The sequence below is a fragment of the Ictalurus punctatus genome, chromosome 15 (genome assembly GCF_001660625.3).
Source record: "Ictalurus punctatus breed USDA103 chromosome 15, Coco_2.0, whole genome shotgun sequence".
NCBI lineage: Eukaryota > Metazoa > Chordata > Actinopteri > Siluriformes > Ictaluridae > Ictalurus > Ictalurus punctatus.
Window position 1 is genome coordinate 7,347,066 of NC_030430.2, and position 144,179 is coordinate 7,491,244.

General features: G+C 41.2%; 7 protein-coding genes across 11 annotated transcripts in view; 3 read left to right on the forward strand and 4 right to left on the reverse strand.

The window, feature by feature from the left end:
- The first annotated feature begins 802 nt into the window (after nt 1–802).
- On the forward strand, nt 803–19,713 carry si:dkey-65j6.2 (pleckstrin homology domain-containing family G member 4B). 2 transcript variants are annotated; one of them, XM_017487813.3, is made up of 22 exons: nt 803–1,099; nt 7,118–7,315; nt 8,291–9,560; nt 9,735–9,905; nt 10,121–10,244; nt 11,021–11,114; nt 11,813–11,899; nt 12,045–12,158; nt 12,263–12,361; nt 12,575–12,726; nt 12,984–13,122; nt 13,417–13,539; nt 13,667–13,858; nt 14,212–15,128; nt 15,473–15,722; nt 15,858–15,941; nt 16,443–16,667; nt 16,760–16,930; nt 17,569–17,746; nt 17,913–18,029; nt 18,571–18,789; nt 19,064–19,713. In XM_017487813.3, the coding sequence occupies exons 1-22, from the start codon at nt 821–823 to the stop codon at nt 19,252–19,254; spliced, it is 5,394 nt and encodes a 1,797-aa protein (XP_017343302.2). In that variant the 5' UTR covers nt 803–820; the 3' UTR covers nt 19,255–19,713. The 2 variants fall into 2 exon arrangements, with proteins under 2 accessions (XP_017343302.2, XP_017343301.2); XM_017487812.3 differs by having other exon boundaries at nt 804–1,099; nt 9,732–9,905.
- Nucleotides 19,714–21,229: 1,516 nt separating this feature from the next.
- On the forward strand, nt 21,230–27,288 carry tgm2a (transglutaminase 2, C polypeptide A). Its single transcript, XM_017487554.3, has 13 exons — nt 21,230–21,323; nt 22,679–22,858; nt 23,134–23,373; nt 23,527–23,645; nt 24,038–24,166; nt 24,293–24,470; nt 24,572–24,701; nt 24,836–24,939; nt 25,274–25,516; nt 25,622–25,897; nt 26,217–26,377; nt 26,484–26,620; nt 26,904–27,288. Exons 1-13 carry the CDS (start codon nt 21,314–21,316, stop codon nt 27,049–27,051), a joined length of 2,055 nt encoding a protein of 684 aa, XP_017343043.1. The 5' UTR covers nt 21,230–21,313; the 3' UTR covers nt 27,052–27,288.
- Nucleotides 27,289–28,926: 1,638 nt separating this feature from the next.
- On the reverse strand, nt 28,927–34,508 carry rprd1b (regulation of nuclear pre-mRNA domain containing 1B). 2 transcript variants are annotated; one of them, XM_017487558.3, is made up of 8 exons: nt 34,223–34,508; nt 33,488–33,782; nt 33,210–33,339; nt 32,934–33,073; nt 32,661–32,782; nt 32,049–32,175; nt 31,125–31,300; nt 28,927–30,633 (listed from the first exon to the last, which is right to left on the reverse strand). In XM_017487558.3, exons 2-8 carry the CDS (start codon nt 33,636–33,638, stop codon nt 30,484–30,486), a joined length of 996 nt encoding a protein of 331 aa, XP_017343047.1. In that variant the 5' UTR covers nt 33,639–33,782; nt 34,223–34,508; the 3' UTR covers nt 28,927–30,483. The 2 variants fall into 2 exon arrangements, with proteins under 2 accessions (XP_017343047.1, XP_017343046.1); XM_017487557.3 differs by having other exon boundaries at nt 32,661–32,785; nt 34,223–34,504.
- Nucleotides 34,509–34,522: 14 nt separating this feature from the next.
- tti1 (TELO2 interacting protein 1) lies at nt 34,523–43,311 on the forward strand. 2 transcript variants are annotated; one of them, XM_017487550.3, is made up of 8 exons: nt 34,523–34,641; nt 35,903–38,237; nt 38,327–38,497; nt 38,819–38,985; nt 39,236–39,376; nt 39,456–39,660; nt 41,359–41,446; nt 42,472–43,311. In XM_017487550.3, the coding sequence occupies exons 2-8, from the start codon at nt 35,927–35,929 to the stop codon at nt 42,692–42,694; spliced, it is 3,306 nt and encodes a 1,101-aa protein (XP_017343039.3). In that variant the 5' UTR covers nt 34,523–34,641; nt 35,903–35,926; the 3' UTR covers nt 42,695–43,311. The 2 variants fall into 2 exon arrangements, with proteins under 2 accessions (XP_017343039.3, XP_053542489.1); XM_053686514.1 differs by having other exon boundaries at nt 34,630–34,764.
- A 2,590-nt stretch (nt 43,312–45,901) lies between these two features.
- On the reverse strand, nt 45,902–87,093 carry LOC108276224 (V-set and transmembrane domain-containing protein 2-like protein). Its single transcript, XM_053686518.1, has 5 exons — nt 84,409–87,093; nt 82,704–84,251; nt 56,157–56,326; nt 53,756–53,800; nt 45,902–48,203 (listed from the first exon to the last, which is right to left on the reverse strand). Exons 2-5 carry the CDS (start codon nt 82,813–82,815, stop codon nt 47,892–47,894), a joined length of 639 nt encoding a protein of 212 aa, XP_053542493.1. The 5' UTR covers nt 82,816–84,251; nt 84,409–87,093; the 3' UTR covers nt 45,902–47,891.
- Nucleotides 87,094–87,239: 146 nt separating this feature from the next.
- ctnnbl1 (catenin, beta like 1) lies at nt 87,240–118,612 on the reverse strand. 2 transcript variants are annotated; one of them, XM_053686517.1, is made up of 16 exons: nt 118,452–118,612; nt 116,810–116,995; nt 116,595–116,701; nt 116,374–116,518; nt 116,189–116,281; nt 114,770–114,863; nt 111,249–111,340; nt 110,846–110,918; nt 108,969–109,027; nt 107,694–107,842; nt 106,219–106,400; nt 99,683–99,780; nt 97,497–97,577; nt 94,743–94,880; nt 94,465–94,537; nt 87,240–87,787 (listed from the first exon to the last, which is right to left on the reverse strand). In XM_053686517.1, exons 1-16 carry the CDS (start codon nt 118,479–118,481, stop codon nt 87,699–87,701), a joined length of 1,689 nt encoding a protein of 562 aa, XP_053542492.1. In that variant the 5' UTR covers nt 118,482–118,612; the 3' UTR covers nt 87,240–87,698. The 2 variants fall into 2 exon arrangements, with proteins under 2 accessions (XP_053542492.1, XP_053542490.1); XM_053686515.1 differs by lacking the exon at nt 118,452–118,612 and adding an exon at nt 118,112–118,239.
- Nucleotides 118,613–141,796: 23,184 nt separating this feature from the next.
- Nucleotides 141,797–144,179, reverse strand: part of e2f1 (E2F transcription factor 1) — a 7,251-nt gene continuing 4,868 nt past the window's right edge. The window contains exons 6-7 of the mRNA XM_017486341.3: nt 144,059–144,179; nt 141,797–143,676 (exon numbers count right to left, since the gene is read on the reverse strand). The exon at nt 144,059–144,179 is cut by the window's right edge and continues 87 nt beyond it. Of these exons, the coding sequence (XP_017341830.1) occupies nt 143,420–143,676; nt 144,059–144,179 (378 nt within the window). The 3' untranslated portion in view covers nt 141,797–143,419. The remainder of the gene's footprint in view (nt 143,677–144,058) is intronic.

Here is a 144,179-nt window from a genome sequence, read left to right on the forward strand (position 1 = left end):
GGACTAATCGCTGCGATCTTTGACTGTAATAAGTCTACAGAGGATGGCGATTTCTCACTCGGAAGAAACAGATGCAGGTCGACTCGGGTTATGGCTCGGGTTCTCGCTCTCTCTCGGCGATTCCCTCTGTAGTCACAGTATGTGCCAATCTTGAAAATGCAGTTTGTTGTGTTTCTATCGAGGACTCTTCTGTTAAACGATATCACGACGCACATAGCCATGGAGAGATGACCTAATTTTCTCACAACCACACAAAAAGACATGAAACTAGCCCAAAAAACGTCTGGCCAGTTGAAAGAGAGAAGCGTTTTTCGTTCACCATAGTGTGCACGCATTTGTATTTGCAGTATGCGTGATTTTTTTTTGGTTTTTTTACATCGGCTGGTACGTCCATAATCCGCTCCGATCGAAATCTCTTTCCCCTCTCGGAATCGTTGCAAAATATATAACATACGACACTTTTACTCGTCATCGCTCGCGTTCACGGAAATCGATACGATGCAAGATGCGGAAATTGGTAAGATGTACATTTGTTTTTTTTGCCTCAATTTCACGAGTGAACGAGCGTTTAGAGCTAAATAAAATAAAATAAAATAAAAACAATTCATGCTTCTATAGGAAGGTTGTCAACTTCGAGGTGGTAACACATGAAGTGTAGTTACGTGATTTGCTTTATGAGGAACATTCAGGGGAAAAAAAGCTACTTCCTGTTATCAGTGTGAAAGTAGCCAGAGAAAGAAGTCAACCTTAAAAAGAATTTAAATGGAGGATACACAGGAAATGGTGAATAAATTCACCTCTCAAGGGAGATTTGGGCTAAATGTCTTTCCTCCGAACTCCTTGCTATCTCCCTCGTTCGGTTTCTCACGTGCTCGTCGGTCGGTTTACGTTATGCTCTCCAGAAGTCAGAGCAGAGAAACATTACTGCTGGAGACAGACGAGGAGAGAGAGACAGACGAGGAGAGACAGAGAGAGAGTCGAGCTCTGTGCTGCTGCTTGCTTTCGTCAGAATGAGGGAAATTATGGTGTTTCCATGTACAGGACCAGTGAAGACAGATCCCACATTTCTGACTCGATAAAACTCACTCAGGACAGAATGGTAACAATCTTCTGTACATTTGGTTCACAATTTCAACACATGCCTTCATATCGTGTGTGCTTTTTTTATACACATATATTATATTAATGGCATTATTATGTTAGAAGTTATTTCATATGTTTTGTCGACGTTTTTTTAAACATTTTTAGAGATAGTTTCGTGGTTTAAACCTTGCAGGACTGAGTGTGTCGAGGTATTTGGTCATCTGGTTAATGTCCTAGAAGATGAGTGCGTTGTGGGACAGTGTTTACTCTGCGTAGCAATAAGCGACATGGTAACGCTGTACATGAACACTCTGTTAACTGACTTTTACTGAATTATGTAACAGGAACAAACCGTGTAACTACCATTTGGATTGTATAATACAGAAGGTTCTCGGTGGTTAATTGCAAAGGCCAAATGGTTTTGTGATATTTATACAGAGCTCAGTTTTAGTAGCATTAAAATAAGTCTTAATGACTTGTTTAGCATGGTGTATACACATTCAACTATCTGATGTATGAACAATGCATTTAGGACAGGCAGTGATTTAATATGATACAGTTTAGAGCAGTGATATAAATTAATTCAGTATTGTAACGCTTGAGAAGCACAGCTAGGCCATGCCTTCTTCACTAATAATAACAGGCACAGCTAAGCCACACTTCCTTCCCTAATAATAACAGGCACAGCTAAGCCACACCTCCTTCACTAATAACAATAGGCACAGATCCAATATATCTACAGATTATTTTGGGCTATTATAGAAATAAAATTGTTAATAAAACAACAGAAGCAAAACTAACCACCTGTGACTAATACAGAGCGGATTGTTAGCAGTTAGCATGTCAGCTAGCTATAATACTGGGTTCGCAGGGAACAAGGTCAAGTTTTGTAAGCTTTGGTGTAAAAGCGTAGGTATTTTTTTTCTGTGTAATGACTTTTTTCCCATCATGAAAGTGCTAACCTAACCGATTTATTTTCCATTAATTTATTATTACTCTCACTTTAAAAACAACAGTCAACAAGCCAAATGAGAAAACCGTTCACTTTGTGTTTTTCTAATCAACATGGATCTGTTGGAATAACTGGTTCGATGTTACCTGCTGGTATGATTAACCTTGGTGTGTGTGTGTGTGTGTGTGTGTGTGTGTGTGTGTGTGTGTGTGTGTGTGTGTGTGTGTGTTTGGGAGAGAACCAGCCGACTGTGTTTAGTATAATTACACGGTTATTACTGTTTACAGGCAAACCTGGAGCCCAATATGCTAATGTGAAGATTAAACAGACATGAATGAATGCTTCACTCTGACTGCACAGAGTAATTAAATAAGTAATTACACATTGGGGGGGAAAAAAACAAGTGAGGAGAATTAGAAAATGGATAATTTATGAGATTTCCGTTTATGTATCTTAGATTCAGGAAATGTACTGTAGATGTTTCTTATTGACTGAAAGCAACATGAAGGATAATGTATGGTACAATGCATAAAAACTGTGCATTAAAAGTCAATATCGGGGGTTAAATCAGGATATTTTTATGCTGTAGCCCAAAAGACCGCCATCATCTTCCTCTAACAAAGTTAAGCTGTGATCAGTTCGTTCACGCTTAGACTTTTGATTTATTCAGTTGTCAAATTATGCATGCTATTTATTTTTATTTCCTGAAATCTGTCATATCTGCTTGTACGGTCTTCATACTGAGAATTTATTCTACAGTTCCATCCATATTACGCAGAAGGTTGGGTCAGCATTATCAGTCTGCCACGATTGAGTTAGCTGGAAGTTTGAGGGACGGTCGCAGTGAAGGACGATGGAACATTTCCGCTGACAAAATCTCAGCAGGTTTATCAGTAAGACGAGAAAGATATACTTGCGTGACATAAACACAGGAAACGGAATCATTTCCCTGTTTGGGACTCGGATACTTAGCAAAATGAGAGCTATCATGTTTTAGCTGGAATTCAAAGGAACTCTCGGAAGGTAGATATCATCGCTTTAATTTTGGCGAGAGAGAGAGAAAGACACTGATGTTTGTTCGGTGTATGGGTGTATACGGTCTAGAGGAACATATCTTTACATTTGATCTCACATGTCGAAGATAATGAGATCTTGTTCTAGTTTGTTTTGCCCATGCCCCCCCCCATGCCACACTAGGTCCTGGTCAATCATTCGTTTGGTTGACGGATGGATGGGTCAGAGGGTCAGAGGTCATTACGGCGAGATGAGTCAGGTGTAGCAGAGACAGTGAGACAGCTGCAGGAAGGAGACAGAGCTAAATCAGGCTACAGTGAAGACAGATACAACAAGCTAAAGATCATTTATCTTCAAAACCGAATCCTGGGTCTTAGAAACAAGGGTTTGATGACTGATGTTCCAATATCAGTGCAATTAACAGGTCACTCGTATCAAAATAAACTTGTCTAAAGTCATCTGTCATGCATTTCAATCATCTTTAACTATTTTCTTCGGAAATTTATTTTTAAATATGCAACTTACACAATCGATTATTAAAAAAAATGTTCTAATTTGCATATTATATACAAACGTCCATTTTAGAAATAAATTGCCACCAGGCGAGAAAAAAAAACACCCTATCAGCGTCCCGTAACTACGAGAAAATCATTTCGGTATTACAAGAAAACGCCATTATTACAAGAAATCATCTCATTATGAAGAGAAAACATCTCGTTACGACACAAATACATTGCAAACAGTGAACATCTTGTTATTCTGAAAAAAATAATTAAAAATCGTATGACTACAGTACAGGAAATCATATTTAAAAATATATATATATTTCGTTATCGCGAGAAAACATCTTTCATTTCACAAAAAAAGCACCTTGAGATTATAAGAGATTGCTTTATGGAATATTATCTTGTTACTATGGAATAAATATGTTCTTAAAAGCAATATAATTGATCTGGTGGGTTTTTTTACCGTATAGCTTACATGGTCGCCAAATGATCCAAGGTTCTACAAATGACAGAATTAGTTCGATTTTATTTCACGCTTGGATCTCAACGAGATGCTTTTCCTGTAATAAACAGATGTTTTCTAGTATTTAATGAGATGTTTTATTGTAGTTCTGATATTTTCTATTAGTAACAGGATGCTAATGTTTATTTTTTCCTTTCATGCCAGCAATTTCACACCCAATAGACAGACTTTCACATACCATTTATCAAATTATAATTTTTTTAAGGGAATTGTGTGACAATGTTGTGTCCATTTTATTTAGAAAATTTCGCCAAAACTTATTAAAAACATCGAAATGGACTTTAGAATTTGATTCACACAATGTCTGATAGTGCAATTATTTTTGTTGTGACAAAAAGGTTCATTAACCAAAATAAGGCAGAAAAAAATATTTTGGCAATATTGTTCAACAGCGAATTTTGCCACAGAATCCAACCCGGAATCTGTGATTCATAATTGCTCTATGATTCAGCGATGATGCAACAGCTTCTCTGTTTTGAGAAATACACTGTGATATATGGGTTAATTATCTAGCATGCTTAGTGTTGGTCATATATGTGTTGAAAGGTTGTTGATCCATCGCTAAGTATCGCTCATTGAAAGTGATGATGATCCACTTGGCCACGTCTTTATCTTTTATCCTTAAAAAAGGATATGTGGATCCACTTCTAGACTTCTAACCATCTAGACTGTAACTGTGACTGTGACATAGCAGATGTGCTAAATTAAGACTACACTAAAATAGGAGTTCTGGGTCACAGGGCCAGGAATCAGCGAGAACTTGAAATTGCAGACTCTTCCAGGACTCTCACTGGCTTCTTACAGCTTTGTGACAGAATTAATCAAATGGACGGATTTGAAGCTTTAGCTATTTCATCTGCTCTATGCTAGACCTTGTAATGCTGGTTTTCTCCATTCATGTGTCATTCATCAACAACCATAGGTCTGTTTTAAAGGCTTAGATTGTTGAATTGCGTGTGTGTGTTGGGGGGGGGGCGGTCTGGCGTGGCTGCTCGATTCCCACTTCCACCCTGTATGTGTGGAGTTTGCATGTTCTCCACATGCTTCGGGGGGTTCCCGTTTCCTCCCCCGATCCAAAGACATGCGTTGTCCGTAGAGTGTGAATGTGTGTGATTGTGCCCTGCGACAGGTTAACACCCCATCCCGGGTGCTCCCCTCCTTGTGCCCCGAGACCCCTGGGACAGGCTCCAGGCTCCCCGCGACCCTATGTAAGATACGCGGTACAGAAAACGGATTGATGGATTGATGATTGTCGAATGATACCCTGCGGTTCCCAAAACAGCTCGTATTTCAGCTTTGAATCGCTTTCTGTCATGCTTCCTCCAACTGGGGTATTAATCCTAATACATAATTCATATTTTCCACTGAAAAGGAAATAATCTTTAGGCCTATAAAACAATGCCAGTTAACTCTGTTCGCTGCCACAAGTGTAAAACAATGCAAATGAGGAACGGCTTCATTTCCTCTGGACTGAAACTTGGACCCTAGGAAAGATAACTGTAATCCGTCTTGCTGCAGTGCTTTTAAAAAGGAGTTCAGACCAAGCATCATGGTGAAGATTGAACCGAGCGTGTTGATGGATAGTTCACAAACGTCTTGTCTTGTGGCCTTTATTCCATCTGTAATCACAGCCTCGCATAATCTGTTTTCCTGAACAAGCCAAACCGAAGACCAGATACACACTCCAGGCGTCTCATTTATCAACCGTGCCTACGCATAGATTCGTGTGTAAACTGTTCTACTCATAGGACGTGATTTATAAACTTATTCTTCTTCATGATGATGTGTGTATATTTTGAGCTACTCCTGACCACGCATATGCAGAAACGTCTAGTCTTAGCAAAGTTCCATCACTGGTAAACCGATTATCAGGTACGGGAGTCCATTATCAAATACACCCTGGATGGGATGCCAGTCCACGGCAGGTCAGCATTAACACCTAGTTAAATTTACAGGCAGAACCCAGAGGAAATTTATGTGGACGTGTGATGTACAGAAATTCCACACGGACAGTAAACCAAGCTCAGGATCAGATCAGGGATGCAGAATCTACTGGCGACCTTTAACCTATTTCGGACTTGTTAATGAGCTGATTTGTTGAAGCAGGTAAATTGGGGATAAAGAGAATGCCAGAATGTTCAGGGCAGAGGTAAGTCAGGATCTGTACACTGTTTTGTTCGGCTAGATAACAGAATGAAAAATGAAGAAAGATTTCGTCACGAACCAAACATTGTACTGTATTGAATCTTTCAAATGTGGCAGTTTGTTGCCTGCGAATTCTGTTGGGGTCTCAAAGGCTTGAATCAGATTAGACTTTGAGCATTGAGTGCCAATCTGCTTCATGTAACATGTCACAGTAGATGTTCCCAAACTAGCTTCCTCTGTATTTCTTCAGCATTTATATTTATACATTTGTTACACATTTATCCAAAGCAGGGGTGTCCAGTATTATCTGGAAAGGGCCGGTGTGAATGCAGGTTTTCATTCCAACCAAGCAGGAGCCACACTTGAATGTATTGAAAGCCAAGCTCAATTGATTAAACAGCTGGAATCAGGAGTGGCTCCTGCTTGATTGGAATGAAAACCTGCACCCACACCAGTCCTTTGTGGATACGATTGGACACCCCTGATCTTAACTCGGTTGAGGAATATAGAAAAGTCTTTCTTGATGGCCTTGGCATTGGGCTGAAGTCTTAACCTTTGAACGCTGAGCCACCACTGGCATTACCTGCTATTTTTTGACTTGTCCTACAAAGGGTTTAAAAAAATGAATATACTAATACTGCTAATACTGACATATTGCTCCCAGTAATTTCACCAGGGTTTTTGTAGATTCCTTCTTTTCTGATTACTGTAGTTGCAAATGTACCAAAAAGGACCTCAAATGGACATTTATTTCTCGACCATCCAACCAAAGTGGAGAAAATAAACACTAGATTACTGTATGGCCTGAGTTGACAATATATCAAAGTATAATATGTAAATGATATATCCCACATAATCACCCAGTAATGAATTACTCCTTGTTTCTATCTCCAGAACCCAGACTCCCTGGACTCATCCATCCAGAGCTCTCTCTCTGCTCTCTACCCTCCATTTGAGGCCACAGCTCCTGCCATCCTCAGCCAACTATTACATGTCATTGATGGTCGTTATGGCGGCAATTCCCTTCAGTGCCTAATTGACTTCCTGATCCCAGCCAGGCGAGTCCTGGAGAGGGTGCGCCAGGCGGCTTGTGTGAGTGTTGAACAGAATGAAAAGACGCAGCCCAATTGAAATAGTGGCGTCTGAACACAATCATGATAATAAGCAAGAATATAATTAAATGAGTAGGAATGTTACTCTTAATACAATTTACTTAGTCAATGCTGTAATAGAAAATGAATCAACACCTTCTGACCAATCATAATTGAGAATTGTTGCAACAAAAAGTGTTGTGGTATAATGTAACGCAAGTATAATGCATGTACATTTCGGGCTCTCTTTCTGAACATGCTTTTCTTAGAGAAGCAGAACATGATCTGTCTTTGCACATTCATCAACTATTTGTGTAGACCTCTGTTAGACCTTGGGAGCAGAGATCAGAAGGATACCTCTGACATCAAGAGCATTCCTTCATACTCTTAGTGTAAAGATCTATTTCTCAAGCTTACATCAGCAATTATTCTTACCGTCTAATACGTCTTGCTACCAGAGTAAAGATTTACTAGAGATAGCCGGTCAGTATATGTCAAAAACTGATGAAAAGCTTGAGGTATGTTCTAAACTGCTTGGTGGTGATGGTGGTGGAGATTTTATAAATCCTTATAAATTAAAAAAAAAAAAAAAAAAAAAAAAAAAATGTTTAAAAGCTTGACCTGTCTTATCCACACCTCCAGGGAGAGGTGTTCTTGCTCACTGAATGACACCCTGGAGGGTTTTTTCCCATCCTTATTCCAACAAATCCTTCTTCTTGTGCTACGATTAGCTAATAGTCCTTACTTACTAAATTTCATATTTCTTAGGTTCATCCAAAGGTCTACCATTTCTACAGTCCCGTAAACAGCTTCTCAAATATCCAGCAAAACTAGTCTTGCCCTGCCTCATTTTTTCGTTTACATAGAGTTAGAAATAAATGAAGTATTCCTATATGTTCCAGGGATGACAAACATGTTTTTATACTGTAACATCTTCAGAAAAGTTATCTTAAAGATGTCTCTTTCTTTTTGCCAGGTGCCATATTCAGACTTGGTGTTCCATTGTTCGGGCTGGCCTCTGTGCCTGTATGACCACATTGTAATCCATCTCGCTCCCATCAACCCACTACTGCTCTCGTTTGAAGACTTTTACCTACAGGTGGTGCCGTTTGAGAAGCAAACGGCCCGTATTGTGGTTCGGAGCCTGTTGGAAGAGGATCAGCATGATTTGGAGGAAACTCCAGTGCCAGAGAACTCATTTAGCCATATTTTCTCCCAGGACTGGCTAAAAGAACTCAACGTAGGCAGGCATGGAAGGCTGCTCAGTCACTGTGTGCTGGCTACTGAGCAGTGCATAGTGAAGGTACCTTGGGATCAAGTGGCCTACCCAGAGTTTGAGGATCAGCCACAATACATGGATTCTTCTGGTACCTATAATCAAAAGGAGTCTTCGAAAGGACCTTCCTGGCAGGGTTATTCGGTTGAGACCAGGATATTTCCTGCGAAGGATGGTATTGCAGTGTCTTTGTGCTTGGTAGACAGCTCCAGACAGAGTGAGATGAATCAAGCCATGCCTGAGATGAAGCCACTTGGCTGGGTGTCTCCTAATACCTGGGACAGTCGCAGTAAAGGATGTTTTGTGGATGAGTATGTAAATGATGTGGATCTTACCAAAGGAAAGGTTGATTTAGGAGACTCTCAGACATGCGCTCAAGCTAAAACTTGTCTGCTAAGGACGCATAGGGTCACGGCTCCTATTGGCCACGATCATACTGCCCATGATCGCCCCACCTGTGGACGTACTGTAAGGTTTGCAGAGCAGCCTTGCACTCCTTGCCTGAGGAGGAAGCATGGACAGGGGACCAAGAACCAAGAATGCCGATACAAGGAGTATTGCAGGGAAGAACAATGTTCTGTTAGAGTTGAAAACAGGCAAAAAGAACCAATTCTCTCTGAGAGAACAGCGAGGATGGAGCATCTCCACAGACCAGTTCAGAAACAGTTTCCACAGATTCAGTCTATAAATAATAACTCCAATGAAAATCATAGAAAAGTTCCTGATAATTTTCAGGGTATCTTTGCAGACTTGACAGAACTGAACGAAGGAACCATCACCTGTATCACCCCGACTGTGGTTGAAACAGAATCAGAGAAGTGTCACATTGTTGTCCAAGGATATCCCAGTGAGGGAAAAACAAACGGCAAAACCGAAATGATCCCAAAATTACATGTAGCTCATGGAAAAAAGACCACTACTTGTGGACTTGTTTCTCCAAAGTTAAACAGACGAAAGCCACCTATGAAAGGTAAGTACAATTCAAGGTTCTTTAAGGGTTTTCTCCTGTTTTTATTTTAGACATATTTTAAATATTTTAATATTTGTCAAACTAGGCATTTATCACATATTAAAGTGCATAACTTTTCATGTTGTCAAGCTAGTGTATGTACAGTATATTCCTTTTACATATTTTCTCTAGAAGAAGCTCAAGACCATAAAAATCTTCCCCTTCTTGCTAAGGGACTTTGCACAAAAAAAACGGTATCCTCATTAAACTGCACTGATCTAAAAAAGCCTGGAATGACATCACCATTCCCAGCTCCATCGAAACCAGAGACCAGCCTTCTGCAAGCAGGACTTTCGTGCCTCACAGGTAAGACTGAAAAATCAAGCAAATTAAATCAAAATTAATTTTCAACAAAAGGTTAGCGAACAAAAAATTGATCAGACTTTCAATCATTTGTACTGGTTGTCATCAAGTCTGTGTTAATGTTTGACAAGTTCTCAGCCTGTCCCTATCTTTACTGTCCCAAGCTGATTACCATAACTTTTCCATACAATGTCTATAAGTCCATGTCTCCTCCTCAGGTGGCAGAGATCGATCAAACAGAGTAGTAGTGGAGGTTTATGGTGATCACCAACACTGGGGGTCTCCTCTGCTGTCCATCTCAGCACTCTCTAATCTTCTGCTTTATTTCCACACCATCATTAGGTATGGAATGTTCCTCACAGGCTTAACTCCATTGCTTGGTTTAGTATGCTGACCCAAATCAAGTTGATACTTTATGGCAACCATGTTAGGACCATCATTATACTATAGTACTTCATGATAACTATGATACTACCATAGATTTGTATGGTACTTCAATGGTTCTATGGTACCTGATAGCAGTCATGGGTGCTAGGATTAGCTAAAGGTTTTAGTAAATGTATCAACTATGACAGTCACGGTTATGCTATGGAACTTCCTGCCAACTATGATACCATAATTACCATAATTTTACTATGGGACTTCATGGTAACAATGATACTACCATGGTTACACTATGTTACTTCATAGTAACCATGATACTACCATGGTTGTATAATGGTACTTCACGCTAACTATGCTACTACCATAGTTTTATTATGGTACTTCATACTAATATGACATTATGAAGGTTTTATTATGGTACTTCAAGGCAACCATGCTAATACAATGCCTTTGCATTGGTACTTTTTATGAAACAATGGCATTACCAAGGTTTTACTATGGAACTTCATGGCAACCATGATAGTACTATAGTTGTAGTTTGGCACTTTATGGTAGTTCTGATAGACCTGTGGTTTGACTAAGGTACTTCATGGTAACTATGATGCGATCATTGTTTTAGTGTCGTAGTTGATGCCATAATGGGTTCAATATGATATTTCACAGTAATCATAATACTGCAAAGTATAATTTAACCTTTAATAAAGCTAATCTACACAATCTGTATTTCCACACAGGAAGGAGGAAAAAGAGTTTGGAATGACGATTGTGTACGACAGCCGCAAGATACCGCCACACTCAGAATTCTTTGAAGCTCTGCAGATGGTGCAAGTGGGTGCTTGACTATTCCAGATATAAGTAAATCACTGGTGTGGTGTTACCACTAAACAGCTCACTTTAGCAAGCTTGCACTATGGGCCATGAGAATGGAAGCAAGCAAGTGAATTTATTTTTACAAATATAGTCAATGTGCCACCAGCCACCATAACAACATTATTTGTATAAATAATAATAATAATAATAATAATAATAATAATAATAATTAAAAAAAAGAACAGCACACAAAAATGGTTTGCCAGATTGTTCAGTTGATTCATAACTCTCATTACTCTTACTGTAATGATCCAGGATTATACAAAAACCAAACATACACTTTGTTTATTAACGTTTTTAATAATTTGCAATGAAGCCTTTACTTAAAGCATCTGGATAGGAGAACCAGGTGTTCAGGCAATAAAACTCTAAATATAACAATCGAGTTTGTTAATTATTAATATTAATTACTGCCTGTTATCGTTTGAGATTCAGTGATCATGTGGTTTTGTTTTTTGATTGTTTTTGTTGTTTCCTAATTTTTGGACTGTGGTTTATATGGGGAATTGTGTCCCAAACACCATGTTTGAGGTCTTTCAGCTAGTCTCATTCTCCTTTCCAGCTCCCAATACAATCTGTATTAAATGACATATTTTAGGTGACTGTTTCAGAGAATAATGTCCATCGCCTTTGGTGTTTTTCTTTGAATTATTTAGGAGCTGGATCCAAAAGCTATCCACTCTGTACTACTGTTGATCAGTAAGGAGAAAAATTACCACCCCGGGACATACCCTGGAGACATGGTTTGGCGCTTTTGCATTGTTGGGTCACAATAATATTAAAATATATGATCGTATCCTCATATATAAAACTATTCTCATTTATTATACGTCGAGATAATAAAGGCACAGCACGCCAAGTTATAAATCCATCTTGTTTTTAATGTAGGAGGTTGTGACATCCCTCAAAGGTCTTCACAGATATATAGAGTACAGCCAGCTGAGCCCGACCTTGGAAGGCACTTTTCTTTACAGTCACAGAAACTGGCTGCACCTCCATCAAGTTTGTTTTATTAAGAGTATTATAAATCGCAAGATATGAATTTCTTATAACTACTTGTTATTACAAAATTGTGCAAGCTATAAATTATGTTGTTTGATTTACAGGAACTGTATCCATTTGTGTTGGCTCTGACGGAAGCAACTAATTTGCTTCTAGAAGCCATAGGGAAGTTAGAAGTTGTCCATAAAAGAGACACTGTTCAGGTATAGTGCAAATCACACATCGGTGTCCTTATGTGGATTTCCGTTACTGTTACCACCGTGAAGTCAATTATTTCCTTATAGCAGTGCATCCCAAAGTGTTCGATTCCTTTTATACCACTCAGTATACCTCTATTGTCTCAGAGGGAACCTTCCCCTGCTGTAGGAAGCGTTATGTTTTTGTGTCCTGACCAATTATTATTTCCATGTTAAAAGGATGTACAGCAATGCATTAATGACCAAAGAGATCTAATGAAGGATGTCCTTGAAGACACCCAATTGGTTACCTTACAAAGGGAAGGCGGAGCCTTGTTGGCCAGGTTGAGATCGGAGAGCGATGTAGGAGCAGCACACTACGAGGCGAGCTGGTAATGCTGAACCGCTAATCGGTTAAACCTTATCTAAGGAACCCACTCTAATGTGTTAACCCAAACAGGGATAACCTAGTAAACAAAGCATGTCAAAATGATTCTCTCATGCTTGAACATAATAGCATGGTCTCATGTACATGTTCTTGTCATTTCAAAATAAAATCACTGAAAGTATTCATATTCTAGTAAATAAATATACAGATACAGAATATTGAAATGATGAATAGTGAAAAATCTATGATATTCTCTTCCAGTAAGGTCATGGACACTGTGGATTCCCTTTACAATGAGGTAGAGGAGCACGTCCATGTGCTGGTGAGAAGGTCCAACATGTCATTCCAACACCTTGGCTTCTTGCTACAGCTCAGGAAGATGGAGTCAAGATTTCTGGAGGTATCTAATCACAAATCTAGCAGGCCAACATTCCAGGAATTTGTCTAATTTTCATTTGTCTTGGTGCTACTGTTACATCAAGTAGTTTTGTGTCTGGACTTTTGCTGATGATATACATCCAAACACCAATACCAATTTTGAACTGGACTCCTACTGTGTAAATTTCAAAATGGGAAAATTCTTGAATGGTTCTTAAATGGCATTTTAAGGAATACAAAGACTAGGAAAGGTGTGTGAGATAAGCTTGACCTGGGATAAAGGAGTAAGTTTAGAACCTGTGTTGGCTTTCTCCAGATAAAGGACTGGTTTGATGTTGAGGGAGAGAGACGAATACTTGAGGCTGAATCTGCAGAGGAACCATGCAGGAGCTTTGAAGAGATTCTCCAATGCTTAAGCATTGTCCTCGCTGAAGCTAATGTAACCATTCATTTCTCTCTCTCAGTCAAGCTCAATTATATAAAATAAAACAAAACAAAGCCATGAAATCATAATATTTTTCTCCCCACTGTGGTTCACGTGAATTTGTGTTCTACGTGTTTTATAGGAACACAAGCTTCAGGCAATGATGTTACTAAATGAAGCAGAAAGCATCCAGGGACCAAACTATCCTGAGTCAGAAGTGTTCCACATAATGATATCTACATTCAAATCCAACTTGTCTGAATTCTTATCTCAAACAGAGCAGTACTGTGATGAGATGGACACTATGCTAAATTTGTGCCACTTCTGTGAGAGGGTAAGTTTCCCTTTTTTTCCCAGAAAACCCATGTCTTTCCTTTGGAGTTCCAGCAAATCAACTTTCCAGTGAGCACAAAGTTTTTTTTGCAAATGTTGGTGGGACACTTAGATGTTTACAGGGTGAAACTATTGTGGTCATATGACGTCATCAGACTTACAATACAGACCAAAAAAAGATGCAAGATTGGGGACAAACAAAGGTGAAACAAGACAGATAGGAAATAGACAAGGATCATAATGTCTCCTTACAGGCCAGTTTAATGGATGTCCATGGACTTCTCTGGTTAGTAGGTGCTCATTGTGGTTGTTGTCATACAATTTAATCAGTGTATGTCCTTCTCACATTGACAGGCAACTGAGGTGGCTGTAGGTTGCTCTCAGCAGTTGGAACAAGAAAGACTGCAGTGCATGAATCATCAAGAGAAATGGGTTGCTCTTCAGGGATGCCATGAAAAGCTGAGCCAGTTTTCCCCAGAACTCTTCCAGGAGGCAAAGACCCAGGCCTGCTTTCTGCATAACCCCTGGGGGCTGAAGGTGTGGAACATGACTTGGCTAAGGTGTCAGGAGGTCAGTCAGCAGCTGGAGGACACCCTGCAGGAGTTGGAGCAAGACCAACGTCCTTCAGTACCTGTATCTTTACAGTATGAATGGCATGGTAATGCAGGACAGGAGAGCACTGATGGAGGGCCAATGCTTCCACAGCCTGACACACAGCAGAAGCCACTTGAATGCCCAGATGTCAAGGCCAGGCAGAACCGTGACAGCATCAATGGCACGGTGACCTGCTTCAACATCAGTTTCAGGCAATCCCGTAAAGGACGTAAAGGGTCCAAAATGACTCCAGTTGCAGATACTGACCAGACCTCACCCAGAAAAACAACTCATGACCACATCCAGACAACAGTTGCAGGCTCAGACACAGTTGGTTGCCAGTGGTTCAATTGGCACCACAACTCAAATAAATACACTAAGGAGGACTCTTCTTCAGCCTCCAGTTCCTCCAAGATTCAGATCTTACCATCTACCTTCACTGAATCTAAAGCTTCACCACCCATCTGCTCCACTTCCCAAATCTCAGGACCTACCTGCTCTGGAACTCAGACCTCGGTGCTGCAAAACCCGGTACCACTTTCTGATAGCTTCTTTTTGGAAACTTTGGGCTGTGAGGCAAGGCACTCTGAAAATACCTCCCACTCTGAAGAGACTGCTAGTTGGAGGAATGACGCAACAAACACCCTGTCAAGTCGTGGCATGGAAAGCAACACTATGTAAGATACCACAATAATATTATGATGTCACTGCATATTAATTGCAAGAGATTATAGTAAATAAATAGATCTACATTGGAAGTAATCTCAAGTTTAAGATGAAGGTCCAATTTCTTCATTTATGGTTAAATAAAACCAATTCAATTACAAAGCAAATAATTTATATTATCTAAAGTTATATCACTAGCCTGCCTTACTTGTAATCCTTTCCTTTTCCTACTTCTTTTGCTCTTTCTTTTCCACAAACACAGATCCACACCCACAAGTTTTACTCTTCCACCTGTGATCACATTTCTGCCTTACCTCCAAGAGCATATCTTCTGAAATAACAGTTTCTCCAACAGGAAGCAGCAATGTATCCTGGAGGAATTGTTACTGACAGAGCTGGAGTATGTAAGATCTCTGGGTTACATCCTGACTCATTACCTCCCCCTGCTGGCACGGCCAGACGTGCCTCCAGACCTGAGAGGCCAACGTGGAAGGATCTTTGGGAACCTAGAGAAACTATATGACTTCCATCGCCATTACTTCCTGCAGGAGCTTGAGGCTTGCCGGGCAGAACCACTTCGGGTGGGCCGCTGCTTCCTCAGACATGTGAGTTCCTCAGACTTGGTGCTAATGTTTTGTCATATTGTATCCTATTCCTTTTCTACGATGATCATAGTGAGAACGAATGATTTGCGTCTTTGTTGTTCTTGTGTCATTATGATGAACCTTTTTTGAGTGCAGAGAGAGAATTTCGGGCTGTATGCTCTCTACAGCAAGAACAAGCCTCAGTCAGACGCTCTGATCCAACAGCATAAGTTCTTCAAGGTGAGGAATATCAATAACAAAGAATCTTCAACGTAGTCATTGTAAAATTGTACTTATAGACCAGAAAACTCTCTCTAACAGCTTAATGTTCATTGATTTTTAACTCCGAGCACTTTTTTTGGTGAATAAAACATCAGCTCAGAGAAGAAAAGAAAAAAAAAAACAGCCAAATCCAACAAATCCAAGATATGATCCAAGATAATATGATGTATGCTAGATTTACTAATGAATATAATTCCTAACAGACTAACTTAGTTCTTCAGATGCACCTGAGAACATGAATAGTTTAGTGATAATGTTACCTGTAAATTCAGACAGCTCTGGCTTCTCCGATAGCATTCAGACATTTTAGACTTGGTAGGTCTTTTGGGGGTGTGGCTTTCAAGGGAACACTGCAGAACAGAGCTGAGTAACTTCTAATAACTAAGGTGAAGTAACTCTGTCTGAACCACAATATGAACGAGAGAGTGGACATTCAAATTGGTTTTTTCATTAACGCAGTGTAAGCAGCTGGAGCTGGGAGACAGCATGGATCTATCCTCCTACCTGCTGAAGCCAGTACAGAGGATCAGTAAGTATAGTCTGCTGCTGCAGGAGATGCTGGAGGAATGTGGAGCAGCAAATAACGCAGAGCACCTGGAGATCCAGGGTGCTGCTGAGGTGGTCCGATTCCAGCTACGCCATGGAAATGACCTGCTCACCATGGACGCCATCCAGGACTGTGACGTGAGTAAGATAAATGGAAGTGATGCTGGTGAGGAAACGACCGTTTCCACAACTCTGGATCTGAAGGCTACTTTTTTTTTGCTTGTCTTCAGGTGAACTTGCAGGAACAAGGCCAGTTAATTCGGCAAGACGAGCTCTATGTGATGTTTCGCAAGAAGCGTGCACTGCGGCGAGTGTTTCTGTTCCAGGACCTTATTCTCTTCACCAAGACAAAGAAAACGCACTGTGGAGATGACGTGTATGTCTACAAACAGTCTTTCAAGGTACGTTTCTTGATTAATATCGAACATAAAAATGTAGTCCATCGTCATAATACAACCCTAAAAAATATATAACATAATACAATTCCAAAACAGTTGCTGTGTAAAAATGTTATAAACAGAATGCAAGGATTTGCGAATCTCATAAACCCATGTTATTCACAACAAAACGTAGAAAACATATCAAATGTTTAAACTGAGGAAATGTATCATTTGAAGAAAAAAATCAGGTCATTTTGAATTTGATGGCCGCAACACGTCTCAAAAAAGTTGGGACGGGGCGACAAAAGGATGGAAAAGTAAGTGTTACTAACAAGAAACAGCTGGAGGAAAATTTTGCAACTAATTCAGTTAATTGGCAACTGATCAGTAAGATGACTGGGCATAAAAAAGTATCTTTTTTATCTTTTTTTTCCATTGCATTGTCTTTATTTACATTTTACACAGCATCCCAACTTTTTTGGAATTGGGGCTGTATATATATTAACGTTGTGTAAGCAGCTGGCGCTGTTATGAATCTACTCATCATTAATTATTATGTAAAATAACTGGTTCATAATTGGTGTAACTTACGAATGTATCTACTGCGTGTTTGTGTATTTCATTTCGTTCTACCCGTCATTCATCGATTTGAAACGCAGACTTGTGACATTGGACTAACCCAGAACTGTGGACAAACTGGCTTGTGCTTTGAGATCTGGTTCAGAAGACGAAGAGCCCAGGACACGTATACGCTTCAGGCAGAGAGACAGGACATGAAAGAGGCGTGGACTGCAGACCTGGAGCGCATTCTGTGGGAACAGGCCCTGAAGAACAGAGGTGAGAGAGAGAGAGAGAGAGAGAGAGAGAGAGAGAGAGAGAGAGAGAGAGAGAGAGAGAGAGAGATTTCCTGTAAAGCAGACACGTCACTTACACAGTGCTTCAATGTTGGTTAGAACTTCATGAACTGTCATTTAATTTTCAATGAATGGATTTTGTTTTGCAGAGTTGCGGAGACAGGAGCAGGTGTTTATGGGAATGGGTAGTAAACCTTTCATGAAGATTCAACCTAGTGAAGCAGCTGTCCATGACCGAACCATCACCTGCTTCCTGCAAGAAGGAGGTATCGCTCCATAAGATGTTTATGATCAAATAAATATAGGTTCGTTTTTTTGTTTTGTTTTTTTAGTGTGGACTTCCAGTAATCTATGAAAATATATATTTTTTAAATTAAGGTTCCCATCTTGACATATGCTCAATTTGGTGCCACTTCTCATAGGTGGAGGCAGAAATGGACCAAAAAGCTGGAAGTTTTATAGATGATGGTATAAAAATATATTACAGGACTCTTCCTGCTAACTGTTTAGAAGAAAGGCACTTTCTTCTAGAAAATATATTTCAAGAAAATGTTTTGAGTGAGATAGACCTCTATTACATCCATACATTCTTGTACTTGGTAATTCTGTAAACATTTTTCTTGCTAAACTATTATAATTATACACTTCAGAACGTCTGGGACAAATTCATACATTTCAAATAAAATTTTACAAATAAAATTGAACTGAATTGAGTTTGGCTACAAGTTATAATCTATTCCTTTGCAATTCCGTTTTCCCAACTAGTTTGGTTTTTATTTATTTTTTTTAATATTATTTTTTATACAGAGCTCGAAGGATTAAAATCGCCAAATCGCACCGCACCCAAACTTCAGAGTGAAGCACAGCTGCCAAGGCCAGAATCGATCGGCTCAACTTCAGGCAGCCAATCGTCTTCTTCCTCTGGACGAGGATCTTTGTCCCCTAGCGGTTTCCGTGAAAACCAGGCGCATGAAAACAGCCACAGAGCTCAAATACCTCAGATCAGCCATCAGAACAATAGACATGGTACGTGCCCCCCCTCCCCACCCCCATTTTCACATATAAAACTTTACTTTTTATTTTCAACTAATACAAGTCAACTATAGCAATTTTGCTACTGGAACACTATACAACAGTTAGGGTAGCTCTGCATTCTAACAGTTTTACATTCCCGAATAATGATGTAATGCCTGACTACAAGAAATGATTCGTAATCTGCGAGGACAACGCAGTGCATCTGAATTTAAAATAAGCCAAAGAGTGATTCATTATTTCTCCCCGCCTGTTTCTTCTTCCGAAGTGAGCACAGAGTCTCCTGGTCGATTCGGATCACGTGAGGGTGGTACCTCGGGTTCCTGCAGTGCTACAGGAGGGAGGTTTACGGTGCCTGCTGGTACCCAGCTGCAGCACACGTTACCTGCTCTATCCAGAAAACAAGGCCTCAGTAGCACCGCACATAAAATACATGCCTCATATTTTACAGAAGGTTAGAGAATGGGATTTGCTCATTGCTTACCGATGCTGGTATGGGGTTTTTTTTTTGTTTTTTTTTTAAACAAACTATATTACATACAACTTCCATACAGGATGCCTGTTCCAGTAATTCACTTCTTCACTAGGAACCAAAAACCACCAAATCTTTCTAAATAAACATTCTGCTTATGCCTATTCGTTTATTTTGGCACCAAAATCTCATGTCAACGTAGCCTTTGAGACACAACCATAGCTGTATAAACTATCAAAATAAGTAAATAAATAAATAATCCTCCAAAGCCTAAATGGATATGATGTTAAAACAGAGCACTACAAAATTATTGGTATCCTTTATTTTAAAAATATTGACATTATTAGACGAAATAAAAATCTCACACAATAATTCAAATCAAACAGGAGAGATGAGTTACCTTTCCTTTTTATTATTATTATTTTTTTGCAAAAATCTTGGCACCCGTAAGAAAAAAAAAAATATATATATATATATATATATATATATATATATAGTCATGCTTGAAAAAGCTATATTTCTATATAAAAATATATATTATTTCTAATTTAGTCTCAGTTCTTCCGAAGTCTGTTGTTGTCTTAAAACATATCCTGTTCCCGTGGGGAATTTATATGATGCTGCGCTCATGTAAAATCTAATCTAACCGTCATACATTGTACATCACCACAGAGACAAGCAAAAATCTAATAAAAGTTGAAAGGGTTATTGAAGTTTACACAAGAAATGAGTGGGAAACACTTGCACACCACAAAAGCATTCAATAAAGGATAGTCCATCTTCTAATATCATATTTAATGCTGGGAAAGGTGTTCACTGAACGAATATTGCATGGATAAATGAAATGTATGGAGGTATTGGGTGGAAGTTTTTCTAAAGACAGCCTTTATACCTGAAAGTAACACTTATTTTAAATGCAGCAACTATTTTTTTTAAACACTTTTTTATTATATGTGTAAAAATAAACTTTTTAAACTTTACATTGCCCTTGTATAGCATTTTTTCTGCATGTATATAATTTCATAGATGTGCTGAAGAATATCACGTTTATTTACTCAATACTTGGAGAAAGCGAAATGTTTCTTTGTATAAAAACAAGTTTAACAAAATAATAAAGTGTTATGGGGTACATGACTGGTTTCCTTTCTTCATACTCATGAGTATTTGTATTCTTTAGCTTATTAAAATGAGGCCATTTAGATGCTACAAACGGCTTAAGACAGGGACAGTTTATTTTAGTTTATCTAAGCAATATGTGGAGAATACCACCTGAAGTGACATTCAATCAATTATATAGTAGCATGGGCACGGCGTGGAAGTGAGCCATCAAGAAACATCCTTAAACAAAGGGGTACATGACCGTAATTATCATTCAGAAAGACATCTGTCTAGACAAACTTCGTTTACATTTAGAGCGAGACTTGGTTTACATTACGAGTTGGGGAAAATATGGTTTGAAAAACAGTATAAAGATGTCTGAGCTGATATTATTCGACGTACTTCACATACTCGTGTCACTGCTACTCTGTAATAGTTATTCTTCGTTGTGATCTTTGACGTCCACATGATTATTTTCTTATATTACTTTGGACAGGTAAAGGCTTCTGAATTTTCTCAGCTAGCAATTTTAGGTGTTCTATTAAAGTTCCTACAACATCGCTGCACAGGAATGTTTAACACTAATTAGTATTTCCATATACTTTGTTTGTCAGTATGTGTGTGTGTGATAGAGTATGTGTGTGTGTGTGTGTGTGTGTGTGTGTGTGTGTGTGTGTGTGTGAGTGAGAGAGAGAGGGAGAAAATTGTAATAATTCATTTAATAAAAAAAAATAATCGCACCAGTTACACTAGAAGAGGTGTAAACTGTGTGTCTGATATATTTCCGTTAGTCTTCTGCTTGGAAAGAGTTGCCATAAATAACGGCATTTAAAGGTGATGTACTATGGTAAAATTAGCTAAGCCATAAATAACCCTCTTGTGACCCAAGCAGTAGCTGACCACACACACACATACACACACACAGGCTGAGCGTTACAAACTGCTAGTATGGATCAAGGTAAGGTGAAAAAGCTTGGGCATTTTTATGGAGCTGGTTTTATAACCATGCTAGTGCTTTGTAAAAACCAGCAGAAAGGACACGCTTGCATGAAAAGGTGGATCTCTGGGTGAATACAGTCAAATACAGTTTCATGTAAATAGAACATCATGGAAATAAGTTTTTGTTCCTATAGTTCCTTTTTTCATGTATCAGAAATATTGGATTTCTGAAGTCCCATTGGATTGATGATTGTAACGTAAATATACAGTAACCAATTTAGTTGCTGACTATTAAACAATATGGATTTTATTAGATTTTTTTAAATATATCAATTTATAAATTTCTTTACTTACTCTAAAGTATGGCAGGACATTGCAGTCTTCAATCTTACCCACAAAGAGCCGGTGTTGCTGCAGGCTTCCATTCCACCTGAGCAGGAGACTTGAGTCCGTGTCTTTAATCAGTTCACCTTGGTCTCCAATCACCTGTCAGGTGTGCATCCTATTAGGCAGTAATGAAAGCCTACCGCCACTTTGAGAACACTGAAGACCCTAGAACGCTTGGACCAGTTAAAATGATTTCTATATAAAGCTAAATATGCAAGAATTCAACTACAACAGATATGCAAATTGTATGCAAATAGTATGCAAATAAGCAAGGATGTTATTATTTAAATACGTGTAGACTTATTCTTCGGCTCTGTAATCTGTACACAAACATTCCATATGCTAGTTCATATGCTAGTATGCTGGTCTGGTAGTCAACTATGTAAGTTAATAAGCTAATATGCATAAAAGTATGCTAGACAAAGGTTTACTCAGTAATACCATTTGTACATTAACATTACGAGCATGCTATTATGCAGACATAAAAAGTATATACTTGCATATAGTGTGTTAGTATGCTGGTGCACAAGTTAGCATGCTTGTATGCAAATATGCAAGTAGTCTAATAGACAAACATTTTGCACCATTTTCCCCACTAATTTATTTAAATGCAATACACATGATGACAAGCAATTCAAGTGTGCTAGTATGCAAGTGTGCAAATATAGTAAGCATTGCTAGCATGAAGGTATGTTAGTATGCTAGTATGTTTGGATGTAGGTATGCTAGATAGTACGCAGAGACATTTTTAATACTATTGTTTCATACGTTTCTGTATGAACATGCTAGTATAGTAACAAGGAGGCATAATAGTATGCTAGTACGCAAATGTGCATTCTTGTATTCAAGCATGCTAGGGACAGTATGCTCACTTTGGCTGTGTAAGCCCATTTCAGTTTGAAAGTATGCAAATTTGGAGGTATGCTAGTATGTGAGTTTGCTGGAATGCAGATGCTAGCTCATCTCAATGTTCTGTGGCCCTCACAGCACTGGAGATCGAGCATGTTGATTTGGAGTGCACAGTGAACAATGCCCAACACCACACAGAGCTGAATGGAGCAGATGGACTGATCGTGAGGAGAGGTCAACCCTTTACCATCACCCTTTACTTACGAGCTGGCTCACACTTTCAACATGGAAGCAACTTCAAACTCATCACCACTACAGGTAATTCACTCACTCACCCTCACCGGCCAGTTAGCGTTAGGAGAAAATGAAATTATGCTAACTCTGTTTCATTAGCTTACATTTTTTAGTATATTTATTTAAAAGATAGTATGCTACACTATAATTTCCTCGTGGTTTAATATACCAAGACATTGGTTTAGTAATATAGCATTTGTACACACAATATGCTAGTATGGAGCTATGGTTGTATGACTTTGTATAATACTTTTAGCATAAACATGATATTTAACCAGCATATTTTTTTTTTCTTTCAGGCTCAGACCCCTCTGAGCTCGCAGACACTGCTGTAAAATTTGGACTCAGTAAATTTATATCCAAAGTCCGCTGGAGCGCGACAGCAATGTTAGCATCTGAGAGGAGTGTTACACTCACTATTGGCTCTCCTCCTGATGCCCCCATCGGCTTATATCAATTCAGCCTCGAGCAGGCCAGCAAGGAAGTAATGGAAGTCAGTTTGGGCCAGTTTGTGCTGCTCTTTAACCCCTGGTGCAAGAGTAAGATTTCAGAGTTGCTTTGTTGGTACTATTTATCATAAAATATCTTGCATTTTATTCGCTTTCTTTTGGTAAAATGGTTTATTAGCCTGCCCAAGACATCAAATCGACCTTAAGGTGGTGAAACAACATTCTCGTTATGGGCTGTAACAGGAGATTCAGTGTATTTGGCAAGTGAGGCTGAGAGACAAGAGTATGTCCTTTCTCAGGATGGACTGATCTACCGTGGAAAGCCCAAACACATCACTACACTTCCATGGACCTTTGGACAGGTACTCAGTCTCCTTATTTTTGACAGCTACTGAGTAGTATACTTAAATGTTCTCTACCTTAACTACCTATTGTTTTACATTTTCCAAGAAACATTGCCGTTACAAGGCAAATGAGGTGAACGTAGAAGGATCCGTGCTTATACTCCAAACATGCAGGCACAGATCATAACCAAAAACTACAAAGTTGCCAGTTTAATAAGATCTCAATTGAATTGATCATCTATGGGCGATTTTAGCGCAAGGTGTTAGTAGTATCTTTTGAAAAGAGGAGTTCGTCCATTCAGTAGAGTTCCAGACCAAGGTGCATTGAAGCATTATTCTGGTGGCTTGTGGTGGCCCAACTCACTTGACTTACTTAAGATGCTTATGTTGGATTTTCCTTTCATTTGCAGTTCGAGCCTGGAATCTTGGATATCTGTCTGAGAGTTTTGGATGAAAACCCGAAGCATTTGGAAGACCCAGCGCAGGACATTTCAGACAGGAGAAGCCCTGTCTACGTCACCCGAGTCATCAGTGCAATGGTGAGCTGCAACCAGCCAAAATATTTTATAATTATAGGGGCAATCTAAACCCTGGAATTGTGAGGCCAGCCCATCCACCAGATACATTTATGGTTACTAATAGATTATTCTCTATTCCTGGATCAGATAAACAGCAATGATGATAACGGTGTTCTGGTGGGGAACTGGTCAGGAGATTATGAGGACGGCGTCAAACCCACTACATGGAAGGACAGTGGTAGCATTTTACACCAATGGATTGAACAGAACTGCACAGGAGTGCGATACGGACAGTGCTGGGTGTTGGCCGCTGTGGCATGCTCAGGTCATTAAAACACCTTCAGTCAATGCACCAGTAGATCAACTTTAGCCCTAACACAGGACAACCAATGATTTGAAGCTAACCATCCCTGTTGTTGTGTGCAGTGTCCCGGGCGCTGGGCATCCCCTGCCGAGTGGTCACCAACTATGAATCAGCTCATGACACAAACAGCAACCTGCTCATCGAACGCTACTACAACGAGATTGATGAGGATATAAGTGATGACTCCATATGGTGAGATTTTGACACTTTTCAAAGATTAAACCCAAGCTTTTGCTTTTCTTCTAATATTTTGGCAGCATGTTAAACTATGGTTTGCCTAAATTCAGTATATTTCCACTCAACATCTCATGCTTGCATCTGTGCAGGAACTTTCATGTATGGGTGGAGAGTTGGATGACCCGTCCTGACCTTAGGCTCGGCTACGAGGGTTGGCAGGCCAGCGATCCCACGCCACAAGAAACAAGCGATGGTAGAGATTCTCAGTTTAAAGTGATCAATGAACAGTCATTCATCTTCAGGAAGAAATACAAAGCCTATTCTGGGAACATTTGGCTTGAGGTAGAAATACACCCTGGATGGGGCAGCAGTCCATCATAGAGCACCGTGCAAACACACGTTCTTACATTCACCCATACCTAGGGGCAACCTAGATACCCACCTAACTGAACCAAGGAACCTGGGGCTGTGAGGCAGCACTGCTATCTGCTATACCACAGTGCCATACTGTCTACAATATTTTAAAAAATATTTCAGACTGATAATAAGTCTGCTCAGTTTGGTTCTTTTCTTCTTTGTTCGATCAGGGGTGTACTGCTGTGGTCCAGTCCCTGTGAGAGCAATAAAGGAAGGCGACCTGAGCGCAAATTACGACGCTCCGTTTGTTTACGCTGAGGTGAATGCAGATGTTGTAGAATACATCGTACTGGGTGATGACAAAGTGGTAAAAGTAGGAGGATCAGCTACTCACGTGGGCCAGTGTATCAGCACCAAGGCAGTGGGCACAGACGAGAGAGAGGACATCACACACCTCTACAAATACCCTGAAGGTAAAACGGATATATGCTTGAGTGCTAGAAGCAATTACAAATTCCAGGAGTTAACGACTACCACAATTGAGCCTCGGGAAAGTGATAAGCGTAGATCTTTTGCAGGTTCAGAAGAGGAGAGGCAGGTGTTTGAGAAGGCCAACCACATAAACCGGCTAATCCAGAACGAGGAAGAGCCCGGCCTGTATGCGAAGATCAAACTGAACCCTGATATGATGGTGGGTTCAGACTTTGACGTGTACGCGCAGGTCAAAAACAACACGGACACGGTGAAGAACTGCCGTCTGATGTTTTATGCCCAGGCTGTGACCTATAACGGCAAACTCGGGGGGACATGCGGCCTGACAGAGCTCAGTGAGGTTAACCTTGCCCCGATGGAAGGTAAGAGTCGACTATTTCCTCTTGTCTAGTAACTGGCTAGAGAAAATACAATAGAGTAGGATAAGATACAATAAGTGCAAACACTAGCCACAGTAAATATAATTACCTTCATAAAGCAATTATCCTGGATGCATCTCCCGTAGTAGCCAGGTCCTTCGAATGTAGCGATCTCATTGTCAATATCCTCAAATTTAGGCCCAAACAGTGCTTAACTACGCTGTCTCTCTAGAAATCTGCCTAATATGTTATGCTAATATTTAATACTGGTGTGTACTCAATCGCATAGTGCAACTGTGTCTATTCCCACATTCCATTTCAGGAAGTGAGGCAACACTTTGCCTAAAATATTCAGAGTATGGAAAAGCCATAACTCAAGACAGGATGATCAAACTGGTTGCACTGCTTATCGACTTGGAGACCAAGGAGCTTCAGAGAGAAACGAAGACTATAGTACTGGAGAGCCCTTCCATTATCATCCTGGTACGGGTGACAACACATTATTTAGAGCTCTTATAGTAACGAAACCAAAGAATGTTTCCTAAATCAGCACATAGATCTGATCAATGCAAATCTGATTCCTCTGTAGGTTCTCGGGGATCCTAAAGTAGGCCAGCCTGTTTTGGTTGATGTGACGCTGCAGAATCCTCTGCCTGAATCGCTGGAAAACTGCTTCTTCTCTTTACATGGAGCCAACCTGACAGCCGGCACGGCCATCACTAAAGCGTAAGCCGATGCATGTCAACGTGAGCACGTAGATGTGAACTGCTCGTTCATGATGTGTGAGAAGTTCTTCATGGTTGATGAGGACCCAGTTAGGGGACTGTATAGCTTTAATAGCATTACTTGAAATGGAAAGGGTTCAGTTATACATTGAAAACTCCAGTATTGAAATCGTTAGATTTGCAAATTGGCAAAACAGCCCATAAAAATACATTGTTCTTTTGTATTGTTGTCGATTCCCTGGATTACTTTATAAAGGCATATCTCCCTGTTTTTCCCCCGTCAGTGTTGGGACAGTTGGTCCTGAGGACCTCGCCACTGCTGAGTTTGAGTTCACACCCATGGCGTCAGGAAGACGAAAACTAGTGATCGACTTCTCGTCTGATAAACTCAGCAACGTCCACGGATACAGTAACATAACTATCGAAGAATAAATGCCTTCGTTCTTCGCTGACCAAAACGGATTCGTATTTCGCTCAGAGTTTACAGATTGCGTTTTCATGAGATTACATGCTTACGTTACAAGAACAGAAACTAAATCACTTCCTTTTCACAACATTATATGCAACTATAAATGGATAAGTAGTACATCAGTCTTTCATTTTCTTTTCAAAAATGTAACCTTTAGCAACCTGCTGTGGTATAAGTGGAATAAAAGCCACACTACCCTCTTCATGAGTCTTTTTCTAGAACGGTATTTTATTTTCCGTTAATCTGTTACTAGGGGTGGTGCAAATGCGCCACCGAGAATTTACACCAATAAATGTTTACAAAAAAAAAAAAACCCCACCTAACTAGCCGACCAAAGACTTTTCCCCCATAGCGTTCTCACCACACCCTTCTTCAGTCTGTTTACTATTTTATTTAACTTTGTACTCTCACAGTGATCAAAGCTTGGTTCTCTCTTGGAAAACATTTAAGATCCTGAAGCTTGCGGCCAGAAAAGTTTACAAAAGCTATCAGACGCTCTGTGAGAGGAGCCTGAAGATGAAACCAAACCATCGGTGAGCAAATATTATTTGGATGGTGGTCAATTCTTTTTACTGTTACTTTTATTAAACACCTTAAAAAACAAAACAATTCGAACCGAATCTTTGCTGTGGTCAGAAACTAATAGCAATAAAGGGTAAAGGATTATTAAGATACTATAAAAATCACTGTGAATTCAATGCTGTTTTTAAAACCTAAAACAGCCTATGACCCATGACCCAAAACATCTAAATGCTAGTGCAAGAGGAGGCGGAGCTTTCTAATCCGACAGTTAACCGACTGATTGGTTGAACGTTAGTGGTCCACATTATTAGTTTACTCCCTCGTTTATACAGTCTGGGACGCCTCATAGATATTTTATTGGCAGTATGGCGATATGATGATATAATATTGATATTGTGATCCATTATGTAATTAGTAGTACACTTTTCCAATGAGATATCAAGGGCATCCTCAGTATATATATTTTATTATAACAAATTACAAACTGAACGGAAGCACCTGATTACAATTTTGTTCTAAATCTTAAACATTTTCAAACATTTTTATTTATTTGTTTTTTTGTACAGAAAATTGATTTCCCCTCATTTAATTTGATTCTCGTAGATGTTAAATTTATGTTATTATAAAATGCAACACTACTGTTGTCCTGGCATTTCATTTCACGGCCGCTGTAAATTGAAGAGGAAAATATTTGTGAGATTTTCTATCAAATTCAAACACGAAAACAGAGCTGCATTTGTGAAAATCAGGCGGTCGTTTATCCAATCGGAACATGGTTATCACCTTTGGGGGGGGCAGAGGGGGGAGAAAAGAAACAGAGACAGTTTGTTTAGTTAAGACCTGCTGTTAATGTTCTCTCCAACATGTCATGAATTATCAGCGCAAATTCTGAAAAAAAATACTGCTTTCTGATTGGCCACTTTGAGGACTTTTTTTTTTCCAGCAACATACTATGAAATGTACCTGCCTTTTGAAAGAGAAGAACCAGCATACAGTAGATACATTTCTTCACATGAATATCAACCACAGTGTGGAGTCAGTAGCGTAACACTTGGGCGATACGAGCAAAAAATATCGTTATCTTTGCCACAAAAAAAAAAATCTGTCTCCCCAAATTTTTTCTAATAAATACATAGCAAAATCAATGTATTATGTAAAATATCATTGTATATTTAGTATAGAAATATATCATCATCATCATCATCCAGATCACTTCTTTTAAGTTCTGTCTTCATACTTTGGAAGGCAGAGCCTGAGCAGAAAAAAATACATCGTGCTAAGCCACTCTTGTAATGTTACAGCATTCAGCTACAAGGTAAAGTTTTGTTCATGTTTATTGATTACTGTTTATCGTTAATGTTTATAAGAAGTCACACTGTGTTGAAGAACTCAAATTTTCAGTAAGGAGTAAAGAGATTTTTTTTTTTGCCAAATTATTACTATAATTACTACAAATTATTACTATTACTGTTACTTTAGAAAATATGACACAGACTTCCATTTCTTGTTAGTACATATGAACCATTTGTCTTAATCAATACATAGCCAGATCAACGTATTAGGTAAAATAGTCTTAGGTAAACTTACAAAACCAAACTTTGGGAGGTGAAAGAAAAAAAAAAGAAAAAAAAAAGAAAAAAAGTTCTAGTTGATCCAAGATGGCTGCTGTCGTAATGTTCCAGGGTTAAGCTACACTGTGAGGTTTATGCTCATGTTTGTAGATTACAGGTAGTTGTATCACTGTGTCATGGTTTGAGGAAGATCTTAACAGGAAATGGAAATACTCCAGTGCAACAGAATGTTCAAAATGTCTTGGCTGATTCATAATGGACTTCTATGTCACCCAAAAAGGAGGGGGTGTCTGTCCAAAATGGCTGCTGTCGTAAGGTTACCACAATGTTCTAGCATTCAGCTACATGGGTGAAATTGATTTTATGGACTATAGGACATCACGCTGTGTTCGAGAACGTGGTTTGAGGAAAATATTTATAGGAAACATTTTGGCCAAATTACTGCTATTTCTTTAACAAAGTGTCATCGGTACTAACAAGTAATGGAAGTCTGTGTCACCCAAAAGCTTTTCTATTCAAAACAAACCCAAATCAGTACATCGTGGGAAAAAAAAATAAAAGGAGTATAATATACGTAATTCAAGACGGCCGCTCTCATAACGTTCATGTGTATAGATTACGGAAAGTCACATGGTTTGAGGACAAATTTTTTAGATTGAGATAGATTTCCATTTCTTATTATAGCTCCAAACGGAGCAAACATCAGAAACCAAACATGTCTATTTGGAAACGTGTTTACATTCGATTTTTTTTAAATGAATTAGTACTATTTCTTTAACACAAAAGTTTCATATGGGCGAGCTTTATTTCTCCAAATAAGATTCAAGATCGTGATAACACCACACTCAGAGTATATTGCCCAGCCCTAATTGGCGCCGCTCCAATGGCAGCTGATGATGAAGGTCTGTCACTGTCACTGTTTATTTCCTTTATATCAGCTACCTAGTCTGTATAACTGAGCAAATGAAAAATGGGGGGTATGGAGGGATGGGGGGTTGGGGGTTCTGAGCAAGACTTTTTTCACAAACACCTCATGGGGTTACTAATAAGGAAACAAAGCCTAATCACACCCTAAATCAGTAAAACTAAAAAAAGCACAAAAAAACAAACAAAAACCTCCTCTAATAACGATAAGACGGCAGAGTCATGTTCACGTTCGCTCTGTCGGTGAAAACTCAGCAGGAATTATTATTTTTTTCCTTCTAAAAACCGAACACAAAGGCCAGAAGCTGAGGATCTGGCCTGATCTCAGCTGATCGGCTGGTGACGGTGGAATCAGAGTCCAGACTGAGGATGGAGGGATCAGTCGGTCGAGAAGAGATCTCCGGCCGAGGGCAGCGGCGCCAGTCCTCCGGTGACGTTGGGTAGGAGCGAGAGGTCAGGCAGGCTCTGGATGTGAGACTTGAGCTCTTTGCGCACCTGAGTTACTCGCGCCAGCTTCTGCTTGTACTCCTGTAACACCACAACCGAAATGTTCATTTGGTTGAATTCTGGATTCTGACCGTCTAACAGCCTTAATCGTTTCCATAGTGACGGCTCACAGTGATGAGTGAGAACAGGAGCTCACGTGTTTTCGTAGATGTTTCCGCAATGTTAAAACGGATGAAAAGCTGAGCTGTTATATCAGCGCGGTATAAACCTAACCTTGATACTTAATAGTCATCGGATCTTCTGTTATGGGTTTATAATTTGACGACGTCTCTCCTTAACCTTCACCATGTCACAGAGAAATTCATTTCTTTGGTTTGTTTTTTTAGCAAAAAAAAAAAATTGTAAAAGGTTACATGTACACATTACAAGACAACAAGGTGCGTCTCTTGTCTCTCGGTGATTCTGACGCTAGCTATATTGTTTGGGCTACTGTACTGTACTAAACCCCTGTTTAGACTCAATGTGTGTGTGTGTGTGTTTTATATAAAGCGCAGCATGACAGGATGCTGTACCTCGAGTTTTTTCTCCCTCTCGCTCAGCGCCTCCTTCTGGCTGTTGATGTATTCGGTGAGCATGCGGGCCAACTGTCTGCGGTCCTCCAGCTCGGCTGCCAGTCTCCCGTTATACTCAGCCAGCAGAAGACACGCCTCATCCACCGTCTTAGAGAGCTTATCTGCTGCCTCCTTATCTGCACATCACATAAAACACGATATACCAACAGATAAACGGCCTGGAACCATGAACACCTCATTTTAGCATTTAGTGTATTTTAATGATGAACAAAGTTTCCAGAGCAGCAAATAAAATACATTTTTAAAAATGTATGTTTTTAATCCCATTCCATGGAATGATATGTAATATTTATAAAGGTTAATAATTTTCTGTGGGGTAAAAAGTCTTGGGGGGGACATAACTCATTCTTACACCAAGTTTAATTTCAAATAAAACAAATATGATTATTAATAATAAATGACTGGTAATAAAAGAAATATTAAAATAAAAAATAAATATCAAGTTATTAATAAACAAGTGACTAGCTGGATAAACAAACAAATAGTGTGTTAATAATAATAATAATAATCACAAAATAATAATAATACATAAATAAGATTATGATATACAATGTTTTCGGTTTATTACAAATGATATATAGCAAAACAAAAATGACCTTCAATATGCTTTTTCTTCCATTATCATATTAGACAATGTCGTACAGATTTACTCTGAAATGACAAAAGGAAAAAAAACAGCTCATTTCTCTTTGTTGTGTTTAAAAAAAAAATTTTTTTTTAAAAATATTTATTTATTTACTTATGCGATGTCCGGTTTGCATCGTGGGTGTGAAGACAGAATTACAAAACTCAGGCCCAATACAGCACGCAATCGATTGTAAAACACTCTGGACTCTTATTTCAGAGCGGGTCCCTGAGCCTGACCTGTGATCTTCTCAAGCAGAGAGACGTCCTGCACCTCCTGAGGCAGCGAGGCGATCTTTTGCCGCACGGTGGCGTCTCCGGACGCAGCATTCTCCAGGTCCTGCAGGGCTTTAACCAGCTCCTCCGTCTGTTCCAAAATGCACAAAACGATTCGGTTGCGGTTCTCAATTATTACTTTAATCAAGTCAGACATGTGAGGAGACTTTTAAAGCGAGAGAAGAAAATATATCTCACCCAAAAAAAAGTTTAAATAAAAATTCAGGGACCAACCCACGTCCGGTTGTTTTCTGACATGGATTAGGACACAACGTGATGTACTGTAATCTATAAAAACTACAGGAATTTCACTGTATATCGAATGGTGTAATATTACGGGGCGGCCATCTTATTATCTTAGCGTAGCCTCCTAAACTCCGCCTCCTGAAGTCACCCTGCCCACTTCAGCACCATATATTGAATGAAATAATAACAATGTGATTAAAAGCAGATGTTATGAAGGTTTGTCCATGTATTAATGCACTGAGTTTTTCGGGTGAGACCTTTTATTTCTAGGTACGTTAGCCTTGTAGTAAAAGCATCTGATTTTTTGGTCCAAATGACCAGTGTTTATACCAGCTGTGGGCCGGTGGCGTCTGTCTCGTGGGGAGAATACTGCGCCCTGTAATCGTCGTCATCATCTTCCTCTTCCTCTTCCTGAACCTTCTGGAACGTTCTTTTCAGCCCCTTCTTCTCGTCTGCTATAAAACACATAAAATAAGGCCCTATTAAAACGATAGCAAACAGACTCAGGGAAAGGAGGCGTGGCCTAGTTGTCAGTTAGTCCACGTGAAAGGAGGCGTGGCCCACATATCTGTAAGTTTACCAGGAGTGTGTTTGTGTACCAACCTGCAACTTTGTGTCTGGGGCTGTTGGAGTCCTCAATGGCCAGTTTGAGCTGCTGGATAAAATCGGCACGGTAGAGACTGCGCTCCTGCCAGATGTTCAACAGCCTCTCCATGTGCTTCCTGCAGCTCTCATCTGTTTCCCTATACACATACACACACACAGATATTATTAAATGGAGGAATATGAGGTCGAATAGGGAAAGACAGAAACAGGTACAGGTGATAAAGAGAAACAACGTGTGAGAAACAGACTTTCCTTTGCCCAGGACACACCGACCTCGCTACATGTGAGCAGGCATCAACAAGGACGCCTTCAAAATCCCGCGTGAACTCGGGTCCTTTCTTCTTACTGTTCTGAATAACGTCGTTGGCGAGGTAAAGGAAGGTCAGCTTCCGGCTGCTTTTGGCTGTGAAAGAAGAAACAGAATTCGCAAAATCACAAGTTTATACGTTATTAAACGCTGAGTGTTATCTTCCACGTGTTATATTTTTCGTAGATTAAGACCAGGACTGTACTAAACTTTACTACAATGTTTATAAAGTATCAACCCATACCTTTTTTCAGCTCTTTATGCCACACACGTACGATGGTGCCTGAATGTTTGCGGTGGTGTATGATCCACAGCGACAGCGTCTGGACGCTCTGCTGCGAGTTACTCAGCTCGGACAGCTTCTTCTCCAAGGCGGACTCGGAAAACGACGACATGACGACGTGGAACGCTAAACCGGAGATCCGAACACAACCAGGGGAAACTCTGGGTCTGATTGTTTAGCGGCGGTGTCAATACATGTCGCGGCCAGACTAACGGACAAACGAATCTGCGGCTTTGCTGGGAGATCTGATGGTGACCTGAACATATGAGACATGAGAAAGGTTTAGTTGGAGTAAAAACAAACAAACAAACAAACAAACAAACAAACAACACATTGTAGTCATGCATCACAAATAATCACACAAGGTGTTCAATGTTTACAGATGAATTGTGAAGTGTCATTCTAACTGGATTATTGAAAATGTGCTTACTGATAATCCTTAAGCACTGGCCCTATCCCATATGCCACTCTACTCCTTGTAGAAGTGCACTACACAGGATAAGGGCTAACAGTTTCTACGCCCTACCTAGAGCATTTACGTGCTCAAAAGCAAGCGATTTGGGATCCAGCCCAAGGTAAAGTGTGATGCACGTTTTGACATTCGTCTTGTTAAGTGACAAAAACACACCACATCGCGCACAGAGAAGCACAAAATATCTGAAACATGTCAAATATATCTTCATGACAGTAGCTAACCTTTTTTTAAGGAATCCAAAATAGTTTTTCCCGCTAGCAAGGAGAGCTAGCCAAGTTAGCAAAGATGGCCGGCGTGGAGTTTGTCCACTTCGCGTCCAAAAAACAGTTTAAAAGTTTGCTCTCTCCAGTTCGTAACCTATAAACGTTGTCGCGGAATAGTGCAAAATTTTGAAAACCCGTTCCAGTGGTGTATGACGTGTCGCTAACGCGATTATTAACTCGCAGGGAAACGCATTTTTACGTCGCAAACGCTCACTAGCTGGGTAAACAAACACACGACGGAGTTCGTCGAGTCTCGATGACGTCGACATCAACGCGACGCTATGCAGACCAACGACTGAAACGTGTGATCGATGTTTCTGGTTCTGTTTTACGGCATAGAGAAGGATTTCAGTTGCTTTGGGATGGTTGGTTTGAAGGTACGACGTGTTGTTGTGTTTTCTCTTTCTTTCCGTGCAGTAAACCCGCAAATTCGTGTTCGCTCTCATACTGAAAGATAATAACATGACCGAAATGTTGTTTACTGACGTCAGTGAAGACTGGTGAGTTTAAAGTGGCCCTAAAATTATTCTCATTTCTGTTTTAGAGGGTTGCGTACATGTCTCTTAGTTGACACAGTGTGTGTATATATATATATATATATATATATATATATATATATATATATATATATATATATATATGCTGTGTAAAAATGCATGACGCTTGCTGTACTCGTCTTGTGTTCATCCAATGAAAGGCTCTCTAGAACTGGGGTGGGGTCTTTCTCTGCAAGACCGATTTGGTGTGCTTTTAGCGGCGCACCTTCCCTTCGTTTTTAGAGGTTGGCGTGACGTGACAGAAATATCGTATCACAATTCTTTAAGGCATTTCTAACGATACACAATATGTATCGTGATGTAGGTTTGCTCACAAAATAATGTCCGTGATACAGTGGTCGAAAATTTTAACGTTAAATCAGCTACTTGAGGTCTACGATATCTTAGAGAAGCATTTTGAGATATAATCTATCATGATATTGATGTTATATCATTGTCTTGCTAAGCCCTATTTCCAACCATCACTTGTTGTAGAAGAATGGTTGGAGTTTGTTTGTTTGTTTATTTATTTATTTAAAAGAGGGTGAGTTGGTGATTATGTGACTTTTTCGGAGTAGTGTTTGACCAATTTTGGGCTGTTAGGTGTCGGAATGTGACTCCATCTTTTTACAGCATCCCTCTTCGCTATCAGTATGAGTAAGCCGTTTTATAATTCAAGGTTTGATCTAAGACAACTTAGATAACTATATACAAATAACAATAATGCTTTAAGCCTACCACTCGGATGCTTCAGATGTCTCCTGGAAAGGACTCTCTGCAGCTGACCACCAGTACACTGTCACCACCGTGTATGGCATAACACCAAAAACAAACATCTACAGTAGGTTATTGTTCTGGTTCAATTGGGCGGACGAAACTGTGTGGGTGAAGGCGTTGGTGAGAAATCCTCAGAGGATGATAAAAGTCTTTTACTCTTCATTAGTTCACTAATCTACTGTCAGGTTTGTTTCAATTCGGTGGGGGGTGTATCATGGGGTATCTTGAACGCTATTGGCTGCCATGTAAATGCAACGTAGCTTATACTTTGACTGTGTTTAGACTGGATTGTATAATTCTGGGCTGTTGATTCATTATCTCATAGATTTAATCCGTTCACTAATGGAGGATGGCTGATCATCAGATCGATGACCCAAAGATTGCCTTCACTTACCTGCGGCCCTCCTGTGTCCTGCTGACCAAAGAGCCTACCCTGTCCAATATAGAGGCTCTGAACGTCCATCTGCATTGTGTTAGCGATGGAGTCCTCCAGCTGCTTCAGGATTATGTCCTCTTCCCTCTCCGCTTTGTCCTCAAGACCCCTGGGGCCAAGCGAGAGGGCGTCGTGCAAGCTGTTATGGACGCCATGACCTATGTTCTGGAAAAGACCTGCATTCAGAACTGGGAATCTCTACGTGAACTCTTTTCTGAGCTTTGCCTTTGCCTCAGCTCTCCAAATGACCCTGGAAAGCCGGCTCCATCAGCAGAGGAGCTGAAGTTAGCGGTGCTACGATGTCTGGATGCTCTCGTGCATTCCGCATACGGAGATGTGGTGTTCAGGATGTATGAGCCTGCGATGCTTCCCGGACTGGGAGCCGCCGTGTCGCTTTTCTTGGCTCTGGCAGAGGAAGAGAAAGCGAGAGGAGTGCAGGCAGCAGCGTTGAAGTGCCTTCTGTCTCTGTTCCTGCAGTGCGATTGTGAACGAACGCACGTAGAACCAGATGAAGAGGAAAGAAATTTGCTTGGAAATACGCTGGCTTCGTTCCTACCAGGAATCACTCGAGCTTTGAGTCATGTGATTAGTGGAGACCTGAGACAAGGGCACATGGTTACGGTGAAAGCCATGAAGGTTTGGTACACCACAGTGGGCCTGGTTATGGACGACAAACAGCTTCAGAACGACAGCGCCACGAGTGCGGAGTCACCTGTGTTGGGTAGGATTGGAGAGTTGGTGGTGAAAAGGACTCCTTCTTGGAGCAAATCCACATCAAAAAGACTTGTGTTGGCGCTGCAGAAAGTGATCTCTTACACCACAGCGCACCAACATTGGAGAGTAAGATTGGAACTGGTCAATCTGTCCGATCGTCTTCTTACTCAGTGCAGCAAATCTTTATCTGAATGCATCGGTCCTCTTCTAGAGGCTTTGGTTGGTGCCGTCAATGATGAGGAACCTCGAGTTAAAGAACGGTGTACGACAGTACTGGCTGAGGTATCTAGAAGAAACCAAGCTACAGGAGGTCAAGCTTTAACCCACATCCTGTCTGAAAACTTGCATAGCTTGGTGTCTTCTCTACCTCGGCTCATGAGAACAACGGACGACAAGCGCAAGCTCTTTATCCTCACTGTCCTCCTGGGGTACCTGAAGATCCTCGGTCCTCAAGTGGATTTGGTCTTGACGTCAGCAGTTCACCTCCAGCGTATCTCCAAAGCGTTAATGCAGGTGCTCGAGTTGGATGTCACAGACGTCAGGATCGTAGAGGAAAGAAGTTTTGCGCCGTTATCCGACTTGGCAACTGATGCTCCCGACGTACAGCACCAGAGGAAATACTTCCTTTATTTTACAGACGACAAGATCTTCTCAGCGTTGAAGCAGGTATGCCAGATGCTGGGTCGTTATGGAAATCTTTATTTACTGGTGGACCATTTCTTGGAGCTCTACAAGGAGTCGTCGGTTTATCGCAAACAAGCCGCTCTGGTGCTCAATGAGGTTATCAGCGGGGCAGCGGGAGTTGGGATGGAAGCAGACATTTTGAGAACAGCTGACCGTTCAGAGACTTCCGGAATAAGCCACGAGGACCTGAAAAGTGCAATCGCTTCCATTATTGAGGAATACATCAGTTTGAATAACTGGCATCTCGCCACTGTAGTGGACGACTCGGATGATGAACAGCAGGAGAAACGTCATTCTGCAGTCCCCTCTATTTTAAGCAGATCTGACGGGAACGGGCACCAACTCGCACCAACCTTCAGTTCCAAAACTCCAACGCTCCACCAGCTGAACAGCAACATTTGGCAGATCTGTATCCAACTGGAAGGGATCGGCTCCCTTGCTTTAGCTCTGGGCTCCGATTTCCACCTGCTTCTGATGACGGCACTCTACCCAGTGCTGGAGAAGGCGGGAGATACTTCGCTGCTTGTCAGCCAATCAGCTCTCAGCACCGTGCATAAGCTTTGCGTGGCTTGCGATTATAGCTCGCCCAAGGAGCTGGTGATCAGCAATGCGGACTACCTGCTGAATGACGTCTCCCTGAACCTGAGCAGACCCAGCGTTCACCCTCATGCCCCACGAGTCCTCGCCGTCATGTTCGCCCATTCGGATGCTGCTCTGCTGCCCCTAGTGGCCGACGTGGTGCAGGACGTGCTCACGGCCCTGGATCTGAGCTATGACCAGAGATCTCGGCAGTTCTGTACAGTCCTGCATTCACTATTGAAGGCTCTGGGTGAGCGGTCTTTTTCTTAGAAAAGTCCTCAAACCTTTAACCTCCCACATATGTCCATAAATCACGTGATGTCTTGTCTTTTACTGCAGTGAGGTGGTTTAACGCCAGCACTACAGGCTGCAGGCAGACTTCCACAGCCAGCACACGCACCCCGACTCCGGAGATGCTGAATCTTCGCCAGTTTCTCTTGGATTACAGAAAGCAGAAGGAGCTGGCGGAGGGGATCGGAGCCGAGGAGGAGGAGGAGTCAAGTGACGCAGGTAAGAGTGATTTATCTACCAATCTATTATGGTTGTCGATCTTATTTATGTGTTTGTTTGTTACTTCGTGTAACAAACAAACAAGGCTGTAACAAACAAACTAATTTAAAAGAGTCATTTTTAAAACATTTGTTTGTTTATGCTGCCTTGTTTGTCTCGTTTGCATATTTATTCATGCTGTCTTATTTAAATGTCTTATTTACAGTCAGGCATTTTGTTTACATCAATAGAAACATCAGAGAGAGCAGATGTAACCCAAGCACGCGGCCCCTGTTTAACATTTCGTGATGTGTGTGCACCACGGTGTTCCTCGGTTTACAGAAGCACCTCGGTCGGAAGCGGCTCCTGAGGTAAAAGAGGAAGAGGAGGGGGAGGAGGAAGGCCCTGACGTGAAACCAGAGCTGCCATTACACGTGTCCATCGCTAAAGACGTGATGGAGCGCTGCGTTCACCTGCTGTCTCACCCCAACATGGGAGTGCGACTGAAGGTGGAGTACAGAACAACTGTTAAAGAACATTCAATTTCTTTCTGTTCAGGTCTAGATTCCGATTGGTCAGAAGGTGTCGATTGATTTTTCTATAAAAGTAGCTCGGACGTGCCGCGACAGTAAATGTAACTGTAAATGGATAAAAAGTATGACGTGTCATTCTTTAATAAATAATAAACTTTATTCACTGGCAAATTGCTGTTATACAAGAGGAATAAGTGTGTGTGTATGTGTGTGTGTGTGTTTGAAGGTGTTGGACATTGTAGAGCTGTGTGTGTCTGTGCTGTGTGAGACGGAGAATGAGCTCTTACCCATGGTGCACCGCTGCTGGCCGGCTCTTCTCCAGCGCCTCACCAATGACGACCCAGTCGCAGTACCCCAAGCTTTCAGGGTACGAAACTGTGTGTGTGTGTGTCTGTGTGGTGATGTTATCGGTACCTGTACACTTATCTCTCTCTCTCTCTCTGCAGGTATTGTGTGTGTTGGGTGAGTCGTGCGGTGACTTCCTGAGGAAGCGAGTGTCTAAAGAGGTCCTGCCCCGACTCACGTTATCACTTTCACGCCAGGCTGAGACGAGCGCTCGCGCCGGTCCCATGTACACTCACACACTTGCGTACAAGCTGCAGCTGGCCGTGCTACAGGGACTCGGACCTCTGTGCGTGCGTCTTGATCTGGGTAAGGCATGGCTTCTGTGAATTTCAGTTCCACTGACGTAGAAGGAGGCGTGGCCTCTGTGAATGTCAGTCACAGTGAGGAGAAGAAGTTTTAGTTTATTTTAGTTTATTAGAAAGCACCTGTAATAGTTTCCCTTGCTGCAGTGATGTCTTCACCCCACTAGATGGCAGACTCGTATCGCAGCTGAAACAAAGCTCAGTACAGCTGCAGTGAACGCTGCCTGTGCATCTCAATGCGAAGCACGACACACACACACACTCGTCCCCCGGGTGTCCCCTCACTCTGGGGCACAGACATCATTGGCTCGCACACTTCAACAAAACACACACAGAGTTAGAGAGTGTAGATAAGATAAGAAGTAGGAGATGAAGATAAGAAGTAGGAGATGAGATGATCAGAAGGCTGTCGAAAGGGAGCGTCTAGCTGAAATGGCCTGGAGCCAACGGAGGAACGAGTTGTTTACCGGAATGGTCCGTAATGAATTTTAATTCTTGACCTCTGGAGACGTCAGCTCTCTTTCAGTGCTTTATTTCGCCAGAGGAAAAGGCAGGAAGGTGCTAAAACACGCCATAATGAGCGGCTGAGATGAGCTGAAGTGGCGCAGACCACCAGGATGCGTGGGAGGCTTTGAAAACTCTGTTTGTGTGTGTGTGTGTGTGTGTGTGTGTGTGTGTGTGTGAGCGTGAATATTCACAGTTTCAGCTCATAATGCTGGGCCTCAACTCAGAGAATACTGAAAGGTTAGAGGCACAAAGAGAGTTGGAGGTTTAAAGAAAGAAAATGAAGGCCGACAGTGAACAATGTTTCCTTTAGCTCAAATTTCGTCCATTAGACACGTTTCGCTTCTTTGCGTTGGCATACGTTGGACACGAAGCTGTGCCGAATCTCGCATGATTCCTCAGAGCAGTCGTATCGTACGGTACGTCTCTTCTGTTCCCATAGAAATTTATCGTGATATAATATAATATGATATGATATGATATATAAAAAGTCAAAAACGTTATAATTCCATGGTCTTAATGTTGTGATGCGTGACGTAGCGTATAGATGAACGTTAACACATGACATGATGTTTTTGTCTTTTTCCTAACCCCTAATTTAGGAAACGCAAACGCTTCAGAGCCCCCCCCCCCCCCCCCCCCCCCCAAGTTTCAGTCTGGAGGAAGACAGTGAGAAATAAGAGAAGTTGGACAGCTGGTTTAGGCCATTAAGCAATTATCATGCTATGAAAATTTAACATGGTCACAGGCCTGGTGAATTGGGATATGACAATCTTTAATTAAATTTGACCGAATGATTAGCACACTCATTATCTAAGTCAGAGATTAATGAGAAGCGTCTCCGCGGGAAAGAGAGTTTTTCAGCACTTTTACGCAGCGAGTTACGCAGCTTGACGCCGCTTTATAACGTGTTTATAAACGTGTAGTAGGTTGTAATAACGTTAACGTAGCATTCCTATCGTTAGTTATTGTTGCATGTAGTCGTTTATTCTGTGTGTCGGTGCGCCACAGAGGACTGGTTTAACGTCAAGCATTAACGTCGATTAGCAGTGTAGGTTCTGTTTATTTCCATGTAAATTCCAATAAAATGGTCAAAATTAGATTTTTTTTAAAGTTTCAATCTCTATACAAGCTAGCACCGTCTAGCAAATAAACAACTGTTTCTTGTTATAATACATATAATTGTGTGTGTTTGCAGTGGACTCGGATCTGGACCGTATCTCTGAGTCCTGTCTCCCCTACCTGAGCTGCAGACAGCCAATCAGATTACAGGAAGCTGGCCTCAGGTAACCTGTTCAAGTCTCCCGACTCAACTTCGTTTCATTTCAGTAGATTTTTTTCTTTTTTCAGACACACACACACACACACACACGCTGCTGTGAGTGAGAGCTGAAGATGAACATATTCCTGTAAGCTGCCTCAGTGCCATTTCGGTATAAGAGGCTGAATATCTGTCGTATTTTTTCGCTAAAACCGGATGACGAGTCGCTGACTCGAGTCAGCGTTCAGTCAGGATGTACACAATGTAATTATATCATTCGGGAATTGTAATATTTATGATGATGTTATTCGAGTTTGCGATTTTGACGTCTCATTTTTTTTTCAGTGTTTTTCAGGGGTGTTAAAAGGTTGATTTCGTGACCAGGGTGCCATTGTGTGCCGTATTTTTACATACATATCATACATATATATAATTTCCCCACAAATATATGTTTTAAGTAAAAGACCTTATAATTCAGGTATAATGCAATAAGGTAAAATATTAATAAAATCACTTTTACTTGAAATATAATCATTAAAGTACTTTTACAAAAAGTAAAACTAAATTAAAACTAAATTTCGACTAGCAGGATGCGAGGATGCGGATGATGTATGTATTTCAGGAAATAGAGTGTACAGTGCAGGAAGTGAGTTATGAACCTGCTACAAGTTTTGTAAAATTTTGTTATATTGGCGTAAATATTTCAGTAGGAAAGGGGGGAAAAGTTTCAAAATGTCACTGTTGGTTGTGAGATGCTAAGCTAAGCGATGCTGTAGATGCCCTGTTAGTAACGCGTTTAGCTAGCTAGCTTCAAATAAAATAAAATTAAATAATTGTAAAGAATTCAATGACTGTTTCAGTATACTATATATTTTACTTTCCTTCACGTGTCACACGTTTTATCTGTGACTACAGTAAAATTGCAAGAAAACAAACATTTAACTAGCGAAAAGGCTGCAAAATCATCTGCAAGAAAAGAAAAAAAAGGTTGTTTTTTTGTCGATCTCCCTGATTGATCTCTGGATCTGTTGTTGTTTCTTCTCCCCTCAGTGTTTTCCGACACCTGATGCAGCTGGACCCGGACTCATGCTGGTTCACCCTGAGCGAGCTGTGCTGTCCCGTAGCGTACGAGCCGCCTCACATGCTCCTGTCTCCTGTTAAGCTGAGCGGGATGGGCCGAGCCCGGAACGAATACACGCACAACGTCTTCACGCTGCTGCAGGAACTCGAGCCGCCCCGGGAAGAGCAAAATCATCTCGACAGTGGCGATTAAAATTGACTGAAGTTGTATTCTGACACTGGAGACTCCTTCCTTAAATGTTCAATAAACACCTCCTTACGTAAAACATCACCATAGCAACAATCACACGTTTAAAAATAAATAAATAAATCAGTCCCTGTGAATGATCTCTTACTATAGAAACGATAGTGTTAATATATAGGACGAGCTCGTTAATATAACGACAGCTTCTGACCAATCAGAATCCAGAATTCAACAGCGCCGTGCCAAAAATAGACTTTAACATCGGGGGAATTCTTGAGACATGCAAAATTTCCGAAAAGTAGTTTGTAACGATACTGCTGTCCTATCACCCTGTGTTAACGTGGCTAGTAACATGTTTAATAATGAATCCACTGAGAAAATTAACGACAACCGGTTATTGTGAGTCGCTGAGCGATGTTAGCAATATTAGCATTTCCAGGTGCCTTCAGTTTCTCAAAACGGCTATACAAGAAGACAAGAGTCTATACAGTGTACTTTGTGTTCACCTGGGAAGCATTTAGCTGTTAGCTAAAGCCTGGGTGACGAAAGAAAGTATGTCGTATGTATAAATACTAATATTTTGTCCAACTGCATGTCCATTTTCTAATAAACATGAGTTCTTTGTGCCTTGTTTATTTATTTCAATCGCACAGCATCACGGTCAGTGTTCAGGGCGACTGGTCGTGTTCGGCGCCCGTGCTCGGCGCCCGTGTGGGCTCTGAGGCGTCTCCTTTTGACATCTTAATGCATATTTTAGCCGCAGGCAAAGAAGCCTGCCTCCTGCACTTTGTGCTAGCGCTTTATCTGCCGCTATTTATCCTGCTGCCAAACCCGACGGCTCGACCATTACTCATAAAGGGCCGCTCGGGCTAGCACGTGCCTCTCGAGCATGACTGATAAGCCTAGCGCTAGCTTCATTACACAGGGGTTCGGCTCAGTGGTATGGTGGCCATGTGACCGATTAACGGCCATTAAGGACAACGAAACGGCTGCCGTGACGTGACAACGGAGGATGTGTCGATTGAGCAGGTGCTGAGGATCGTGAGCATAGGAGTGTCACCCTTCACCTCTGGATTCCTGTGAAGGCTAAACAAACTACACAATGCTTTTGCTTGATGTCTGAAAATAATCCACTCCAGAGTGCTAGCTATACACTAACAGTTATATCAACCACTCATTTCAAATTTAGTCCAAATCGACAGTATGCTCTAATCCGAGACTACACGGTTCCAGTGGATTCCCCGCACCACTTTATTTATTTCCACCGTACATATGCAGGATAAAATAAATGAGGCCCCTGAAGGAATTTTTTTTTTATAACCAGTGTGAAGGCAGATTAAGCACATACTCTGCTACTGGAGATACAGCACTAGCTCTAATCCATCTTAATTGATCCAGCTGATTAAGGTCTACAGGAACATCAGAGCCAGTAGAGTTGGCCATTAATTCTGTACACTCATTTCTAACAGCTAGCAAATGAAGCCTGTGGCCTTATCGGAGCATGGATGCCTAGTTAAATAAAATCTCCGCTGTTCTGAGAAATGTCCAACCATGCTAATCCTTTCTAACAAGACCGAGTCATTAGTTTTGAGTGTTGCCACGATGTACTGACTTACACAATGGCTACGTGTTGATGAGTAGCTAGCTACAAGTAGTGATTTGATGCCCTATTTGAAATATTTATGTAGGGTTTTTTTTTTTTTCATGAATTTTTCCCCCTCTCCAAGTAGCAATGTAGTGTGACAGAAATAGCCAGCTAGACATTCCCACAAACACCCTGAAGAGTTGAATTAGCCCTCTATGCATCTCTCATTTTAAGGCTTCTTACTAAGAGTGGCTCACAAATAAATAAATAAATGTGTGTGTGTGTGTGTGTGTGTGTGTGTGTGTGTGTGTGTATATATATATATATATATATATATATATATATATATATATATATATATATATATATATAAACTGTAAAACTTTATATATGAACAAATTAAATTTATATATATATATATATATATATATATATATATATATATATATATATATATATATATATATATATATATAGCTTTACGAGTAGCTTTACGAGTAGCAGAGTAGCTTTAGTTTAGTTAGCTACTTTTTCTGACTAGCTTTTAGTATAGCCAGCTGCAGGGTTATTTATCTGTAGCTTAGCTATTTTATATTACAACTAGCTTGTAGCTTGAGTTAGTTACAACTGCAAAATAGCTTCCCCAACACTGTTGTCAGTTTACAAATGTAACATGGTTATGTAATAAGATGTAATGTTAATTATGCCTTGGTTTTCTGTCAGGCTTTAGAGAAGTGCTCTTTTTAGCTAGCAGGCTGTTAGATAGCACAATTTAGATACATAATCTGTGATGAATAGCCTAATTATGCTATTATAATGCTTTTACACTGGATGATATGTGTTAGAATGAATTTTATGGTAAAGATTAAATTTTTTTTATCGTTGGAAAAAATAAGAGGATTTTGGGTCGTCCTGAGATTATTCGATTCAGGAGTGAATGTACGCAGAGGTGCTAACATTGCTAATCAGACATTTCTAGCAGACAAACCATAGCATATGTCTGTAGACAGGACAGCGGCATGCTAACAACATAAATGATTAACAGCGCATTTCTATGTTGTGATTTTACCGAGCAAAGAAACGCAGCCCCGCCCTTTTGTTTTCTACTGCCTTACAACACTTGAGGTGAATTCATGGACAACATCCACATTGAAAAGTTGGAATGAAGTGAAAGTAACAGCTACCAGAAAGAAATACGCGTCTTTCACATCCCCACGTCCTGCATCCTTTCCCCTTCACCGAGTTTGTTTTTATTTATTTATTTATTTGACCACACGAGAAAGCAGAAAAGCGTCGTTTTCAAGTGTCTCCCATATTGTCATAGTTAAAAATCTGTAAATATTGGCACCTCCGTAGCATACAGCCATCTTCAGCTAGTTAGTTTTTGACACTAGATTTCTTAGTTTTAATTCCATGTGTAAGAACAGATTACAGACTGTTCTGCTTTGGTTTTTTTTTTACTGGCCTGTACTTCCAATTTTCATGAATTTGAAATTTGAATAAGAAAAACATGCGTAAATTTTCAATTGAAATGTATTGTTTTGTTTAGTTTTTTTCATTTTATTTATTTATTCAACCAACTTTGAACATGCAATAAATGTCTTTTAAAAAAAAAACACAATTTCAGAAACTCTGTGTATAATGTTTTTTTTTATTTGATAAAAGCATACATTTAAGATGAAACCAACACTTTAGAGGATATTCAAACATGTAACGTTTTTACATTTATCTCTTACAAAACCAAAAAGCATTAAAAAAAAAAAAAAATCCAGAAATGAAGGCTTCATATATAGCTATACATTAAAATCATTGACCAAGAACAGAAAAACTGAATATTTTACAATATCCTGAACATCCACATCCAGTCAGCTCCCAGGGTCTGAGCCATAGCTGAAACGCTTTAATAATTGAAAACTCTATTTTATTTACCGTCTGAGTGCATGATTAGGGGTTATAGGGGTCATGTGGATAAAAGTGCAACTAATAAAGTGACAGCAAGGAAAGTTTTGGCACCCTCTGGCCCACATCATATTTACACACTGAATAAAACACGACACAATATAAAGGTTTGTGCGCGTGGTCCAGCGTCAAGTCACATATCAAGTCAAGTTATTTATTTATTTATTTATTTATTTTCCAGCCCAAGCATTCGCAAAAAAGTGCACGCCTACTTCAGTTGTCAAATGACTGGTGTGGAAAAGTGTAAAAATAGTGGACAATAGTGGAATTATAAGCGTTAATAAGATATGAACTCATTTGCCATGTAAATACACTCTCTGCCATTTTATTAGGTATGCTGTCGACGCTGGTGCACGTCACACTACTCCATCACTGTGGACTTATTTTCCATCAAACAATACGTCCCCAAAGTGCTGCGTTGTTGTTATTTGGATCGAACTGACAATGTTTTCTAAACGAATACAAATACGAGATACTAAGGGGGCGGGGGGGAGGGGGGTGTTGACACACGCTATTTTTTTCTGTTGAGAATAGATGACCGTCAGGACTGGGATCACAAAAGAAGTTCCAAAAAAATACGTAAGGCACATTCATTAACATTAACATGAACGTGCAACAGCCTGGTCAAGTTCACGCTGGTTTAAATAGGGTACTAGTTCGCTTGTATTTTAGGAGCCGAGTAAATTTTCTAGAAATGATCATCAAAAACCACAAAAAATAAAATAAAATAAATCCCTCCTTCGTATAGATGAGTTTGGACCTGGAGTGATGTAGCTGAGGTTGAGGAACTGTCAGAGCCAAAATTCACACACCACACTGGCATTTCTATTTCTGAGTTCAATCCACATCCACCTCGAGTTTAAATCCGAATACAGAGAGGAGCACGACACAGATACACATCAGGTAATACAGGATCCTGATCACCCAGTCTTTTTTTTTTTTTTTTTAAACAATCCGCTGACTCTCCATCATCTCTGACATCTTAGCGAGTGAAAATATCTCAAATATCGTCAACTTTATCCAGTATTTCCTGTTATACGATTACAATCAACCAGATCTATAAAAAGTATTGAACCTATTTCTAGAAGCTATGTTTTACTGATTTCAAGCTTGATCTATTGGCTAATTTGACACATTTATTTCTAGAATGAATCGGTGGTCTGCCAACAGAAGAAGATGATGCTCACCAAACATCTACAAAACAAGCTGAATAATCTTATCTTTGATCAGTAATAATCTCATAATAAGAAATAGGTGATAAATTCCCGCCCACGTTCGAGAAACCTTCACCCGCTAAGACGTGTGCGGATCCAAAGTTAGGCTTTTGGAAAGATTCGCAGACATTTGTAGGAGTCTGTCGTTATTTCGACATGGCACGCTTTCTCCCAGCTGTCCTGTGAATGAATGTATTAAAGCAAAACAACAACAACAACGGTGAAGCAGAATAAAATCTGTTCTGTCTGTTTCTGTCTTTCAAGTTTCAAAGCGAAAACAGCGAACGTCGTAAGAAACATTTCGCGACATGCACCAGCTCATCTGAAAGAACATTTACTTTTGCTTTATACAATAATATACACGGTGTATTAAGATCTGGGGAGGAAAGCTATAGGTAAACAGATTAGGGTGTTGGACCGTAGTGTGTGTGTGTGCGTGTGTGAGGCCCTAAAGTGCACAGCTCTCTGTGCAGTCAGTGTTGGTGTCATCGGCGGCCCTCTTCCTGAGCTCCCTGCCCGCTTTGTGGTGCCCGTGCTGGGATGTTGGTTGGTGTTTTTGAGACTCCGCTGCCCCCCGGTGGTGTGGAGATGTGGCGTCAGTTTCGTCCCGTTCCACCTGCAGGTAGGCGCGCACGCGGTGGTGCCGAGGCCGGGTGTCGCTGAAGTCGATGACGCGGCATTCGTACGTGCCCTCATCAGACGGCTTCACGCTGGACAGGCGCAGCTTGTGGGAGATGTTGCTGCCGGCCACTTTCACCACCTGGAGGAGACGGTCAGAAGGGGGGACAGTTGATTATTGTCCAATTTTACTGACATATTTTTAACAAGAAAAAAAAAATAGACAGGTCAAACATTATTCAGTGACATGAAAAAAAAAACAAATAATTTCCAGCTCCACATGTGGAATTAAAATCCACAAAACAACCAGCTGACACTTTCACATTCTCCGTCTTATTCTCTTATTGCAAATGAACGTGCGTGCGTGCGTTTCTTCCTCGTGAGCATCTCGTCTCCTGCAGGCCTGATGTGTGTGATGGCAGTAAACAGCAGCCATGAGAATGTGAGAGGCAGGAAGTGGAGGCGCTTCATAAGGACACACGCTGTAATGAGATGTGAGCTGTAGCACACACACACACACACACACACACACACACACGCTTCCATTTTCTCTCTATTTGCCTCATGTTATTTATCTATATCATTATTTCTTTCGGTCTCTCTACCTTTCTAACTCTATTTCTATCCCTCCTTCCCTCTCTCGTTCCCTTTCCATCTACCCCCCCCCCCCCTCCCCTTTATGCCGCTATCTTTATTCGGAATAAAGCAAAGTATTTCTTTCAGTACCTCTGTCCCTTTTATCCTCTGTCCGTCTTTTTCTCTTTCCTTCAGCCAAGACGTTGGTCTCTGTCTTTCGCTCCTGTTCTTTATTCGTTCTTTATATCCTTTTCTAGCTCTCTTGCTGTGTATCTCTCTCTCTCTCTTTATACCTCTCTTCCTCTTCTCATACACCAGCATTCTCATGACAGATTATGTTTTTTTTAATCTCCTTTTTATATCAATCTTGCTCTCTCTTTATTAAGTCCTGCTCTCTCATTGTTTCTTTTATCTCTGTGTTTCGGTCCTTTTCTCTCTCTATCTCTCCTTCCATTTCTCTTGGTCTTCTTGCTGTTTTTATTTAGTTTTTCCATACCTTTCTCCATCTCTCTCCCTCTCTCTTCTCATTCACCAGCATCCTCATAAAGGATTGTCTTTTTTCCCTCTCTTAGCTTTTATGTTTGTTAAACCTTTTTATCTCTCTCTTTATTCTCTCTCTAACCCCCCTTCTCTTTCATATCGTTCTTCCTTATGCTTTTATTTCTACCTATTTCTCTCTCTCCTTTGTCTCTGTTTTTCTCCCCTTTTATCTATCGATCCATACCTTTCTTTCATGTCTCTCTTCTTGTTGCTTTTATTTTATTGCCTATATTTCTATCTTTCTCCGTCTCTCTGTATCTCTCATTTCATGTATCTCTATCTGTCTTTCTCGTTGTCTTTGTCTCTAATCTTATGTCTCTGTCTCTCTCTCTCTCCCTCGGTCTCGGAGTGACTCGTGTATGAATCCAATCGCTCAATAAAGCCGTCTGCCAGGGAAACATATTGACTGCCAACATAGATGGATACTCACACACCCTCGCACTCACCCACCCTCGCGCACACACACCCTCGCGCACACACACTTGCTCACCCTCGTTTACACACATACTCGTTTGCTCACGCACACCTTCACCAAACCCGACTTGTGTTGCATTCACTGGCGCCGCTCTGTTTCTGTCCACATACCCAATTTCAGTGAGTTTGAAACCTAACCTCACCCTCAACACCACACACACACACACACACAGAGAGACAGACACACAGAGAGACAGACACACACGCGCAAAAGCCTCTTCATTATTTATTCCTCATGCTGAAGCCACATGAATAAAATATGAGGATTCATGCTCGTTTTAACTCTTCTCCTCTCCCCATTGGTCTCCCGTCTCTCTTCTTATCCCTGCTCTCTATCGTCTCCTCCATCTTTCCCGTCTCACCCCCCCCCCCCCCCCCCCCCCACATCTCCTTCTCTTCTCTACTTTCGAGTCCATCTTTCTTGTCTCCTCCTCTTCTGCCACCTATTTCCTTTTTGTTTCCTCACCTGTCTTTTCACCTTAATCTGTTCATCTTTCGTCTCCTATTTTCTCTCCTCTTCCCTCATCGCCTCTTGTTACTAGCTGAGCTACACACTTGAGTCAGAGATCAAATTTACACCATTACTGGATTTGCATTATGTTGTTACCAATGGCAACAGGATGTAAATGCAAAGTCACTTGATTTGATCTCTTTCCTCCAAAGTATTCATTATTCACAACAAATCAGACCACAATTTCTGCACAAATGCACTGTAACCAATCAGACCACAGTTTCTGCCACAATCTACTGTGACCAATAGGACCACAGTTCCCGCCCCAATCCACTGTGACCAATAGGACCACAGTTTCTGCCACAATCTACTGTGACCAATAGGACCACAGTTCCCGCCCCAATCCACTGTGACCAATAGGACCACAGTTCCTGCCCCAATCCACTGTGACCAATCAGACCACAGTTCCCGCCCCAATCCACTGTGACCAATCAGACCACAGTTCCCGCCCCAATCCACTGTGACCAATAGGACCACAGTTCCCGCCCCAATCCACTGTGACCAATAGGACCACAGTTCCCGCCCCAATCCACTGTGACCAATAGGTCCACAGTTCCCGCCCCAATCCACTGTGCCCAATAGGACCACAGTTCCTGTCCCAATCCACTGTGACCAATAGGACCACAGTTCCTGTCCCAATCCACTGTGACCAATCAGACCACAGTTCCTGCCCCAATGTACTGTGACCAATAGGACCACAGTTCCCGCCCCAATCCACTGTGACCAATAGGACCACAGTTCCTGTCCCAATCCACTGTGACCAATCAGACCACAGTTATTGCCCCAATCTACTGTGACCAATAGGATCACAGTTTCTGCCCCAATCCACTGTGACCAATAGGATCACAGTTTCTGCCCCAATCCACTGTGACCAATAGGACCACAGTTCCCACCCCAATCCACTGTGACCAATAGGATCACAGTTTCCGCCCCAATCCACTGTGACCAATAGGATCACAGTTTCCGCCCCAATCCACTGTGACCAATAGGATCACAGTTTCTGCCCCAATCTACAGTGACCAATAGGACCACAGTTCCCACCCCAATCCACTGTGACCAATAGGATCACAGTTTCCACCCCAATCCACTGTGACCAATAGGATCACAGTTTCCGCCCCAATCCACTGTGACCAATAGGATCACAGTTTCTGCCCCAATCTACAGTGACCAATAGGACCACAGTTCCCACCCCAATCCACTGTGACCAATAGGACCACAGTTCCCGTCCCAATCCACTGTGACCAATAGGACCACAGTTCCTGTCCCAATCCACTGTGACCAATCAGACCACAGTTCCTGCCCCAATCCACTGTGACCAACAGGACCACATTTTCTGCTCCAATCCACTGTAACCAATAGGACCACAGTTCCTGCCCCAATCTACTGTGACCAAAAGGACCAAAGTTCCCAACCCAATCCACTGTAACCAATAGGACCACAGTTTCTGCCCCAATCTACTGTGACCAATAGGACCACAGTTCCCACCCCAATCCACTGTGACCAATAGGACCAAAGTTCCCGCCCCAATCCACTGTAACCAATAGGACCACAGTTCCTGCTCATCAACTGCAATATAACCAATCAGATCACAGTTCCTATCCCCAATGGAAGTTAACCAATCAGAATACTGTTCCCACCCACCAACACAATTTAACCAATTTGGGGCGGCTGTAGCTCAGGTGGTGGAGCGGATTGTCCATTAATCGTAGAATTGGTGGTTCAATCCCTGACCCACCTGCCTCCATATGTCGAAGTGTCTGTGGGCAAGACACTGAACCCCAAGTTGCTTCTGAGAGTATGGGTGAATGAGAAACAGTGTAAGGTACTTTGTAGAACCGCTAAGGTTAAAAGGCTCTATATAATGCAGACCATTCATTTACCATTTGCCAATAAGCCGAGAGTTTTGGTCTATAAATGTCACTGTTAACCAATCAGACCACAACGGTACATAACCAACCAAACAACAGTTCCCACACCAGTGCAATGTAACCAACAGAACTGTAGGGTTGTAAAATCAAGACAAGGCCAAGATGAGGACTAGAGCTAAGATCGAGCCAAGACCAAGTTTTAGGGGAGTTTTAGGGGGGTTGAGGCTGAAAACCATCAAATCCTTTTCTAGGCCAAGCCTTTACTTCAATTTCATTAATGCCAGACCTCATTTGTTAATTCTCTGGAGAACTACAAAAGAATAGATTGGCCTATACAATTGGGTTACCAGTAGAGGACAGCACAAACATTATTTAAAAAAAAAACAACAACTCTCAATCAAGACCAACACCATATTTCACGAGACCAATGCCCATGAAATCTGAAAGTCCAATTTGATACAGAAAACATCTCAACAAACAGTTCTGCACTCACGTCTCCATACTTGAACAGTTAGTAAGACTTCAAGTTAAAAACAATAATGAGTTCAGAAATAACTCTGATGCTCATATTCACAAGTTGCTCATAAGCTCGTACGTTCCTGGTTGCACTTTTCGACTACATGTTATACAGTTACAGAAGGGAAATGATTTACAATCGCACTATCCGGTGTCACCCAGATGAGGATGGGTAAGTATCAAAGTCAAAGCTGCAAACACTAACCACAGCTCTTACTTGAGCACGTACTTACAAATTTCAACCGAGAGACCACAGTCGCATCCTGCATTATATAGCAAAACGCATGGAGCCATCAGAGACCTTTGCAGTTAAAAAAACGTGTGTACAACTAGGACACAAATTGCAGCAGTGCAATTTAAAATGGCAGTGACGTGAATTCTACATGGTGATGTCTCGGAGTACAAGGTGTGTAATTTGAGACAGATCCTCTGATATGGTGTGTGTGTGTTGTTTTATGAGGACTGACGGCCTGAAACTTATGTTTTTTTTTTCTTATCGTTCCTCTGGGAGACTGTTTTGCACAGTGATGCAGTGCCTAGTGTTTTTACCGGAGGGATTTTTCACCCCAGTAACTCTGAGACTAACTGTGTATATACACACACACACACACACACACACACACACACACACACACACACATCTAACTGCACATCACAGCAGCCATCAAGAAAGACAGTCAGTGTGTTTGAAAGCGGGTCTCCTTCACGAAGGCGCCCTAACAAGGACACTAAGTGTGTCTTTACATTCCATTACAGTGACACTAATTAGTATAGGAGGTACAATGTGTGTGTGTGGGTTGACGAATATGAATATAATAATTAAGATCGTATATATGATTTCCAAGAAAATGGAACGGAATTGATTTTATAGGAAACAGCAGGAGGTGGGAGATTTTGTGTCACTCTTGTTCTTCATGTTCAGAGAAACTGTGCTGGATTTTCTGTAAATGCAGTGATTAAAGCTATGAGTACTAACCCTGCCACTCACGTATCACGCCTCTTTTATCCAGGTGGATTTCAAAGAACTTGTTCATAAAAGGTACACGGGAAAGATGAAAATCGGAAAGCAAAACTTTTCTAAATCTAGCAGCAATGTTTAGTTTGGTCTGTCGGAAATCATTTAAACGCAACAGTTAGGGTTATAAATGAGACCTATTGTCTTGCAGAAACAGCAGTATTCTTATGTAAGCTGGACAGGACGTAACTTACGCTGATTTTCGTAGCGTCCTTTGACATCTCGTCTTGAGGCGCCACCTACAGGATAAAACACATAAATACAACGCATGAGGTACATTAGAGAACAGTGTGAAATATTCAGCACAACACCTTACTGGATTTGCATTCAGTCCTTTACCTCTTGGTTCAAAGTGCTTCACATTCTTGGGGGGGAAGGAAAAGGTCAAATCAAAGGTCGATCTGATGACATTTGTCAAATTTGTAATTGGTGCTGAATGCTGATTTGCCAAAAGTCAGAAGCGTTCTTTATTTATAAGCCTCCTTGTGCGTTCTGTAAAACTTAGTAACGTTCCGATTCGTACGCAAGTTAAATGGTACACTACGGTTTAGAAGTGACTACTCTGCGTTATCACGCATTCATAAGCATCAAGGACTCTAAGACAGTTATACTGCTTTCTGAATACGTGCTACGTACGCTATATAACACGTATTATGGGACAGTATGAATACAAGATTCACAGGAAATGTTAACTAATTAGTAAGTTTTGGATTTGGATGGAGGTTTAGAAGTGACTATATGATCCTAACACGTGTTCATAAGAAAGGAGTGTTGTAAGGACAGTTATTGCTTTCTGAATATGTGCTATTTATGCTATACAACAAGCATTTATAATGCATTTATGAATACAGGATTCACAGGACGTATTAACTAATTAGTAGGTTTCGGATTTGTATGGAAGTGAAATGGTACATTACGTCTTAGAAGTGACTACGGTGTTATTCATAAGAATAAATCGTTCTAAGGATGGTTCTAATAATTTATTAATATATGAATATATTTAAGAATGTACTAGCACAGCTGTTGTTTTGTCTCACTGAGGCTGTGAGGCTGAGACATACCGCATGCAGAGAGTATAAAGGTGGGGAGCAGAGCAGCAGTCGGTTTGTGGTGTGTGCGTGTGTGTGTATGTGGACACGGAAAGCCTGTAGCCGGCTGCACCCTCCTCAGTGGCCCAGGATGAATAATGTATGTTGGTGCAGAGGTTAGCATTAGTTTCTTTACCTCCCTCCCTCCAATTAGAAAGCATTCGCAGCACTGCAGTGGGGAGCCGCACAAACTTTTCCTCTCTGTTCCTGAACCCTTCACCCCCCAGAAAATTATTCCTCAGCACCTCTCAATCTTTCTTGCTTTTCCTCTCCGGTGACTGCTCTCTCTACCTCTTTTTGCACTTCTTTCTCTCTCTCCCTCACTCGCACAGACCTCCTCCTTCTCCCTCCTCCGTCTGTAAGTGCCTGGGGAACCTGATGCTATTTCTACCTCAGTGATTAATGTGGAGATAGCGTTTCCTGCACACTTCTCCATAGCACATCCACATCCGTTCCCTTTTCTAGTCTCGTTCCTTTGCTCTTCATTGTGTACCTACTGTCTGGTTAATGTTGTACCTTATTGAACTGTTAGCTCTGATGTCAAAGTGGATTAGTCTTAGAAATTCCTGCGAATTCTGAGTAAGGGTCGAGATCAGGTCGGGGGCCATGAAAGGAGCAGTGAGGTTGATTGAACAGTGTGCGCATTTTGTACGTTGCTGTATGTTATTCCTTCCTTTTGTACGTTCTCATATCTTACAAAATGGCGGCCGTTTCAAAATTTGGCCGAAACACTTCAGCCTTTAGTGGTCCTAAAGGCTGAAGTAGCCTTTAGATGCTATGACGATGAATCTTTGTATATTTACCCCATGCAGAACCTTACTTCTGTCAACCTGTTTCAAGCTATACATTTCATGAGACATTTAGCTTCACGTCATCTTACATTACAGAAATACAAAAAAACGTAGCCAATCTATAATATTTTTTACGTCAAATATGTACAGGAATCGTCAAGGTGACTCACAGCAGCTCGTAATCATCATGACGTAGACTATTTTAGGTAGACTTAATGAATTAGTGCTTTCGAATATGAAATATGTTTTCATCATTATTTCTTTTAACCGAGAAAAATGTACTATAATCATTGATATGATGAAATTTTCTGTCAGGGGATGTTTATTTAACGTTTATTCTTGGAAGCAGTCTCCATTGTCAGTGCTCTGGAATGTGCTGTTATAGGAAAATAACTTCATCACGCCCTGTGGTGTTCTATCGCATGTCAGGTACAGCCGATGCTGCTTATATACTGTATGCTGCAAAGAAATTGTGAGTTTGATGTGAATGATGAGTAAGCATCACGGTGGATGAGTGGACTTGGACAACAACAAAAACACACCACGGAGAGGCTTGAAATAAGCTGAGACACATTTGATTGAATGATGGGATGATGAAATGTGGGCTCATGATTAATCTAAACAGCTGAAAGTTTCTACTGACAGACCAGAACTAGATGTGAAACAGTGACTCATTACAGGACGGACCACATGGGATTAGCATTAGCATCGCTCACCTGGTTGGTGGTCCACGTCTCCTTGTCTGTCCACTCTTTGTGGTTCCTGATGTACCACCACTGGATCTCCAGAGAATAAGAAGTCGAGCCTGATCCCCGAAACGAACAGGCCATCTCCACGTCCTGCCCGCTGTGCGCCGTCATGTCATGAGGGATCTCTGTGAAGAGCGCTGCCGAGAGACAGACGGAGACAGAACGGCTTTAAAAGGCCATTATTTTACATTTACAGCATTTTAAAAGGAGAGAGGAAGCAAGAAAGGCCACTTAAGCACTACTAGAGAAGCTTTTCGGGGTTAAATCTGGTTATTTAAGCATTATGTGCAGTATTTTAAAAGCATAGTCATAAAAAAATAGAGAGAGAGTGAGAGAATTAAAGTAGGAACGATTCACAAATTACGTTAGCCGCAAGCAGCTAACGTAAGTCAGTTTCGATTTCCTTATGGTTGTGATGTCACTACCCTGAACAAATTTATAGCTTCCAGTCACACTGTAGTAGCAGGAAAACTTTGGGAAAACTATTTTTGCCTAAAGTTTATTATTATTAACGCTCCTGAGACTTTCAGTCCAAGCTCAACAGCGTATTCAGCACATTTCAGGCCAGAATGAATTCCCTCTCATCATGTTTGGCAAAAATAGTTTGTTTCCGTTTTTGGAGTTGTCTCCACCTCCCTTGTCCTGTCACTGGTTTCTTCCCTGATTGGATTCATCCGTTGTGTCGCTGTGTATTAACTATTGATTTGCTTGCATATTTATGCCTTAACATTTCTTGTGTCATTAATTCCGAGCTTTGTTTTCCAACGTTTCTGGGTTTAAGCCGTGTTTATTTACGATTACGGATATTCCTATGTTGACGCCGTCTCCCTGTATTTAGATCCCTGCTATGGATTCGCACGTCACGTCACAATTTCTCCCTACGCCATCACAGACGAGACACGAGTGCTCTGGGTTACTGCTCAGAAGGTCCAGGGTTCAAGACATTGTCAATCTGCCCACTGTTTGGCCCTAAACCGAATACGCTCCGGGAGCTCCCGGCTTCCTAACAAGCCTTGATGTGCGATGACAAATAAAGATTTTCTTCTTCTTCTGATCCAGTTTTTTTTCCCCTAATCCAAAAAAATTTTTTAGAGAAAATGATCTCCAAACATGGAAATGAAAGGGGCAGTTGCTATTCAGTGTGGAAATGAGCGACACCCAAGGCTCCTTATCGGACAGCACACACACTCCTGGCAGCCAGCAGGCAGCCCTGTGCACTTCAAAGCAAGCGATTCAGCTCTGCATGGATCACTCACACCTCACTTTCAGACCCTCTACATGAGAGCGCCGGTGTCTAATGCCCTGAACCAAGCTGGAGGAGGTGTGAATTGAGAAATGTGGAGCGCTGATACCAAAAAAGCAACACAATACGTAGGGAAAAAAAAAGTGCCTTGAAAGAGGAAATGGTTGACGTTATGTAGTATTCGTTATGCTGAATTCTCGACTCCGATTGGTTATACATTCATTCTCTATAACAGCAGCTCTGACTGTAGTGCAGCTGCAAGTCATCGTCAATCGTTGTAGTAAAGCACTCGTTCTAATATGTGATCGTTTCTATGGTAACAGCTTCCAGACAGACCTGCACAGTGGACGCTCGACATAAGCAGATTTCAAAATGTGTAATTGTTAAAAAGGTCAAGAATTCTGTAAGGAGATGTTTATTTAATGTTTGTGAAAGGTCTCCAGTGTCAGCACTTTGGATCAATCTGAGGTAGAGCTTCAAAACAGAGGAGTTTTCGGGGGTTTTTTTTTTTTTTTTTTTTTAGTCGGATTAACATCACGAGAGATTGAGGAAAAAAGAGATGCTGGTGAGGGAACAACTGGTTAATAGCTGCTGTAACATAACAGAACAGGAAGTAACTTGTTTCAGGGACACTTCACAACATTAAATGTAAATAGAAAAGTACAATAAAAAAGTACAAGTTTCATTCAAAACAAACAAACAAAAAAAACTATTTTGGGATTAAATGGGAAAGGAAAAAATGCGGCTACATAACTTTAGCGCCATAAAACCATTAAACCAGTATTATTTAAAATTCATTAGCTATGATAGATAATAAGCTTAACAGATGCAAACTGCAGGAAAATGGTGGCTAGATTTGAGCTTGCAGGGTCTTAGTTAGCTAATCTACTTCAAACGGTTAATAATGCTTTCCCAACATTAGCTAAGTTACTAGCTAGCAAGCAAACGTATGTTTACAGTCAAACAGCCAGATTCTGATGAGGGAAAGCTGAAGGAAAGATTTCTGCTTAGGATCCTGAGAAGGCTACGACGAATATTGCTCAGCATTAGCGGCTATAACTGTTCTTTTCAGTTCTTTAGTACGAAATCCACTTAAAATTGCTTTCAAATTTCTATTAACTTGAGATAAAGGAAAGCCAGTATGGAAAAAGACATTGTCTAAAATCTGCACGAGTATTTAACTAAACTCTTGAGCGTATTCCGACAGGCTAATCCTGGATTTGCTAGCATGTAGTGTCAAACGAGCTCCATGCAGAATGACGATATCAATCTAGCTGATCCAACCCACATGGCTATTAATTCTGCCCCAATCCTCTTAACTGCTCCCCACAGAATGCTGTTAATTTCCGTCAGAATCCCATTGGAAGACTGGCGACTGCCTCGGGGTGTTAAGGAGAATTCCGGCTGCTCCCTGAGAAAGCTTTAGATATTCAAACGTCCACTTCAGAGCTACTGGCTAATACTGAGTCCCCTAATGTCTCCGCAAGTCTCCTGGGAATAAGATCATCATCAGGAGTTCACAGAGTCACAGCTATTAACGTATTAAGCCACGCCCCCTTCCCTCCATCTCACATTAGCAATTAGGGGTTTAATGATTCGGAACAACGCATTGATTTAAAAACGCAATGACGGAAATTAATCGAGGCAACGATCATAAATTGATTATTAGCTATTATAGCTGCTTATAAATTGGACTTATTTAATGTATACTGTCATATTTATAAGCAGATATGCAAATAATTCAATAGGCTAGCAAGCTGAATTGACCGTAACTCTGATACTATTAAAATAATATTTCTCTACGTCATTATTATTCCTGAATTAATAGTAGGCGTACTCCAGATTCTGAACAAAGTTTGTGAACGGCCGTATTGTATCATAGCACATTCAGTCGTATCATCAAATATCCAATCACTGCCTTGTTAATCGAAATAATACCAGATCGCATTGTATTATATCGTAGCAGATTCATTGTGTATCATCATATATTGAACCAATAAGTGAATAATCGTGTGGAAGCTGAGGTTTTATTTGTAATGTTTTGGCCTGTGTTCTCAGTTGAAAGATGTGCTATTAAACGTGAATATAAATCAATCAGGGTATGTTGGTCTTTTGCTACCATTAGGCAAGTATACGGTATATTTAACATCAGCTTGACGCGCCACAAGTTTCCAGCCGAAAATGCTGAAAATTGGAAAGAAAAGAGAAAACTGGCAACAATTTTGACCGAATAATAAAAATAAAAAAAGATTAAACAGGCCTACGAAAACAACTAGAAAAACAACGGCAAACAAACAGGCAAAGGAAACATGGCACAAGGCTAGAAAAACTTTAAAAGTTCTCAGGATAACGACAACAAAGCTCAACAACTAAGGCAACAAAAGGCAGAACTTAGAAATGTTAACTAATCAATGGGAACACAAAACAGGTGTGTACAAAGACAGGAAGTGAGCCAGACAATAAAAGTAGAAATTCAAAATGCGACTGAGGTTGCCCGCTTGTGGTCTGGAGAAGAACTGTCCATGGTGGACACGAAAACTGTACCATGTTTTCGACTGAAAACAAGACCTAGTTTTGGATTCATTACTGTAGCTAGACTTTAGTTAGAAGAAAACTCGAAAACTAACGATAAACAAATGACCGCAGTATGTGTTCGTTACGTGTTTTCGTCAAAAGGTTCATATTAAAACTACATCCAATCCAACATCCTTCATCTGGTTCAAAGAGTATCTAAAATAATACGTCCCATTTGACTCTGAAAAAGAAGGCCAGTATCGACGGGGTCCGATTTACGCGTCGTCACTGAAAGGCTGTCACCACTTCAGCCGAATCATCTTTAGAAAGGCATTCGTATTCAAAACGGCTGTAAAACCGATTACAAGAAAGGTAGTCTTGCTTATAGTATGTGACAGAGTACAAAAGCTCTGTGGCAGATGGCCATTTTAGAAAGGCCACATGTCACACTGAGTTTAAACAAGCCTCAGTCTGTAGGGCTGCTGGGAGAACTGCAGGGACATCCATTATAAATAAAGGAGCCAGCTATCTTTAAAAAGTACGTTGCAGTGTCTAAAATAGGGTGTCTTCACTGCAGTCACTTTTTTTCCTCCCCATAGATCACATCCGAAACAATAAATTCGCCTATAATCAGCATTGATTTATCTGTGAAACTGAACAAGCATCCTGTACTTACAACCGAAAAAAAATAATAAAAGCCAAATTCCAGATGGTGCTCCTGAAAATCATTTCAATACTTCAGACTCATTATTAGCCTTCAATTGCTGTACAGCTTTGTCCATTGTTAATTCATGGCTGGCAGAAGCAATACTCTGAATCCATTCACTGTTCTGCTTACGTTAATAGCTTTAAAAAGAAAAGAAAAAAAAATCAGGAAACTCGCTGTATGGAGGAGAATAATACACAACCACAGTAGGGTACGGTCTATGCCTGTTCGGGGCGGCGCTGAAGTAAATTGATTGGATCCCATTATGTTTTTCCTTTTCAAAAAGTACAAAACAGATAGTATTACATAAACCAGAGAGAGAGAGAGAGAGAGAGAGAGAGAGAGAGAGAGAGAGAAAAGAAGCCTGTATGACTCTCAGGTTGTGGAGGTGTTGAAGTTTAAACCCAGATGGTTTCTTTCAGGTTGCTTCCTGTTTTACTTCCTAGTTTCCCCACACTCATTTCCTGATCACTGCTCTACCCTGACCACGCCCCCTAATCAAAGTTGCGCCCTATCCAAGTAAAGGTCATAACTTGTAATTACCCTCAACTTGGAATTTCTACTCAGGAACTCGGAACACTCTCCTCAAGTGACGTCAAATCAAAATGGCTGCTCACAGCATCAACAGTAAGAACAGCAGCAATTTTGAAAAATTTCAAATGAGTCATACTGTAGGTACAACATAAAGACATATTCGCTTGTTAGAGCTAGAACACTGACTATACAGCTCACTGTTTTGAGTTTTAAAAGTGACAAAATAATTATGTAATTCCGAGCTCCGACTTTCCAATTTCGAGGTACATCAAATGCAGCATTTGCAACAAGTGTGAAGTGGACATTTTCCCATCTTAGAGTAGAATAATTCCATGTAAAGATGGCTTTCCAACTTGGAATTCCCACTCGGAAAGTCCTTTAAGTTTGCCTCTGGGAAAGATTTTGCTTTGCACCGGGGCAGTGGTTGCTCAGGGGTTAAAGGCTTTGGGTTACTGATCAGAAGGTCAGGAGTTCAAGCCTCAGCACTGCCAAGCTTCCAATGTTGGGCCCTTGGGCAAGGCCCTAAACCCTCAACTGCCTGGTTGTATAAATGAGATAAATTTAAGTCACTCTGGATAAGAGCGTCTGCCAAATGCCATAAATGTCAATGTAAGTTCATCTAGGTCAAATTTAACCAATTTGCAAATCTTGGAAGTGTGAGCCGGTGGGCTAGCATTTAATATGTAAGGAATAAGAAACTTTGAGATGTGCAGCTATAGGAAAAAAATAACACTGGGCTGGTGTGACACAGGAAGTGGAGCAGTCCTGAGTTTGATTCTCAGCTATAGATCAAGCCTGTGGGTTCTTTCAGGGCGTTAATAACTAAATAAACCCTGCACTTATGTGCACCCGCCTCAAGCTTCGACATGTTACATCAGCTGTAATTTCTCGCTACACACACCACATCATATCCTCTTATTTCCGTAATTGGGAGCTCAAAGGACGCAGCACCTGCATAGAAAAGGGTTCCGTCTGCTCCGGCATGACTCGTTAACTTCATAAAGAGGTTGCTCATTAGCTGATCAGGTCAATCAGGTGTGCGAAAGGTGGGAGGAACAGAAACCGGTCCGGTGTCCAATCGTTTATAGAGCTTGAAAGTAGCCAAAAGAGATGCGAGAGTGGACTTTGACAAGCGGCATGATTCAAAGCAGGAAGCGGCCTGTATTCCTATCAAAGCCTGCACACTCAGAAGCGGCTTCTCTTCAACAATGAGCACCAGAAAGACCGGAGACTGTAATTATTGTAGCGCTATCGTAATTGGAGGCCTCAAATGACTTTGTAAGTGATATGAGAAAGGCTACGGAGACATCATTATTTCCCAGAGATATGATCAGACAATCTGCTTTTTTCAGCGAAAGAACAACCAGTTGATCAAATCAGCGAGCTGTGGGATCACAATGGCCAGAGAGAGAGAGAGAGAGAGAGAGAGAGAGAGAGAGAGAGAGAGAGAGAGACCAAGACAGAAGCATCTCATCCTGTCTCTTTGAGTCGTGATTTGTTGATTTATCAAGCTCAAAAGGAGACATGGTGCTCGATACAGAGCGAGAGCTCCAGCGTTGAAACATGATTGGCGGACTGTCTCACAGCTCTAAAGCAAGGGCGAGTGTTGAGTACGAGTGTGCGAACAATCCCTAAGCAAAGGATCACCCTGGGCTGGGCAAACAGAGCATATGTCTGAGAGGTGCCCTTCAGTTTGAACTCAATCGAGCCTTCAAGAAAGGCCAGGAGCAAACGTGTGTGTGTGTGAGAGAGAGAGAGAGAGAGCGCGAGAGCGAGATCGGGGGAGAAAATGGACCAATTGACAACTCAAACAAAAGGAGGACTGAAGTAGAGCGATTTTCGAAGGTCTGTCTACACGCCTGTCTTCCCTCTCGCTGACAAGCCCTCTCACTCGAGCCTCGACTCAACTCGACAGTCCATATTTATTATTGAAGGAGTAAGATCCAGGATCAGGAGCTTTACCTGTCTACATTCATCTTTCCACATATTTGACTAAATGTGTTCATTAAGATGCTAACGGTGACACTGATCTCAAGCTAGCGCTGAGAGAGAAATTCGCTGAAGCCCTGTGTTCACACTAGCAAGCGACAAAGAGACAGCTGGGGGTTCATTTTCTGCCGTGATTTCGGCGACAGCGTGAGAGAGTCGAGTCGAGTCGAGACTTTCTCGCTTGTATGCAACGCTGTAAAGTGACAAATCCAAATGACTGGCTCGAACGATTCCTCAGACCGACTGCGTGGTCTGACTTTTCTTCAGTTCCACGCGCAGTTCCCGTTTACTGTTTGACGTGTGAAACTGGTCGAGAGTCTCCTAACCGGGGTTTCATCTTGTCCTGGCTGACAGGGACACAGGAAAAGTTTTGCATTGCTGGAATTTTTACGCAGCACACATGGGTGTGTGCTCTATGACAGCACACCGAAATTAGCTACAATAATTATACAATAGTTACATAATAGTGTGTTCACAACGTGGAAACACGTCTGTCCACGGTCTCACAGACCTTCCGTCACATTCAATATAACTATATTAAGTAACAGTTAAAAAGTCTTGTGTTGTTCTGTAAGAAATTCAAATTTGCAGTTGTCAACAAAGTCTCAAAAAATATTTTTGACTATTTGGCATTTGTTTGTTTAGCCTATTTATTTATACTACAATTATTTTCAGGAATCCCGAAAGTCTTGGTTGCTCTAGCACACCCCGCACCCCTTCTTCCAGCGGTCCTTGCAGTCATATACGATCTCGTATTACATTTTTATGGAGTAGCATATAGATCGATGGCGTGACCAGTGAGTGTTAGTAGCTAGTACAGTTAGCTTACTTTGCTAATCTGAGAACAAAGCTAGTACAAAGCCAAGCACATAACATGTAAAACAAAGCAACCAATTTTCAACCTTGATCACTGCATTATTTTACTATAATATTTATATATCTATGGTTATTTATATCTATTGCATGCCCCCCCGCCCCCGAGCAACTCATCACTTGCTAGTGTGATTGTAGAGTAATACATTTGGAGTCAGTAAGCTGTAAGGACACATCCAAGATGTCTGGTCCAAATCCATGGCTGAGGTCAAAACACAGGCCATCATCATCATCATCATCATCATCATCATCATCATCATCATCAGAGGAAAATCCATCATGAGCATTCAGAGAATCACAATCCAGGCTCTGCTGATCCAACCGATCTATAGGTTTTATTAAATGTGAAAGCATTCAAAATCAACAGCAAAAGCCTGTAAAGCTCATATAGATCCAACATTATGAAATATTTACAGTCAAAGCTCACAGTGAAAATATTATACATGCAAAAACGTAGTGCATGTACGAGTATGAGTGTTGACCGAGCAACAGTACATTCCAGAGAATTTATGAGATAATTAGTATGTAAAAGGCTAAAATGTAATCCTGAAACATTTACAATCAAAGTGCACGGGGATAACGGTAAACCATCTCCAACTCGACAGATGCGTCTGCATCCTGATTAACTCTGCAGGGGAATAAATTTAACACGCTTTATCTGTGATTATTATTTTTGGCCTCTCGATCTCCGTAAGCGCCGATGTCTGTCGAGCACCGAGCGCTGTCGAGCGTGACAGGAAGGGCAGCGCTGGAAATTTCGCAAACATCTCCAACCTCCCCGCTCCTGCTGCCATGAATACTTAATATAACACAAGAGCCGAGTGTCAGTGTTGCCCCTGGAAACAGGAGGTGGGACGCGGTACAGGATCCCATTTTGAGTGCTGCAGATGGGTACACGGGGGAGAGTGAGCACAGACACACGGGGATGAGATTCCTGACGGAGCGAGAGACCTTTGAGGAAGTAGACACTCGTATAGCAGCGGCTCGTGCCGACATTAATAATGACAAAATGAAGTCGTCAGGGTATGACACTTGACTTCTGCTACAGGATAATCAAAGGATCAGGATCTAGGAGTATCAGTTCAGCGTACAGTCATCCAGCACACATGCTAGCTTATCTAGCATTAGTTTGGTAAAGAAGGTTCGTGGTTTTAGACGTAGCTTCGACTGTGTCTTCGATAGAGCAGGTGTGTTTGCCAGGTTTTAGCCCAAAAACCACCCAAAAGACCTGAAACTTACGCAAATAAAATTTTACTGCTGATCCGTCATGCCGAAAAGTTCCAGTTTTGTTTCATCGCTCCACAGAACAGAAACCCAAAACTTCTGTGGCTTATTTATATGATCTTGAGCCGACTTTTCTTCTGCTTTTGGGTCAGTAGTGGTGTACATCTTGGAGTTCTGGCATGGAAACCTTCTTCATTTAGTACGTGTCTTACTGTGCTCACTGAAAGCTCAGTGCCTGTTGCACCAAGTCTTGCTGCAGGTCTTTTGCAGTCACTCGAGGGTTTTTCCTCCTCTGCCTTCTCAGAAATCTGCTTGCCACTGTTGACAGCTTCCTTTTTCTCCCCCATCCAGGTACATACATTTTCTTCCCCTAGCCAGTTCAGGTATTTCATGTGTTCCAGCTCAAGCACACCTGGTACAACTAATGAAGCGCTTGATTAGTTGTGGATCAGGTGTGCTTGAGACAACACCTGTTTTGCATATTTGTGCTGCTGTGAGGGATTCTATTCAGGTGGGTGAATAATTTTGAAACTGGAGAAATAATAAGTTGCATTTTCAGTTGAATTTGTGGAAGCCACTTGAAGCATTCGTTGTGTTGAACGATTTCAAATCGCTTTTGTTTGATTTGTTCATCGCAAACAGCTGAAAGTCTGTACATTCTGACAATAAACCTGATTTACAATGGGGGTTGAATCATTCTGATCGCAACTGTAGCTACTACAAGCTACAGTACATGTTGCTAATGACGTATAATTAGCATATATCTAAGTTCAGTTGGAGTCGGTTCGTGATGAGAGCAGGCTGTAATAGTAAAATAAAGAGCGCTGGAATGAATAGAGCCAATTGAATAGAGCTGTAGGAGCTCTATTATAAATTTGGGTCGCTACAGCCTTAGTAGGATGACAGACACCCACACGTGCACACACACACACACACACACACACACACACACACACTAACACACATACACACCACAGAACATGATGAATGTGCTGCTGCTCTTTCAGATTATAGCGTTATTTTATCCACGGTGAATCTGTGGATATGAATCATGGTGGTGTTGTGTGTCGCCTCGTAAGAGTCAGAGTTAAGCGCTGCAGGTGGCAGCTGGAATGAAATATGTTACAGCCGATCCAGAAGTGCAGACACGTCACGGCGTTAGCACAAGGAGAAAAAAAAAAGGAACGGAGAGAGACGAGAGTGGGAGGACGGAGGAGGTGTGCGCTCGGAGATGTCAAAGGCGTCTAAAAAAGGAGAGAGATGGAAATAGACACAGGTGAGACTAGAAAAGGAAGAAAGCATGGGACGACAGAGAGAGCGACAGAGCACCTGTATATCAAATCACACAGCTGTGTATTAATCCAGAACACTCGCTTAAGTTATAATGCTAATTGAGGCAAAGTCTGCAGCTGAATTCTGGATTCTGATTGGTCAGAAGGTGTTGATTCATTTCCTAGAACAGCAGCTCTGACAGTAGCGCAGCTGCAAATCAACGGTTTATATTAACGCGATATCGATGATGTGGAGTGTTTTTTTTGTTTTATTTAACATTTAGGGAAGGAGTCTCCGCTGTCACGCTTTGTAACAATAAAGCTCTAACGTTTTCAGGAACTACCTTTTGTGGAGGTTCCACAACATTAAAAGTAACTATAAATGGATAAAAAAATAAATAAATAAATTAATAAATAAAAAAAACACACACACATTGTGTCATACTCTAATGAATAAACGGGAAACGTTGTGGTAACAATAACTCCGAGTCATTACATTATTGATTATTTTCCTATAACAGCCCGGAGTTTTATACCGCATCACATTTTTCAAAAAATGACATGCTTTATTAAAATTTTTTTTTATAAATGTATAGTTATATTTCTAGTTCTGGAACAAAACAAGTTAGCTTCTGTGTATAATTACATTACAGCAGCTATAAACAGTTTATTAACAGTTACAATACTGCCATAGAAGCAACACCGCAGACGCCACGAGCCCCGCCCCTTTCCTATCCATTTCCTATTACACACGCTACATTACTAGATGTTTGAAACAAAGCTCAAGGAAGATTAAGAGAAATCATGAACGGCAGGAAGAAAGGAAGTGCACTCAGTAAGATCAGAAGGTTGTTTTAAAAAAAAAAAAAAAAAAAAAAAAAAAAAAAAAAAAAAAAAAAAAAGAAGAAGAAACCAGAACTCCAGAAAGGCAGTTAATTTTCCCATAATGCAGCAGCGAATTACTGCCATGTCAACGCTACACGTCCGGCGGCGTTAATGAATTAATAATAAAGGCACGCGGTGTGAAAAGCAAAGGCGCTGAAACACCAAGACGCAAATTACGACATTTTGTGTTCACTTTGCTAAGAAATGACAGAGGACACTGTAGAGCAATTAACCTCGGCCCACTTGCACACACACGCACACACACACACACACACACACACACACACACACACACACGCGCTGGTCAACATCCAACACACACACACACAATAAAAAAAGCGTCTGAAACTACAGAATCTCACAGAAGGGAAACAAACGAAACAATTCACCGATACACACATTTCCACATACAACCCTGCTTAAAAGTTTGTACCCCATCATAGTTTCTAGGTTATACGTTGTTTAGTATTGTATATATATATTTTAAAATAAAGAAATGAAATGTTTCCACATTAAAAAATAATACCATAAAGTGCAGTAATAAATGCAACAAAGTCACTATTTAATTTGACGACCTTTTGCTTTAAAAATAAAATAAATTAAAAAAAAGTGGTGTGTGTGTCAGCGTATCCAATTAACATTCACAGATGATGCCACCAACATGTCTGTCTCTCTATCCAACGCACCAAGAAACTTACAGATGAAAGAAAACCTGCGAAGCCGAGCTGACAGACGGGTGTGTGTGTGTGTGTGTGTGTGTGTGAGTGAGTGAGTGCACGAGATGCCGTAATCCAGCAGCGTCCTGGGAAAATAAAGCAATTATCAGCGATTGTAAATTATTTTTGACGGCTTGAGGTGCAATGTCACATGAACAAAAAGTGACGAGAGTGACGCATAAACACACCGTCCTGAAACCCGAAAAGAATCAATCTTTGTGAGAAAACTTTGAGATTAAACGGGAAATGATTATTATTATTTACTTTTTTTAGATGCAAGTCTGATACTGATTAAATCCTATTCACTTCACATTAAAGCTTATGTGTGACGGCGTGTAAAAAATCCACACCCCCACTGGGTTATGTATTTTTAAAATGAAAAAAAAACACGTTCTTTTTTTTTTTTTTTCTCTCTAAAAAAAAAATAGCTACAAAATAAAATGAAAAAAGCTGGTGGAGACGATCGAAAGTCCCGATCTGGTACAGAGTTATATCCATTTAAAAAAAGGAAATTATCGAACAAACTATTCCTATCTTCACATACGCTGTGTGACTGTTTTTACATTAAATAATGAAAATATGAAACGTATGTAAATGTAAATTGCATATGTAAAATAATATTTGTGTTCCACGACTTTTACAAAGTGCCGACCCCCGAGACTCCATCCATAAATTTTAAATAAATAATAATAATAATAAAAACGCCACCACATCAATGATTATATTTAGAACGATTTCCCTTTGTTAAACGACGTGTACCTGTTACTATAGAAACGATAACGGACTGGAGCTGTTGTCCAAGCGGGGCTGTTAACAATGCAAAAATAACACACGCTCCAAACAATTGGCTTCATGGAGGTATAAAATGATTACGTAAATATATTAAATGACGATTTGAAAAACACACTGTGTACTGTAGCTGTGTTGTTTGTTTAGCAGGCATCCCAACGATCTTATCTCTCCAGCATGTCTTCAGTTTAGCGACTTTGCATCGTTTATGTATTTACGCATGAATTTGACGACCGCAGCTCGATATGTCTTTTTTCTTCTTCTTCTTTTCCAATTAAACAAATCTCTCTTACGTACAGCTAAGCAGAAGCAGAATACAAGCGGAATTCCCTCCCGCGAGAGTTTCTGTCCGGTTCTGATGGGATTAAGATCAAGACGAGCCTTAAAATCCTGAAACGTGAGAAAAGTGTGAATGGATCAGAAGATGCAGAAGCAGCTGAGAAACAACCGAAAATTCCCTCTAGCACCAGAGCTACAGGCAGAAACTGACTCTGATGATTAACACCACAGGTGCCACGTGGAACAAGACGAGCGTCCGTCTCTAACCGCACGTCTACCAGGTGACCGATGAGTCCGTACGAGCACGTACTGTAATAAAGAGCGCACAGTTACTGCATCTTCACAGTGAAAGTCGTTTGGAGGAGCTGGGGAATTAAATCCGTCGCGCTATAAAGAACAACAGGGGACAGAAGTGTGTTGCGTTTAATCAGCCGTTACACATCAGTCTCACGATGGCCTCATAACCCAGAACACGCAGTTCATTAGGAGGGACGTCTATGCTGGAGAGAAACGAAATGCTGCCTTTGATAATCGACTTCCTTCCTTGTCTGTGAGCCGTCTTTGAGTCTTTAATATAACACTCTCTGCAGGAATGAATCCTCGTCCACCATGAAAACAAATCCACTCTTCACATACTCTTCCCCTTCCAAGTAAATGTGCTGTTATCATCAAGTGCCAATTATTTCCCAACTGCAGCACGCTAAGCAGGCTAAGACGTTGGACTACCGAATTAGAAGGTCGTAAGATCAAACACCAGGACTGTCAAACTTCTACTGCAAGGCATACTGTACTTTTTATCCATGTATTGTTACATCGAACGTTGCGGAACCTCCACGAAACAAGTCTCGCTTACGTCATACGGCTGTATATATACACCGAGAAACATCAAAGAATCAACTCCTTCATCCTGAAGACGTCGGAAAACGTGAAGTCAAACCTTCGCCTCCGACTGTTGCAAAGCACTGATGCTGACACTGGAGACTCCTTCCATAAACGTCCCCTACATGCCCCTGTGAACAAGCTGTTACTATAGAAACTATACTTCACTCCACTTCGGCACTTCACAGACTATTTATTCAACAATTCCCACGGAACATTTGAAAAATTCCATTACCTCGTGTTAATCGCTGATCCCACAAGCTGTAAAACCGTACGTCGTCTGTAACCGCAAACCTCATCGATAAATTCCATGCCGTCTGTCAAAAGCTCTTTAAGTGTCTGTCTGGCTCTTTAAAGTATGGGAGGCTATAAACACGGCTTGTTGATTATGACACCTGCCCACAGCGCAGCGCGATCGACCGCCGTCCGTACGCCGAGCCGCTGAGACCTTCCTCCGCACCAAATACAATGAGGTGACATTACGAACTCACAACGCTTCATAAATCCCAATCCATAGATTAATGTAACGAGAAAACATGCTGAGACGAAAGACCATGAGCTTTATTTCACAGCCATAACCATAACTGCTGGCCAGCTTCAGTAACGGGACACCAGTAATAGAAAAATCAGTGGAGAATGTCATTGATAGTCTCGTAGACAAGCAGGAGACAAAGCGATAGTTAGAAATGCGTCACGTTTGAGATATGTATAAAGCAGCGCTGGGCAATATGATCATAAAATATTTATATTGCCATTATTATATTTTCACAATATTTATATCACGGATAATGAGTCAATTCTACATGAGCAAATCTTCAAATTTCATGCTTTTTCCTATTTTCACGGTTAAACGGTTTACTTTAGTAGACAATCAGCTTAATTTTCGTGGTATGTAGATATTTTATCTACCATAAAAACATCATAAAATATTGCGATACATGTTTTTACGTCAAATCACCGAACCCTAATATAAAAGATTTTATAAATACACTTGCTTCTACATTCCCTCCCCTTCACATACTCATTAAAGCTCTCAGGAACAGATGAAATTCTCATCAGCAAACGCACAATGATGTGCTACGGCGTGATTACATATCATTACGTTCTTAATTACTCCATATGTCTTTTACATAATCTACGCAAAGCAGAGCTTATAATGACGTCCCGTGACACTCGACGCAGGAGTATACTGTAATAAATGACTATGACAGGCTGAGAAGAGAATACAGATGGCTGAGAAGTGTGGCTAGTTTGACTGGAGCTAACAGCAAACAGCAGGATAACACTACAGCGTGTAAATCGAAATCGCAGATTAGTCCAGGATTACGCCGCCAGTGGCTCGTAGAATGGAGACGTTAGCATATGTATACGTGTAGAGGTTTAAACACTGGAGACTACTTAAGAGAAAACGGCAACATTTGACAATGCCGTTACAGAAACGTAACCAACACCTTCTGGCCAATCAGAATAGAGAATAACAGCCAAGGGCAACGTTATACCACAGCGCTTCTGAATTCTCGATTCAGATTGGTTAGAAAGTGTCGACCAGTTTAATTTTCTACACCAGCAGCTCTAATGACTTCTCTAATGGTTGATCATTTATAGAAGGAGTCTCCAGTGTCAGAGCTTTCTCAGTAAGTTGGGTTTTTTTTGTCTCGTTAACTCGAGAGAGACGGAAGAAAGAGATATGGTGAGGGAACAACTGGTAATTAACAGCTGAAATGTACGTGACAACAGGAACTAACCGGTTTGATGGATGTTTCACCAATAAAAACGTAACTACAAATGGATAAAAAGTGTGACGTCATTGTTTAATAAAGGTATAAGAGGAATAAAACACTACGGGATGTGTTGTTATTGGAACACACTCAACTTTGGAGTGGCGACTGTAACTCTGCTCCGTTCCACCACGCTGTTGATTATTTTCCTCTAATAACACGTCCCACATTACTTAATGTATTCAATACGTACATGTTTACTAACTTTAAGTTTAGTAAATATTATGATAGTAATCTTTGTAACCCAGGAACTGAACGACACCTTAAATGCTATGAAATCAGGATGTGTGGGAAAACGGGAGTCGTATTTGTCTCAGTCAGGTGTTGCCTTTCCTTTCGACAAACTATTTGGAGGACACGGTTCAAAGGTCTTCCAGTAAGTCCTTGTTATTCTGCACAGTTTGCCTGCTTTAACGCTGCACCTGATGCCAATCATGAAGGGCTGGATAATGAGCTGAGGAGGTGGATCAGGTGCGCTGAGCACCCCTGAGACAGAATTCATCTCTGCTGGAAGACGGATCTCCAGGAGTCTCCACAGCTGTTCTATAAAAGATGATTACACAGTCATGCAGCATGATTTTTATTCCCCTCAAATTTGTAAGTGCATTAAGCATTTCAAATTAGGTGTGATTTTTAAACAGCTTCCATCCACGTTGGCCAAGATTTATTTATTTATTTGTTTTTCTACTGATCTTTGATGAATGACCAAGATGGACTAAAGCAAGTTTGGCACCAGGGTGAAGGAGATTGTGGCTCAGAGCTTTGAGGCTCAGGAGGCTGTAATTAAGCCGCTTAATGCTGCACACTGAGCCAGGTGTTATTGGAGTTGGTGAGTGTGTGTGGATGGTTAACCAAAACACCTTACAAGGAGGGGGAAAAAATGCAATCCTGGTATGCAGATCAGAAATAAGTCTCAGTCAGGGAACAGTGACTCTGGAACACTGAGATTTGAACCCGTCACTCGCACAAGAAAATAACGAGCTAACCTGATTTTGACATTTTTAAGGATTTTAAATCCCATTCATAATTATTCTTAAATTCACCTCTAATACCAAATAGTTAGCTAACATCAGATAACCTAACATGTTTTCTCTATCTTATTTATAAACAGTCATAATTTACAATGTAAAGGCTAGCAGGATAGCCAAGAAGAGCTAAGCTGCCAGAAGGTTTTTTTTTTTATTTTTAGAGGATTTTAAGTCACATTCATAAAATATTTACATCTTTCACTTATAACGGCAAACTAGCTAATATGAGCTAACCGGACAGGATTTCTGAGATTATCTAAAGTCTAAGGTCAAAATCTATAATGTTATCAATGCTAAATCCTGCCGTGACAGGATTTTTTTTTTTTTTTTTTTTTTTTTTTTTTTTTTTTTTACAGATTTTTAACTTATATTCATAAATGTTCACAGTTTTCACTTCTAATCAACACTAACTAGCTAAAATGAGCCAGTGTGACAGGATTTCTGTAAGGATTTAAAACACTAAGTGGTCATAGTCTACAGTGTTCTATAAGGTTATTGACGCTAACTAGCTAAAGTGAGCTAACCTGACAGGATTTCTGAGAGGATTTAAAGTAGTTGGTCAAAACCTGACAGGATTTTTTTGAGGATTTGAAGTGACATTCATAAATGTTCACATCTTTCACTTGTCATGAGGGCTAAATAGCTAATATGAGCTAACTGGACAGGATTTCTAAGATGATCTAAAGTCTAAGATCAAAATCTATAATGTTAATGCTATCAGGTTAGCTAACACGAGCAAACCTGACAGGATGTCTGAGGTTATTTTCAGAATATATTCATAAATGTTGAAATATTTTTCACTTCTAATGTTGGATGGACAGCTAACATGCTAAACCCTACCATGACAGGATCTTTGAACATTTATGAATTTAAGTTAAAAATCTGTTCACAGTTTTCACTTCTAATCAACGCTAACTAGCTAACATGAGCCAGTGTGGCAGGATTTCTGAAAGGAAGTAAAGTACTAAGTGGTCATAATCTACAATATTCTATAAGGTTATTGATGCTAACTAGCTAGAGTGAGCTAACCTGACAGGATTTCTGAGAGGATTTAAAGTAGTTGGTCATAACCTGACAGGATTTTTTTGAGGATTTGAAGTGGCATTCATAAAATGTTCATACTTTTCACTTCTAACGCCAGCTGGCTAGCTAACATGGCGCGAACCTGACAGGATTTCTGAGCCTTACTGCATTTTGTACTGTTGGCTTCATCTGTGCTGCTATCACGTTTGCGATCACAACAGGATTTCAAAGAGTACTTAAATATCAAATACATTTAAGTTTTCAACTTAAAATCCTCTCAGAATTCTTGTGAGATTCGCTCGTGCTTTCGAATTAGATAGCATTAACTTAAAGCACTTATAGTATAAGTAAGAAAAAATCCTGTCAGGTTAGCTCATTTTATCTAGCTAGCAGTCACCATAAGTGAAAAGTATGAACATTTATGACTTAAAATCCACAAGTTAGCTCACATTAGCGAGAGAGCTGGCACTTCTATTGCCAACTGGCTATTTATATTTACATGCGTGAGTAACAAACAGAGAAGAAAGAAGTATGTGGTAGTATGGTATGTGTTAGCATGGTATGTGTTGTCAGTACATTACAGCCAAGTGCCTCAGTAGATGTGAAGATGTGAAGCGCTGTTAGCTGTACATATCTTCATTACTGTCCTTGAAAAAACACCGCTTGGCCCAATTGGCCATCAGCGAAACAAAAGAATCCTCTCTTGTTCCCCGTGCAGTCCTGAGGTTCCTGAGCTCGGCGGTAAACAACGGATCAGTGAGGAGAGGAGGTGAGACAGCGTGGTTCGGTCTCGGAGGCAGAGAGACGGAGAGAGAGATGTTTATAGAGGGATGAAAGGAGGAGAATCAGCACTGTATCTCTTTTTCTCTCTCTTTCTTGCCAGAAGTGGCTGCCAAGAGCCTCCCAGAAGGAGTGGGATGCCAAGGCTGGCTGAAATGTGTCTAAAGTGAGATAAGCTGGTGGGATGGAGCTCTCAAGGCTCTTCAGAAGATCAGTCCGCCTCCGTCTCTTTCTGTGCGTGTGTGTGTGTGTGTGTGTGTGTGTGTGTGTTTATGTGCCTTCCGCATTAAGATTGTGTACTTGTGGAGAGAAAGCAGCCATGACAGAATGCCACAGCTCAGAGACAAACAGAGAAGAGACTATATTTATATCCACACTGAAACAAATCCAGCAAATAATGAACCAAACTGGTGTCCATATGGTCTTCTGACTCTTTCTCAACTTGAAAAAAAACCCACCCCATCCATCTTTGAACACATTTCTGTCGTCCTCTTTCCCGAACGCATCACAACGTGAAATAGAGAATGCCAAGTGCAGATCTGAAGCGCTCGGAGGCACGAGCTCTCCACAGGAGGACTTCGAGACGGGCGGCCTGCCGAGCGAGGGATGGAGGGAGATAAAAACAGAGAGAAACGAGGGAGAACCGACTGCCTAATGCTTGACCCAGCTACTTGAGACTTGGCTTCTGAAGTGAAAAGCGTTCAATCTCTCCAGAGGAAAAGGGAAGAGAAATGGGATGAGCCAGTGAACAAGAGTTTACCGTTTAAGCACTTGTCTGGTGTTCCTGACTTTCCAGAACCAGTGCGTTTAAAATCTAGCACAATGTGGAGCTTTAAAACCACCTTATTGGGTTAGGTCACACTTATTCTCAAATCATTTGTCATAAATCCCTTTCTTAATTTGGTCAATAAAGCAACACACTTTGAGTGGGCTTGTATTTCTTCTGAGATGATCAAATGTGAATCTTGATACATGATCAATGATCTAATATAGGGAAGATACATCTGATGCAGTGAACGATACGATTTGATACGATTCAGAGCTTTTAGTATGATATTTTCAGTTCAGTACGATAAGAGTTCGATTTTTAAAGAGTGGAAGGCCATGCCTCCTTCACTAGGACTGAAAAACACACATGCCACACTTCTTTCTTTCAGACTAATAGGTACAGACGTCACATCTTCATCGCTGGGATTGACGAGCACAGAGGCCACGCCTCCTTCTTTCAGACTGAGTCACTTAAGCCGCACCTCCTTCACTCAGACTAATAGGCACAGAGGCCACGTCTCCTCTGGGATTGACAAGCACAGAGGCCACGCCCCTTCTCTCACACTAATAGTCACATAAGCCACGCCTCTTTCACTAGGACAGATTTTTTTTTCTTCACTTACATGAAACCAGAATTCCCTCTCATATCATGTGACTAAATTCTACACTCTGATTGGGTGAGTTCCAGAAAATGCTGCTTCCTTCTACGAAGTCACCTTGCACTTTCCAATTTCACATCCCAGTGCATCACAATGCGAGTGAAGGTTTTCTTAGTTCCACACAGGGCCGAAACACAAACACACACACACACACACACACACACACACACACACACACACACACACACACACTACACTAATGCAGAACAATATGGCTGTAGGAACAGTGTGTAAAGTCTAAACGAAGGTACTGACTGCTCATGTCGCCTCTCAGGGACTCTGATGGCTCATTGACAGTCTGTTACAAGATGTCATGTAACGGCTTTTCTCCACCGTGTCTCCGTTTCCAGCTTGTCATTGTCTCGGTGTGTATTTTCGGTTTGCCTGCACAATTTTTCGGTAAGGGCTCGAGGAACGAAACGGACCAAATGAAGACTAGAATTAAAAAGCAATGACTTCTGTAATCAAGTCAGTTTTGCGCACACACATCATATCACATTCGAACGCTTTAAGGAATTTCATTTCAAAAAGGCACAGAGGACATTACAGTTGGTTATATTATTCATCACTTGTGGTGCAAATCATTATAGGAAAAAACATGAACCTTAGAAACATTAGAAAACCAAATTAGACAAAGAAAAGCGTTCACACTAGAATGTTTTATTTAGGTTATGTTCTAACCTCGTCTTGATGTCTACCAGCAACGGTCACGTTATGTAAAGAACTAGTTTAACAAACTCAGACTAAAGACGTCTAAAATCTTGCCATCTGTGTGTGATATTCTCACAATTTGATCAGCTGTATGGCTGCATGTGCTGTAGCGAAACGGACGTCATCCTTAACGATTCGGTTTGTAATCAGAGATGCATCATCATCATCAAAACAGAGAAGAGCGCTTGCACACTGTACAAAGATTTAAAATGTTTAAATTACCAAATAAAAAGACAAATCAATAACAAGTCAACTAAACAGAACCGACTGAATCAGTCAACAACGAGACAGACGAGGCTCGTGTTGTGACCCAGATGAGGACGGGTTCCCTTCCGAGTCTGATTCCTCTCAAGTTTTCTTCCTCATATCATCTCAGGGAGTTTTTCCTCACCACCGTCACCACTGGCTCGCTCAATAGGGATAAATCCACACACATGTATCCTGTGTTTATATGTTTCTGTAAACAATGTCCATGTCCAACGAGACAATGTCCATTGCTAAAAGTGCTATACAAATAAAATTGAATTGGGTCGACTTTCAAGTGGTAAAACTTGACCCCTACTCGAGTTCCGTGCAAATCTGAAACACGTTTCTATCCGAGAGCAGAAAAACATCGACATTTCAGCATGTGAAGATTTTAACCTGTTCAAGCATAAAAAAGCTCAGCAGATCGGCAGCTGCTTGTGAGCCTGTGTGAAATTCCCATGGTTTTACCAGTTGAAAGCTGACAAAAATAGCACCCCTTTTCACAAGCAGGTATCATAAGTGGCTGGTTTGCTTGTTGATTTCAAGTCTAAAGTAGCCACACAGTCCATACAATCACGTCTGCCTCTGACTCTCTTACTTACACGGAGGGACTCGAGATAAAACGGTACGGCCGAACAACGTTCATAAAAAGGGAGGCAAAACGTAATTATTTCATGCTGACGGATAAAAAAAAAAAAAACTAAAGTTTGGACCATAATATCTGATGCTAGTTGAAGCTAACTGGCATTCTGGTCGACTAGCAAAAGCTTGAGAAGATTGTTACATTAGCCTCTCTCTGTCTCTCTTTATCATTCTGTCAGCAGCACTTTCTCTCACTCTCTGTCACTCCCACACATTTATTTCACATTTCTGGTATCATGAGGGAGGACCCGATGATGTGAAATACTGCAGCACTGCATACTGCATACAATCTTGGTACAGAAGTCTCGCTGGTTCTGCGTTGTAGCTACACGGCTAACGCAGCTACCAAATAACAGAAGTCTTATCTCACACAAATCCTTAATACAAGTACAAGCACATTGAAATTGTTCCATTACCCTTTTTTATTTATTTATTTATTTTTTACTAAATATTGTCTATGTCATGTAAAGTTTTTCCTCATCATTCTCGAATATGGCTCGTTCATTAGCAATCTAAATCTACATCCAGAGACATTTCTATGAAAAAAAAAGAAAAAAGAAAATTGCTACAGAATTTGAATTGAACTGAATTCACAATGACACACAAAGGTTTACAGACTCCAGCTGGTGCATTGGTCTCAATATTTATGACCATATTTATTTATTTATTTATTTATTTATTTAACCCAAAAATTGTTGCCTTGTGTTGTGTGTCGTTCTCGTACAGCTACTGGGTTTGTCATGGAAATAGCCGTTCGGGCAGTCAGGATCTTTTTCAAGCCCTGACGCAGTGTGTTTTGTGCACCTCTAACCCCCAACGCATTTCGTAAAAACCTTCCCCCGCGGGTCGATTAACTTCCCATTCGGCCACAGGCTTCAACAAAACAATACGCTTTTCACTCCTGCGCGTTATTAAAAGAGGAAAAGTGCGATTCCCTATATACCCCCCCCAGCCCCCACCCCCACACACATTAAATACAGCTAGTTACTTTGATTCCCAAGGGCCTCTGTGAATATAAAAGGTGATGGCATTGATCTGCGCAGCGTGATATTACCGAGAGCTGAGAAAGCGAGAAAGCCATTAGAGAAAAATCACTGGAGGAGAACGCGGGCGTCGATAGTCTAAATACGGCCGAGCCAAAACAAGCAGGTGTTGTGAAGAGGCTTTTCTATCTCTGCTTTATAGAGTTTGGGTGACATACTCAAAAGCGAACAACAACCGGGACACCTGAGCCGGATTAAAACGGCGTGCTAAGCCAGGGATTTATATGATGAGTGATAACGGTGTGTGTATCTCTTTTCTCCTGAGAACATCTGATGCTCGTTTGCACGCGATCAACAATCTGTGTCTGATAGATCCGTTTAACCCTCTAATGCATGAATTATTACGTTTACTTTGTTTTAAAATGCCTTTTTTTTTTTAAATGGATTTTTATTACTTATCAATTTTAGGGGGGGGTGGGGGGAGGAGCTGGTAAATTGTTGCCATACAATGTGCAATGGTGGAAAGTATCATGTACTAATAAAAATAACACAAACTGTATGAGATTATAATTCCAAGTACTGCATATTCCAGGCTATAAATTGCAGAGTTTTGTTGTTTTTTGCCATCATGTAAACAAGTTATATCTTTTAGAATGGAATTACAGCTGTAAAAAGTACGTGGATGAATTTACTCACTCAAAATACATACAAAAATTAGATCCTAAACATGTTTTAGGTGAAGTTTTTTTTTTATATATATATACTTTCTTTTGAATTCTGCATTTTTTCTCTTGAAACATAACATTTAGAAATTACGACAGCTTTTCTTACTCTGAATGTGAAAAAATGTAAATATACTATTTAGACCTATATACTTTTTTTGTTTGCTATGCAGCATCGAATACTGTTTTAATGTAAAACAATCATTGAGGAAATATAAAATCTCACAAGAGTTCAATAGTCAAAGCTAAATTTCTAGATATCATGCCTAATCTGTAATCACCTGACATGCCTGTCACTGATTGGCTGCTTTAATCTGCAGTCTACAGCTCGACACGATGCAATAAGACCACACCCTGACTTCACTGACTTGCCGTCGCAACTTTGTCACGTAAGCGGAGACTTGCATCACAAAAGGAGTAGGTTTCTCAACACCAACACACTCACGCAACAAGCACACTGTATCTCTTTATTGAAAAGTAAATGATGTCTGATTGCAATGCATTCTGGGTGACTTCCGAAAATCCACACCCTCAACCCTCCAAGGGCTGGTCTAACAAATTCTTTTGACCTGATTAAATAATGGAGCAGCACTTAAAATGGTGGCAGTGGTCCAACCAATCCAAGTGAAAACGCAGAGAGCAAGTCAACAAGGGCGCATTAAGAGCACTACTGGAACACAAACTCAGACATTTCCTGTGTTATTTCCCCAAGCATCCAAACAACTGCAGAGGTTTTACAGTGTGTGATCACCTCCGCTGCAGTGAATACATACAGCATACACACACACACACACACACACACACACACACACACACACACACACACACACACACAGAGAACTGAACGTTACATGATTCTCCCTGGCCCCTATGAGAAATCAGTTATGACATCTAGGGATGCAATATTCTCAAATTTCACATTTTAGCTCGTTATAAGCGTTCAGTTTGTGCTCGCTATTTCATACACAGTAATATTTAGATAATTCATTTGCAAGAAGCAATTAGTGGGTCCATGTGGGTATAGAATTATAACTTTAATAACCTGAAAACAACACAACAAAATCTCCAACAGTGAATTTACACCAACACTCCTGAATTAACCCTTACAGTCCTGAATTAACCCTTACAGTCCTGAATTAACTCCTACAGTTCTGAATTAACCCTTACAGTTCTGAATTAACCCTTACAGTCCTGAATCAACTCCTACACTCCTGAATCAACTCCTACACTCCTGAATCAACTCCTACACTCCTGAATCAACTCCTACACTCCTGAATCAACTCCTACACTCCTGAATCAGCTCCTACACTCCTCAATCAGCTCCTACAGTCCTCAATCAGCTCCTACAGTCCTCAATCAGCTCCTACAGTCCTGAATTAACCCTTACAGTCCTGAATCAACTCCTCCAGTCCTGAATCAACTCCTCCAGTCCTGAATCAACTCCTCCAGTCCTGAATCAGCTCCTGTATCAGCTCCTACAGTCCTCAATCAGCTCCTACAGTCCTCAATCAGCTCCTACAGTCCTGAATTAACCCTTACAGTCCTGAATCAACTCCTACAGTTGTGAATCAACTCCAACACTCCTGAATTTACCCCTACAGTCCTCAATCAGCTCCTCCAGTCCTCAATCAACTCCTCCAGTCCTGAATCAACTCCTACACTCCTGAATCAACTCCTACACTCCTGAATCAACTCCTACACTCCTGAATCAACTCCTACACTCCTGAATCAACTCCTGAAACAGCTCCTGAATCAGCTCCTACAGTCCTATCAGCTCCTACAGTCCTCAATCAGCTCCTACAGTCCCGAATTAACTCCTACAGTCCAGAATTAACTCCTACACTCCAGAATTAACTCCTACACTCCCGAATTAACTCCTACAGTCCTCAATCAGCTCCTACAGTCCTCAATCAGCTCCTACAGTCCTGAATCAACTCTTACACTCCTGACTTAACTCCTACAGTCCTGAATTAACTCCTACAGTCCTGAACGGCCTCCTACAGTCCTAAATTAACTCATACACTCCTGACTTAACTCCTACAGTGCTGAATTAAACCTTACAGTGATTAATTAATTCCTACACTCAAAGTCCTAAAGTCCTGAATCAAATCTTACACTCTTGAGTTAACCTCTCCACTCCTAAATGACCTCCATCACTCCTATACTACTTTCTTCAGTCAAAATATATAACCTACAATATCGAATTAACTCTTGTCATTCTGAATTGACTCTTAAAATACCAAATTAGCTTCCACAGTCCAAACTTAAAACCTACAGTACTGAATTAATCCCTACAATCTTAATTTAACTCTTAAAATCATCCATTACCTTATACAGTCCTGAGTTAAAGTGTACAGTCCTGAATTAAATTAGAGGCACAGAAAGTCCTGTGACTCACTCTGCACCTCATTTCACACTTCAGCAGCTGCCTAATGACTGTCATTTTCTATAAAATATAATAATAATAAATAAATAAAAAACGAGCATAAAGGCCAGCTCTGAAATCATGGAGTTTGAGACAAATAAATAAATAGATGAATAAATAAATAAGAAGGTATCTTTTACATGGTACTGTAACTGAAGTGTCCCTTTAAAAAATGATCAAAAGTACATAATGGTACATTTAAGGATCGCTGATGCACCTTTAATTAGCTTTCAGAGTAATAACAAAGATACACTTCTCTAGGTACACACTAAAGGCACAAAAGACGTGCGTATCATATAAAGCGTTAGTCAATATTATATACATATGATATTACATATGATATTAATGAATGTAAAAATCTGGAAGCATGGAGTTGGAGGTAAACAAACAACCAAAAATTCTGAATAAATAAATTAAAATTATATATATATATATATATATATATATATATATATATATATATATATATATATATATATATATATATATTATATTATATATATATAAAATACACACACACACACACACACACACACACAATGGGTCATACATATCCTCTAAAACTAAATACGTATCATATAAATACTATATGAATAAATGGGTTAGATTTATATATAGTATTATAAGATATATAGCCACTATAGTGAACCTTCATCTGATCTACATGCATACAGGATATACTGAATATTCTCTATAATAATAATAATAATAATAATAATAATAATAATAATAATAATAATAGTAATATCACTCCTTCATCCAGTTAGTAAGTGCAGCTTTCCAACCATCTGACTGCCATTCTGTATGTGTGTGTGTGTGTGTGTGTGTGTGTGAGAGATCAGCTCACCGTTGCTGGAGATGCGGTTCTCCACCTGGGCGGATGATGAGAAAGGGCCACTAAGTTGGATGTAGAGTCCCACACAGTGGAAACTCCGCAGCAGGAGCCGGAACGCGCTCATGTCGCCTCTGCTAGAGGACACCGCCTCACATCCACGCGCACACCCCGATCCCTAGGATAGATCCACACCCGGGGAAAGAGATGTTGTGCTGGCGGTGTGATGGAGAGAGAGAGAGAGAGAGAGAGAGAGAGAGAGAGAGAGAGAGAGAGAGAGAGGTGTTGCAGTCTCTCCGTCGCTGCTCCGTTACTGTGCTCTGAGCCTCAGCGTCACGGACTGTAGCGCGCGGCGGAGGGATACAGCAGCGAAGTGAGCTCTTACGCGGAATGATCTCTTCTCAGACATTCAACACTAAGTCTATGTATCTGTCTATCTATCTATTAAACTTTCTAAACTAATCTAAATTAACTAAATGAATCAATTACTCAGTAGACAAATTAATCAAAACATTTATCATCTATCTATCTATGCATCTATCTATCTATCTATTAAACGTTCTATCCTACTAGGCTATATCATGTGTAATCACATATAATGCCAATCAATCAATAGCCAAATAAATCAAAACATTGTTTATCTATCTATCTATCGATTAAACTTTATAAACTGCTATATCATATATAATGCTAATTAATCAATTACTCAATAGACAAATAAATCACAACATTGCTTATCTATGGATCTATCTAGAACCCTATGTTAAAGAGTGTATCTATTATATATTAATGCATGCAAGATGTATCTGTTGTGGCGTCACAGCTCCAAGGTTCGATCCTTTGCTAGACGTGTCTGTGTGGGATTACTCCAGGTCCTCTGGTTTCCTCCCACTTACCTAAAGCATGCTCGGAGGTGGACAGGTGATGCTAAATCGCTCCATGTGCTAAGTTAATGATTGGATAATTGGTTATTATTATTCTAATTATTATGATGATGATGATGATTATTGTGATGTCTCCTGTTCCTGGTCTAGAGAACATGCCTGCACATCTCTGCACATGACTGAAAAGGTTTTGAAAACGACTTGCGTATTAGTGCGTGCCTGCGTTAAGTCACGTCAGTGACGTGGTTATCCTGGACCACGCGCTCGGTGCTCAGATATAAACATTAAACAAACCGAGATGAAATTTTAACTCGACCATTTGGTTGCCGTTTTGTTCCAATTTAGGTGCACAAAGAGCTACGTACAACTCAACCAGGCGGAAAAGTTCATTATTCCAGCATCTCTGAGGTGTGAAATTACAGCCGGAGCACCGTCGCGGTTATAATCGCTGATATGAGGAGCGCTCGACTTCCTGCCAATTTAATATGCAAATTAGAGCTCGCCTTATTACAGGTGCAGGTTGGAAAGAAGAGGCGCACGATGGAGCAGATGTTTCCGCCACGTGAAGGGGCGACCCCCGGGCCTGCTGCGCCAACATAACCGCCGAGACAACAGAGGGATGTGATTGGCATCGTCAGTTTCTCTCTCTGTCTCTCGTTCAGGCTGATGCTCTTCTCTACTTTATACAGTAAACACACATACACACACATCATCCAAAACCAGAACTTTCTCTAGTAATTCATTAAAGAAAATGCTTTTTAATAAGTACACACGATGGCTGGGATAAAAGGTAAACAGTAAGGAGTTATGTAAGGAATAAAACATCAAATACTTACTATTATTCTTACCAAGCGGTAAGAAGTGGATTATTTTCCAATAACAGCACGTCCTGAAGCATGATATTCCTCTTATAGATTCCACAGCAATGACAAATTTTTCATCGACTAAAGAACATGTTTAATCTTGTGCATTTAATCTTGTGGAATGCCTTCAAAACAAGCTACACTGCTTCACCTCACCAAATATTCACCAGTCTTAAACTCCTGTACCCCTTCTTCAAAACCTCCTGTGCTAAACAAACCGCATCATGAAGACCTGGGAGAAATGGCCAGACATTGAGGTACAGCTAAACATCCTCCTCCTCCAGAGTGACGCTAAGCCGTTAACATTTTTAAAAAAAAAAGAAAAAAGAATATGACACGACCGTGACTTGAGGAAACCGTCCACCAAAAATCAGTACCACCCTGCTGAAGAAAAACCCCCAATAGAAACCATTACAGAAATCCGAATAGTTTCCACTACAAATACCATTACAAACCATCAGCTAATCATTAAAAGCATTACTGGTCCTTAACAGTATCCACTAGACATAACACGCCACCAATAGAAGGCAAGAAATTACCAGTAGAGACCCACAGGGATCATTACAATTTCCATGAAAATCAGTACGATTCCCATTATAACCATTAAGAGTGCATAGTGGCTTAGTGGTTAGCACGTTCGCCTCACACCACCAGGGTTCAGGGTTCAATTTGGAGTTTGCATGTTCTCCCCGTGTTGTGGGGGTTTCCTCCCCCAGTCAAAATACATGCATTTTAGGCTGATTGGCGTGTCCAAAGTGCCCGTAGCTAATCAATGTGTATGTGAGTGTGCCCTGCGATGTATTAGCACCCCGTCCAGGGTGTACCCCGCCTTGTGCCCCATGGCCCCTGCGATAGGCTTCACGTTCCCCGTGACCCTGAAGGATAAGCGGTATATAGAAGATGGATGGATGGATTATAAGCATTAAAAGCATTACAAATTCTATGAGGATTTCTATTGGGTTTTTTTTTTTCTTCAGCAGGGCAAGTAAAGACGGGATTAGTCAGAGAAACAACCATGAGACCAGACGTCTTAGCTTCACTACGCCGAGGAGATGAGCCAGTCTTTAGGATTTGTTGCTTTATCGCATCATACCTAATTTGTATCAAATCGAATTAAAACAAATCTAAATGGAAATGTCGCTTAGATACCTCAAGCATGCGGGGAGGCTCGCAGGCTCATCACAGCAGACGTCTTACGGCACCTTTTTTGTTTACTATTAGATGCCGTGTTTAACCGATGATACGGGTTTCAGGCGAGTACCGCATTGCCACAGGATCCCAAAAGACAGCGGTTAGAAAAATCCTGCTTTACAGCACGGCTTCGCCGCACAGAGGACGGATTAGCGCAATTGCAAGCCAGTGACCTTCAACCGTTCGAATGTTATGCTAACTGCTAAATGTTTTTAATCCCCCAATAAACAGTGAGAGAAAGAGAGAGAGAGAGAAAGAGCAATAAACAGCGAGAGAACAACAAGAGACGAATAGAGATGGCGCTTTGTGCATTCTCGCTAACTCGCTAGCTCAGCACGCTAGTCATTAGCGTAGGAGTGAGACTTGCTGGCTCATTACCGCTGGACAAACATCAAATTATTGACCATTAAATCCACACCAGGGGCCCGGAGGCAATTTCTGAAACCAAAGAGCGAGACGAAAGAGCACAGAGTAGAAATACAAAGTTGTTTAGGGACCTAACTGGTAACGGGTACTTCACACAACACCTCGTTTTACATGATGATTCTGTTTCCAGAGCCACGTTTTTGTGTTTTAAAAAAACGAACAAAACTTCATAGCTATTCTTTAAGGAAAGATGCACCTTGGTAATAATGATACTACAATATACAGAGGGCTTATTAGAATATTCTCACAGCAGCGTGCGTTACCGTACGAATAAAGGATCACTGAGGTCTCGTCGTTGGAGGCTACTGGCTGGTGATGCGGACGGCCCCAGGGGACATACTCGGAAGCCATGAAGATGGCGCCGGACTGCGGTTGCGGGTTTAGGACCCAGGTCTCCATCGGTGGACAGTTCATGACTTCACGTTGAGCTGGTGGTGAATTTCCTGATTACACAGTTTTCACTTTTGGATTCATCGTGTAGATTCATTCCCTTTTGAGTCCGATTCCTCTCAAGGTTTCCTCCTCATGTCGTCTCAGGGAGTTTTTCCCCTCGCCCCCGGCTCGCTCGTCAGGGATTAATTTTAAATCTGAAATGTATAGATTACTTAAAGCTGCTTTGGGACGATAACATTGTTGAAAGTGTTATACGGAACAAATTGCACTGAATTGAAAACACTTTGCGTCGTGCTGTTAGAAGAAAAAAAATAAATAAATAAAACAACTTTGATTTAATAAAAGAACGACGCGGAATACTTTTTATACATTTATGATTACGTTTAACGTTGTGGAACATCGACAAAAGTAGTTCCTGTTCTCTCTGTAACGAACATAAACAGCACTATAACAAAAACGTTTAGTTGGAATTTGTTTTCTGAGCACTGACTTGGCATTTCCGCGGTAAGATGAACGCCGAGGAAAACAGTGATGGTTTCTCATGAGGCATTATACATCCATCTCTCTCTCTACACATAAATACACACACCTATCTATAAATTAAAAAAAAAAAAAAAAAAAGGCCTTATGAATGTGCCATCTCCTGTTATGAAAGTGTTCATTGTTTATTTTCAATATAACGTTTAGAGAAAGTGTTATTAATAAGTCACTAGTAAATAATACTAACTTAGTGGTTGTCCATAGAGACGGCGATCCACATTCCCAGGAAGCATGAAGAAAACTGTTCCTCTCTCTCTCCGTTCGATGTTTTTATTCACATCAGTACATTTCATCACACGTTACGTTATATATATGAAGACCGTTTAAAAAAAAAAAATAAAAAAAAATAATTTTGTTATCCGCATGAATATTCCAGGATCATGGATCTGAGTGTCCTGGATGTTGTTTACATGAACAGCATACAGTATCACACCAACACCAGTCTTAGCAATTAATATTACTCAGATACATTTACACGTGACGGAGAGAAATTAATTACATCTTTCCACTTGGGTCTTGTTCTCACAGTTCAGTATTTTTTTAAAAAAATGACTCATATACAAAATGTGCTTCATACCCAAGAAGAACAGAAACACGGTTCAGCGTTGAGCTTCACCTTGAATGTGAGCCATTAGTCATGACGTCATAAATTGATCAAAACGCACTATTTACAGAGAAATCAGAGGGCGGGCATCGGTGATCCGAGCGGAGACTCAGAAATCCTCCAGAAGCTCCATGATCCGTTTCTGCTCGCTCAGCCGGTACTCCTCGTTCTTGCCGTCGCCGATGCTCTCCGCGTATTCTGCAAAACAGCAAACAAATGTCATGCGTTCTCTATTTTAAAAACAAGAAGTGCTTTTTTCCTTATCCTCCAATATGTGCTGTAACACCAATTGATCACGTTACTGAGTGTTTTATGGGTTTCCACATAGGAGCTCTATATTACTACAAAGTGACGTATAGTGTGAAAAGTACAATGCTTCTTATTTATTTATTATTCTCAATGACATTAAAGAGCTTGGATGCAGTAAGAACGTGTAGTCCATCATCTCAAATATGCAGTTATGCACAAGCTGTCAGCATGTGGATGCTTATACGTACGTGTACACACACACACACACACACACACACAGATATAAAAATAAGCATGAAGGGAAAAGGCTGCAGTCTGCAGTTTCACAGTAGACAGGACGAGTGCAGACTAAGAGCTATGCTTTAAAAGGCCAAATACGATTAAGAGCAGCAGCACTTAAATCTGCATCTCTGGAAATGTGGAAACGTGGACACACACACACACACACACACACACACACACACACACACACACACACACACACACACACACACACACACACACACACACACTTACTTCACCTGCTCTATCAGAGCACTTGTTATGCTGTGTTCTTAACCCACCTCACACTCTCTGACACACACTCAGCACATCACCACCTCTTTCCTCTCCATTTACTGCTCTCTCTGTTCTTATTCTCTCTTCAGGGCACTTACTAGGCATGTGAGTGTGTATACACAGATATCCACAGGTTATGTGCACATATATATGCAGGTTTAAGTGATAGAATATATACATTATTTAAAGACTGTATGCATCCTGAAAAATCTAATGTATAAACTGGGATTGGCATACAGACGCCACACCTCCTTTTATACTGGTACTGACAGATAAATAGGCCACACCTCCTATACTGGTACTAATAGGTAGATAGGCCATGCCTCCTTATCCTTCACTGAGACTGATGGATACAGAGGCCACACCTCCTTCACTGGGACAGGTAGAGGCCACGCCTCCCTCACAGGGACAGGTAGAGGCCACACCTCCTTCTCTCCATCACCTTCTATTTCACTGGGATTGAAAGCCAAAGAGGCCATACCTCCTCCTTCTAACTCAATGAGATTAAGATACGAACACCATGTTTCCTTCTCCATCACTGTGCCAAATGTGAGGTCACAGATTGGAACAGTAAATCTTTACTCCCCTACATACACACAAACCTCTCTGAAGTCATGATATTTGACAGTGTAATGGTTCAGGGGAAGATGCAGGCATGGATTATTCTCTTAGCCCTTTCACAACTCGGAGCTGCAAGCCTAGCATCAAACCTGCTTAAAAAAGTACGAGCTAAAAAGAAGAAGAAAGGCAGGCATGCTAAAGGGTACCCCACACACACACACACACACACACACACACACACACACACACACACACACACAGCCTTGAATCAGATGCTATTTGCATTCAGCATAAATAGCAGTGAGGAGGATAATCCCTGCTTGAGCTCAGAGGTGTTGCAACCTTGCACATCCCATATTTTCTCTCTCTCTCACACGCACACACACTCTCTCTCCTTTCTCTGACACAATTACATAAACAGATCACGGTGAAGAACAGCTGAATGTCAGTGTACGTGAAACTCTTATCAAGGGCGAGCTCACTCCATGATGCATGAAGCCAGAGCCAGGCAGTGAACCTCCTGCTGTGAATCTGAACGAAATGAGCGGAAAAGGCCTGCGACTTTTACTTCTGCACAAGCTAATTAAATTCCTAATCTCCGCAGCAACAGCGTGGCGCGATTCCTCTTTTGTCCTAGTTACACATTTGATTATGCTGAAGAAGTACTAGGGGACTGATGACTTGATTAGCAATAAATTCGGCGTAATGCGCGCGGGCTGGTTTTAAAAAAGCTCGGCCTCCGTGAGAAGCCTAACCGGTACGAGGACTATCAGAATGGGAGATCGCTGGGAATGCTCAGAGGAAAAACTATAAATCAACATATACACATGCATGCCCTGCAGTATTTGCTATAGGAACATTTGCATCTTTACTATACCGACGAATATGAATAGGCAAGCAAATATGTCAATTGAGCGAACAAAAACATGTATCTTATGTAAAATCCAGCCATTTTAAAGAAAGAAAAAATCTGAAAAAAATCATTAAATTAATGGCATCATCCATCCATCCTCTGGACTAGGGTTGCGGGGAGCCTATCCCAGGGGATTCGGGGTGCAAGGAGGGGGACTCCCTGGACGTGCTGCCAACCCATCACAGGGCACAATCCCACACACATTCAAATACTACGGACAATTTGGAAACGCCAGTCAGTCTACAATGTACGTCTTTGGACTGGGCGAGGAAACCAGAGTACCCGAAGGAAACCCCCCTCCCCAGAAGCACGTGGAGAACATGCAAGCTCCGCGCACACAGGGCGGGGGAAGGATTCAAACCCCCAGCCCTGGAGGTGTGAGGCAAGCGTGCCAATGGCGTCATCCGTTTGTTGGATAATATAACACAGAGAATCACCCACAGATAAAGATTAGATGAATGCAAAGTCAAATTATTCACACAAAATTATACATTCATAGCAGAAGCTCCACAACAAAGCTCAGATTGGAATCTAAATAAAAAAAATCTGGAAGAAATCAAACTCCGGGTTTGAGCTGTGTGTGGAGAGGATCACAGCTCCGTGTGGCATACTGAATTAAAGCCAGAGATAGCAGACAAGGGAAAGGGGGGGGGGGGGGGGGGGGGAGGAATCAGCTGGTATATTTGATGGGTCAGTGGCTGGGGCTGCACACTTGACCCATGACACACTGCTTGATGAAATCCAGCCTGAAAAAAAAACCCCCAAAAAAGCCCACAATCACACTGACAGCATGCTGACCAGAGGAACAGTGTGCCTGCAATCAGCAATCAACAGAGGAACAAACAAAAAGCTTCAAGGTGAAAGAACAGAATGAGGGACTGTATTACAATTTCATATCACAATAATCATCTCAACCTCATCTCACAGCTTGTGATACAAGCACAATAATAAAAATATTTAAAGAAAAGTGACACGCAACTAAAATTTTCCTCAGTTGGAGTGACGGTGAGCCAAACTCATACCCGGTAATTATGAATGATGAGATTTGCTTGCTCAGAAAAATAAATAAGCTTGGAAGCTTAGGACTTAAGCTTAATAAAAGAAATTCTTTAGCTGTCCAAAATCCCAGCCAGTCTGAGAACTGTGGAACGAATCCATCAAATGCAACTTTCAAACTGTTTGTGGAACGGTCGAGTGGGAGCTTTAAACAAAACTACTGAATGTATTCTCTGTATGAACGTGTCAAATGGAACCTTGTGTAGAACTGTTGAAAAGGCCCTTGGTGTGAAACTGTGGAATGGAAGATTTCCATGGAACTGTTGGAGAGACCCTTTTTTATTAAACAGTCGAAAGGAACCTTGATATGAACTCGGGTACGGAACGGTCGAGAGGAACTCGGGTACGGAACGGTCGAGAGGAACTCGAGTACGGAACGGTCGAGAGGAACTCGGGTACGGAACGGTCGAGAGGCTCTTGATCTTGGGTACTGAACAGTCCGGTGGATCTTGATCTTGGGTACTGAACAGTCCGGTGGCTCTTGATATTGGATACGGAGCAATCAAATTCAATGTTGGTATGGAATAGTCAAATGGAACCATGATATGGACCTTCAGCAAATGGAACCTGGGTATGAACTAGTGAAAATGAAATTATGTATTTAACTGTAGAAAAAGGAACCTAGATAAGGAACCATTAAATAGAACATTGGTATGTAACTGTTCAGTGGACTATTCGCATGGAACAGTCAACTGCAACCTTAGTATGGACTCATCAAATGTTATCTTCGTACAGAACTGTCAAACAGATCTTTGATACCAAACTTTTCTGTGGAGCTATCTAATGTATCCTCTGAATGGAACTGTCAAATGTAACCTGAAGAAGATACCATCACAGAGATATCTAGGCCCAGGTTCACTGACAGTCCACATTTTTAGTTTCTGCCAGCTCCAAAAAAAAAAAAAAAAAAAACCAAAACAAACAACAACAACAACAACAACAACAACAACAACAACAAACACATAACATAACGTGCCGCCACCTACAGGACGAAAATCTGTCACTGGAAGGCAAAAAAGTGAACCATGCCAATCCACAAGGACCAATCTCAGAAGCACCTCCCTACTCTTTTAGAGTTCACTGGATAATTAAGGGTTATTAGCATCCAAAAAGGTTTGTTCTTGGAACCCTTTCTGTTGGAGACATACTTTAACACAGACCCTTTAAAGGTTCCCCTATAGGGACAACCAAAGAACCGTTATGGGTGTATCCAATCCTCAGAGGAAAACTATGCCTGTGAGGGCATTTAGAATTCCAGGCCAAATGGAAATTCTAGTATGAAGAACTGAAAACTACAGAATGTCCTGAACTAATGAAACAATCTCCAAGAGTTTGAGAAGTAAACAAGTTGCCTTGACATATACCTTCTTCTAGACATTTACCCAGAACTTGTGACTTTAGGGGCTTTTTGTGCTAGTGATCAGAAAGTTCAAATCTCAGGCCTGACAGAAAATCAGTGAACCTTCAGCAAGGTTCTTAACCCTCAATTACTCAATGTCCTTGGATTGCATGCTACCTGGCTTTCATGTCACTTTGGGTAAAAATGTCTGCCAAACAAATACATATAAATAAGAAAATCCACTACGACCCTGTTTCCTTTTAGTCTGACCGAATCAACGCAAAGCTAATTGCCCTTTAATGACTTCCTTTCACTGTTAGCACTTTCGTTTGAAGTATACCTTTGACTATAATGCACCCCACTGCTACTCTTAATACGACAGTGAGGGCAAAGTGCCAGCAGTGCTGCTGCTCGATGGTACCTCTGTGCTGTGTGGTCCTGGCAGTGCTTTCCCTCCACAGGTCTGCTCAAGGCCACAGCTGCTACAAACCCGCAGCAGAAAATTTCAATTTATCACAGGCGGTGCCAGCGATTCCACAATGAGCCTCCCACACACAAGCTGCTCTCCAAAAGAAAGTGAGGAAAAATGGATGCATTTTCCATTTATTGAAAGGTGTTTATTAAAACTTCTTGACAGTTTTATGAAAATTGGACCTTACATAATACTGGTAGATCTGAAAATGTCAAAAGGTACCAAGAAAATGAAGGCATTTGCAAAGGACATGTTTTAATGTAGCATGGCTTCAAGTGGTAATACTGAAAGTTGAGAGCCATGATGCCCAGTTGATTTGACTGGTCAAGTGAGGAAGTTTGCTGGTAACAGGTCAGAACACCACACCATGCTATACCCAGAAAGGACCCCCACCACCACCATAAGACAACTATCTAGGTGAACCCAACTGTAAAGATCAAAGCACGCTGCAGGAATGACGAAGATCAGACCAGCTTATGGTCTGAAACAGCTTGAGAACAGATTATGGTCTGAAACCGTCTGAGACCAGCCTACGGTCCAGAACAGGCTGAACCAAGCCTACGGTCCGAAAAAGGGTGAACCTATGATTCAAAATGGGCTAGGACCAGAATACAGTCCAAAATGGGCTGAAACCAGCCAGTGGTCCAAAACATGCTCAGAACAGGTTATGGTTGAAAACAGCTTGAGACCAGCCTACAGTCCAGAACAGGGTGAACCCAGCTGAACCAAGTTTATAGTCCAGAACAGGCTGAACCTATGGTTCAAAATGGGCTGAGATAAGAATACGTAGACCAGCCTTTAGTACAATATGAGCTGTAACCTTAGGAAGATGCTTGGATGTTCCAAATTTCAAAAAGTCACATCATGTCAATATTCTAGCATTTAAAAAAAATCACACCACTACCCTTAAAATGAACAGAAATTTCTGTAAAATAATGATAAAACAAATATTATTGATAAGTATTCAGGTACTCATCTGGAAACATCATATATTAGAAGTCTGTACCATACTGTTCAGGTCAGCCTTATACAGTATAAATGAACACAGAACAACAGACAAGCAAAAAAAAAAAAAAAAGGAGAAGAATTAACCGCCATCTCATTTAATGTATTGCAGTGAATGTGAAATAGTTGGTCTGAAATTACAAGTTTGCCAAAATTAAAAAGTGCCAGTAGGTTTATTTATTTATTTATTATTAATTGGACCCTGTCATGCAGTTCACTTCAAAAGGTGTTCGGAGTTTATGCTAATAAGACAGCTCACATTCATCAAAGCAGATTTGTTCCACCTCGAAACTCGCTCAATGTGAGCGGCGTGGACCAAAAAGTAAAGTCGGGGACATTTTCCTGGCCTTCTCTGCCAGCCATTTTGGAGTCAAATGTACAGATGTGAGCTTTGTGGTGTCGTTAATCATTTATGACCAGCCTGATGCAAAAAGAGCAGAGCTTCCGAGGACACACGCTCGCACGGGGCGGGGGCTTAATTACTTTAAATGGCATGCTGGCCGCTGTGTTTAGCACAGCCGATTATTCACGCTGAAGCATTCGTTATGCGCGCTGAAGTGAGACCAGCTGTGACGCGAGGAGAATGCAAACATGCAACACGTACCGACACTGTCCCAGGGATCAAACTGTAATGCGGCGACCGGACAGTTCAGGAACATTACTCGACGCTTAAAACTGGTGGACAGTCTACAGACGAGGCATGATCTTTGTCGCTGGCTCACCTCTCATGATGTGGCGCACCGTCTTAACCGATCCGCCCCTCAGGTTCAGGATTTGATGTACTCTCTGCTGCAGCTGTGAATAATAATTCAAACAAAGACAAGGACTTACTTGATTCTGATTGGTCAGAAGGTGCTCATCAATTTACTAGAGCAGCTGCAAAACCACATGTTGATATTAAAAGCACTTTGTATGAGCTGTAATAAATCATAAAAGGAATGAAAACACTCTCCAAGACATGCTCTGAATCCCAAAATTATTATAATTTTTTCTGATTTACCTGTGGAATTCCTGCACTACTGATCTCCACCATGATGTAACAGATCAGCTGCAGGACAAAAAGGCCGGCATCCAAACGGCGCAGGTAAAACTCGTCCTCCATGGCGTCATCCAGGATCTCACCCCGCCGCACCATGTCCTGCAAACAGGCACGCGCGCACACACACACACACACACACAGACTTTTATCATTCAGCGGAGTCACTGCTGATCAGTGTGTAGATCAGTCAGTTTGGGACTTAATGGCATGGAGGGACTCCATCACTCATACACACTCCTGTGCCGATACTCATCAATCTTAAGCACTTAGTCCACGCGTCGATACCTGAGCACCGTCAATACTCTCTAAACTCGAATTCATCACCATTAGAAAGTTTGCAGGGATTTTCGAGGCCATAGCGAAGCAGCTACACGCGCTAAAACCACTCGGCCGTGCTAACCGGCGGGAAAGCAGCTCTGCCCGGAACCCGTCGCATCTCTTTTGGGTGTCGCTTTTGGAGGTTCTGAAGAAACGATAGTAAAAATGTTTACTCTGTTAAACCGCAATCTTCCATCCGAGTGAAAAAAAAAATAAACAAACAAACCCCACCGTGCCATCGTTTAACAAAGAAAAACACGTGCAATCGTTGACATAGTGAAGATGACGACATCATGGAAGGAGTCTCCAGTGTCAGTGTTCTCTTGATATCTTCAGGATAGATGGTGGTATCTCCGGTAACTCCGCTTCATCTCACCACCATGTTGTTGAATATTTTCCTTGATATGAGTATTTGAAATACCCAACCCCCTTTTTTTTTTTTGGACATCAATATTGCTTTGCATTAGCTTGTTCATGTTGTATCGCTTGAAAATGATTACCCTCTGGCCACTTAGTCGCATTGCACCTCTGTGATTTGATTAGTTTCTTGCTGCGCTGGTAGCACTGTATTAGTAGGACACGTGACGATTTTGTGAGGCTCGGTCTACATCATGGCCGTGTTTTCATTACACGACACAGAGAAAGGGTTTAGTGTAGTAACGCAGACAGACTGAAACATACTGCAGTCTCTCCCGCTGTGCTGAGAGGCGTCTCTTCGTGCTCGTCAGCATGCATGCACCTTGTTTGCGAGGCCATGCTCCAGCAGCTCTTCCTCACACATAAACTCTCTCTCTCTCTCACACACACACACACACACACACACACACACACACAGACGCAATATTTCCCGCCTGGAAAGGCTGGCGTTCCCAGGAGGGAGGCCGATGTCAATCGCTGCAATTACAGCATGCACAAACTCCAGCTGTCGCATTCCCTTTAGACAGCCACTGCGGGAGCTTAGATGATCCTCACGACTTTGAAAACAGGAAATACCCTTTAGAGACCAACCTGAAATCTAAAACCATTCCTTTTTTTGTGTGTGTGTTGGGGGGCGGGGATCCAGATTGAGAACATGTATTTGTGACAGAGGATGGAGACAGGACAGGAAAAAATTGTTTTCTTCTCAGGAGAGCTCAATTTGGTGGGGGGGGGGGGGGGGGGGGGGGGGGGGGGGGGGCAGGATCTTAACTTGAGCTTCTAATGGGCTGCTGGGATAATTTTTTCTCAAAAAGGCGAAGTTTATGACACACACACACACGAGAGAGAGAGAGAGAGAGAGAGAGAGAGAGAGAGAGAGAGAGAGAGAGAGAGAAAGAGTCTTCACGCTCATTACTGGAGAAGAAGGAAAGGAAAGTGCTAGAGATGGGCCTGAGGGGAAACGAGGTTCAGTCACTTTGTGGAGGGAAAAGGCAGGTGTTTAATGCCACGGTTGGGAAACATAATAGTGCAGCGTCTCTCTCTCTCTCTCTCTCTCTCTCTCTCTCTCTCTCACACACACACACAGAGTCTACAATTAATCCATCAGCACTTTCCCTACAGACGCACGCTGTCCATAATTACACATAACACGCGAGGAAGATGCCATGTAACTTCACTAGTGCTGCTCTAATGCAGAGGATTCTGTGTGAAGGAAAGAAGGGAGGGAGACAGGAAAAATGAATGAAGGAAGGAAGGAAGGAAGGGAGGAAAGAAAGAGAGACAGGAAAAGAAGGAAGGAAAGGGAGACAAAAAAGAAGGAAGGAAGGAAAGAAAGGGAGACAGGAAAAGGAGGAAGGAAGGAAGGAGAGACAGCAGGAAGAAGGAAAGAAGTAACAAAGAAAGAGAGAAAGAAAAAGTTAGAAGAAAGAAAGAAAGAAAATCTGAATCCAACTGTGGCTCTAAAAAGGAATTCAATGGTGATTGACAGGTTTAGTCTAGCAGATATGGTAAAGATCTTTAGGTCTGAGGTTATGATCTGAATTGTCTGTACACTCTATAATACAAGTCATTCTGTTCATATGACTATTTCATTCTACTGTTTCCTTTCATTTTATTCTCTCCTGCATTTCCCCTCTCTCTCCCCCTCTCCCTCCCTCTCACACACACACACACACACACACACACACACAAACATACATAATAGTCACCATGCCCCTTTCATATTGATGAAATTTCCAAAAAGCAGACATGACAACCTGTCATGGGCGTATGGATGTGTGTGCGTGAACTGTTTGATGGAGAAAAGGCAAGAAGAAAAGTGTGATGTAACGCTCCTGAGCGAAAGATAACATCATCTCTGAATCACATCGCTCTCATCACTCTGATCAGACCTATCGCCACAGATCAGAGCTCAGCAAGGTCAGGGAAAAGGTTAGAGAGCTCATGAGGGTGTGGTGGTGTGGGGGTGTGTGTTCTTACATGCTTCTCTCCATCAATTCTCCTGTCTGCGAGCTGAACGGCCTCCAGGTATTTAAAATGCAGCTCCATCAGTCTGTCCACCTTCAGAAAAAAAAGGAAAAGAAGGGCCATGTTAGACACACACACACACACACACACACACTTATTGCTTCATTCTTTAAGCTATGATGCAGCATTATTAATTCAGAGGATATTTGTAGTATATTTAAAACTGTACTTCAAGCCTCTGCTGTCGTGTAGTGTTTGTCCCATTAGTGTTGCCGTAGTTCTTTATTAAGATGTCAGTACAGAGCCAATATTAATGCTAAAACCTTAATGAGCTTTACCTTAACTGCTGGGGTAGCACGCCTACCGTAAATACTCTTAACAAACAGGCATTCGAATTAAGTGAATGCCATGTGCATTTAAAAAAAAAAAAAAAAAAAAAAAAAAATTACATTATATAAATATTATTCAATATCAAGCAGCCATTCCATCAAAGCCTTAAATCTATACTATGTACAGTGAGGGAAAAAAGTATTTGAGACCCTGCTGATTTTGTACGTTTGCCCACTGACAAAGAAATGATCAGTCTAGAATTTTAATGGTAGATTTATTTGAACAGTGAGAGACAGAATAACAAGAAAATCCAGAAAAACGCATGTCAAAAATGTTATAAATTGATTCGCATTTTAATGAGGGAAATAAGTATTTGACCCATTCTCAATCAGAAAGATTTCTGGCTCCCAGGTGTCTTTTATACAGGTAACGAGCTGAGATTAGGAGCACACTCTTAAAGGGAGTGCTCCTAATATCAGCTTGTAACCTGTATAAAAGACACCTGTCCACAGAAGCAATCAGTCAGTCAGATTCCAAACTCTCCACCATGGCCAAGACCAAAGAGCTCTCCAAGGATGTCAGGGACAAGATTGTAGACCTACACAAGTCTGGAATGGGCTACAAGACCATTGCCAAGCAGCTTGGTGAGAAGGGGACAACAGTTGGTGCGATTATTCGCAAATGGAAGAAGCACAAAAGAACTGTCAATCTCCCTCGGCCTGGGACTCCATGCAAGATCTCACCTCGTGGAGTTGCATTGATCATGAGAACAGTGAGGAATCAGCCCAGAACTACACGGGTGGATCTTGTCAATGATCTCAAGGCAGCTGGGACCATAGTCACCAAGAAAACAATTGGTAACACACTACGCCGTGAAGGACTGAAATCCTGCAGCGCCCGCAAGGTCCGCTGCTCAAGAAAGCACATATACATGCCCGTCTGAAGTTTGCCAATGAACATCTGAATGATTCAGAGGACAACTGGGTGAAAGTGTTGTGGTCAGATGAGACGAAAATGGAGTTCTTTGCCATCAGCTCAACTCGCCGTGTTTGGAGGAGGAGGAATGCTGCCTATGACCCCTGGAACACCATCCCCACCGTCAAACATGGAGGTGGAAACATTATGCTTTGGGGGTGTTTTTCTGCTAAGGGGACAGGACAACTTCACCACGTCAAAGGGACGATGGACAGGGCCATGTACCGTCAAATCATGGGTGAGAACCTCCTTTCCTCAGCCAGGGCATTGAAAATGAGTCGTGGATGGGTATTCCAGCATGACAATGACCCAAAACAGACGGCCAAGGCAACAAAGGAGTGGCTCAAGAAGAGGCACATTAAGGCCCTGGAGTGGCCTAGCCAGTCTCCAGACCTTAATCCCATAGAAAATCTGTGGAGGGAGCTGAAGGTTCGAGTTGCCAAACGTCAGCCTCGAAACCTTAATGACTTGGAGAAGATCTGCAAAGAGGAGTGGGACAAAATCCCTCCTGAGATGTGTGCAAACCTGGTGGCCAACTACAAGAAACGTCTGACCTCTGTGATTGCCAACAAGGGTTTTGCCACCAAGTACTAAGTCATGTTTTGCAGAGGGGTCAAATACTTATTTCCCTCATTAAAATGCAAATCAATTTATAACATTTTTGACATGCGTTCTTCTGGATTTTTTTTGTTGTTATTCTGTCTCTCACTGTTCAAATAAATCCACCATTAAAATTATAGATTAATCATTTCTTTGTCAGTGGGCAAACGTACAAAATCAGCAGGGGATCAAATACTTTTTTCCCCCTCACTGTATTAAAGGCATATTTAACTTGGCTTGAAGTTTAATCAACAATATGGGGTTAATAAAAAATAAATAAACAAACCATTTACCTTCTCGCAGTCATTCTCGGTGAACTTGCTGAGCAAGCGGCTCCTCTGCTGCCCCTTCAGGTTCCTCAACATGGACGCCATGATGGAGCACACATGTTCTGATGGAAGAGGAGAAGAAACCACAACACTATCAAATGATTTTGATATTCCAACATAAACATTCACGGAACATAGTAAGAAAAGTGCATTTTCAGGCATTTTTGTTTGGATGGTCTTTTTTTTTCCCTCTCAGTTTAATCTCCACTACTTCAATCTTTCGACACTAATCTGTAAGACTGAAGGCTAAATCATGTTTCCTACAACACCATTAAACCAAGTGCGTTCTTATTATAGGGTCGATAACGCAGAACACATCGAAATCAAGATCAGGTGTTTTGTTCATTAAGACGCTAAACAATTAGCACGGCGTGTGTTCTGTTGGAGGGGTGGGGGTTAGGATGTTTTTGTTTTTTTTTTTAAAGCTAAAGGATATTCAGATAAGAGGCCATCGTTGTCAATCGGTCTTCATTAGCGTGTGAGTGGTGAGAGTCGAGATTGTGCTGATTGAACATGAGACACATTCAGTACGGCTAAACACAATCAACTTCCTGTACAGCGTCAACAGGTCGGGTTTTCCATATGGAGGAGAAAAACAAAACAAAACAAAACAAAACAAAATGATCCTCACAATTAAAACTGGTTACGCTGAGGTTGGCAAATGTTAGCTTTTTGGTCCTACAACAGAACTCTAACTCTGCAGCTCGTTAACAAGCAGTCACAAGGTCCGAATCGATACGTCGGAGAACTCGAAACTAAACCAGGAAACTAAACGCTGAGAAAATGCTAGAAAGCGCTACAGAATCACGACGGCAGGTCGAAACGCTTTCGTTTCCTTTCCGATTAGCGCAAGATCGATCCAATAGTACACGTATTGAGATCTACAAGCGGGGGAACTCGCACCGGGGCACCTCCTTACATCGTTTATATACTGAGCACGTCGATCCGGCAGCCTAATCTCAGCAGGAAGCCAAGGGGTGATGGGAATTAGCAAGTAGAAACAGGAAGTGCTTATTCAGCTATCTGATTTCCTCTCAAGCCGAGCAAAGGAACGAAAAAGAGGAACGTAGGAGCTTAGGACGGTGCCGGAGAACACATATGCTACATCGTAAGGTGGTAGAAAGTGTATGCATGACATGGCGTGTACATCAATGTGGAAGAGAACGCTGGATTAGGAGGTGGGTATGGTTCTCCTGAACGCTGCTCTGGTCAAAAAAAAATAAGAGGAAGCGAGGAAGAAGGTGAAGGATGCAGCAAGAATGAGGAGGAATAAACGAACATCCTCTTCGAGCTTTGGGTCACCGTGGCAACAAGGAGAGGAGCCATTAGTTGAAGTGATGTCAGAGAGCGCAAGTTAAAGAGAATAAACTAAATGACTGTAATAGAGATTAAGGATTATGCAGGAGTGGTGTGTTAATACGAGTGTTGTTAAGTGGTAAGCCTCACTCTTTCTTCTGTTCCCGCCATCTCTGGCACCACTCGCTCGCTTATATCCCTTCCAGTCATTTTTAAATGCTAATTTCTGCTCGTTACAGCTTGCTTGGATAATAAAAACCCAATTCTGATTGGCGACAGACACGTCATGATGGACTTACCTCTGGGAATGGAAATTGTGTGCCGAATCATATTACTTCCCATCAGGTGGTTTTCAACCACGTAGATGGAAGCAATTGGATTCTTTCTACCTTCAGACCTGAGCACACCAATCCTTTCTATCCTCAGGTCTAAAACCAGTTACAGTTGCAATTGAAGTGATTCGACCCCCATCGCAAATCAGGTTTATAGTCAAAACGTACAGACTTTCAGCTGTCTGCGACGAACAAATCCAACAAACGCGACTGAAATCTCTCAACACGACGAACGCCTCGAGTGGTTTCCGGAAATTCTGTTATGACCTACTGCAAATGAGATGCATAGCTTCTAGCGGCGTTCCCGAGGAACCTTATCCCATTCCTCATGAGCAACGGCTTCCTGTTGAGTTATATTCTTGGGTTTGAGTGCTGGGTTCTCTATCCTTGGGTCTTGAGCCATTTCTCTCCATACATGTTGTAGAAACTAATGGGATCCTTTGAACATTCGGCTTCTTTCCATTCTGGTAAATAAAACCAATTGAATCAGTCCCATTTTCACTGCCACCACCAATTGAATCCTTTCCGTCCAAGTTTCGAGCTGCAATTATACATTCGATTAGGTTTGTTTTCACAATAAAAACCACAAGGAACTTGTCTCCGTGGAACTTGATGGATGACGAAAAGGGACGTTTGAGGCATTGATGTGTACTGGACCAACAGGGGTTTAAAGAAACGCCTCGCTACACTCCCCGATTAAAAAAACAAAACAAAACACCATAATCGCCTCACACAGCTTGCGCTTGCAAACATAATGAGAATGCTTATGATAATCCTCATTTGAGGAAAAAAAAATAATAATAATAAAAATAGAAGAAATCAATTACTATAAGCTTCACAGAGATTCAAAAATGTCCAATCCATCTCCCGCTCAAATAAGAGAACATTCTGAGTCTTGATTAAGTGACACGGACGGGATTAACCGAGCTTTTTCCCCCCATGCCATTTACGCAAATTATTAGCACTAATGCCAATCTATTTTCACTGAAAAAGTCCAAAGGGAACAATTTCTGAAAGCCCCAGCAATTTTCTTTCTCCGTTTAGCATGATAATCTCTAACGCTAACTTAATGCCGTGGGTGTGGGGGTTGATATCAAACATCCAGCCATCTTTCTCTCGTTCATAACAATTTTAGCCATTTGTTATTGTTCTTACATTTTCCTGTATTCACATCATGGAGTAACAAGGCATCGGTTAAACCGAAAGACTGCAAATAAATTGTTTCTGATTAACGCCTACTGACTGTTCTGAAGGAGACAAATTACCTTTAATTTAAACATGGACTACGTTTACATGGAGAGCAGTAATCTAATTATTGACCTTATTCTGATTAAGACGTATAATATCCTGATTAAGGTGTTTACACGAGTCGTGTTTAGAATGCATGTGCCTGTTTTACATGTTATAGAACGTAGATCGATTAACGGCACACATCATTACATCCCCACGCCACGCCGTCTGACATTCCCTCCAGAATTTCACGTATCAACATACAGTTTGTCTTCGTTATGGCACTGTATACAGTTTTGGGTGTTTCAAGCTAATAGACGACTGCTTGAAGCTGTGGGCTGCATCCAAAACCACATACTTACCTAAATACATACATTTCTCCTACTATACAGCAGGTAGGTACGCGGCTTCAGGGTGCGGTTCTCAGTCATGCTCTCTTGTTTACCGTTAAACGGTTGAGCGCTGCCGTGTGTGTACGTGTCCGGTCACAAAATGCGGTGAAAACTCCCACACGATGTTAATAGTGTGATTAAAGTGTGTACATGTTTACAAGGCACTTCCATAATGCGACTAAAATAGGAATACTCCACGTTTTAATTCGATTTGTGTTTACTTCGAGTATGACTTTAGTAGGATTAAGGTCATCAATAATCGCTGTTTACATGCTAGCTTCTTAATCAGGTTAATATCGGATTATTGTTGTCCATGTAAATGTACTGATGACACTCATAAAAAATATCTTTTTTAATAACACCTTCCACAGTTTTAGCTAAATGCATACATAAAACATTGTTACAGTCAGACTGGATTTTATTGTTAAAATGATACCGCAGTGATGTTTCAAATTTTCATGTCCACGCAGCATATAATGAGATTTCAACAAATTTTCCGTAAGCACAAATGTATGTGATTTGTTATTTATATTTTATTAAAACCCATATTTCTGTTTATCTCCCTGCACAGGAGAATGCTGGCTTTACCCTCATTTGCATTCTCCCAGTTGTTCCCCTTAACATATTTGCACACTTACCTTTTCCACCGTGGCTAGCCTGCATGCTTCATTCGTCACGTACGCACAGATGTTGCCTACACCCCGCCTCCAGTCAGCTTCCGAAAAGAGCAACGTCATGGATGAGAAACGTGATGCAACAGTGATGCGCTGGTTCTTATAGTCACGTGTGTGTGTGAGATTTTGCATTATTTACCATTTGGTCGCTGATGCAAACATTAAGCAAAATTACTCTCGCTGATTTCTTCTAGGAGAAACTGTTACTTCCTCTCTGAAAATTATTGAGTATTGGTCGTGGCGTGCTTTTCTTTTCTTTTCTTCCCTTCCCCCCTCTCGCTTAAGAGTCGCAAAGAAATAAAACCGGTAGCTAAACGTAGCGGTATGTTGAAATAAGACTTCCACGCCAAAGATCACATCAAACCACATATCGTGTACCTGACATTCCAAACCCAAAACGACAAACTAATTGGTTTATTTTGTCTCCGTGAACGGAAATAAATCCCGAAGACGCCATGCTCGCGATGATTTATACGTTAAAAAAGGTGCATCCGGTGGAATTCGATTACGTTTCTATAACAGCACATTTCCAAAGTGATTTACTCTCCTTACACCACAGCAATATGCCAACAATTACAACTTTCATCAAATAAAAAAAATAATAAATTAAAAAAAAAAAAGTACATATCTGATTACATTTAATGTTTATATACACATGTAAATATTTCATGTTAACGATTGCGAAACAAGCTACTTCCTGTTCTCAACTGCAAAGTGTAAACTAATCAGTCCTAAACTTACAGCTTTACCTGGAGCTCATAACAAATATCAAACAAACATCTCTTTACATCCGTTTGTTAAAAAACACCCCCCACCCGCCAAATACCTCTGAATGAGTCGTTACTATGGAAACGATAACATATATTAATATTAACTTGTAATATTATTTCCATAAATATGTGTGTTTGAGAAAATATCATATCATAGAAACACCCTCTGACCAATCAGGCTCGAGCATTCGAGAACACTGTGGTATACTACGCGATAAAGCGAGGAGCTGAACGGTGCTCGGAAACGTGATTGAGGGAGTTATTAATAAATAAATAAATAAATAAATAAATAAATAAATAAATAAAACTCTTTCCAGAACGTTCCAGTGGTAGAGCTGGAATGTTTTTTTTAAAATGTGGGAGAACGGAAATAAGCGTCCCACTGGGACTCGTATTCCGCCTTAATGATTGCGTAGAGGTGGTGATTTGCTTCTGGATTACAAACAGATGCATCGTTAGGTGACTAAAACTGCTCCTGTCAAAGGCCGAGTTCCCAAAATTCAACCCCACGTGGGACATCGCTCACAGCATACAAAAACACGAACACACCGCAATCAACACTGCTTCACCTGCTCGCTCTCTCACCCCCTCTCTCGCTCGCTCTCCAGGCTTCATCTCTCACTTCCTAAAATAGCGCACCTCGTTAGGACACAGCCAAAACCCTCGCTTCATAGAGCACGATTAAAATGTACGGCACGCACACACGATGTACGCGTGCTCTCATCCTCACGTTTTAGACAGTTTCAGTAATTACAGCTGCACGAGAATGAATTACGTATCATGGTGTAACATGTTCACACTTTCCTGCAGTCACGCAGACATCTACCTCTTTAGGCGAGTGTTTCCATGGGCTGGAGCCATTCGGTGTCAGGGCTATTATTAGAGATCGAATTCTTCTTAACGAGCCGGTCACGGACGCAAATTTCGGCTTGTCGTGTGCTGGGGTGTGCATTTCAGGATTGCCGTCAAGGGTCACTAGAGCGCGACTCTTTACAGCGACTTCAAAAACACTCTCCGTATTAAGGATCGGTACTGTTTAATTAACGAGTTGGAAGCCCCGCCCTCTTCTCACTGCTTTCCAGTTAGCAAAGCGCTGGCAAACGCACACTGCTCGCACTAATCCGCACCCACGAGCGGCGCACTGTACGTAGGATGTGATGGACATGGATATTTCCAGAGCGCTGACGACATTCGGATGATGTGCTGCTCGGGTCAAAATAAACAAAGGTGTTGTGTAATGCATCCCACAATGCAACAGTGATGGAAAATTGTGGGCAGAGAGAGCAACATGGTTATACTGCAGTATGTGTCTAAGTTTTCTAAAACTTCTTGCTGTTATTAATATGTTTCAGATTTAAAAATTTTCCTTGAGATCTTTCATTCTTGATCAACAGTTACGGCATAAAGATTTTGGTACAGTTACACTTTTATACCATCACTGTATTTCTTTTCCCCCATCACCTCATTAGATCTTTTTTGTGTTTAAATATCACAGTTTAAGCAACAGTAACTGAAAATACTCAGAAATTAATAAGAACAACATCATTTCGTTCATCATGACTGTAGTTATGAACTGACCGTTCACACATCCTATCCTGCATATTATGCTGCATGTACACAGTATGTAATCAAGTGCAGAGGCCACGCCTCCTACACTCATCTCCTCTATTGAGACTGATAAGCACAGAGGCCACGCCTGTCACTAATTGCGACGAGTGCCTGTCACTAATTGCGACGAGAGAGAGAGAGAGAGAGAGAGAGAGAGAGAGAGAGAGAGAGAGAAATGAAGAGGTCATCATGGGATACCTTCATGCTCCTTGTCCGACACGCCGGCCTTCCTCATCTTCTTCGGCGTCTTCATGAACAGCGGGAAAATCGTGCGAAGGCCGAGGATGTCAACAAACTTGTGGCAGTTATCAGTGCCCTCGGGCCCGATCATGCCGTGGTCCAGGACCTTGAGGGCGCTAGTGCGAGACAATTTCTTCTCCCTACACACACACACACACACACACACACACACACACACACACACACAATCAAGAAGAAAATGAACCAAAACAGAGTGCATTACAGTACTGTTATCTCAACGACACATTAATATAAACACTTCACTTGCAGTACTTTACTCTGTCTGTCAGCTCACTTCACGCATTCAGTGCTGGAAAAATAATACACTTGCTCCAGATGTCATCATGTGTATTATCATTTTATCTTCTTGTCTCTGCACTACTGTAACACACTGTTCACTAAACTAGCTGTTAATCTAATAAAAAAAAAAGTTCAAAATCCGTGCACTGGGCCTCATTCATCATGCTATTTACACAGAAATCCTTTGCAGAAGCATTTACACACTAAACGTGAGACGGGAGCTCCTGAGTTTGCGTACATTTATGTATCAGGAGACTCACTAATAAAAGTAAAATGCTATAAATATTCATTTAACTTTTAACTATCGGGAATTCTTGTGTTTTATATGATCATACTTTAAATGTCTGTGGATTTTACTGGTCAAAGCTGGTGTCAAAGCCCCAAAAAACACCACCACCACCTTGTCAGCTACTTTTGCATAATATAATACATGCACTTGGTCCTTGTAAATGATTGATTTGCTGAATCCTGAGGAAATAATAAATCGGTTCTGCGCATCATAACAAAGCAAACATGATCAATAGGTTTAAGGTCCAGCGAGATCACGCAGCACAAACAGCGGTGTATCAGAGCTCTCCGACGAGCAACACGGCACTCTGGGAAATGTAGCTGTCTATCACGCTGCCACTCTCCTCATCCGGAGATGATGAACAGCGCTGTTTATCGAGCTCACGGCAAAAACGGTTCAGGTGTCAGAGAGAGAGAGGGGGGGGGGGGTATGGAAAGAAAGTGTGTGTGTGTGTGTGTGTGTGATGAGATTTGTGAAGCAGAAAGCTGTTTGGAGGACGCTGGAAGCCCATCTCACCTGCAACGAACGTCTAAATCCAGACGACACGAAACAGCAGTCACGCCACGGCAAAATGCTTCCCGTTTTTCATCAAGTGTCACTACGATTTATTTTACACTGTCCATTTTCTTGTCCCACACAATAATTCTCTCACGTGCAGGGGAAAAAAAAAGAACTTTTATTTCCTCTTAATTTATCGTTCGTTACGAGAATAAAAAAAATATATAAAAGCTTCCGAAAAAGAAAATACACAGCTTTCTACCTTCTTATGGAACTACGAAGATCATGATGTAGCGCACCTAAATTAATTAACCGCACCCACCATAATAAACAGCCAATCACAAACCTGAGCATGAGGTTCATCAGCTGAAGCCCCTCCCCCTTGAGGAAGCGGTCGCGGTTGGCCGGCAACATGAGGCAGGAGCAAAGAGCATCGAAGAGGTTCTCCATCATCTCCTGCTCCTCCGGCGTGGACGGGTTGTGCCTCTTGAACACCTGACACACAGTGACGTGGCGTTAGTACGGATTTACAACATGCTTAAGACAAACCTTCATTACAGCTTCAAACAACACTAAAGACACATTACTAAAGCGCACATTAACTACTGCTTAACACCACCACAAAGTCAGCTTTGTGGCTCCCCCCCAGCCCCCCGGGGGTTTACCGTAAAAATCATTGAACCCTAGTTTTTCATACATTATCCAGTTCCTTTAAGAAACCTATGTACTAATCACGGAGCTGCCGAATTCTCTGTTCTGATTGGCCGGTGCGGTGTTGATAAATTTTCTAGAACAGCAGCTCGGACAGTAGCGCAGCTTCAAATCACACGCTTACATTAATGCTCACGTTCTAATACGTTATTGTTTCTATGGTAACAGCAACAGATACTCTTCTGTAATTTATCATCATGCTAGGAAGGAGTCCCCAGTACTGAGCGTGGTAACGTTCAGACGTAAAGCCGTAATTTAATTACGTTGTTTTGTTTTAGAAAAGGAAAAAAAAAAAAAAAGTTAGCGAGGGAACACGAACAGAAAAAAGAACATTCATAGCTACTACAACGCCAGTGAAAAGAGGAAGTAACTTGTTTTGTGGACGTTCCACGACATTAAACGTAATTATAAACGCATTTCAGAAAAAAAAGACGTGCTGTTCTTTAATTAATAATAAGAATAATTAAATACTGTTCGCCAAATCACTGTGGTATAAGAAGAATAAAACGCTTTGAGGTGGTGACAGCAAACTCACTTCATCACATCCCCCGAGCGCTGATTAGTTTTCTCTGACATCATGCCCCAAGTATATTATTCCTTACTTAAACTCATGAACCACCTATTTTTTTTCCATTCTAAAAGTGTACATTTTAGTATTTTTAATCTAATAGTTTAGAGTTGCATTTTTGGAGCAGAATGATTGTGTTTATAGTCTTTTTTTCACCACGTTTGAGCAAAGCAACAGTTCGCTTTGGCTGGATATATGTGGGAGCTTTGTACAACACACACAAACTCTGCGTGTGTGTGTATTTGAGAATAAAGGAAAAGAAACATGAAGAGACAGCTCTGAATCTACTGGGGATGAGAGACAAAGAGACAGAGACACACATGCACAGGAGAGATAACTTACTGAGAGCTGCTGCAGGAGCACATCGATGCCGTCTATCTCGCCCAATAGCTCTCTGGTGCCTGAGAAAGAGAGAAAGAATTCTTTTAGAAAATTTTAACATTCCTCTGCTACATCCTTCACCTCCTGCTGTTATTTGTTTCTAGTAAAAATGACCATGCCTCCTTCACCAAGACAGACAAGCACAGAGACCACGCCTCCTTCAGTAAAACTAAAGCTGCTTTCCCAATGTGCCTACTGTCCGTCCTAAACAGTACCCGAGATTAGAATTACCACGTCCCAAATCGTAACATATTGAAGCGAGGTACCCTCGAAATGTACCCGGATGGTCTACTATTTTCGGTAGAATTTCTAATTGTGGATCTGTGCACACTTTTTCAGCTAATAATACCCACAACTCATTGCGCAATGGCAGGACGAGCAGTTTCGTGATGGTTTCCTTCGACAAATCCAACCTGAAAACATTTCGGACGAGCGCAACATCCGTGACACAGATTTCAAAGAGGTGTAACCGATGTACGTCCCCCCCCCCCGCCCGCATATTTCAAAGCGAACCGTAAATTAAATTATACCGTACAAACGGTATAAGGAATAACAAATGAAGAAAAGCTGGAATGAATCGAGGAGCGTGTGTAACTAGCCAAACAACGTTCTTTTCCTTTACCTGTCCTTGCGTACTCTTTCAGTACACACTCAAAAGTGTGTACTTTTAATATTTATATTGCATTTTGAATCTTTCAAACCATTTAAAAATTAAGATTAGAGGGGTAAAAAAGGGATAGAACAGGCGAGAGAAAAAGAACCTGACACCCCTGGAGAGAGAAGAGGCACAGCAAGAAAGGTGAGGAAAAGCTACACATAGCGGCACAGTGTAATAACAGCAGCACCAATATCACCACAGATTAGAGCACGCACCACACACACACGCACACTCCAAAATCATCAAACCCGAGCATGAGATAGCAAACACTATCTGTGATATTGCGAGTCGCTCGCTTCACTACAGTCATGGAGGAGCAAGTGATGAAACGCAACCGCAAACCACTGATTAGCAACCGATATTCAAAATGATTTTTATTTAACAAATGTGTTACATTGTGTACATTGTTTTGTGCATTTGTGTACACTATCGACCTAAAATTAAAGTTTTACTACTTAAACATTTTGGTTCCAGACAAAAACTAGCCATTATTTTGCTATGTTCTCTCCGTAAGTGGTCTCTATGAACTCCTGTGTAAAAACTGTTACCGTGACAACATGTACGGCCTAAAATGGCGGCAAGATTTTCTGAAGTAAAATCCTGAGGTAAATGCTAATGCTAAGACTAAAACGCTGTGGTGATTTTGAAAACATTCACCTCAGTTCATTTGATTTTTCTTATATATAAAGAAACTACTATCATTATTTTCAGAGAGTCATTTCTGCAGTTTAACTTAACAAGCTAACGATTTCTGAGGTTAGCGCATGCAATCTTCTGATGGTTTTAGTTAGCTACATCGCTACGAAGCTGCGATGCGTTTTACTCAGTCAGCTAACTTTATCAGGTAGAATCCTGCGTTTCCAATGGTTAAATTTAGTTAGCCAACAACTCGTTCTTGGCAATGGGTAACTAGGCTAAGCTAATCCACTTAAGACAATGTAAACGATTTGTTTCTAGCATCAGTTAACTAGCTAGCTAGCTGCTTCAATCTGGTTGTTTCTGCCTAATAAGGTTAATTCAAAGGAAACAAACAAATAAAATTAATAATAATAATAATAATAATAATAATAATAATAATAATAATAGCAAACAATACTCTACACAATTACTGAAGCGTGAAAAAAATATTGGCGCCCATCAGTACCACGCACGTGGTCGAGATTAAAGCTTTCAGACTCACCGTCGTTGTTCTGGAGGAGGATGGCCAGGATCTCGCTGCAGTACAGTTTGTTAGCGTCAAATGGCATCTTCGCCTGTGTGATTAAGAAAAGCGCAATCTTCACTTTTAATTACGTTTGCATTATTTTTGCTTTATCTGCATTTTCACCCCTGTTCAGTGAGCACCTGTAATTAAAATGTTTGATCTTTTAACAATAACAGAAACTCGACTTCATCACACCACCACATCTTTGATTATTCTCCTAAAACAGCATAATATGGAGGGTTTCATTATCATTATATTCATTATTACTGACCCTTATCGACAATCTACAACGACACAACATGCATCAGAACTGACACCGAGAACCTGAGTATAATGTTTTAGACAGCATTGTATTAAAACACTTATCCCGATCACTTACCTTAATCCTCTTGAGGAGCCACTGCATGAGTCCCTGCTGAGCGGCTTCGGTGCACAGACCCGGTCTGAACTCGGCCATGTTCTCCACCACGGCTGCAACAGCACATACGCGGGTTATTAAGAAGAACCAGAAATCAAACCTGAACAGAGGCACTCCTGCGGTCTAGCCCCTCCTCTCATCATACACGGCTAGTAATGCTAATAAAGATATAGCAAACATATGCTAATAGAGGCCTTTGCTCATGAGGAATGGGATAGGATTCCTCAGGAACACCGCCACAAGCTATGCATCTCATTTGCAGCAGGTCATAACAGCAAAAGTGTGCTCTACTAAGTACTAAAGACACTTGCCATGAAGGTGGTGAATAATTTTGGGACTGGAGAAATCATTATAAGTTGCATTTACAGCTGAATTTGGGGAAAACACTAGAAGCATTCGTTGTGTTGAACTATTTAAACTCGTTTGTTTGATTTGTTCATTTCAAACAGCTGAAAGTCTGTAAATTGGGTTAATAATTTGTTTACATTTTGAGAAAAAGAACCAACGAAGTTAGTCAGAAAACACTGCAGGATGGCACAAACAATAACAACAGTGGGGGTGGTCAGAATTCCCTCGAGAGCAGGCGGGAGTGGGAAGTGTTCAAGTGTGAATGTTATGTTACAAGCTCATGTGATAAAGCACGGTTCAGTAAATAACTAATCTTTTGTTGTTTGTGAGCGGTAATAGACATCATGTTGACTAATCTTTGCAGATTGATAGGTGCTACTAATTTGTTAAAGAGAATCGAATTAGCAGAATATTTTTTAGCTAGCTTGCAATAGCTGCTAACCGTTCGTCAGTCTGTACAAGATTCCGCAGAGTTGGGTTTTTTGGGGGGGATTGTTGTTGGGGAAGAAGGGGAAAAAAAAAAAAAAAAAAAACACGCTTGGCTTTTAAAATTATTATTATTTATTTTTTTTAAAAACATTGCGATGCAACTTAAGGAGTTTTTTGTTTTGCGGAAAACTACTTGAATTTGGTGAAATTGTCGAAAGGCGTGGCCTTTCACAAGTGAGGTTTGTCTGTAAATGAGACCTTTCGGCTGTTCTTGCGTTCGACGCACGTGGATCGAAGAGGCACGTTTGGGCATCGTGTCGTTATGACGTTGCATGACGCGTCTCGGCCCAAACCTGCGGAAAACCTGCTGTAATTTTTTTTTAAAATTGCGGCGTTTGCTTGATGTTGCGCCAATTTCTGCGATCACAAAAATCCTAGAGGGACTGATTTGTGAAAAATTTGACTTAAAGTCGTGACTCGTATCATCCAACCTCTGACTAGGGGGCGGGGGAAAAAATGAAGAAAACACCCCCTAAACGTGAAATTCCTACTCGGGAACTCTGGACACTATCTGTAACTTCGGAGTTCAGAAAGTGACGTCAAATCGACACGGCTGACATATTCGCTTGTTAAATCAATAATACTGACTAGAGCTTACTGTTTTTTGACGAGGAAACTATACATCACTCACAGTTAGCTAGCTATTCAGTTAGCTGGTGCATAAAACAAATGTTTGGGTTTTTTTGTCTGCACTTTGCAGCTCGCTTGTGCTCAGACTTCCCACTTCCGAGGCAAGTCGAATTCCTTTTTCCACATAATCACGGCCTCGTCCGTTCAGACGGATTTTATTTCCTTCACACCTCGAAGTGCCGAAATGTGCAGAAACGGTTTCTCTTCATGTCAGAACGCCGTCCATCAAATTGACTCCCCAGAAATTCACATCCTGTTGCGTTTTATTTCTTATAAAACAGTACAGTAATAGTATCGGCCGGCTCATCTAGGAGTCAGGTGTGTGAAATAAAGAAAGAACATAGAAGTTCAGGATCATAGCTCCATTGACTGTGAACTAACACACTTCCTGTGAGAATTTACAGCAGTATGGAAATTCGGCTGCAGAATAATTTGTCCTGTAAAACAGCGGCCAATTTCCAAGACACACATGAAATACACACTGCTGTGAAACACAAGAGCAGTTCTTGAGGCATTAGTGTGAGTGTGTGTATAGACTGCACAGTGGGTGACAGATCACATTCACACAGCTGAGAGGATAAAGGCATAAGAATAGTGTGCGTCTGCGTAGCATGTTCAGGGCTTTTTCCTTTTCTCCAGCTGAACATTAAACATTAAAAGGTTGGTGTTGGTGAAAACCACTTTAACTAAATCACCACATCCACCCACACACTCGCGCACACAAACACACTCTTCTCCGCAGCACTGACCCAGTTTGTCCAAATCAGACTCACTCGACAAACAAAAATGGTTGAGTGCAGGAACGTCTCTCTCAAAACAGCTGGAGGTCTGGAGATTAGCTTTCTGTAGACGCTTTTCCAGGAGGAAAATAAAACCATGAGCAACAAGCGCTCTTTATAAAAGCCTGTCTGTAAGTGTGTGTGTGTACGTGTGCGCACACACAGTAGGTGTGTGCATTTCTAATCAACTACACAATGGAATAAAGCCGCATTTAAGGCACTTTGTTGTTATATAATTTGAGTATAATATAATTCGCACACTGTAATGAGATGCTGTGCAAACAGTGACATTTTAATTCGATTATATCTTACACATACATGAAAGGCTTTTTTGATTTAGATGTGGTGTTTAAATTAATATTTTTAATAATTTAATTTTAATATCAATGTGCATGTAGACATTATTTGGGGGAGAAAGTATAAGGCTACACCCCTTTTCAGTAAGACTGACAGATACAGAGGCCACACCCGTTTTCAGTGAGCGTGACAGATACAGAGGACACACCTCCTTCAGTGAGACTGACAGATACAGAGGCCACGCCCCTTTCAGTAAGGCTGACAGGTAGACAGGGCAGATTCGAGATCCGAGGGGGAAAAGAAAAAGAAATTTAAAGTGGAAGAGAAAAGATGGATAGAACGCAGCAGCATGCTTTATGACTTAACACGGGGGGAAATCTCTGCGTGTGTCGGCTTCATCGTTTCCACTAGAAAGAAGCAGAGACACCTGATAACTCAATCACACAGCGGCTCACGGGTGAGAGAGCGTGAGCAAGAAAGAGAGCGAGAGAAAGAGAGACAGGGGCAAAAAAAGAAGTATAGCGAGATGAGGAATGTAAAAAACAGCGAGGTTTCCTGCGACACTCAGGTACCGTAATCCCCTGCGAGGGAGGAGAGGGGGATTAAAGGATGACAGATGGATGGATATAAATAGAGAAGAAAGAGTGATGGTGAAGAAAGAGACTTGCCCATGTCCTTCAGGTCCAGTCCTACGGGACACTTCATCGCTGTTAAAAAGCAGCGCAGTTACAGAAAATCACAGTAAACGAGTCCGCTGATCTAGAACCAGCTTTAACGCTTTAATAAACGTCAGTACATTAGAGAGAGAACTAGAACTGACCCGGGATCAGCACTTAAATACCCGCACCTCAGAAATATCTTAAACAATACGCTCGAATAATCGCTCGAATTTCGTCTGTTTTTACACCGAGTCGTAACACGTCGCCGGTTGCGTTGTACCTAGCGTGTTGTGAACTCCGTCCGCTTCTTCTTTCACCGTCTCATCCAGCCGCTCCATGTTCTGCACCATCAGCGCCACCACCTGGCCCTCCAGCTACCAAACAAACAAACAAACAAACAAACAAACAAACAAACAGATTAATGACTTCAAGAGATGAAATCAAACACCACAAATCGGTCGTTATACTTCGACTACATGTCATGTATACGCATGTAGTGTTTTATGTTGCCTTGGAGATGCAGCCGTCGATCATTATGCAATCTGACACACCCATTCAGTCAGAAATAAGACTTTTTGGGGGGTTTTTTAGCTTTTAATTATAATTCAATTATAGTTTTGTACACGGTTCTTGAACATGCCACCAGTAAATTCTTATTAAATGACAATGTATCACCAAGATTTTATATATTTTTTTTAAAGACTGGAAGCTGTTTGTAGATATTAAAGCCCCAGGCAACACTCAGTTGCCGCTTTATTGTCCATTAAATAAAATACATGACAAAACGTAATTGACTCTTTGGGTTGGGGGGGGTAACAACAACAACAACAACAACAACAACAACACGCTTGTGTGTTTAAAAATTAGATACGGAACTCAGCACCTATCTCAGCTCCAATTTCTTGTCAGGTCCTGTCCAAACTCTCCACCGCCCCACCCCCACCCACCTCCCCTCCGCGTCAGCGCCTCCACAAATCAGAAATGCCACGGCGGCACACCGTCTCTCACTTTGATACTGGGCTGATTTTCTCCCGCCGTGCTCCGATCAGCGGTTCTGCTTTTTCTCTAAATGTCATCACACACACACCCCAGCTCCCGTCCTAGAAACGCTGATCAATGGCTAATGGTTATTAAATTGCACTGAAATTGAAGAGCGGAGGAAATTGGTTTTCTGTTTTCGGACAGCATTCAGGCTTTTAAAGATCTTGACTCGAGTGGTTTGGCTTCGCTGTAAGTGCGTCTAATCTACAAGCGCTCGGAAACACTGTCGAAGCGTTAAAGTAGCAATTTCAAACTGCCAAAAAAAATCATTATTAATAATAATAATAATAATAATAATCATCATCATCATCACGCTTAAATAACAAAGCGCATTTCTACACCTCTCCCACAGATGGCGAGAAATACGCATTAATATGAGAACTGAACGGTTCTTAAAGTCACCGTGAAACAGCTTTTTTGCTCTTTCATGATTGTTGACGCGTTTCCTTCTGAAACATGAAGTCAGAGCCCGAGAGACAAGGCGCACATGGAATCACCACAACATTATTAAAACCCTGCCCCCCCCCACTAAACGACGCTCAGTAGAACAGAAGAAATACTAGCTGAACAAGCTCCAAAACCAGTTAACAGTCTACGTTCCACTAAAAGACAGATACAGAATGCTCTGAAAGATCATACAGGTTGTTGGTTTCCTCACCAGGGCGTCGATGAGGACCTCGGCTCCTTCCTCGCTCTCGTTGAGTGTATCGACGTCTGTGAGCTCCTGGAGCAGGTCCACCACCGCGATGGAGATATGTGTTCTGGGTTAAGGAGAACTGTTAGAACCTGCAAATACTTACTTTCTGATTTACTGACTAGTCAAGAAAACACTTTGTTAGCGAGGATATCAGTGTTTTCGTGGCTCAGCAGGCCGAGCAGAGAATGCACGGCGTTGAGCTCCACCAGCAGGTGATACAGCTCAGGGATGGTGGTGATTACATGCATCTCCTGGATGATGTCATTCAGGTCCAGTTCAGACTCCATGAACCTATAAGGAAGACGTTCTCGTCATAAAAGGCCATGCTGGAAAACCACAACAGGCTTGGCATTTCGCACTAACTCACTTCTCTGGATTGTCTGGGAATTTAATCCTGAGCTCCTGGTTCTTGTACGACCTCTTCTCGAAGGTCAGGATCATTTTCTTCACCATGCTCTCGTCCACCGGTTCACCCTGTTACAGAGACATGTACGACGCGTTACGATATTAATCAGCACTACACTATTAATGGTATGAAGCAGTCAGTCGGCAGCGCTAGATGATACGGAAACGAAGTAGCACCTCAGGGTCCACCTCATCCTGGTCCATGAGCTTCTCCAAGATCCTCTCTCTGTTCTCCGGATCTTCCGGCTCGGGTTCTGGAATCGCCACCGCGGGTCTGGGAGGCTCCCTGCTCGTCGACGTCTTCTTCGCCCGAGATTCCTCTGAACCGCTTTCCTCCCTCGGCCGCTTGCCTCCTCGCTCGGGCTGTCGGTGACCAGAACAGTATATTACACAGAAAAATAATATATTCAATAAAGATATTTGGTATAGTGATGATTTTGTGACATCTGATTAACTAAGACTTTAGGTAAATACATTTATAAAGTAAAAAATGCTTTCACAAAATGTTTAGCCTCGGCTTATGACTCAACCTGTTCCATCAACACGTCTTCATGCTGGAGGTTTTTTATATGTATGTATATATATGTGTGTGTGTGTGTGTGTGTGTGTGTGTATATATATATATAATATATAAAAAAAATAAAAGGTGCAATATTTTTCAATTCTTCTAGTGCAAATAACATGCAAAATTATGTAGAAATTATTATTTTTTAAAAAAGAATAGTTTAAGCAATTTTCTCAAAACAAGCGCATTACGTAGCTGAAAAAACAAAGCAGTTGCTGTGACAATATCACATGAGGCATCTCGGCCCAAACCTGCGGGAAAAAAACTGCCACAATTTTGACAAATCGCGATCTCCTCAGAATATCGCAGCATTTCTATGATTTTACATTAATTTCCGCAAACGCAGAAATCACAAAATCCTGGAGAGAATGGTTTCTGGAGATCTGTCTTTCCACAAACCTTACCTAACGCACCTTTAAGCTAGGTTAAGTTTAATTTAAGCTATGACAGGTTGAATTTAAGCTAGGACAGGTTGAATTTAAGCTAGGACAGGTTGAATTTAAGCTAGGACAGGTTGAATTTAAGCTAGGACAGAGGTCATGGAGAACCTATTTTTATCTTCAAAATAGAAAATAAAGAGAAGGTGAGGTGAGGGAACAACTGTTTATAGCTGCTATGTCAGAGAGAACAAGAACTTTAAATGCAAGTATAAATGGATTTCATATATATAATTGCTGTTGTGTGTTATAAGAAAATAATCAACCACAGGGTAAGATTAACTCTCCGTCGCCCTGTTGTTGATTCTTTTACTGTAACAGCAGGAATTTTATTATTTTCCCTTAAAACTCTACAATAAAACTTTCACTGACTGGGTGAATTTACATATTATTACTATACTGTTAATTCAGTCATTTTTAATTAAACCGCACAATTAGAAAGACTTAACGCTCATTAATATCCAACGGTATTAATACCTTAGCGTTATATAGGAACTTAAATATTAGAGCGAATTTAGATATTTTTTTAACAACACAAAGTAAGCCCATATACTCATGCTGGACGCTGGATGCTGGATGAATCCCAAATAGATCCCAAACTGACTAACTAGTGCACTACGTACAACGTGGACGCCATTACGGAACACCTAAATTAGTGTGCTTCTGTAGTAACTACACCGCCATTTTGGGATTCGGCCCTGTTGTTGTTGTTAGCCAGACTGCACATGCTAGCTAGCATAGAAAACTCGCTGGCGACTCTAGAAAGGAAAAAAAAAGAACTGTACCACAATTAAAAAGGAGTTTAGCGGATTTTTACCTGATAGTTCAGCAGCTCACCGACGTCCATAACGTTTTTTAAAAAGCTGAATTGACTCCGCTAAAAGTCTTACTTAATGTGTTAAATAGTAGCAGCACGGTGAGCGCTAATATTTCTTCTTCGGTGTCTTGAGGAACCTATGAAATGTCAGCGCTGTAGCGACACCTTCAGGCTCGGAGGGGAATCAGCGCAGCACTGCATATACAAAATTAAACAAAAATACGATTAAACAAAAACAATTCTAAATATTGTCTCGTGGTCGTTTTAAAGCATGTTAATAGTTTTATATCACTTATATTATCCAAAGTTGGTGCTAATCCAGACTAATCCAGTCATATTTCAGATAAACAACAACAACAAAAACAAATAAAAACAACAAAACACTAGATATTTCTGCTGTATCCAAACAAAGAAACAAAAAAGTACAAAACAGTTTTGGTGTCCAAAGTGTGCTTCTTTAATGTTGTAATAAGTGAAGTTTAAATCTCTTAGATGTGCAAGCTGCATATCTGGATAATATTTAGATGATGCTAAATCTTCCATTACTTGCTAGCAGCGTTAGCCTCGTAGCTCCAGTAGCCTACAAAACTAAAGATCTAAAGACACCAAACACGTGCTAACAATACGATTTGTTGAAAGCCTACAAAGGCAACAGCTGTAACTAACACACACCGCATCCACGCGTTAACGGTAACGGCCATCACGCTGTGTAGTAATGCATATATACATACATATAGTACAAATGGCTAGTTGCCATGGTGATTTGGCGAGATAGAGCTTTAAATCATCGATGAGGAAAGAAAAGGAGTGTGTTAAATTTCCCTGCAGTGTAAAAAAAAAAGAAGGTTGACAGAATGGTGATCATAAACGTGTTTGGTTTCACGCTTCATTTCTCTGAGGTCTTGCTGTAAAACGCATCAGTCCAGAGCCTTGCTTTTCTATCAGCTCTGCTTTGTCATGCAGTGTTTGTGTACACCATCTCAAACGATCGTTACTTTAAATCCTGAGCCATCTTGCTAACCGCTACGAAGCTAGCAGGCCAGGTTAAGACGCTGTCACTTCTAGCAACAGTTCTTTGAACCATATTATCTGTCTCCACTCTCCTGAACTCTCTCAAACGTAACGATTTGTTCATTGATCTTTTCATTCCTCTTTGATATCCGTAAGCGTTAGCACCCGATAACTTTCACTAATCAGCTAAGCCGACGGACACTGGGTTGGTATCCTAAATTTGATTCTCCACGTGTCAGGACCTCACAAAGCAAAGGAAGACGAGACCATGTATTTCTGGCGCATCTGTCACATACTCGAGGACATGGTGGTCTGTAAATGAACACTCATGCCAGCCTAATGAAGGTCACTCGGTGTACTGTAGAGCTAATTGCCCGTCGCCGTGGGTTTCTCCTCCATCCTGGATTTCCTTAGTAACAGCCGACGGCGGTCGTTACCATGGTGATGACCCTGTGCCGGCGAGGAGGACACTCGAGTCCCTCTCCAGCCGTAATGAGCTTCGGGTTCGTCACGCAAAACTCATTAAGGAGGACTCAAAACATATTACGACAACCAGACGCTATGTATTTATTTATTTATTTATTTAATATGGTTTCACAACCGGAATGAACTTGCTGTGTAAACAGAATAGAGAACAACAGTCGTGTTTGCATTCACAACAACGTTTTAATGATCTTCAGTGATGCAGAGAGAAATATATTTTCAGTGTGTGTGTGTGTTTTTAGTCTGTTATGCACAAGCGAGGTTTTAAACATGGAAATGTGATGCAAAAAAACAGTGAGAGCACAATCAGAACCTTGAGCATGAATACCAATCAGGCTTTATGTGTGCAAAACAGCTCTCCATCCAAGTGGCAAGGGTTCTCTTGTCATAAAATGTCTCTCTATATATATCTCTGTCTCTCTTTATGTGTGTGTTCTGCCTCTGAATGGCCCTGAGAAGGGAATTGTAAAACATTTTTTGTTGTTTTTTTTTTTTCATCAATCAACACTTCCACTCCACACATTTTCAGAGGAATGGTAACTATAGCAACATATAGTTTTTCCCCTGATTAAATATTCATGAATATTCATCATAACAAATTATATTTTTAATAATGAAGGTCACTTTATTATACCGGTTTGGGAAACTGGCAGTGTGGTGATGTGAAATGTTTCAGGATGGTTGCTTGATTGCGACAGGAAATTAATAAGAGTACACTTGAGCTCGTAAGTTTACAGACACCTTTGCAGAATCTGCAAAATGTTCATAATTTTAAATAAACAAAAGAAAGAAAAAGACAGATCATGAAAACTGCATGTTGTTTTTTAGCTAGACCTGGCCTGAATACGTTATTTCACATAACAGATGTTTACATATAGTCCACGAGACACAATAATAACTGAATTTACACAAATTAACCAGTTCAAAAGTTTACACACACTCGATTCTTAATACCATGTGTCGTTACCTGGATGATTGACGACATGATGTTTTTATGTTCTGTGATAGTTCTTCATGAGTCCCTTGTTCATCCTGAACAATTAAACTGCCCACTGTTCTTCAGAAAAATCCTCCAGGTCCTGCACATTCTTTGTTTTTCCAGCATCTTCTGCATATTTGAGCCCTTTCCAACACGGGCTATATGATATTGAGATCCATCTTTTCACACTGAAGACAACTGAGGGATTCGTACACAGCTATTACAAAAGGTACAAACATTCAGCGATGCTCGAGAAGACAACAGGATACATTAAGAGCCGAGGGGTGTAAACTTTTGAACAGGATGATCTGTGTACATTGTTGTTATGTTGTTTAAAGATCTTATTTTTTTGGGTTTGTTTTCGGTGTTTGTACTTTTTCAAGTTGTTTCCCTTTGTTAGTATAAAAATTTATTACAATGCTCATCTAAAATATGATAATTACAAGACAGGATGAGGTAAAACTCAAGAATTAGCTAAAATACAGTAGTGGCAATTGTGAAAGTAAACAAAACATGCCAATGCTTTGAAGGATGTGAATTGGAATGGAGTTATGTTATTCAATTGCAAATCTGTTTTTAGAGGATTTAAACCTAACATGGTGAACAAATTATATTATAGAATTCAGGCAATTTTATTGGGGTTATCTCATACAGTGTAGCAAGTAATAATCTGGAAAGACCTTTGTTATATCACAGTCTAAAACTGGATTTAAAGAGAAGCTAATCAGTAAATGAATCACATGTAAATGAATCACATGTAAATGAATCACATGAATATGAATCTCATGTAAATGAATCACATGAAAATGAATCACATGTAAATTAATCATTTGAAAATGAATAAAAAAATTAGGAAAAAAAAGATCTTTTTTTTTTTTAAATTTAGTACCACCCTTCAGACACTACGTAAGATATTTCCCACAAGACAAAATAACAACAATGTACACCGATCATCCTGTTCAAAAGTTTACACCCCCCACCCCACCTCAGTGAATGTTTGCACCTTTTGTAATAGTTATACTATACATAATAGTTGATTATTTTCCTATGATAACACAATACAGAGTGTTTTATTCCTTACATTGTCAGCTGAAAACCAAAGGGCTAAAATGGAGTTTGAATGCAGAGACTATTACATCGATATTTGTACATATTACATTATATTTGATTATTTTAAAGTTTAGCACCTGGTCATAGTGTCACGTTTTTATCTTTGATACTGGTTCTAGTTTTAAAGGAGTCATGTGGATGATTTTGTCACACTTGGTTTGATCCTAGCTTAACGTTAGCGTGCAGTCTGCTACACTATGTGTGTTTTCCCCTCGGCTAATTTACAAACGACGTCGAAAGAAGTGCTTTTCGAGAAAGCGTCACGGCGAGTAAGCGCGGGTCGGTTTTGTAGCTACAGAACTCATTTATAACAGCTTGATTAAATTAGCGTCTTCAAATCAACAAAGAGACACAGACACTGTAAAATCCCCCAACATGGATCCTGAAATCCCTCCTCATTAAACCGTCATCTGCAAATTAATAAGTCTTGGCTAATTCTCAGGGTTGGAGCTCGGAACGGAGCCTCATGTGTGCGGCAGCAGATGTGTGGAGTGAAGGATGCTGGGAGTTTAGTGGCACTGGACAGATAAAAGGATAGAGACAGAAAGAGAGAGAGAGAGAGAGAGAGAGAGAGAAAGGAAATAGTAGGGCCAGGTATAACAGGATAGAGAGGAAGATGAACAGAGAGAGAGACAGAGAGAGAGAGAGAGAGAGAGAGAGAGAGAGAAAAGAAATCGTAGGGCCAGGGATAACAGGATAGAGCGGAAGATGAACAGAGAGAGAGACAGACAGAGAGAGAGAGAGAGAGAGAGAGAGAGAGAGAGAGAGAGAGGAAAGGAAATAGCAGAGCCAGGGATAACAGGATAGAGAGGAAGATGAACAAAGAGAAAGGGAAGAGGAGAGACGGAATACAGAGAGAGAAAGGAAGAAAAGGAAGAAAAGGAGGAAGGCGTAATGGAAGTGAAACCTAATGAACTTCATCATCATCATCATCATCATCAGTATGATTACACACACATGCAGATCAGGACTCAGGTCATGAACCCCGCTGATCACTACAGGGGCTGAGCAAATCTCATCCACACACACAGACACACACACACATTAGGACACTGGTGCACAAGAATTTTCATTACAGTTCCGTTCTCTATGGTGCAGATTTTGGGTTAAACATATGTGGGTTCAGTACAGATGTGGATTGAAGAGAGCAGATGTGGTGTTAAAGGGGACAGCTGTGAGTTGAGGGCACATGTGTGTAGAAGGCCGAAGATGTGGGTTAAAGGGTCAGATTTGAGGTTAAAGAGCGCACACTTGGGTTAGAAAAGTGCAGATGTGGACTGAAGAGGGCAGATGTGAATCAAAGAGAGCAGATGTGATGTTGAAGGGGATAGAGGGATCAGATCTGGCGTTGAAGGGGCAGGTATGGGTTAAAGAGGGCACATGTGGGTAGACAGCAGAAGATGTGGGTTAAAGGGGCAGATGTGGGTTAAAGAGGGCAGATGTGGCCTCAGACATCTAATGCACGATGCATTCTTGCCTCAGCTGATGTTAAACCTGTGACAACATCTGGAACACATTGTAGGAAATCCTGAAAAAAGGCGATGAGTCATATACGGATTTGCATACACTCAGGATATCAGAGGGGAGCTAGTCAGGCGTGTGTGTGTGTAGTGGTGGTGGGGGCAGGTGTTGTGTGGGTTGGGGGTGTGTGTGTGTGATAAGACCTCGACTGGAAATCCAATTAAAACTCCGACAGGCAGAACAGGCTGATAAGGTAAAGGTGGGGCAGAGGCGACGTGAAGTTGCGATCTGCCTCAGGCTTTTATCTGCTGCTGGAAATGTAAATTCGCTCACCTCACAATGGTGACAGCGCTCCTGAAAGCCCAAACATCTGTAACATCTGCACAGCCATGTCCAGTTCAAGACTTGAATCGACTCAGCGGTGCATTTCTATAGCAGTTAACACGATAAGTCCTGTTTATACAGCAAAGAGTGATGACGATTCTAACACCGAGTTCACAGAAGAAGACAAGGCGTGCGTTTCCAAAGTCCGTACAGGGAAGTATGTCCACTAGGCGGCCATCTTGTTGAGCCTCCTGGCCAGTTACTCTCACTCATACAAGACTATTAAGGAACCGATTCTTTGAGCCGACTCATGTAGATGTAACAGATCGTTTATAGTTCATATAATACTTTGAAACATATTACAACGATTACAATTACATAGCTCAAGTGTTAACTGCATAATGAATAAGAGAAAAACGATTCATAATACGCACATTCTGTGGTCCAGGTATACAGTAAGTCACTCTGAATACGTCCAGCTGCTAAACGACCAACCGTAAATGAAAACATACCACTGACAATCAGCTTGGTTTTTTTTTTTTTTTTTTTTACCTACTCTGAAGTCATGGCAGGTCGGTCTACCTGATGTACGGAGCAGATTACAAATCGGAAGGTTAATGAAATTTTTATAAAGTGCCCATCCTGCACTTTAAAGCTAGATTAAATTGACATGCGATAATGAGAATGAATTGACCTGTGAAACGACGTCGTCCCTGCACGGTTAGGGATTGATAAACAGAGGAGAGAGACACAGAGAGAGAGAGAGAGAGAAACAGGCTGATAAAACCTGTCACTCTCTGTGACGCATGCTAATTCTCAAATCTGAGGTTTCTTGTGAATTTGTCTCTTCTTCTTATTCTTGACACGTTTGACGTTCTCTTTTTTGCAGCATTAAGTTTTCTTTATCTTCGAATGCTTTTTTTGAAAAGTTACAACCAATAATTATAAGCGACAAAACTCTGATTCGAATAAAATTATCTGAGCTGCCGAGACAAAGTCCGTTTGCAATTAATGTTTAGCAGAGATTTGACAGAACCAATCAATTCTCTAACACAGGTAGAACTGAGATGAATGTTGGTGAATGAAGTCGTGACAGAAGTACAAATGCTAACCACGCCCATCTGTCCCATCCCCCACCCCCACCCCCAATCTTCATACCTTATCGACGCATATGTGAAACCTCATTGGAGAAATAAGAAATATTACCACCAAAAATTCAGCTGCATTCCGACAGATGAATACAACAATGTTGATTGACAGTGAGAAGTTGCTAGAGAATGTAGTTTAGTTTTGATAATCATGTTCAAGCAACGTCTATAGGGACTGGTCCATGTCAGCTAGTTTTTACAAAAAAATTGTTTTTGCTAGGCTACTTACTTAGTTTTAATGAATAATTTAGCCAGGTTGTACTTTTTATCCAGTTAAAGTTGTGGAACATGTCTTCCCTGCTGAAACCCCGCCCCCCACAAAAAAAACAAAAAAACAATAGAAACCCTCATAAAAGTTGGTTTTAATGGATATAATGGGAATTGTATTGGTTTTAATGGAAGCTTTAATGGTCCCTGTGGGGTTCTACTGGTATTTGTTGCCTTCTATTGATGGCATGTTATGCCAGGGATACCATTAAGGACTGTAATGGTAATACTTTTAATAGCTAACGGATGTTGGTTTGTAATGGTATTTGTAGTGGAAACCATTAGACAGTTTTTTTTTCCCCCAGCTGAGTTGTTACCTAAAAACCACAAAACGTAAAGTCCTCTGTCCTGAAGATGTCAAAGAACTTCATGTTACAGCTCCACCTCTGACTGACACTGGAGACTCCTTCCATAAATGTTAAATAAACAGCGAATGAGCAGTTACTACAGAAACGATAACATATTAGAACAAGGGCGTTAGTACAAACCTGGGATTTTCCTCCTGACCAATCAGCATTGAGAATTCTATTCTACAGCACTGTGGTATAATAACTTTAAGAATGCGCAGCATATCATGCGTGCACGAGACATTTTGTCCTGCGTCCTTAAAGACATTTAAAGCATGTGCATTGAAGATTAACGCTCGTTCTGGCGTCTCATTTCCATTCTGCACACAAATTCCCTTTTTTTCCCTCTTTACTGCTGTTCCCTCTTCTTCATAACTATCGTTTCCACTTATCGCTCTCCTCCAGTGTGCGCTCATTTGGCCCACGTCTCAGCTCGTCGGGACGCCGCAGCCACGTCCCGTATAATTCACTGCCAGCGCTGTTATGACTTTGTAAGGCGCTACCTTTCTTTCCCCGCTTTGCTGCTCGTTATTGCGCCGATGGCTCCCCCAACCCCCCTTCACTTTGTGACATTGTATAAAGTGAAACGTAGCATGAAAACGTTATTAATATGCAAATGAGCGTCGGTTAAAGACGGAGGCCCGCCGTTATCCGAGACTCCCCGCTGCGCATGTGTTGTTAAAGTGCGACTGATTTGGACATTAAATAAACGAAGTTCCCCGTGTGAAAGCGTGTGCGTCGGGTTTGTTCTGGTGTTCGCAGCTGTAGCCGTGTGACAACAGTGTAAAAGTGTATTGTACTGGAACAGACATTTGTATACAGAAAAATGAAAATAAGTCTTCAAAAGCAGGATAGTGAATATTGCAGGAGGTTAGTTACAGTGGAAGGCGGAGTGTCTCGTGCTAGTCATCCAATGATGAGTGATTGGTCAGGAACAATGGTGATCAGTGATTATTTGTTATGAAAAATGTTGATCAGTGATTGGTCAGGGACAATGGTGATCAGTGATTGGTCAGGGACAACGGTGATCAGTGATTGGTCAGGGACAATGGTGATCAGTGATTATTTGTTATGAACACTGGTGATCAGTGATTGGTCAGGGACAATGTTGATCAGTGATTGTTCAGGGACAATGGTGATCAGTGATTGGTCAGGGACAATGGTGATCAGTGATTATTTGTTATGAACAATGGTGATCAGTGATTGGTGGTGATCAGTGATTATTTGTTATGAACACTGGTGATCAGTGATTGGTCAGGGACAATGTTGATCAGTGATTGGTCAGGGACAATGGTGATCAGTGATTGGTCAGGGACAATGGTGATCAGTGATTGGTCAGAAACAATGGTGATCAGTGATTGGTCAGGGACAATGGTGATCAGACCCCTAAAGGGGTGTAAAAAGTTGGTAACATTGGGCAGAGCCCGAATGTTGTCCTATGTGACACTAACCACCGCAGCATCTGACTGGCCACCCACTGGGGAAAAAACACTCCAGTCCACAGAACAACAGCAGGCTCATATACTGACATGATTCCAGGAGGTGTGGCCTGTGTCTGTCAGTCTTAGTGAAGGAGGCGTGGTCGCTGTCAAAACGACAGTTTTTGTACTTTTTGCATCATATGCTAGCTCCATTATAAAACCTACCATACCGAACTCTCAGCTTTAAATGTATCTTTTATAGATTTGCTCATTAATCACCCAGACAGCCAACAAAGAAAATACACCACACTATAAAGATGCGGTTAATCCATCAATATAGAACAAAAATAATCTTAAAAAGGACTCTAAAATGTAATAAATCAATTAACAAGAGTCCATTTTTCTTATCTCATCTCATCGATTTTGCATACAGTTTCACCTTAAACGTCCAAAACCCAAGTAAAAGGTTTTACATCTTAAATGTAAAAGCTGAACCATAACGTGATATGTAATTAAAAATCAATAAGTGCGACGCTTCAGACGCTCTCAGAGTGTAAGATGAGATAATCCGACCTCGTTTGGCCTTGTTTGTAACTTTTAGTCATGTTGCTTTTAATATTCAGCATTTCACATACAATGAATGAATGAATGAATGAATGAATGAAAATGACCAGAAGGTTTTGAGTTCAAATCCCAGACCTGCCCAGAGTCACTGTAGGACTTTTAAGAACTTTATCCTTCAACTTCTGATAAGGAAATGTAAATACCGGAGCCATGCTGTGTTATAGTGACTAGGTCATCATTTTGATCTGGAACACGTCTCTGCATTTTGCGTCCAGAATTTTATGATCACGCAGCGAGACTCCTGAGAGGTGCAGGACAGGTCCGCTTTCATGTTTCACCGTGTCATGTCATATACCTGCCATACAGAATCTCATATACACTTCCTCCACACATTCATCATTTAGAGCTGCACCGCCATCCTGTCCACCCTCTCTGCCCTCCTGTGAGTTTCCTCCATCACTCCGCTTTGTCAGATAAAGCTGAAGATAATTTATCCCTGCAACGATCCGTCTCCGAAACCACGAGGGGCGGCATGATGGAATCATTTCCTTGCTCTGTGCTTTTCCATCTGCTTTCAGCGTTAGTGTGAAAAGTCATGGATGACTCAATAGAAGCGGCCAGGGTAAGAAAAAATTAGACAGTGGTAGAGCAGAGGTTACGGAGAGAATACGAAGCCTTTTTCGTAAAAACACTACAGCGCTCTTGAAACACAAAACTTTTACAGCAGATTTCTAATCTAAGCATATTTAAGAAACAAATCCAAAATATTTTACAAATGCAAACCACCCCGAAAGGCATCGGCTTTTGACATTCGTATATTTCATTAATAAATATTAATAAATTATTGTGTTACAACTGAGCTTGTAACAAGAAACGGAAGAACAGCTTAGCTTAGCTAGCTAACCCATAGGAAGATTGCGCAACTAGCCAGCTAGCACGTCTGCACAGTTTTGTTGTAATTTTGATAATAACAAGCTCCATAGCAACGTGTTGGCTTTATTTACTCAAGAAAACAAGATAAATGAATTGGAAAGTTTTCAAATAAAATGTATTAAACTGTATATATATATATATATATATATATATATATATATATATATATATATATATATATATATATATATATATATATAAAAACAAGAAAGAAAGAGAGAAGAAACTGGATGAACTGTAGTCAGTGTAGAGTTTTAATGCGTTGGATGTTTAGGAGCGTAAAAATAATGAAAGGTCGGGGGGAAAATAAAACGATGCTGGAATTTCTGGATCTGGATTTGGAACACAGCCGTTTGGAGAGCCACGCAGGTGTGACGGCGGTAAAATCCACTAAAAGCCTTTTTACAAAAAATCCGCAGATGTATTTCTAATTAGCAAGTCACTAATGGCAGCGACTTGGCACCGCGACAAGACCGGCTCTATTGTGCTCCTGATAAATTATAGAACAAAGAATTACGCTTTGATGACTGTTCCACAGAGTTGTCTGGAAATGAAATGAAATATCAGTTTAATAACTCACACACAGCTGCACTGGATATTTTATGATGTAATATACCGTATTGTGTCAGATTAAAGGCAATAACCGGCAACATTACTGGCATCCGTTCCGGATATCGTAATAAAATTCAACCTCTAGCCGGAGAATAAAGACAACAATAAAGTATACTTTTACGTCGGATCGGGCGAACGAACTGAGACGAAGGTTGCCATGGCGACGGTGTACGGTAAACATGTATTTGCGCTTGTTTCTTTTAGCAAGGCCATGTTCACACACCGTCATCTTCAGTACACACACACACACACACACACACACACACACATAATATATCTCCTATAATCAAAAAAAATTAAGTTTACACTTATATGCAACTGCATTATAATGTGTTACTGTATTAAATCATATACACAGTATAATCTGTCAAAAAAACAACAAGGGTCTTAAATTATATTTAAAGTTACATGATAATCTCAGTAACATTGATGGTCCTGAGTGTTAGTTCTCTCTCTTTCTCTCTCTCTATCTCTCACTCTCATCTGTCTCTCTCTCTCTCGCTCTCTCTCTGTCTGTCACTCTCATCTGTCTCTCTCTCTCTTGCTCTCTGTCTCTCTCGGTCTCTCTCTCTCTTCCTCTCCCTCTGAAAGCTTCATTTTATTCTCCGCAGTTTTGTCTAACAGGCTGACAGAATGACTCGATCCAGTCTGCATGTGAAATCGTCGAAAAAGAGCGTTTCCTTAATCACCTCGGATCGAGCCGAAGTTTTTCAACCGCTCGAGCTAACGGTATGCTAGCGTGCTTTTGCGGTGTTCCTTCGAGATGTTGAACAGACTTGTCAGCGTCTCCACACCAATTACCTTGATTCCTGTCGCTGCCTGATTCGCCGCTAACTGTGATAAATTGCACCGCGCAGACTGTTTTATTTATTTATTTTAAACCCCTTTACTTCACCGACTGTTTTGCTTCCCGTAATCTTTAGAAATAGATTTTTGGGCTAGATGGTTGGTTAGGAATTAGCGGGGCTTGATTTGCTCATTTGGTACTTTCCAGTTCCACCTGAATTCTCAAATCTGAGGGTGTTGATTTTTTTTCGTCCCATAACAGCACCTCTGACAGTGGATTTATATTAATGCACTTGTTCTGAAATGTTATTGTTTCCATTGCAACAGCTCATTCACAGGGACGCTCCAAATAATCTATATATATTTTAAAAAATGTTAATATTTACCAAAGAAAACATCTAATTGTTGACATGGTGAGGTTATCTGTATAGAGATAGAGCTGAGTTAAGATTTACTGAAGGACTCTACAATGTCAGAGTGTTCGTAACGGTCAGTTTTCCATTTCTCTGCATTAACTTTAACTTTAACTAACAAAGCACATGCTAGTCAGGGAACAATTGTTTATAGCTGCTATAACGTAAGTGAGTACAGGAACTAACTGGTTTCCACAACATTAAATATACCTGGTAATGGATTTTAAAAAAAGTATGTTGTGTCGTTATAGGAAAATAATCCGCCACTTTGTACTTTATCGTGGACTATTTTCCTATACCTGCACATGCTGTAGCTGACTGTATGATCATTTCTTTGTACATTTATGTCACGGCCATGACTTTTTCTTTCTTTCACCCTATTCAGCTATTCTCTTCACGGATCACATCCATCTCCTTCTTATTATCCATTCCTCGCCCTCTATCTCTCACTCCATCTTTTATAAGTCTCTGCCACTCCACCCCTCTCCTGCCTTCCTCTCCTTTACTCTCCCCCCCCCCCCACCTCATTTTCACTCTCCAGGGCTGCTATTAGTTTTCCTTTAAACCAAAATAAGACTTGAGAGTGGGGCGATAGCGCCAGACAGCCCTCGCTCTCTCAATTACACTGAGCTGACTGGGTTACTAAGCCTTCAGCCACTTAGTGCAAGAGAAAGAAGGACACAGAGAGAGAGAGAGAGAGAGAGAGAGAGAGAGAGAGAGAGAGAGACTTTTGTAGGCGACAGGTCTTTGTTGAGCCAGCACCCCTGCAGGGATTCGGCCCAAATCAATGGAGAGTGGCTGCCCACTGCCATCGGTCAACAATTTCGAAGGCATTGATTTCCAGCCTGCTGGGACTCGTTAGCTTCTGCATCACAGAACATAGCGTACACACACACACACACACACACACACTACAACTGAATACCAAATAGATCACTGCATAGGGACAAATGCTATTAGCTAATAGCTTAGGTGCATTGTATAGGATGTAACGCAATGACCCTATCTGTATCTATATCTGTTCAGTGCTTCAAATGTCTGTATCTGTATTTAGATTTAAACCTGAAGTAGGTGTGGCATTTTTACCTAACAGAATCATCACACGTTCTGAATCACCGTCCTAACAGAATCTTCACATGATCTGAATCATCATCCTAACAGAATCGTCACATGATCTGAATCATCATCCTAACAGAATCGTCACATGATCCGAATCATCATCCTAACAGAAACATCACACGATCTGAATCATCGTCCTAACAGAATCATCTCACGATCTGAATCATCGTCCTAACAGAATCATCACATGATCTGAATCATCGTCCTAACAGAATCATCTCACGATCTGAATCATCGTCCTAACAGAATCATCACATGATCCGAATCATCATCCTAACAGAATCATCACACAATCTGAAACATCGTCCTAAGAGAAACATCACACATCTGAATCATTGTCCTAACAGAATCATCACATGATCTGAATCATCGTCCTAAGAGAAACATCACACATCTGAATCATCGTCCTAACAGAATCATCACATGATCTGAATCATCGTCCTAAGAGAAACATCACACATCTGAATCATCGTCCTAACAGAATCATCACATGATCTGAATCATCGTCCTAATAGAATCATTCGATTCTAAAACAGATGGATTGCTGTGTCCTCAATCGTGCATCCACGTGCATCCACCTGCATCCACTTCAGCTGTTCGTATCAGGAACATTCACAGTGACTCACACTGCATATAAACACGCATCACACGCTAACCTCTAAAATGCTAAATAACCTCTACAACAATAACTGAGTGACATAAAGCTCTGAGTCTCACTGTGGACTTATTTTGGGTTTTGTCTTTATACGTAGCTCTGTAGGCATGCAATGAGTCACAGGGACATCCACACGTCCCCATCCCCGTAGTCGTCATGTCTCCAGCAGTGCGCTTGTCTCCGTTTGTGGCACACTAACACACTAACACACACCTCACGATGTCACACTGGGCAATTTCCTGTGATTAAATCAACACACGCAGCAGGCCATAAATCATAATCAATGCTCTATTACTGTCTTTAAAGTGCAGCCCACTTCCTTTTCTCTTTCTTTCTCCTTTTCCTCCGTCTCCTTCCATTACTCTATAGGACATTAGCTCTCGCTGTTTCTCATCACTCACTCGGTTTCCTTTCTCCATGATGTTTTTACTCTCAAGATCTTTATTCAGGCAAACCGTTCAACTGAATCTGAATGAATCATTTAACGGAGAGGATTCAAACGACTCGAGTCAGTGAACAGACTCACCGAAAATGGCATCTCTATAGAACAGCGGATTGGATAAACTGATAACGGAATCTGCAATATATATTTGCTTTGAATCGCTGTAAAGTGTGTGAGGATTAAACGCAGACGCATCTGTCTCAAAGACAAACCCACGCACTCTCGCTCGCTCGCTAGTGTGTCGTCCCTCCATCATGTGTCCTCGGTCACCTCTGTCAGGATTAGTCTTACTGTGCTGTCTTTCAGAACTGTGTGTGTGTGTGTGTGTGTGTGTGTGTGTGTTTGAGGGCTCCAATGATTTGTGTTAAACAGATGTTTTGGATGTAAGCTTTCCAGTTGTGGGTGCACGTGTGTGTGTACATGACAGCATACATTTCCAACCATCCTACTGAGTGTGTGTGTGTGTGTGTGTGTCTGTAGTCATCCTGCTGCGTTGTTTCCCCTCTCCTGCTGCTCCGGTGCTATGTGTGACACGGGTGTGACGGATGGGTCAGGCGCTCGGGCAGTGAAGGACGGTCTCGGCTTGGCACCGTCGCTAATGATGGATGCTAAAATCTAAATCTAAACAGCAGCGAGCGAAACCTGCGTGGACGGATGCAGCCTCGGCTGACGGGCCGGCAGCTGCAGCGTTCAGATAAGGGTGCGAACACTTACCTGCACTTCTTCTTCTTCTACACACACACACACACACACATAGCTCTGAGTGGCACTCTGAGAGTCAGGGGTGATTAATGCCACAACAACAGCAGGTCAGAGAGACATAAGCTTGTACTGATATACACATATTAGAAGAATTTCCCTGCCACGACGGGGACGAGAGCCAAAAACCTCTCGCCTGGGTGCAGATCATAACGACTCGCCTCACAAACCTCCCCTACTGTTACAGTTCTATTTTAACACACCCCCTCCCTCACCGCTTCCCCTAGACTCCATCTTAAGAGATGTTTCATTACTGTATTAGGCCAGGTAAAGAACCTTCCCATGAAAGAATTAGTTCATGCTGGACACACACACACACACGAATTCAAATCTCCGACGCTCATATGACGCTCGTCTACAATCCGCCAACAGGAGGACAGCAAAGGATGCCTCACAGGACAGCTACACATACGGTAGAGGCGTTGGAGAAACCTAAACGAGACGTGCTGACGGACAGAAACATCTCCTTACTAACTTAAAAATATTCTTCAATCACAGGTCAGTCAAATGGACTGACATGGAGGAATGCACTGGATCATGCAGCCTGTTAGAGAATTCAGGCATGACTGTGACTAGTAGCAATCTTAAAAAAAGCAACTGAAATTAGACTTTAAAAACTCTGACGTACTGGAGGTTTATATACAGTACAGGGCTGAGCTGCAGTGATGCTCCTGACTCAGGAGGGACCTTTCTGGCCTTCACGCGCTCAGCTGTCTGTCATTCCTTTACCGTGGAGTGTCACACTACAGCAGGCTGAACAGCTTGCCCAGCGTATAGGGGGTAAAAGATCTAATCGCGAAACCACAACACCGTATGGTCCGAATCCATGGCCTATCCATCATCCGCCAGGATTCAGTGTAAACATTTTGACTGGGAACATTTGTGAACTCTTAAAACCCACGAGTGCGGGAAAAACGAAAGTGTGAAACACGATTAAAAAAAAAAAAAAAAAAAAAGGCAAAAGAAAACGAAAGGCTTCTTCGCTTTATCCCGCGAGGTAAAATGAAAACATAAAAGGTGGCTGAGCGTCAGCTCATCGCTCGTCTCTCTTTTGTAACCCGGCACTTTTTATTTTCTCGGGTTGGAATCCACGGCAGAAAATTAAACTTTACTCTTGCTCGGGCCGCGATGTAGCGACGCATGCAGCGTGAAATTAAAGCTCGGGCCTCCTGCTTCTAATATAATCGCTGAGCTGGAGGTCGTCCAAGGTGGCAAAACTAGATGCTATTACATGGATTTTTCCACATGAGGAAAAAAATCATCGCTGCCTCGTTATCATGCATGATTGACCAATAATTGCCAAAAGAGAGATTGAGCCTAATGTATTTGGTTGTTGAGAGGATGAAGGCGGTTCAAAGGAAATGTGTTTTCTCTCTTTTCTCCTCGATCCTTCCACCAGAGATTTGGAGTACACGTCTCCTCCGGCCATTTAAACATCCCGGTAGTTGTTAAAAATAGCCACGAGTGGGGATTAATCAAGTCTGAAGGCTTTCACCTCCAGCATGCGAGAGTATTATTGATAAGGAGCGACAGTTCTTACAGGGGAACATGGGCCTAATCTCACTTTCCTGTTTCCGCTGCACTTCAGACAAATTCAGCCTCCAGGCTGTGAGTTTTGTGCATATTATAATATATATAATATACAAAATCCATGCAGGAAGCTAAACAGTCGATGGCTGCTCTACCATTGCTTAGTCAGTGCTGGGATTCTGAACTCACGACCTTCTTTTGCTCTGAATGTCTTGGTAAGATTATGATATATCAGTAGGGTTGTAATCAAGAGCAGCATTATCAAGTCTAACACCGGGAGAAACGCCAAAATCAAGAGTCAAGATCGAGTCCAAATGAAACCAAAACCGAGTCAAGATCGAGGCAGAAACCCATGAAATCCTTTCCAATGCCAATAGCTGGCTTCATTTGTGCATTGCTCCACTGATAACCTCCGGGGGTTGGGGATTCGAATCCTGCCTCTGCCCTGTGTGCGTTCTCCCTTCGGCGGTTTCCTCCCCCAGTCCAAAGACATGCGTCGTAGGCTGATTTGCGTTTCCAATTCGACCGCAGTGTGTGAACGTGTATGTGATTGTGCCCCGTCCAGACTGTACCCCTCCTTGTGCCCCGAGTTCCCTGGGATAGGCTCCAGGCTCTCCGCGACGATGCGAAGGGTAAGTAGTATAGAAAAATGGTACGGTTCTTTGTCATCCAGGTTCCTCAATATTTACGCATGTCCTTAAATTCATATTCTAGTTGCGCCATTCAGATTATCAATATGACCTGCATGTTCGTCGTGCCTCCAGAGGTTGACAGATCTTTTCTTCAGTAGAAGGTTTTTCAATAGCTCTAAAAAAAATAATAATAAAAACCTGGGATAGAAAATGCAGACCGAAGAAGGAAATTGCGTTTTGGAACATAAAACACGAGAAAAAAAAAAGTATATATGACTATTACGGTGCTATATCTACAGTATGAATGGGAAGATGGCGAGCACGGATAAATCTAATAGTCTGGTACATTGCTAATACAGTATATCACTGCATGAATAGTCCTAGTTGTAATCATCACATTAATCGCTGCAAATGTGGTTTGTGTTAACAATATGGCTTCCATACTCATATTCATACTCAGCAGCGCATAAAATAGCTCTTGATCCAGCACAGACTGTCATTATTACCGTTATAAACTCAACTGAGTGTCTTATACGGCATGTAGTTCAACATTTTCTTACTTCCTCGTGCATTGATCTGCTCCGAGATGTGATCTTCATACTTTATTCCTCTCTCTCTGACCTTCATGTCCTTGTAGTTCAATAACAGAGGTCTGTGTTTACACCCAGGTGGCTTTTACGATGCAGGGCTGAGCCGCGTTATTGATTTAATTAAACACGCATTCAAATGCACTTTGTTTTCCGTCTGCGTGGATGACGACTGATGACGAACAAATGTGGGCGTTGTTGTGAGTGGCTCCGTCTGCATCCATTTCACGCACCCCGAAGGCCCTTTCCTTAAAGAAGAGAGAAAAATCGCAGGTGTCGCAGACAGGCTGGGTGAAATATCGGTCTAATAAAACAGCCATTTCCCTCAGTGAGCCGCTGAAGGACTGATAGGGCGCTCGGACGCTCGCGGAGTCCTAAAAGCCTCGCTCCTTACGCTTCTCTGGATCAGCAAGGTCGGCCTGTTACAGGCAGGGTGCTCTGATAACGGTGACATGGCCGCAGAGGGCGCCGTGGGGTTACAGATAGCATCAGGCGAACAATTTAGTCCCTGAGATATTGTGTGTGTGTGTGTGTGTGTGTGCGCCAGTCATGGTTGGTGGGTGTTCTTTAAAAAGACTGTCAGGAACGTGTGGGTGTGGACCAGAAAATCCTGGACGCAACACGACAAAATGGCCCAAAGACACTGATGATAATTCCCAGTTTGTCTTTGTGACATAGGATCAATGTTGATCTTCCCAAACCAGATAATCTTACAAATGTTCTCGAAGAAACATGACATAATGAATCAGGACCTGCACATTTTTCCAGGCAGGTTTATCAACTACATGACGTTAGGAAAACAAACTCAACGTAAAGGTCATGCTGCATAGTCTACTAAAAGAACTGCTCAAAAAAAAAAAAACAGCACTGAGGCCAGTGTAATGTGTCTACTATTGTCTGTGTGTGTGTGTGTGTGTGTGTATGTGTGTGTAAGAGGAAGAGAGATCGATGCAGTGGCACCAGGCCGAGCTGAGATCCCAAAGGCAGGACCATCCATCTTTACCCATTAGCACAGGCCACTGCTATCTCACTCATATTCCCCCGGCCGGCTGAGGAAACTGTTTTCCTTTGGCTAATTGCAAATCGTGGCTGCGAGCTAGCGGTGCTAAGCTAACGAGACACACACTCCCGGTGGCAGGAGCGGAGCATTTCTAGCACCACAACTCTTTCGCACGTGTGTTGGAGGGAAAAGTGATGCCTGTACTATGACTGCGTTCCTATAGACTGATATCGGACATGATTACTGTTTATTCTCCAAATAACAGAAATGATGCTAATAGTTATGCTAACGGAGTTACGCCGTACGGGTTTAAGGCAAGCTCGAGCATCAGTGGCGCCAAAGGAGACCACAGGTTGGTAAAACACTCCTCAGAAAAACCAGCATCTTGCATGAATTCCATCTCCAACTCAAACCATTTATTCTCCATCAATGGCACAGAAGACGCACAGCCATTAACACAACAATAAACAACAATGTTTACTACTAACGAGCTGCTGCTGTAGAGCAAGACACGCCCCCCTCTACAGAGCAGCTAATTGGACAAACACAAGGCTAGTTCAGGATGAGTCATCAAAAAATCTCCAACTATTTTTTTGTATATTGTATTGGTGCTTAAAACGCTAACGGACAGAAACGAAAAGCTCTGAAACGCCCATTTGGATTTCGGATCCACTTTAAAACATAATATTGACCACCTGCTAGTGACGATGCTGATGAATGCACTAAATGTTACAGCCCTGCCAGGTCTTCATGCTAATCAGGTTGGTTTACAGTTTACAGAAACAAAACAGTCCAGCAGGGTTAAAAAACGGATGAGGCTCGACTTAAATCTTGCGTGAAGTCGAGAAAACTTCACCCTCCACGCACACCATGACGGTTCTTCGAGGGAAGGAGGGGAGCCGTTAATCATTTATGATAGTCGGCGCTCTTCAAGGCGCTCCAGCGCTCCCGTTTCCCCCTGACATTTAATTTGTCTGAAAATCAGTGAGTGTGCAGTCTGATCATGGCGCGTGGACGTGCGAGGAGGCTGCTTCTCCTCCTCCTCCTCCACCCCTGAACCACATGAAACTCAATTCAACTCAGTGTTAGTATACATCTACTTATGTACAGGTATACATTGGCAAGGGTTTGGGCTAGCTCAGGTGCAAATCAACATCCAGAACCTGTAGACAATAAACATACTAGTTGTTAGGAGGAGCAGGAACGCTATAGCAGTTTTACAGGAACTCTGTGGAATAATTCACCCAGAAACTGTGCCAGCTAACCTCAAGTTGTAATGTGAGGAAGTTAAGAGACAGAGATTCATTATAGTTAACAGAAACGTCTGCAAACAAAGACGGACAAATCATATATTTCTTAGCAAGCAAACCATGTTTCGGTTAACTGGAGACCTAATAGATCTTTCCTGCAACACCTGCGTCATCATAGTAGCGTTCCGGTTGCCATTTTGAACATTGTTTAGGTACTGAAATGTATGAGTGTCAGCAAATCCCAATGGTAAATATCTAGCAAGACTTTTCACACGTAGCTAGCTAGATCGTTTAAGTTGATCAGCTACTAGGCTAATTAAATTACCTAGTAAAAAATCATTCAGAACGCTAAAGCTTCGGCATCGAGGTATACTCTATAACTGTTTATGCAGTATGAGAAGTATGAGATCAGATCAGCAGTGTGACTGTGACATGCATAAAATTAGCGAAGTTTAGCGAAACAAGTGGCTAGTGATACAAAGGAACCCGTGAGAACAAACGGCAGGGGCTGATGCTACGACTGCGGCCGATAAAACCGATCCTAAACAACACCAAGCAATTTCCATCAGGGATTTCCTTAAGGAACATCCAAACGAATATTACAAAACGAGCACCTAGGAGCACAACCTGAAAGTTATTTCTTAGCCCGAGGTTATCGACAAGCTGTAACCGCGTTAGCGTCAGGCGCAACAAAGACAAATGATCGTTTTCTCTAAATGACCTAATCTATCATTAATGAATGCTAATCATTATCCCATCTGCTCTCTCCCCGTGCCTTGCTTATAATCACACCCGAGCACACGGGAACAAAAGCGAGACAGTTTGTCGTTGAGTCATTTTTATTTATTCATGATCCACGTTTAGGAGGAATTTTCAAACGTGCAGGATGAAGCCAGGAACTCAGAGCTAGGAAACATGAATATCAAACCACAGGGCTGACTAATGAACCACAATGAGACCCAGAACAGGTAGTAATGATCACAGGAAGTGTTCAGTGCGGAGAACCAGGAAGTAAACAATAGGGTTCTGTGGATTCCAGGTCTCCATTGAACTAGGCTACTTTTAACTTGTTAGGTTTTTGTGGACGTTAAATTATACATAGCAATGTTTTGCGAGTCAAAAATCGGATCCGTTCCTACGTATATTTACACCACACTTCGATTGAATTCTCAATTCAAATGGAGTTGATTCATGTTATAACAGTAATGCAGCTACAAATCACAGGTTTATTGAAAAAAAAAGTTTTTTTTTAATGTGCTTGTTACATTATCGAATTCATTATTCGAATTCATCATTATCGAATTCATGTTTCTATAGGAACAGTTCATTAACAGGGTTTTGTATATTGGATGTTATAAATGGTTTTTAAAAAAAAAACAACATATAAGGAGAGGTTTAAGAAACATTTAAGGAAGGAGTCTCCAGTGTCAGCACTGTGAAGCTGTAAGTTTTTACCATTTCTTGTTAACATGACAAAGGTGTGTGTGTGTATGTATATATATATATATATATATATATATATATATATATATATATATATATATATATATATATATGTCTTATTGAGTTCAATAATTGACTTGCTTCATGGATGTTCCCCAACATTAACTGTAACTATAAACAGTTAAAAAGTATGACGTGCCGTTCTTTAATAATTTAAAAACTGCAAATGTTGGCTAAATCGCTGTGGTATAAGAGGAATAAAACACTCCAGGACATTTTCTCTTAATGGAAAACAGTAAACGTTGGGGTACATCATCGATTATTTCCCTAAAATCGCACGTCCTGACATGTTTTTATTCCTTACATTTATTTATTATAATAATAATAATAATAATAATAATAATAATAATAATAATAAACAGCATGTAATAATATGAGGCCATTTCAGGAACTGCAATATTAAAACATTACATATGATATTACGTAAATATTATTGTAACTGTTGAGATATACTGTATTTGCTGTTGGTCAAGTTGATTTTAGTTGAATTTTTGAATTGTATTTACGTGAACTTTGACAGATATCGCAACATTGTGTTTAGGTACGTAAAGGTCAGCGTGTTGTGGGCCAAGAGTGTCTCAACTAAAATCCGCAACAGTAAATTCATTCTTGTTGCTGATTGGCTACAGCGTTACTATTGAGTAACGCTGGGGTTATTTAGACTCCTTGCTCCTCGCTCTACCGTAGTAACATATGCAACGTCACATTTAAACATTTTCGCTAGGTTAGAGAGATATCGAACTAAAAATCTTTTAATCAGCAGTGAGTGTGTGAGGTTCAATAAGGACCGCCCCTTTGCTGTTTTGTTTCTCAAGTTGGTGTTGTTTTTTGTTTGTTAATGTGTTTTGCACTCACAGGTCTCCGAACCTGACTCAGGCAACCATGTTGAAAGTTTTTAATTAGCAAAATGACCCGACTACAACAACCACACAATCAATTTTTATACTTTTTTTGGTCCAAATCATGTCCGGGATACGGTCGAATCGAGGCTGTGGCTGCGTTCCATCAGACTCGGATGAGTTCCTCACCATCACTCATCAGTCGGTCGATCACTATCTGGTTAGCAAACACAGACATACATAACTATCTGCAGGCTTGAAAGTGGATTTTGCGCCTCTTCGACCTTCGGGATGACACACAGATGTGATTTCGGTACATTTCAGTGGAAATGGAGCGGCAAACAGCCAGCGTTAAGGTTAATGTGCAGTAAAGAGAGGCACGTACATGAGAAACGGAGATTGTAAAAGGAATGATGGAGCAGCAGCAGTGATGCGGTAACACACACGTGTATCAACACTGCCCCCTACAGCATTACTCTTATTATTACTCATATTTACACTGTTTATGTTATAAAGCATCTCATACTGTACATACAGTTCATGTTAATAATTTGATTTGTTGTACATTGTTAGAGACTAACATTAACTTAACTGTTCTGTGATTTTTACCTCCAGACACACACAAAAAAAGGAGCTGACGCACTTTTAAAGGCAGATTTACATATTTGACTGTTTGTTTATAATCAGATTGTTAAAGCACTTATAGAAACGCTTTCCAGAATTTATATCCACGTGTCTATCATGGCATTTTGTGTAAGAAATACAACACGTTGGGGGTGCCTTTATGTTAACTACAGACGCTGTAGCCACTGATTCCACCATGTTTTCTTACTGACACGCCCGCACCTTAGAAACTCGTGGCTTAAAGAAATTCCCTAGTTTCCCCACTGGTAAATTCCACTGCACGACATTGTGGGAAACGTAGGGAACCGTAAACCGACATGTTAATGATAAAGATTAATATGTGAGTGAATGCAATGGGGTATGAAGTGCACAACATAGACATTTATATCCTACCCTATGGAGTGAACATAAATAGTTCATAGGAAGGCATTTAGGATTGAATGGATCCATTAGTTTCCCCCAAATGTGAACAAAATTTGGGCAATAGTGTGAAGAAAAAACTAAACTTTCCCAGTACCTCGGCGATCCAGGCAAACAGACGACATGTGAAGGGAGATAACTGATTTATTTGGGATTGTTGATGAAACAGAAACATTGTTTTTTTTTTTTTTTTTCACTGTCGATCATTAAAAAGCCACTTAATAAAGAATTTGCATATGGATATACATTTTCTCCAAACATATCCACCATTCTGCTGGATGGACATCATGATCACTCTCACACACACATAAAACCAACATGGAAAAACCCTAAAACTTCTTAAACACACTGCACACCTTAAAACGACAAATAAACCCTTTACACACACACACACACACACACACACACACACACACACACACACACACACACTCTCTCTCTCTAAATAAAACAAGCTGCCTTTCTGAAAACCCGGCCCCCTTCTCTCTCTCTCTCTCTCTCTCACTCACACACACACACACACACACACACGGTTAGCTCATACTCGTGTATGAAGGAAATAGCTTATTAAATAAAACCTCTACGGACTACAAGAAGCTATATGAACCAGGGCTGTGTTCCAATACCACGTTCATAACACACCCTCGTCGACTTCCCCTACCTATTTGCCCTCGGCTGAATCCTAGTCACCGTGTTTAAGGTACTTTCAAGAATATCGGGAAGAGAATATTATCCAGAAGGCAGGAGCGCTAACAATTATTTAAATTTTATAAATTTTTACTAGCTAGCATGCCGGCTCGTTAGCAAAACGACTCTGGTACTTTGCGTTTTCGCCGTAAAAAGGTGAACACAAGACATTATTTCTGTTTAAATGGTTCAAGTAGTAAGAAAATATTGGCTAAGCACCAGGAAAACACTCTACACACGCAGAACCTATGACTGTCGCTAGAAATACAGCGATCTATCTAACTTGTCAGCTTTGCCATGGTTATATCCCCGTCGCCATTTTAACGATTGTTACGTCATCGTGTTCGTCTGAGGGACGAGGGATTAAATACCCAGAATGCAGTGCAATCGAATGTCATTTTATTTATTTATTTAAACGTAGGGGATTACATAGTCAACCATGACTACATCTGTACACGGTAGCTAAAAGAACGTCACTAGTTTGCACTGCTAGCTTTTAAACAAGCTAGCTAAATTCCATGGCAGCAAGCACTACACTCTTCTCTACCGCTGCAAGCGGCCACTCGCCCGTTACGCATGAGGACAAATCGTCGAGGATGCGTCTTAAAATGCATACTGTAACGAAGGAATAGTCTTTCCACCTGAGCAAAACCTTAGGAAATCTCGGTTTCAAATCTCTACACACGCACCAACACACACACACACGTACACTACACACTCCTCTATGCACAGAACATACAACCCTCTTTACATCTACAAAACTTAAACAATAATAAAAGAAAAAGAGATTACGTTATATTTTATATAAATAAATTAAACTGATTAAGGAAGCGGAGCTCAGAGACGGCCGGGGTGAAGTGCTAGTGAAGGATGAAAGGCAGCTCGGAGCTGCAGCATGATGAAGCACGATGAAGCAGGAAGTGCTGAAGATGCAAACGGGAGTCAGTTTCCAGACAAGTGGAAAAAAAATAATTTTTTGTGTTAGAGACAAAATTCGAAAAGTGCTTTAAAAATGGGTGCCAATATTTTTAGTCAGTCGAGGGACGATACGAACAGAGACTCTCAGAACAGAGGTCCAAGGTCGGTGAAGTCGCAGTCGAACAGTTCGCTGATGCCCTCGTGGTCCTCCAGACCGAAGTGGTAGTCCTGCGTGTGGGGCGGAGACAAGCTGATGAAGCTCTCGATCGGAAGGCCAAAGGGATCCGAGCCAGAACCAGAACCGGGACCGGTCCGATCCAAAAGGAAGTCTGACGAGCCCAGAGTCAAGGGGTCAAAGTCGGCAATCTCACTCATACCCGAGAACGGGTCCAGCATCGACTCTGACAATAGAATATTCAAGTTAGTTAGTATGTGTGTGTGGACACGGCTTTATATCTCGTGTCCCCACAAAGCCAAGGACATCGCACATTTTTTACCTTACGGAGACGAACTTTTATTTTAAAATAAATAAATAAATAAATAAATAAATAAATAAATAAACAAACAAAAGGGGTGACTGGACGAGAACCTCGTAAACGTGGTTTCATTTCAACCAGTCATATACGACCTTTCGTTACTCGTGCACGGAATGTGGTGCGTCTGGCGAACGCGTATTTAAAGCAAAGCCGAGCACGTAACGCGTAACTCACACAACGGATTCGATTTTCACACCGATTTGCGCGTTAGTTAATTTTCTGCGATGTTGTAATCTCAAGCACTCACCTGTCTCATTCACTAAAGGAAGTGGGGAGGTGTTCGGGAGCGTCGGCGACCTCGCTTCCTGTGCGGACGAGGCCGGACGAGGAGGGCTGTGGGGGGACAATTTTGCAGGACTGCAGCCCGT

Bases quoted from the DNA above. Each gene is read 5' to 3' on its own strand.
- si:dkey-65j6.2 (XM_017487812.3), top strand. From the start codon at position 821: ATGTCTTTCCTCCGAACTCCTTGCTATCTCCCTCGTTCGGTTTCTCAC. The intron at 7,316-8,290 runs GTGAGTGTTGAA...TCTTTTTGCCAG, and splicing joins GGGTGCGCCAGGCGGCTTGT to GTGCCATATTCAGACTTGGT. The intron at 17,747-17,912 runs GTGAGAGAGAGA...TTTGTTTTGCAG, and splicing joins ACAGGCCCTGAAGAACAGAG to AGTTGCGGAGACAGGAGCAG.
- tgm2a (XM_017487554.3), top strand. The intron at 23,646-24,037 runs GTACTCAGTCTC...TTTCATTTGCAG, and splicing joins TTCCATGGACCTTTGGACAG to TTCGAGCCTGGAATCTTGGA. The intron at 24,940-25,273 runs GTAGAGATTCTC...TTGTTCGATCAG, and splicing joins GCCACAAGAAACAAGCGATG to GGGTGTACTGCTGTGGTCCA.
- rprd1b (XM_017487557.3), bottom strand. From the start codon at position 33,638: ATGTCGTCGTTTTCCGAGTCCGCCTTGGAGAAGAAGCTGTCCGAGCTG. The intron at 33,074-33,209 runs GTCGGTGTGTCC...GTATGTGTATAG, and splicing joins GCCTGCTCACATGTAGCGAG to GGAAACAGATGAGAGCTGCA. The intron at 32,786-32,933 runs GTTGGTACACAA...TGTGTTTTATAG, and splicing joins CCCCAGACACAAAGTTGCAG to CAGACGAGAAGAAGGGGCTG.
- tti1 (XM_017487550.3), top strand. From the start codon at position 35,927: ATGGCTGATCATCAGATCGATGACCCAAAGATTGCCTTCACTTACCTG. The intron at 38,498-38,818 runs GTAAGAGTGATT...CTCGGTTTACAG, and splicing joins GGAGGAGTCAAGTGACGCAG to AAGCACCTCGGTCGGAAGCG. The intron at 41,447-42,471 runs GTAACCTGTTCA...TTCTCCCCTCAG, and splicing joins TTACAGGAAGCTGGCCTCAG to TGTTTTCCGACACCTGATGC.
- LOC108276224 (XM_053686518.1), bottom strand. From the start codon at position 82,815: ATGAGCGCGTTCCGGCTCCTGCTGCGGAGTTTCCACTGTGTGGGACTC. The intron at 56,327-82,703 runs GTGAGCTGATCT...GTCTCTCGGCAG, and splicing joins GAACCGCATCTCCAGCAACG to CGCTCTTCACAGAGATCCCT. The intron at 53,801-56,156 runs GTGAGCGATGCT...TTTATCCTGTAG, and splicing joins AGACGTGGACCACCAACCAG to GTGGCGCCTCAAGACGAGAT.
- ctnnbl1 (XM_053686515.1), bottom strand. From the start codon at position 118,183: ATGGGCTTACTTTGTGTTGTTAAAAAAATATCTAAATTCGCTCTAATA. The intron at 97,578-99,682 runs GTAAATGGTTTG...TTTTTTCTGAAG, and splicing joins CCGAGAATGACTGCGAGAAG to GTGGACAGACTGATGGAGCT. The intron at 87,788-94,464 runs GTGAGCCAGCGA...GCTGTTTTGCAG, and splicing joins GGTGCGCCACATCATGAGAG to AATACGCGGAGAGCATCGGC.